At 42.3% G+C, this 123415-nt stretch overlaps 3 protein-coding genes across 5 annotated transcripts; all 3 read left to right on the top strand.

Moving 5' to 3' along the window:
• Nucleotides 1-8060: 8060 nt before the first annotated feature.
• C2CD2 (C2 calcium dependent domain containing 2) lies at nucleotides 8061-35311 on the top strand. 2 transcript variants are annotated; one of them, XM_033147068.1, is made up of 14 exons: nucleotides 8061-8438; nucleotides 12645-12743; nucleotides 16645-16776; nucleotides 17900-18004; nucleotides 19864-19986; nucleotides 20200-20315; nucleotides 21788-21901; nucleotides 22482-22543; nucleotides 22683-22810; nucleotides 23351-23522; nucleotides 25165-25281; nucleotides 26019-26146; nucleotides 26362-26677; nucleotides 33352-35311. In XM_033147068.1, exons 1-14 carry the CDS (start codon nucleotides 8169-8171, stop codon nucleotides 33576-33578), a joined length of 2109 nt encoding a protein of 702 aa, XP_033002959.1. In that variant the 5' UTR covers nucleotides 8061-8168; the 3' UTR covers nucleotides 33579-35311. The 2 variants fall into 2 exon arrangements, with proteins under 2 accessions (XP_033002959.1, XP_033002960.1); XM_033147069.1 differs by having other exon boundaries at nucleotides 20200-20320; nucleotides 21793-21901.
• Nucleotides 35312-38365: 3054 nt separating this feature from the next.
• Nucleotides 38366-74176, top strand: PRDM15 (PR/SET domain 15). 2 transcript variants are annotated; one of them, XM_033147066.1, is made up of 24 exons: nucleotides 38366-38478; nucleotides 43737-43782; nucleotides 46788-46881; nucleotides 48720-48873; nucleotides 49638-49890; nucleotides 50202-50321; nucleotides 51489-51713; nucleotides 52516-52651; nucleotides 53817-53995; nucleotides 55896-55990; nucleotides 56575-56662; nucleotides 57438-57605; nucleotides 58691-58785; nucleotides 60012-60143; nucleotides 60862-60996; nucleotides 62208-62371; nucleotides 63934-64013; nucleotides 64829-64948; nucleotides 66045-66176; nucleotides 67486-67572; nucleotides 69024-69199; nucleotides 69813-69893; nucleotides 70495-70704; nucleotides 73113-74176. In XM_033147066.1, exons 2-24 carry the CDS (start codon nucleotides 43746-43748, stop codon nucleotides 73605-73607), a joined length of 3456 nt encoding a protein of 1151 aa, XP_033002957.1. In that variant the 5' UTR covers nucleotides 38366-38478; nucleotides 43737-43745; the 3' UTR covers nucleotides 73608-74176. The 2 variants fall into 2 exon arrangements, with proteins under 2 accessions (XP_033002957.1, XP_033002958.1); XM_033147067.1 differs by having other exon boundaries at nucleotides 67489-67572; nucleotides 73113-73607.
• A 17504-nt stretch (nucleotides 74177-91680) lies between these two features.
• Nucleotides 91681-121386, top strand: RIPK4 (receptor interacting serine/threonine kinase 4). Its single transcript, XM_033147065.1, has 8 exons — nucleotides 91681-92030; nucleotides 106998-107289; nucleotides 113280-113428; nucleotides 114380-114429; nucleotides 115097-115255; nucleotides 116841-116941; nucleotides 117084-117339; nucleotides 118790-121386. Exons 1-8 carry the CDS (start codon nucleotides 91849-91851, stop codon nucleotides 119947-119949), a joined length of 2349 nt encoding a protein of 782 aa, XP_033002956.1. The 5' UTR covers nucleotides 91681-91848; the 3' UTR covers nucleotides 119950-121386.
• Nucleotides 121387-123415: the final 2029 nt, after the last annotated feature.

Below are 123415 nucleotides of genomic sequence, written 5' to 3'. Positions count from 1 at the left end.
GGGGGGGGGAGTTCAGATGTAAATATTTACATATGTATAAGTGAATACAATAAAAACACGGAACCTCTATTAAATATAACTAGTTCGGAAAGGAAAATGCAGTACCACAAATGTATTTCACAAATAATGAGCAGAATGTTTCTCTTACCCTGTATCAAACTTTGAGTATCTTTTCGTTTTGTACTTAAATAAAAAAAGATTGTTTAAAGCATATGAAGTACAATCCAATGCTCACTTAGGCATGCTTAAGGCCTATGGGTTGTATTCAACGCTGTTGTTCCACTTGTACAGCAGACTTCTAACTTGTGCAATATAATGTCCCCTATTCACCTGCAGACCCCTCAAAATCTACTCCAGAGGCTTGGGAGACCCTCCAGAGTAGATTTAGGGGAGTAACGGGGAAGGTAAAGTTTTGTTGTGCAAGCGGAATTCTGTCACCCAGCGTTTGATAGGACTCGTTATTTTTGTGGGTCTAATCGTGCAGTAGATGGTGACATGCAGTCATACTTACCGTGTTAAAAACATGTAAATTCAACTTCATCCAATGCAATTTACACACACACCTATTTTTAGGACAAGGGTAGCCATATACCTTTTCCAAAGATCCTTGTGTGCTTAGATAATATGCACAAATAATTCTTGTACACATTAGGGTTCTCATTCGTTGACTTCACCTGTTGAAGTAAAGGGAGAAACCATTGGGTAGGCAAGTTCTGTGTGCACTTTGGTACTCATGCAGTTGGAAAAGACTACTGGAACTGGGTCATTGAGTTGTAGCAATGTAGCAGGGCACTTGCTCCCAAATGGCAAGGTAGCATCATTAATACAGATATCTCCCAGGAAGCTCTTACGGTTTTGTTTCCTACTCAGGAATCAATTTTTTCTTTTTTTAAAGGAATCAACATTTAAAACTAATGAATTGCTAGTTGCATTTTAAACTTGATCTAATAGACTCACCCTCACAGTTCATTCTAAGGTATGAATGCTGTAGTTGAATTGTAGTGAATTGTTTTCTGAAGAATAGTGTATTGGAAGCTGCTTTTGAAACTCAGCTATATATTAAAAGCAGCTTCTGATGAAGCAGGGGGAACTGCTCTTCAGAAATGCAAATAAAATAGCTCATTACCTGTGTGGATCTTCCATGGTTCCATTTTAAGATCCAACAGGTTGTGAGGCATACAAAACTTTGATCTTTCTTTCCTAAACTTTAAGATTTTGCATAGCTTTCAAGTGGAATAAGAACATCAAGTGATAAAAGCATGAGACTTAATTTCAGAGTTGTGGGTTCAAGCCCCTCGTTGGGTAAAAGATTCCTGCACTGCTGGGGGTTGGACAAGATGACCCTTTGGGTCCCTTTCAGCTCTGCAATTCTGTGATTCTGTGCAGTGTAATAGAACAGCCAGTTCTAAAAGTGGAAGCGAAGCCTATTGATTAGTAGCAAGACCTTTTCTCTTTGTGCTATAAGCAAATATTTGTATCAAAACTTTGCTTATTCCATACTTAAAAGGTATTTAGGGCAGTTCGCTCAGGGCTTTTCTCACACATTCCAGCATTCCTTACCCATATCTGTGTGTAGCACATAAATACCTTCTGCAGAAATAGTAGTAGGACCTTTTCCAACTGCTGTGATGAGAAATCTATGCTAGTTGCATCTTTTCTCCTTTAGTTTACATGTTGCATGTCTGCATATGTGTATCTGCCTAAGGATAGTCATGACTACTCTTATGTAGACAGCAACAGAAAGTGCAACTCAACCTACCTACAGTTTGTCCATTGGTTTTATACACAAAACACTATGCGGTCAATTTCATTCATCAGAACGTCACTGATGTTAGTTGCAGAACTTGCATTAATTTCAATGGATTGGAGTCAATATCATCCTTTCTAGATACCAGTATTTTATTCTAGCAGGGCTCCTGTGCCTTTAAGCAGCTATGGGACAGACCTTTTCCCCAGCTTTGACTCCGTACTGGGAATAGCTTCACCTATTGAATTTCTGCTTACAAGCCCTGCCAAAACCAGGTCCCCCCCACCTCAGTCCTAGAAAAGGGAAATATGCCTTCATAGCAGTGCTTTGTTAACTGAATCCTCAAGCATCTATAAAAGGGAAGTACTATGCCGGTCTAATGGTGCTTCACTAACTTAATCCTCAAGCAGAAACTTCAACAGGAGTTCTGCTATATTACTATTTGGGTTATAGTAAGAAATGGGGCTTTTTCTTAAAAAAATAATACTAAGGATTTTTGTTAGTTTCTAATGTTAGGTCTGTTTTTGTTACCCTTTTCCACATCAGTTCTTGTTTATTAACTGTTTTAAAAAAAACAACCTGCCTCTCAGAATACTTTTTGGGTACATGTTTATAGACAGAGATTTTCCCTCTAGGTTTTTAATCCAATACTTTAAAGAGCTGTAAGAGTGTTTATTTTGCTGGACATGGAATAAATATGCTTCTGCTTAAAGATTAATATATGTTTTAAAAGTTATAAATTATGGAATATGTTGCTTATTATATACCTTAAATCTTCAAGGAATATATTTAGTTTGACCATAATAAAAATAAAGTGAAAACTATTGATTCGTTATTTATCATGTTTAATTCTGCAGTGCTGTAATGAAATACTAAAATAGTCTCATTCTACACAAGAAAAGGCTTTGGCCTTCTGTTTGAGTATATATTTTTATCAAATAAAGTTCACAATCTCTCAAACTGAGGGATTTTGGGTATTAACATGAGAAAAATATGCAGATTTTAAATACTTATTTTACAATACTTATTTAGGTCTGTTGCTAAAATGGACAAAATTCAGCCCTGTTCCAAATAGTCAATTAATGTCAACATGTTCAGAAGTAGCCCTTGAAATTAAAGTAATTTCAGACTTGTGTAATAAGAGTATTCCTCCAGAAAAGCTTAATCAACATCTGGAAATGGACATTTAATTCTGAAAGCACCAATACTTGAAAAAGTGTTTTTGGTTTTAAGCAAGTGCTTTGCTGAATTCTATCTACAAATAAATATATCCAAATGGTAATAACTGTGGAAAAACCTCATGGAAGCATTTCTCTAAAAAGGCTACATTTTTTTTAGCTAGCATGTAGATATTTAAACATACTAAGGAAATGTAGCATTACTTTTCTGTCTACCTTTCTTGGATTTTTCTGTATGGAAAGGAATGGTTATGAAAACATATTTTTTTTATATAAATGGATGCTTAAGTTATTCTCCACACACAGAGAGAGAGAGCACAACTATTAATGGCTCACTCACAATAGCCACACTTGGTTCAATGGGATAATTTCAGAGAATTGCATCTGGGTGTCACCCTTGTGATTATTTATTGGGATACCTTTATTTACTCTCCTATATTTGCAAGGGCAGTGCACATGATCTTGCCAGATCCCAAACCAAATTCAAGTTGAACTGGGATGCAGCTGGATTGGATTGAGGCAGCCCTGGGTCACATCAGGTCCACCTGGAGTGATCTGGGAGTTTCAAAGGGGGGGGCAGTCTAGCAGCAAGGGCAGCAACAGATGTGCAGGCAACCTGCATGTGTTATTCCCTCCCCCCCCCACTCGAAGACCTTGCTTAACCAGGGTTTTTAAACCTAATTAACAGCTGTGTACAGACCTGGATTGGTTGGGGCCCAGATCAGAGTTGGTTCAATCCCAGGTCAGATCAGGGCTGCTCCAAAGCAAATATTTCTCTCTCACACATTACACAGCTTTCCAAATTATAGTAATTCCTGCATTCAGAAGTGAGAAATCCAAATAAATTGCATTTAGCAACATGGTCAAAACTCTGAACCCAGCAACTTTGATTCCAAACCAGTTCCATGTATTGATTTGGACCACAACTTCAATGAAACTGTTTCAGACAGTTTTTCTGCATCTTTAGCACCATGTCTGAATTCTGAGCAGGCATAGGCAAACTCAGCCCTCCAGATGTTTTGGGACTACAACTCCCATCATCCCTGACCACTGGTCCTGTTAGCTAGGGATGATGGGAGTTGTCCCAAAACATCTGGATGGCCAAGTTTGCCTATGCCTGGGTTAGAGACACAAAGGATTGTTTTTTTAAGAGCTGAAAGTGGTTCTCCCACAGTTATTTGGTTCAGGAGATCTTTCAGGTTTCTAAAATGAAAAACCTTTCAAACCTGTTTATCAGGGCCATAGGAAGGTGTATCATAGGTAACAATGCCTTTACCATGTTTCTCTTGAAGAATGTTTTTATATCTTCGTCAACCCTAACCCATTGTCATTAGCAGCTGGTATGTGCCTATAGTCCTCTGTAACATTGTTTACATTTTCTTGCCTGAGTATTAGGGTAAAATAAACGTACATTTCTTTTTCCTACAATGGTAACTAGTTCATCAGTACTGAAACCTTGTATAGAGCTGAACCTTGCTGTAATAGTCTGGGCTGTAGTGTCATATACAGGTAACTCACAGCTTACGTGCATTTAACTTGTGCGCATTCAACTTTACACTCTTGGCAAATAAAAAACAAATAAAAAGGGGTCATCTGGTGGGTTTGGCAATTCCACTCGCCAATGCACTTAATGTGTTTTGACTATTTGTGATTTTGGCTTTATGTGTTATTCCTGGAACTTAACCCCTGTGTAAGTTAAGAGTTGCCTGTATTCTTATCTCAAAGATTTTGTATGGCTTAACTTGACCTGTGAAGGAACACTATCAAGATGAGCACTCCATGAGGTCCTTAACCATTTTACCACTTTATATCATGAAAAAACTATCTAAATTAAAGGCCTCCTATGGTGATATCATTTATTCTTAAAGGGGCCACTGTTGTCAACAGAACTCAATCTGCTTCTAATTGCAGCATTGGCACTTATATGGCAAACAATTAAATGCCTAGGTGTGAATATTGCTAATTCTTTTTATAGCTCTTGAACCTGATTGTGTGGACTGCACCAAGTTCTTGTTTTTGTGTCTGTTACATTTTAATTTAGTTTTGCATTTCATAGCACTTTGTTGGTTATACATACTGCCAAGTTACCTTTCAGCTGTCTGTGAACTGGTTGCTAATTTATTTTATCCCCTTCCTACAGCCAAAGGTCAAATCTAAATGGCTTGAGGGAAGTTTCAAAAGAAAATTAACAAAAAGGCCTAATTTTCTTGATAGTATTCCTATCTACTCTGGGGCTTCTTTAAAAGGGCAGCTGGAGTAGCCATCACCAACATGCAGAAAGGACTGTAACTTAACTTCTATTGACATTGCTTCTGATCTCAAACTAAAGATATATACAAATTTCATTTAAAAGGTCTGTTTTTATAATTATTTATATATTGTAGGCATTATACTGGTTTAATACATCTGTGCTGAATTTTAAGTAGCAATCCAATTAACTTTTTTAGGACTGAGAAATCCTGTTTTCAGAATCCCTTCTTTTAATGTAATGTTGCTGCTTTGTATTACTTTTCTACTGTATGTTTTCTTTACCTAGATCTTTATTAAGAAAATTTGGAGTAAAAATAAACATGTTCTTTCGAGTGATTCTGTCTCATGGGAGTCTAATATGAAATAGGCTGCCAGTGCTCCAGTTCTCATTAGGTGGCAGTAAGACCCTGCGATATCAGCGGAACTTATCACTAGTTTAATATGTTGCAGCATTGGGATACATAAATTTTGTATTTTCATGCCGTGAACTGCCCTGAGATTTTTGGATGAAGAGTGGTATACAAATTTTAAAAATTTCTGAAGTGCCACATGCAGCCCAGTTGTATGCAGAAATGCTTCCAGGGCCACCTGCCCTGTCCTTTCCACCCTTCCCCCCCTGCTACTGCAGTTCCTCCTTCCCTTTGCAGTACGGTAGTTTTCCCTGTTGCCCTGCCTGTGTACAGTAGTTACTTAAAGGCACACTCTGATTCTTGGGATCAATAGCTAGGCCAGCATAGTCTCCTTCCCCACTCTTGGCCCCCGTGTTTATAATGGAAGCTGGCAGCCCAGGCAACTGATGCTGAGATCTCATTAAAACCCAGCTGTGCAGTGGAATTAAACAGCATTTTTTCCTTAGCACTTAAAAATCCAAGCAATTGTCTTACTGTTAAGATAAGCAGCAGCTGAGATGGGCACCCTGGGCTCCAGTCAGAGAGCCAGGACACTTCATTCCCTCCCTCTGTTCTCCCATGGCTGCTTTCAGGAGGAGAAAATTAGCTTTTGAGATTCTTGGCAAATAATTGTGGCTCCAGAGCTCAAACTTCCCTGCTTTAGTTGGACAACCAGAAACCTGATGAGATGATCTGCTACATGCAAGTGAGGTCCTTCCAGGGATGCTTTGGGTTAAGTGTAAGCTTAACCCAGGTATATTTGGTTATTCTAAACCTACCTTCTAACCATGTGTCTTACCTGTCCCTTCACATTTATATATCTTAGCAGGTACCATTGTACTACAGACCCATAATGGGGTGGGTCTTTTCCTAATGTGTAAACATGCTGCATGGAGTTGACTGGAGAATGCACAGAGTACTTTCAAAAAGCATTTTCCCCACAGAGCATTCACAACGAGAAAAAAATTGTTTTATTTTACATAATCTCAATAACTCAAACAATAAGCATAAAACAAATACTTAGAAGTTGCAATCTATCACTTACCGGTATATAGGTAAGCATACTGTGTCCATACTTCTCTGCTGTTTTCTTGTTATCATAGGTTCCAAAATCACACCAGACCACACATTTATATAACAGTCTGACCTTTAGCCTCCTTCAGTTTGTAAGTCAACTTTTCTGTTATTGCCAAACTTTTCCAAGCCAAGGCAGCTCCCTTTAGCTCTTCCCAAAACCTGGCCACCTTTCGAGGAGCTGCCATCGAAAAATGCCCTATCAATTCTTTATTTTTTAGGTCTATATTTTGTCAAAGCTGTAACATTTCTGTTTTTGGTCTTGTGGTACATAGTTATGCAATGTCAAACCACTTGCTTCAACTGTCAGTCAAAGAGGTGACCCAAACATGGTCTATGTGCGACCATCTGAAAGCAGCCCTGTTTAGGGAAGTTTTCAATGTGTGACATTTTAATGTATTTTTAATCTTTGTTGGAAGCTGCCCAGAGTGGCTGGGGAGACCCAGCCAGATGGGCAGGGTACAAATAATAAATTGTTGTTGTTGTTCAGACACACAGCTGACCAATTTTAGGGAAATGCCTTTTGCTTAGCAGTTATACCACCTTTAAATAAGGCCAATCAATTTATCTGTGAACTTCAATAACGCTTTGTGGGTTTTGGGGGCATTATTAAAGTAATATTTTTAAGGGCCTTATCAAACAATGTGCCCTAAAACAAAACTATTTTGGCATGCCTGCCTCGAAACCTTGACAGCACTACGCGAAGGGCTAATGAGCCTCAGAGATGCACCGCAAGGCTGCGCGCGCAGGCTGAAATCGGACCTGACATCCGAGATGGTTTCCCATTATCCAGGCCGCTGGATAAGGTGGGCGCGACTGCAGCCCGCTGCTGCCCCTTTAAGGGCTGGGAAGGGCCGCCGAGGGATAAGGAGCCGCTGTTGCGTGAGAGGGGAGGGGATTTCCTCCTCCCCACAGGCGGCGGGGTAGCTTAGCTGAGAGCGGGACGACAATTCCCTCAACGCGTGGAGGCGGGACAGCTGCCGGGCCCCGAAGAGCCCCGCACATCGCGCAGGGATGCCCGGAGAGGAGAGGAGCAGAGCGAAGGCAGGATGCGGCTGCTGGCTCCTCCGCTTCCCGGGGCCGAGGAGCGCGCTTTGTTGGCAGCGCTTCTGAAGGCGCGCTTTGCTGCTCCTCCTCCTGCTCTTCCCGGCCGGCGGCTGCGGTAGCTGCGCGCGTGTGGCGCTGCTTGAAGGCTCGGCTGGGCAGGTCCTGCCCTGTGACGCGGGCTGCTGCTCCTCCTCCTCCTCGCGTCCCGCTCGCTGCTGGCTCCTCGCTCGGGCGACTTCTCTCGGGCGCCCTTCGCTGCTGAGGGAGACGAATGTCCTTCGCGAGCCCTTCCGTCGCCGGGGCGCCTCGGCCGGAGCCGCTGCTCGCTCTCGCCCCTCCTCAGGAGAGGGGATTCTTCGTCGTGGGCAGGCGGCGGCGGCGGCGCGGAGGAGCCCGATGCCTTGAGGCGCGCGGGGAGGCGGGGAGGGATCCTGCTGCCATGTGAGGAGGCTTCCCCCGCCGCTCGCCTAATTATGGTCAGTCATGTCTTGGCTGGCTTACTGGCTGGGCGAGCTGCAGCGCCTCTCGCTGCTCTCCTTGTTCGCGGCCGCCTTGACCGTGGTCGCCGTCTACCTGGTGCAGTGGGGCCTGGGCGCTCTGCGGCAAGGCGAGAGGAGGCAGCCGACGCCTGAACTTCTTCTGCCCGAGGACGAGGGTCCCCTCTTCGCCTGGCTGCTGTCTCTGAGCAGCTGGAGGAGCCAGTGGCAGAAAGCCTGGATAGCGGCGCTTAACCGGGAAGCCAAATCCAGGGAGGTAAGAGAGAGAAAGAATTGAGGGGATCTCTGCGCGGTTCCTTATCCGTAGGGAGTTGGGCTCGCCATCCGCTTCCCTGCAATTCCTTCTCACCTCGCTGGTCGCGATCTGCAACTCGGGTTCCTGCACCTGAGGAAGCGCACCGTGGTCCAGGGAAGCTTCCGCCATCGTCATACTTTAGTTAGTCTTGGAGGTGCCACAATAAGACTGCGTACTGTTTTTGCTGCAAACAGAAGGCGCTCTGCAGTCTGGAATTTAGCATCGACAAATAGTGTTTACTGGGGGGGATGGGGACCAGAGAACTTGCACTCAAGTCAAGGTGCCATGAGAATTGCACCGTAAACTCGATTCTTAAGTGTTGTGGGTTGCACTGGTTGCACTGATCCGAGAGCAGGCGATTTTCGTTGACCAGATGCTGGCAGGATCTTTCAGCTTTGCTTGGGGAGTGGACTTGGTTGATGTCAATAGAGCTGATTGATAAGCGCCCAAGCATAAATAAATTGGAGCTGTACAGTTCCTTAAAATCAGTGGGACTTTGTGTGGAATAATCAGTGTAATTTTGTTTAATCTAAAATCTAAAAAAGGGATCTTTTCCTTCTTGCTACCAGACAACTATTTGCAAGTAGGTTATGTATAGGCTTTCTGGGTTTTCTTAAATTTCTGGAAAATGGAGCAATTCCTTCACTATTGTTTGTGACTTTGTTCACTTACCTTATCCTTTAAAACTCCTATCCCAAGAGTTCATTCATTCAGCCATCCTTTTCTCCCACCTATGGACATAGTCTATAGACATGATTTATTTTTAGGAGGGGACAAGCTTTTTTGTAAGGGGAGATAGAACAGAGTTATCTGTGATGAAATTGGTCAGTTAACTTTTTTTAAATTTACTTCCTTGATTTAGGGGGGCAGTTGCCCCCCCAGGAGCTCTCTTTATTATTATTTCTATTGTGTTTCTGTTTCATGATTTTTTTTTTTATAAAGAGGTTGTGCCATGCATAGTCATCTAGCCCATTGGTCTGCAACTAGTAGGTCATGACCCGCTTGTGGATCATGGCCTGAGCCAAGGTGGGTTGCAAAAGGAGCACTACCACTAGAGGCATACCCAGGGTCCCTTATTGGTGCCTGCCCCTGAAAAATCACTTTACTGCACCCCTTTGTGTGAAGGATTGGAAGCTTATCCTGCATTTAAGTGCTTCGCCACAAACATATATACACTCCGTAGCCTGATAGATGATTTTTGCTCATGTGCCCCCCCAGGCCTGCAACCCCGATGAAGGCCAGTTTCATCAACCCTTAGGCATGCCTCTGACTAGCACCCTGCAATTATATGTATGGTAAAAGGTTAATAAATGTGTCCCCAAATGCATGTTTGGCTTAAAACTGGGTCCTGGGTCAGGAAAGGTTAATGATACCTGACCTAGCACGTTCCTTGTCTGTGTTCCATTAGATCTTAATAACTTTAAAACAAAAACAAAAAACCCCCTGCAAACTGAACTGTAAATTGTGAGGGGGTCAAAGGCTAGGAAGCAAGCACACTGTAGGAAAGCTGATAGGAAAGTAACAATGCCTTGCATGCGTACATCCTTTCCAAGAAAGCAACTGCATCCTTTTTCTTTTGATGAGTTCACTGCCTGGCAGTGCAATGTGTTTTTACTCTCTCACTGAGCCGTCCAACTCAAAACAATGCTGTCATCAGGAAGCCAGTGAAACTCTGATTTGCTTCTTCTGCTTCACCACACTCGAGAAGAATGTTAATGTAACAACTGAGCATACGCAACATATAATAAGCAGTTGGTAGTTAAATGTATCTTCATTGCTAGTGTTGCAAGTTCAAGAGATTACACACACAAACACACACACACACACAGGCTTGAAATCCTAAAATTTTAGCATTGCAGAGGACTATTAAATTCTTCATCTTTCCATGAAGGGGTGTGCTAGCTTTTATTTATTTAACTTATTTGTTACTTGACAAATGTGAACAGGTCATTAAAATCACATCATACATGACTGGAAGTACAAAAGAGAAAGGTAAATGTACCTAGTCTTAAGTGACCATGACTCCTTTTAAAAAAATGTTTTTATTAAAGATTTTTTTGGGGGTTTACAAAAGTGCATACAGTACCTCTGATTTCAGTTTGTAGAGTCCTTCCTACAAAGCAGTTAACTTTTTTGCACATTTTAAAGTCTTGTGAATTGTCATAATAAGCCAGTGGAGCAGCAGTAGCCTGAGTGCAGGACCAGGAACAGAAAGTCTCAGCTGTTCAGCAACCTTTCCATTGGCCACAGTTTGAGAACATCTGCAGTAGAGTTTTCAGCAGTGCTTAAAGTTTACTTGTGTTCAACAGGAGTTGTGTTCCTTTCCCCTGCCAATGATTGATCGATTATATTTCTATGCCACTTTTCATTCAAATGAATCCCAAAGCTGCATACAAGCAATAAATAACAATTACATAATAGAACATCACAAATACAGCATGAATCGCCAGCAAAACAGTTATAAACAATCAAACAATTGCGATCTATGAAACACTATTAACAAAACTACTAAAAAAAGCTAAACATCACAATTACAACAAAAATTATATTATAGGATACACAAAGTACTACAGCCTTCATAATCTATAAAACAATAACAACAGTAACAAAATAGCAACCAAAAATAAGCTAAGCACAGTTGAATTCATACACACATTCTCCTTACCCTGTGACTCAAGCTTTCATGTATATTATAATGAACTGAAAGTATGAGCATGTACAGTATATTCTGGCGTATAAGACTACTTTTTAATCCAGGAAAATCTTCTCAAAAGTCGGGGGTCGTCTTATACGCCGGGTGGAAAATCTGTGGTTGAGTATATCTCAAACTCTATATTTTAACTGGAAAAGTTGGGGGTCGTCTTATACGCCCAGTCGTCTTATACGCCGCAATATACGGTAGTTTACTACATACACACACACCCCAGCTACAGCTAATATGTCACTTTAATTTTACAAAAAACATACTTGTGCATTCAGGTACACATATTTGTGTATATGAGACTCTAACAAAAAAAAAAACACAACCATAGTGTTTTGCATAGTACTTGAACCTCAGAAAACACAAATAAGGAACTGGGGATATTCACCCCAATTTCATACTAAGGCCACTCCAAATCATGCAATTGGATTTCCAGGAGATTGTCTTGTATGAGACAACCCAAGCACTGTATCTGGTTCACTGCTGTTTTGTGTAAACTACTGGCAGTTATTGTTGCATGCCTAGCATTCTTGATAATATTTGTAGAAATGAATAAGGAATTGGAGGCTGTACCCCACAATAATCTTTGAGCAAACCCTAATCATACACAGACACAACCCAAAGAGATGCAACATCCTACAAGATTGCCTTGGGCAAACTAGAATCTGTTGGCCTCAGCCCCTAATTTGCAATATAGAAATAATACTAGCCTACCCTAAAGAGTCGTTAGGAAGACTGGGGAAGTTAATGTGAATCCTTTGAACACTCTTAAAGTGCTGTATAATGCTAAGTAACTTGTTGGTAAAATTGCTCCATTTAGTATTGTCAGTATGGGGTGGACATGGACTGCTCACAGGGGTTATTTCTTAAAACTAAACTTATGTCCACCACAGTATTAAGTAGCCATTACTTGGTTTCTGTTTATACTGAAGTAATAATTAGGTGACACAACTAGGTGACGATCTTGTATCCACATGATTTATGACACACATTACTAGGCAAGATAAATATAAGTTGCTTTTTGGCTCTTTTAATATAAGCAGTTGTGATTCTCAGGAACCTAATTCAGATGAAATCAAGGAGCTGTTATAGCCAGCATATTTGCATACTTAATTGTCAAATATTTCTTCCTAAATTTAGTCCTGTTCTAGGACTTGGAATTTAGCTGAACATCCAGTTGTTTGGGGTTCTTTGGAATTCGTGAACTTCAGTAATAACATATACTCTGAAACCAATGCCAAACAGGGAACTAAGAACGTCAGAGCCTGCTAGATCAGGCCAATGGGCCATCTAGTCTAGCATCCTGTTCTCACCATGTCCATCCAGATGACTGTGGGAAACTCTCAAGGAGGACTTGAGCTCAAGAGCATTCTTCCTTCCTGTGGTTTCCAGCAACTGGAAGTCAGAAGCGTTTCTGCCTTCGGCTATGGAAACTATTTCAAATAAATGTTACTTTTCTCCCCCAGGACTCCCGCTTGTTTACATTTGAAGAACATGCAGCTCCCCAGCCTCTAGAGCTTGTGGTACAACGTGTTGTAAGTGTGGTAAAGTCTGGTGATGAAAAGGTGAGCTTGCTTTACCTGATAGTTCTTTACTTTGTGGGTCTCTTGTCTCGTTTTCCCATCTCCACCAAAATGTATGTATTTGAATTTCTGAACTCTAGAATTTCTGGGTCACAGACAATTTTAAAATGATACGCATCTGTCAGTGTAACAGTTGTTTTCTTTATTGGACTGCCCACCCTATCTTTGTCTGTCTGTCTGCCTTTTTCTTTTATGATCATTAGTACACACATATAAAGTGGTCTGTACTAAAAATGCAGGATGCCCCTATGCAACTGGTTAATAACTTGCCCTCTTATAAACTTATAAAATATAAGCTATACAAATATAAAGACCAGGAATGGGTATATAATTGTAAGGGCTGCATTTTGTTTTTCTAAGAAGCATATGAATGGTGTTTTAGCATCTGGTGTTAGAATAGAAGCCCTGTGGATACACAGAAAGCCCTAGTTAGAATCTGAAATAATAAAAATGTTACATTTTAAGAACTCTGTCTTTGTTAGTAATATGCCAACCGACTTGGTTGTCAGGCTCCTGACGTGGTTTGGAATCTACATACCGTAGTGTTTAATTTAACTGGTACTACAAAATATTTTAGGACTGCTTTTTTTGCAATGCTGTTCTCACTGGAGTATCTGAAATCGCTCCAGTGAAGAAAATTATTCGCAAATCAGGCACAAGTATGCTAGGAATTAACATACCAGTGTCTCCATGAGAAGCAAACAAGAGCACAAGCGTGGTGTAGTAGTTAAGAGTACTCCTCCTCCTCCTCCTCCTCCTCCTCCTCCTCCTCCTCCTCCTCTTCTTCTTCTTCTTCTTCTTCTTCTTCTTCTTCTTCTTCTGGCTTCACAATCTTTGAGTAATTTGCAGAAGTACTCCTTTCTGCAGGAGTAAGGATCAAGGGTTCAATTTAATCCCTTGTAAACAAGCCTAGTCTGAGGTATGCCTCCATCTCGTAGGCTGGCCTTTCTGGATGGGGTTAGACTTTTATCTCTCTGTTCCTGCTGTTCTTAGCTTAAGGCACACCCTGAACAAAGTTCACATAATATTGTCTGTAATTCCCAACTGTTGTGAACTGTGGGAGTGGCACTCTGCAGACTTTCACTTCATTATTAAATACATGCTTTTCTCTAGCAGTGGGTGTGTCCTCTCAGTCATGTTCCTGTGAATATTGATAACAGAAAATCATACAGTAGCAATAATCCTCTTTATAATTTTCTTGCTATGGCTAGGATTATCTTATATTGACAAAAAGGGGGGTGCCCAATACAATGTGAAGAATATTATTATTATTTTATTATTTGTACCCGTCCATCTGGCTAGGTCCACCAAGCCACTCTGGGCGGCTTCCAACAAATATTAAAATACATTAAAATGTCACAGATTAAAAACTTCACGAAACAGTAACAGCCCAAAGTAGCATAACTATTCATGCATGCTGTGCCTTGTTAACCCATTTCTTTGTTGGAATACTTTACTGCTGATGAACGGCTACCTAGCACTAATGAAATTAAGGAGATGTGGGCCTGATCAGTACAAGGAAGAAATATCACTAGAGCTGTCTTCAGCCATTTTGCTAGCTAACTCATTCCTCAACAGGAGTTAACATTTGATCAGAACAGTGGCAGACCCCTGTCACTGTCTCACCACTGCATGTTAACATAAACACACTTGTCAAATGCTCAATGAGTACTTTAGAGACCTAGTTATGCTGTTTGATACATATATATTGAGCCCTCTCCCTGAGTTCCTTTCAGTAGATTCTACTCTAGACCCTAAAAGAGTACTGTATAGCAGTGTTTTTCAACCTTTTTTGGGCAAAGGCACACTTGTTTCATGAAAAAAATCACGAGGCACACCACCATTAGAAAATGTTAAAAAATGTTAAAAAATTTAACTCTGTGCCTATATTGACTATATATAAAGTAATTTTTCAATTTTCCCCACGGCACACCAGGCAACATCTCGCGGCACACTAGTGTGCCGCGGAACAGTGGTTGAAAAACACTGCTGTATAGAACACTTAATTTGCCCCCTGAAAACATCACAGCTGGGGGAAATTGTAAGTGTTGCAATTTTAGGAACCATGGTGACAATTTAAGGCATAAATCCTGTGTATGCTTACCTGGGAGTAAGACCTACTGAGCCTTAAAGACTTCTTTAAGCTGATAAATAACACCAGTGGAATCATAGTAAGGGGTTTGCTGTTATACAGTCTGCCCTGAGAGTATTGTATGAGTTGGCTGTTGAGTGGAAAGTTGGATATTTGTGGTCTTTTCTTTTTTGTAACAAAATACAACATTTATAAGGACTAGTAATGTAACAATATCACTATGCCCGGAAGTATGTGTTTATAGTTTTCGCTAACTATCAATACAGTCTTGCCCAATTTGCTACATGTGATGTTTCTCACAAAAAGTTTGGCTAAATCGTGCATCATGCTGGTAAATAAACAACCTTTTCCATGTTAGCTATGTAAAATTTGCACAGATCTCTTAATGACAGGATTAATGACTAGGATTATGCCACTCTGCTTTTGAAAGTTAGCAGACAAGAAATAGTTAATAGGAATTACAAGGCAAACCTGTTCTTGGGAAAGAGAATAGCTTGAGAAAGAGAAATATGTGCTTATAATAGCCTTTGCCATTATTATTTGCAAAGGTTGTGGGAAAGGAATCAGGGGCAGGGAGAAAATGCTGTACTCTTGCAGGTAAGCCTAGAGGCGAATAGTGGTGGTTCATTGGTCTGGTCTTCAGCAGAAGCCAGACTAATAATGGTAATAAGAAAACGTCTTCATAATTTTGTCTGGCCATCCTGATCTCTCTGTGGCTGAAAAGCAAGCAAGTAAAATAATATATATGTGTATTCTAATAGGATATTGAAAATCTGTCAGTCACATGAATTTTCATTAGAGCCACAAACAGGACATGATTTACAAATTTTAAAGATATTGATTTCAGTTAAATAACATGGCGGAGAAAAAAGTGAGGGGGTTCTGCTTCTGCCTTTGTAAAGGGTGTCCCCCCCTCCCAATGAAGCGGAGCAACTGATCTGTTAAATGCATGTTGCAGAAAATAACTGAGCTAGTTCCCTAACTCAATATATCTTCCTGCTAAATTTCATTTTCTGGTTATTTCAGCTGACACCACTAGTCTCCCCACCACCATACATGCGCACGCACATGCACACACACACACACACACACACACACACATTCAAAATTCCATAGAAAGTTGAGGGTGTCAGTTGTGGAGGAAAGGAAAATGAAGCAGGTGGGGAGAGAGTAGGAACTGACCTGCTGAAGCCCCAAACAGCTTCTATCCTGGTTGCGGGGGAAACTCCCAGAACAATCCAGGGCAGTTTCAGGAGGGAGAGAAGAAAAAACTCCCACCTCTTCCCTTTCCCTAGAAACTTCCTCATTCTCCAATACAGTGCTGGGCGGGGTGGAGTGCTTGGACTCAGGGCTAGCTCTACATAGCAACATAGGAGGGAAAGGTGTCAGGAATGTGGGAAAGGGGGAGAAAAAATCTCCACTCTCTCCCCTTCCCTACAAATCCCAAATACTTGCTGGAACCTTGAATGCTCTTATCAGAGGCTGGGCATATAATGCACCATTTTGAGTTGCAGCTCCTCACTTGTTTGTTCTATTTCTGTCTTTAGAAGAATATAATTTTGGTTCTAAAATTAGACTATTTGATACAATGGACAATATTATCCGCCAGTTGTATTCACCCAAGGAGGTTGGGGGAGCCTCCTCTTTTAATTTTAGACCACATGCGTTGCCACAATGAAGGCTTGAACTCTACTGTCAGTGAATAACAGTCAATTACATAAATGCACATAATAGTCTCCTATATAAATGTGTGTATGCAGTCTCTAAAGCTAAGTTTTACTTTTATTACAGGTGGTCTCTTGTAATGTAATTGGAAATGCCTTTCATTTTATTGTCAGTATGCCCAATCCTTCTTCTGTTTCTTCATCTGTTACTTCGGAATGTCAGTCTTACAGTGTAAAACTGTCTCCACTTCATTTGCAGGTAATTTTTGAATTCACTTTGCTAAATCTTACCTATAGTTTTATTTATTTCTATTATTACGTTAGCCCAGGTAGTCTAGTAGGTGGAACTCTTTCAAAAGTCGTCCTCAAGTTTAATATTGACTGCATTTGAAGAATTTTGCTAACCATCATGTAAGGTCCGCGTGACGGTGCTTCACGATTACAGAGCAAGAGCCCAAACAGTCTTTTGCAGTTTTATTGTGCAAGCTATTTACATTGCAGAGCTACAAAAAGCATGTCTGTCTCAGTCGCTGGCAGAATCTGGGAGTGGCCCCTTCCGGCTCCTTCCCCAGCATAAGAGCTTTGGCACCCCAAGTATCCTCCTACCCTCCTTGTGTTTCACCCCTCTGCGCAATTGGGGCGCCAGAAATGGCGTGTTTCCCTCCTGACCAGCCAAGCGAGGTGAGGTGCTCGGTCTCTTTGCAGCATCCCCAAGCCCTCTCCTCTCCCGGCTGGCCCCTTCCCCTTCCTCCCCACTGGAGGTGTGGCTGCTCTTCGCGCTGGAAGAGGTGCTGCTGCTCAATTGGCATTGGGGCTCTCTGTAAGCTAACGGACCCTCCATTCCCCTCAGCGGGCCAGGAGGCAGTTCCCTGACACATGGCTTAGAGGTGTAGGCTCAACTATTCCTCCTCCCCTTGCATGCAAAGTTAAAAGTCATTACTTCCTTATTGAAATCAAACCATAGTTTGCCAGTACATCTGAACTTAAAAACTGTAGTTTGACTGAACCCTCAGAACCAACTATAAACAGATATGGAGTCATTATGAAATGTTGTGTTCCTAATGTGCAGTTAGTGACTGCTATGGCTCAGCTTTTAGCAAGCGTGAATTATAAATGATGGCAGGTTAAATTGATCTGATTGTTTATGATTATCAATGAATTATCCGGGTTACTGTACTCCCTTTGTGGCTATGGAAGGCAAAAAAAAAAATAATAATCAAAAAATCTACAAGCACAAAATATTCAGAGTCTGACAATGGGAAATTCCCAGTATTTGCTTGATGAATTGCAACCATTGTGATCTGTTGGAAGAACTAGTAGAATTAGGGTACAAGATCTGTTAATGGACAAAACTAAAATTGGTAATGGTATTGTATTTACAGCTGAAACTTTCAATGAAATCCAAAGAGGAAGACATTCAGGTCAAGTGGTCTTTCATCTGCACCTCAGAAACAAACACTGAAATTAAGCCTACTAAAGTGCAGGAGGTAAGTCTGTTAGCATTTGCTTGTGTCTAGCATGATGTCCATCAAAACTACATGTTAAATTAACAATAATGTTTGCAGTAGCTTATACAAATTTGATTCTAACTAATACCTTGATCTGACACCTGGAAGGACTTGCTTCCAAGGCAGATTACGTAGTAGCAGGATGTATAGCTGCAATCCATGGCATACTAGTTTGGAAGCATGGCTCTTTGAAATGATTAAAATTAAATGTTTAGGTGTCAGTTTTGTATGAGTAATTATAAGCCACTGCTTCCAATGCTCACCTTTAATAATAGTCTACAGATATTTTAATATTTGCCACACTACAGAGAACAGTGATTAACTCCACACACCCAACTAGACTTCTTTTACATTCCCCACCCCCACCCCCTTTAAGGATTAGTTCCCTGCACCACACATCAAGCTTGGAAGACTTAAAAGCACTTTGTGGTGCAACAAAAAGGGCCGCTGTTTGCCCCAAATTGTGTATTGGGTGTGTGTGTTATAGATGGCTTTCTCATCCTACAAGGGGACTTTTAAAGCTCTCTCTTCTAAAAGTCAAGGTTAAGAGACCCCACCCGAGCGGCAGCATTTATGGGGGTCATGCTACTAAAATATCACATAGGAGGCAGGATTGGATTTAGCTTCTGTGCCACCTGCTGAATATTCAGAATGAGAAAAGGGGTGCTAAAGCAAATACTGGTATTTAGGTTGTTGCAGTGCAACTTTTAGGGGTAAGAATAAGGAGGTTAGCAGAGGGTTGTACATGACTGAAGTGTTGAAGAACAGTGTGTGTTCAAAGGGTGTTGGCAACATGCATACATGACCTGTATCTTACCCTGGTCTTAGCTAAAGATGATATTTTGTTGGTCCTGTGTCTTAGTCATTATCCACAGCTAAATGTTGCACATGGATCGGCATCTGCACAAAGGAATTGCTTTTTAAAAAAAAAATGCAGAGAATTGTCAAGGTTGTTCAGAGTAAATGCTGCCTTCTCTGTAAATAGTCATAATGCAGCATTATGACCGCAGACCCTTCTTGGTGAGCAGTGTGGATCAGCAATTTTAATAATGACTTGTGTGGCCTTGCCAGGAAGTAAGCCAATCAGTGTGATCTCTTGCTTGGATCTTGGCTGATAACCACCGCTATGTTTTAGACTTGGCTTTTGACAATGTTGCTCTAATTGAGTGCATCATGGCTTTACAAACTGCTCCGACTATTTCCCTTTGCTGTAAGTAAGAGCATAGGAAAGGAGCTTATGTCTACACCAGGGGTCAGCAAACTTTTCCAGAAGGGGGCCGGTCCACTGTCCCTCAGACCTTGTGGGGGGTCGGACTATATTTTGAAAAATAATAATAAACGAATTCCTATGCCCCACAAATAACCCAGAGATGCATTTTAAATAAAAGCACACATTCTACTCATGTAAAAACACCAGGCAGGCCCCACAAATAACCCAGAGATGCATTTTAAATAAAAGCACACATTCTACTCGTGTAAAAACACCAGGCAGGCCCCACAAATAACCCAGAGATGCATTTTTTTTTAAAAAGGACACGTTCCACTCATGAAAAAGCACACTGATTCCTGGACTGTCCGTGGGCTGGATTGAGAAGGTGATTGGGTCGGATCTGGCCCCCGGGCCTTAGTTTGCCTACCCATGGTCTACACATATTTCCATTTTCCTGATGCAACCTAAGCCCAGTGTTCCATGAGCAGAGAAGTGGAGCAAAAATCTGTTTTTGTTCAGTACAGTGCATGTAGAGCAATATAGCTGTGGTGTCTTTCAAAAGTGAACCAAGCTTCTGAATTTTACAAGCAGTGCAATGTATGAATGTACCGGTATTCTTCCTTTTTAGGACCAGACAGCTGGGGCATGTGCAGTATCAGAAACACTTAAAGGTGTGCTGCGGTATCTCATAAATTCAGCATCTCCCTCTGTGATTCTGAGTACAAAACCTACAGGTGTAAAGGCATTGCAGGTATTTATCTATTTTTATTTTAAAGTCTGTTTTTATTTGTCACTGCTGTGCCTCCATCTTCATTACTGCTGTGGTAAGTTATGACTCAGGGCTTTGGCTAAATCTATTTGTCCAATTCACACATATGTATGACTGTTTGAAGTTAATTGATGTGAACATAAATTGCTTGGCGTTTATCTAAAATAATCTTATTGTTTTGCTTCCTTTTAATAGAATGTACAAAAAACAGGTGTTGTGCCTCAGGGCACCAGTCCTCCTAAACCTCCAAGGGCTCATGAACTAAAATTGCTGATGAAAAACATCAAAGCTACACTGACCAATCAAAGCACTACGGGTAAATAACTTGGTTTTCCTTCCCTTTGTCCCCATATTATAATCTCTTAATTCTGCAAAAATTACAAGCAGTGGTCACAATTATATCGCATAATTGCAGAGAAAGGCTTGGGTTTTGCCTCAGGGATACATAGTTTACTTGACTGGTTGAGATTTGGTTTATTCTTTTTCCTCTCTGAAGCTTCAGGGTTTTGTATGTAGGGTGGAGAACTCTCACAGGGAGGCCCATCGTAACTATGGCATGCTAACACCTCAAACAAATTGCTTTCTTTTCTTTTGAGTTGCAGTTCCATGTGTGGACTCCAGGCCCTTAGGAGACATTTCTCAACACGCTTGCCAAAATAAAATTCCCAGAGTTGCTTCTGAGGTTAGGAAAGAACTTGCCTTGCACTCTGAACACTGGGTGGCCCATACCCCACTGGGAAGCACCCCAGAGAGATGTGATCTTTCTCTTTTATGTAGAGTGCACTTTTCATTGATCTCTGTAATATGGGCCTTCTATAATAATACTTCTTAAAAATATTATTTTTAACTTCAGTACAGAAAAATATTTCTCTCCAGCCATCCTTTTTCATACCTTACATTGCTCATATGTTGCTTCACTCATGACAGTATTTTAGTAACTGAAACGCTTTCTTCTGTTGTATTAACTAGAAGTGCCTTACACAACTCAAAACATCAGAACAGCCAAAAGGTATAGGTGGCATTACATTGTGTGTGCTGTGAACTGTGCAGCATGTTTACGAGAAGCTGACTTAAAAACTTGCCCATCAGGTTTTGTAAGGTTCTACAAGTCTATGCTTGCTTGTTTCCCTAACTTCAGGGCAGGCCAGAGTTAAGGGCAGAGCTCTTCACCTTGAGTTTGCATACTGTTTTAAACAGAGTGTTACCCCTACTTTTCAAATCTTGGCCTAATTTAGATGGTAATTGATCTTGGAGCAGTATAGTCTTCGAGAGCCTTGCTTTTGTTGTGATTTGAATCATGGTTTGGTTATATTTTTCCTAAGGAAGCCCTAGATGAATGGCTAATAGGATCTTTGAATCTCCTGAGCAGTTTTCAAACATTAAAACAGGGTTGTTGTTGTTGTTTTTAGCATACATCTATAATTGCATTTCTGGCTACTAAGGGCTTGAATCAAAAGGGTAATGGAGGCTTTTGTTTTGAAAATAATCTGTCTTTGCCATTGTGCACACAGAACTGCCCAAAGATGGAATGATTAAGCTTCTGCTCACAGGAACCTTCCCAAGTTCCTAACTTCATTCTTGTAACTTTGCTTCTGCTTTGTTGTCATGTAGATAACAAACCTTGCGCTGCAAGCCATATTGGTACAGGTTATATTTCTCACACAACTCCCAAAGGGTTTCTTGGATGAGGTCTTTTGCCAGTAGTTCATTCAAATGTGAAAAGCATAAAGAGGTACCTTAAGCAATTCTTACTTGAAACCAACTCCACATCTTTTGCCTTCATTGCAGGTGGCATTAGCCCAATATGTATAATCCAGCTCAATGACCCTTTGCAGAAGTTTTCAAGCTCTGCAGCCAATAGTCCTATGGACTTCTCTTGGAAAGATGAATTCATCTTGTAAGTACTGATTTTAATAACACTTTAATAAGCACAATGGGAAATGTCACACCTTTTGTTATCCTCCAGGTGTCACTATGGGGCAGGGGGAAATCCTATCTGCTAAGCATTCATAAGTTATGATATTTCCTAAATATTCTAGTGCCATTGCATGGAGAGGGGAGTCTTTGTTGCTTTTTGTTTTAAACAAACACGGGTGGAGCTTGGGTTGTCCATTGAAGAGCGATTAAATGAGAGATGTTGTATTTTCTTAACTGTTAGCAGCTTAATACATTTTCGGTATTGCTGAAGACAGTACAGTGGTCTTACCAAATAAGTTCTTTTTTTTTTACTTTTTGGTAAATTTGATATACTGCAATAAGTGAGGTGTGTGGAGAGGTAAGTTTTTTATTTTTCTTGCAAGGCTCTTGTACCTTTTAGCAGCTATTTTGGCAGACAGGAATCCACCTTGTGAAACTTTCCAGGATGTGGATAGGCTGTAGTCAGTAATCTATATTGCAAAATATGAAATTATATGACAGTCTGAACAATTTCTAAAATGCTTCCTCCCCCCCTCCCCCCCCCCCCCCCCCGTTCACAGTGAATTAAATGCCAAATCAAAAGAACTGCAAGTAAAGATTGTAGAAGAAGGGGGACTGGATAGTAAGTATTGCAGATAAATTCATTTTATGTGTCTAATCTTTTATTTCTGCAACAACAACAAAAACCTAATAGGATGCTGATCTACTAGTGGATTCGTGTACAGGTAGATCTCAATGCATTTCTTTTCTTTTCAATGCAGGTGGTTTCTCAGCTCTGGCTGCTGTGCCTTTGGACTTGTTCAGGAGACAGCCTTCTGGACACAAAGGTTTTGCACTGAACACTCAGCTCGGCAGTAGCAGCTCTACTGTAGGATCCGTTACTGCAGAGGTAGAATTTTAAGTTTATAAGCTGGCTTCTCGAACTAGTTTTTTCCTCCTGACCTGACCCCACCAGTTTTAATCAGCTCCCAACTTAACCTACACAAGCACCCTGTGTTCTTGTTTTCAGGAAGCTATTGAAAACGAATGGCTTTCCCTGAAATATGACTCGGGTGTATACTGAATTTTGCATAATTTTGGCGCTTTTAAGTTTTGTTTTAAAATTTGTTAAAATTATCTATTGCACACCACTTTGGAAACGTTTCATAGGATCATAGAATTATTGAGTTGGAAGGGCCCACAAGGGTCCTGTAGTCCAACACAGTTTATAAATTCTTTCAGTAAATGGTAGACATGTATACCAGTGCAAAGTAGCTAACGATAAAGCAAAAATTACTCTTTTTATGTACATGATTTCCAAAAATCGGTGGGGCTATGGTCATACATTGCAGGTTTTTCCCTTGTGGCCTATCCAAATTTTATCACCAATTTATCACTACTAAACTGTCCTTAATTGAATTTTAAAATCCTAACTATTTTTCTTCTTTAGTTCTTATACATAGAACCTTCAGAGTCTAGAACCTTGCAAGTTCCCCCCAAGATTCCTGTTGCAAAAGTAGAGAAAGATCGAACTGTGATGCCCTGTGGGACTGTGATCACTACTGTTACTGCTGTGAAAGCCAAGCCTTTAATAGAAGGGAGACCATCTATTCTGCATTCAGGTAAAAGAATAGAACACAACATTGGATTGCTCCCAAAACTTGACTTTTTTTAAAAAAACAATTCTTTGGTACATTTTTAAGTTGCATGAAAGGCAGGTAATAAATTATCTAATTATCTATGGCCCTGGTACATGATGATGTCACACAAGGTTGGTTCCTGTACCAGTATAGCCTGGTATGAACTTCTGCAAACAGCTTTAGTAGAATGGCTTTAGGGTGGGTTCAAAAATTCACACTCTTTACCATTTAGCCAAATACTTTAAGTACATATGTCAGCATGTCTAAATACTGAAATATTGTTGAAAACAAGGGATTAATTTGGAAAAAGAGTGCAGCTTTTTTCATACCCTTTCAGGAGGTGATGGGTACAAGGAGTAAAAATTTCAAAAATGTTGTAAGAAGCTGCTACCATAAGAATTTCCATAAGGTTTATTTTCTTAATTTTTGTGCATGGATAGCTTCGCCAAGTATTACCAAGTTGGCACAACTGGTGCTTTTGTACTGGGGGCCACAGTGCAGGGGGCACTAAATGAATGCTGTAAAATGGAGCTAGAGAAGCGGGGCGGGGGGGGGAGCACCAAATTTTAGAGTCACACGGGGAGCAGCTGAAATTTGAGAGCCCAAATTCGACCACAACACTTACCTTTATACTTAAGAGATGCATTTTGAACAGTCCTTGGAAATGAATGAGAAGTTAGAAATGTATTGGTAACCAGATGAAAGGCAGGCTGCCATCAGGGGACTTGGAAACTTAGACATCTGCAATACATTCTTTCTTTAGTCTCTCTCTCTCTCTCTCTCTCTCTCTCTCTCTCTCTCTCTCTCTGTATGTGTGTGTTAGCTATATTGTAGCACAGACAAGAAAACAGAAGGTCTGCAGTATGTGTTCAACTTTAGAACCATTTGTTTTCTTTAGTCCTGAGACTATATTCATGCACACACACACAATAATGATTGAATGTCCAAGTAATAAAGTAATAAAATCCTATTGCAGCAATAAAGAAGGTGGATTGTCACTTTTACTAATTTATGAGAAGTCTGTTTAAAATCTTCCATGTCAGTCCTTCAGCCTGCAAGTGGAGAGATCTACCAGGCACGAATTATAAATTTACTATACTGTAGTATAAAAGGCGCATGTGCAATGTAACTCTATCTAGGTTCACTTTCAGAATAATTGTGAATTTTTTACAGTGAGAAAGTGCTAACACTAGCTGACTGGCTTGAATCACAATAAAATTAATCTGGCTTTCAGTTTTCACAAATTGTCAAGAATATCCAGTTGAAGATTAATGAAGACTAATTATAAACACAGAATGGTTAAACCGCTGCTCTGTGAGCCATTCCAATATATGTACAGGTACCTGTTTCACCCAGCAAGACTGTTATCAGTTTTGGTGAAAGGATTTTAGAAGGGAGAGATGTCATGGGAGGGAAGAATAAAAAATGCTCTTCCTTGTGTTTAGACTCGATCTGGAAATCCCCAGAGCTGTTTTTAAGGGGTTGGGGGGGTTGGGTGTTTTTTTTAAAAAAAGTTGCCAGTAGATCAAATCATGGAACTTGCATGTCTTGCCTACTAGACCTTTATTAAGGAATATATTTTGAAATATGCAGATGTGAAAATAACTGATACTCTGTGCATTAGATTCACCCATGCGAAGTCCTGTTAGAACGAAGGTGATTGAAAAGGATTTGTCTGTTCAAGCAATCCATTGCCGGAATACTTCTTCAGTAAGCAAGGCTTTATCATCATCAGATACAGGTAAGTTACGGCTGAGAGAACTCAGCTATGGTTGTAAGGCAGTTCCTTACCTAATGCATCATCATGTAAACCTTATGTCTTGCTTTACTTGTGCTCACAGAGACCTTTAAAAATGTTAAATAAATAGCATTAAGTTTGAAAGTTGGTCTGTCTCTATAGACACAACTCAAGGGTCAGAGCTGAATTATCATTATTATTTATTAAATTTCTATATCACCCCTCATCCGAGTACCACAATATAAAAACACAAAAACACATAACAAAAACACAAACAAAAACAATACCCTCCCTCCCAGTTTAAAAGGCCATAGACTGGCTAATTAAACAAAGGCCTGGGAGAAGAGGAATGTTTCTTCCTGTCACTAGAAATATGTAACAAAGGTGCCAGGTGAGCCTGTCTGGGGAGAGCATTGCACAGGCAGGGAGCCACCACAGAAAAGGCCTGTTCTTGTGTTGCTGCCCTCCATATCTTTCGCAGAGGGTGATACACGAAGAAGGGCCTCTGATGATGATTGCAGGTTCTGGGCTGGTTCATATGAGGAGAGGTAGTGCTTGAGGAGTTACAGTCCTGAGCCGTTTAAGGCTTTATAGGTCGAAACCAGCATTTCAGTGGAGTGCACTGGCAAAAATATTGGTAAATCAAGGCTTAGTTTACATGAATAACTGGCTTTCTACTAGGTACTAAAAGATTCCTGCTTTGATTCTTTGTGTCATTCCCTTAATCACGTTCTTTTCAGAGCTGCTGCTGTTGAATGGCAGAGATCCTGTGGCTGAGGTAGCCATTCGGCAACTAAGTGAATCTGCAAAGCAAAAACTCAAGTCTCCCAGGAAGAAAAGCACGATCATAATATCAGGGGTGTCAAAGGTAAGATCAGTCAGCATCCCCTGAACCCCACCCTTTATATAATTCACCCCCCTCCTAGAATTTACTTTAAAAACTAAATAAATTTCTTGCTCAAAGGGGCAGAATAACCAAAAAAATCCCCCAAGGGTTTGGATATGCCTAGAACAGCTCCTTGGTTCCTATACATTTTTCTCAACCAGTTTTATCTCTGCATCTCTTTTGTTTTACTGTTCCAGACTAATTTATCTCAGGATACTGAAGCTGCACTCATGATGGACTATGCGGCAGCCATGGATGACTCCTATAAGCAAGATGAGTCTTCCAGTGTAGAAGGGTCTCTTGCACAGTCTCCTTCCAATGAAAAACTCTCACTGTATGTATCCCAAACAATACCTGCCCATGAAGATCCCCAGGAAAACAGCCATGATGCCTGGACTTTAGATGACAGTGGCGAGCAATGGCAGAGCAATGCACTACTAGACCAAGACTGTGATAAGATGTCTGGGAGCTCCATAAGCATCTCGGAACCTGGAACTGTGAAGAAATCCAAAGGTAATGTGATTTCTCTTGGAGCTTTTTTAAAAATAAAAATAAAATAAAATAAAATTATGAGCACACTTTTTAAGCAGTTTCATGACCTTTTCATAATTACTGCTACATATAAACTTGTTTAAGAACACCAACTTCTCCCCTATTTCAGTCAATATGTCTGAATTTATTTATCTCTCTGCCTCAGCAAGTGGGTGATGCACCTCATTCAAAAGTGGTACCCTTGAGAAAGTGCAGTTTTGGCTTTGGCAAAAAGTATCTACCTAAAAGGGCTTCTAAAGAACGATGTACTCGGTTCTATATTTATTACTTGTTTTGTATCATTTTATTTATGAAACATATATCCTGTCCTTCCTTCTGAAGCAGGCCAGGGCAGCAAAGTGTTTAGACCTGAACAAATCTTTTTATACGTTTTCTATAATTGCAAGAATTGCAATGAGCAATTCTTGTATAACGCCCACGTATTACTTTAGTTTCTGTTGTACTTCGATAATTCATTCATGTTATACCATCTTTATTTTTCTTACTTAAAAAAAAACCCAGCTTTAATATATCCTAAATAAAGGTGTTCAAGCACTTTAATAAGAGCTGTTGCACACTACACAGTTAGTAAGCACATCATGCATACTTGTGCAGTGTGTCCTGGCCGGAAACCCTGTAACATGGGAGATAGCTATATGTTCTCTCTTTAAAATTATGTGCAGTCTATGAATACTACTGTCAGCAAAACTAACTCCAATGCATACAAACAACCCAAGGCAAGTCCTGTGACACTTCAATTGAAAGTGGTGAGTTTGTACAACTTGGTATGTGAAGCAGCTCTAAGAGCGCCACATGCAAAAGGATGACTTCTTATACGCAGTGCATTTTTCTTTAAAATTGTTCAGGAGGGGTACACTCATTTTGACTCAAGAAAATCACCATTTTATAGTTCAAATTGGGAAAAATAAATACAGTAAATGGACAAAAGTACAAAGATTCACAAAATGTTTAGGGGTATGTGTACCCCTGCGTCCCTCCCCCCAGGAAAAAGCACTGGTTATATGAACTCTAAATTTGGTAGGAAAAAACTGAGTGTCGGTGGGTGCTCTTTAAAAATGCAGTAGTGTGACAGCATTACAGTGTGAGTGGTGGTTCTTTTTAATCTTAGTTTGAGAATTTCAAGAGCAGGGATTTTTAAAAATGGAAAACTTGGGTGTTTTTTATATATATAAGGAAGACAAATATGTAAAGCACAACTTCAGGTTCTCAGCCATTGTTACCAAACTCAATATAACTTGGAACTTGCATATTTTGAATCTTCATTATATTTACCTCCTTACCTATATTTCTGACTCCAACTTTCTTACCTATTCTCTTCGTAAACATAAGTGGACCACTATGCCAACCAGAATTAATTGCCTACACAGTAAGTTATCTGTCTTGATGTTTTTGAGAGTGTGTAGCTTTACTGTGAGACACTTAATATAACTTGAATAACCTTTTAATTAAAAAAGAAAACCAAACAAATAACATTTCATCTGTTTGTTTCATGGCTATACTGATTACCCCTCCAAAAGGTGTTTGTAGACATAGCCATTAATATAGGTTGTAGCTCTAGCTTAGTTGGTACACCTGTTAGTCTGTGTGAATGAATTTTCCTTAAGAAAACTGGAGAAACTGTCTTTCCTCTGCTTGCTGCTTTTGCCCTCTTCCCCCAAAATCCTTCCTTACTGCCAGCTAGGCTCAGGTATCAGAAGTAGGCCCAGCCAGAAGAAAAGCTTCTGTGAAAAATAGTTGCAGACAGAAGGCAGTGAGTGGGGAGAGAATTCAGCACCCTTTGCCTGCATGTTCCTTTGGTGCTTTGAATCTCACCCCCTCCCTGCAGAAGTGATTGGGGCAGAAGAGAGCTGCATCAGAAGACAACAGGACTGTCACAAATAATTTCAAGTCACTTGCAAAGCACTTTTCATTCTGAGCTGCAATGCACAGAATCTAGTCCACTTGGAGCTAGAATTTATTAACTGTGGAAATATAACGCATGGAGGTGCTGTGAAAGAGCACATTTTCTATCAAAGCCAAGCTCTTTGTAACGTGTTACAAACTTAGTTCTTGTACCAAGAGTACAAAAGAGGTGTGTGCATAGTAATGGCCACTTCCCCCCTTTTTAAACAAATACTAAAGCTAAAAAGGAATTGGCCTCTCGCGTGTGCTTTGAAAGGGAAATGGTTGTTTGCATAAAGTGAGAGGGGAAAGTATTTGATCCCCTCCTAAATTTGCCCGTTGCCCTCTGACGAAGAAATGACCAGTCCATAATTTTAATGGTGGGTTTATTGTAGCTGTGAGAGACAGAATAACAACAGGAAAACCCCCAGAAACCCAGAAGACAAAAGTCAGAGATTGATGTGCATTATAATATGTGCATTATAATGAGTGAAATAAGTATTTGATCCCCTATCAACCAGCCAGATGTCAGGCTACCTGGTATCTTCACTGTATGTAACAAGCTGAGATTAGAAGCAGCTGCTGTAAGGGAGAGGTCTTACCTGTAATCCCAGCTTGTTACAGTACCTGTACAAAAGACACCTGTCGACAGAAGCAATCAATCCAGCAGATTCCAAAGTAGCCACCATTACCAAGACCAAAGAGCTGTCTAAGGATGTCAGGGACAAGATTGTAGACCTCCACAAGGCTGGACTTGGCTACAAGACTATTGCTAAGCAGCTTGGTGAGAAGGTAACAACAGTTGGTGCAATAATTTGCAAATGGAAGAAACACAAAATAACTGTCAACCTCCCTTGGTCTGGGGCTCCATGTAAGATCTCATCTCGTGGAGTTGCAATGATCAGGAGAACGGTGATGAAGCAGCCCAGAACTACATGGGGGGAACTTGTCAATGATCTCAGGGCAGCTGGGACCATAGTCACCATGTAAACAGTTGGTAACACACTACACTGTGAAGGACTGAGATCTTGCAGAGCCCACAAGGTCCCCTTGCTCAAGACAGCACATGTACAGGCCCGTCTGCAGTTTGCCAATGCACATATGAATGACCCAGAGGAGAACTGGGTGAAAGTGTGGTCAGATGAGACCAAAATCGAGCTCTTTGGCATCAACTCAACTCACCGTGTTTGGAGGAGGAGGAGGAATGCTGCCTATGACCCCAAGAACACACACACCCAACAAACATGGAGGGGGACATATTATGCTTTGGGGACAGGACACCTTCACCACACATCGAAGGGACGATGGACGGGACCATGTATCGTCAAATCTTGTGTGAGCACCACCTTCCCTCAGCCTGGGCATTGTAAATGGGTTGAAGATGGGCATTCCAGAATGACAATGACGCAAAACACAGGGCCAAGGCAACAAAGGAGTGGCTCAAGAAGAAGCACATTAAGGTCCTGGAGTGGCCTAGCTGAAGGTTCGAGTAGCTCCATATCAGCCTCAAAATCTTACTGACTTGGAGAGGATCTGCAAAGAGGAGTGGGACAAAATACCTTCTGAGCTGTGTGCAAACCTGGTGGCCACCTACAAGAAACGTCTGACCTCTGTAATTGCCAACAAGGGTTTTGCCACCAAGTACTAAGTGATCTTTTGCAAAGGGATCAAATACTTATTTCACTCATTATAATGCACATCAATCTCTGACTTTTATCTTCAAATACTTCCCCCCCCTCACTGTGTGTGTGTGTATGCCTTCACGTCTACTGCAGTAAGAGAATATTTTGTACTCTGCACATTTTAGTATCCAAAGAAGCCCAAAAGTCATTCTGCACTAGAGATGTGAAGGCTCTTCCTGCTGGATAGGACCATTTTCTCATTGTGCTCACAGAACCTTTCTTTGCATGACTTGGCTTCCTGGAATATACCCTTTACGCATTTGTAGTCAGTACTTAATTTATGAGCGGAGAGGTGCTTATTCCTGAGCTTGCTGGATGCTATGCCATTTTCCATGAAAGCTCTTCTTTCCAGTCCCAGATGTGTTTGGCTTGGTCGTGATTGGTTCGTACTGAGGAGAAAGTACCCTGCTCTGCACGATCCATGCTCTGTAACCCTGACAAGTGGGATATATACATTTTTTAAATAGTGGATGGTAGGAGTGCATGGCAGCTCCTCCTCCCACAAATCCACCTTACAAGAGATTATACTTTCTTGTTGCCTGGAATGAGCTGGCTGGATATTTTAACTGCAGATGGATTGATGGGACATCATACAACTTTAGCAAATGAAGTAGCTGCTTTCTACACCACAAATGGGTGCCACAGACAACAGCAGGCATTGTGTGTGTGTGTGTGTGTGTGTGTGTGCATGCATAGCTGGGCTCCTGTGTTGCATGCTGGCACCAAGCATTACAGCATTTGTTTGAATAGTCAGTTACCTGGTACCAGGTAGAGTGGGCAGCTAGTGTTGAGGTGTCGTGTACCATGTGAGAGGTGTGTGCCATGTGGTTTGCCCTTTGCTCCTTAAATTAGCCATCTACACTCAAGTGCAGTGGAGGGGAAGGTGGGTGCAGCAACCTGTCCTTTGCCTGAGACAGCAAAAGGTATTTGGCCAGTCATGCCTAAAACTAAATCCCAGCAGTGCAGAGTGAACCCTGTTGTTGCCTAGGAATCTATAAAGTGAGATTGTTAGATACGATCCAGCAAAGAGGCTTTTAACATCATGTGACTTATTTGTCTGCAGGTTCCTCCAAATTAAAGGTGGAAGCATAATAATTTGCTTTGTTTTAAGACCTCTAAAGCTAATGGCCCCTGGTGTTAGGTTCTTGGTGCTATTGATCAGTACCATGGATGGGAGACTGCACCAATACTTGCATTGTAGTTGGAGGGAAAGGGGGGGGGAGGAGGAGTATAAACTGAAGCCTGACCAATCAGGGTGCTTATAAAAACTAGTGTTGTCATCTGCCTAGTCTGAAACTGGATTGACCATTTATTTACTTAGAGAAGTAATTATTTGTCATTTTTAGCATACATTTTGGTAAAAATTATTGCACATAGTTAACATGAATAAACATGTGCAAAACAAGCAATTGCTTTGAAGGGAGCTGTCCTCTGAGGTGGCAGTTGTAAACTATGCTAGACTGGGGACCTAAATCTCCCTGGCAAAATATGTCTTAACAGTGTGGAATAACCTGTTTGCAAAATTTAGCATTAACACACTAAGCTAAAGGAATCCTTCATTTAGAACCGTAGCTTCATTTTGTGCTGGTTACATACCTGCTTAGCCTCTTTGCATAATCCCATACAATAAAAATAATGCTACTTTCAACATACCATTGCACTGATTCCTTTTCCACACTCATCTTATACTTTAGTTTCTATACCTGAAGGATTAAATACATTATAGAAATAAAATAGACCTGAAAATGTTGTTTCTTGAAAGTAGCTATCGACACTTATGCCAGATACCCTGACCTTTTAAAAAAAGCAACTGGTAAAATTGCTATCAAATATGTTCTGCTGACTTCATGAATAGAGTAAATAAAGCACCAGTTCCATTTCTCTATAATAGCCATCCAGCCCTAAGCAGCTGTACACTGAAGTAAGAGTGGGTCTTGCTTTGTGGTTTAATATGTTTATCATTGTAGCTTGTCACTAAGGGAATGATCCCCCTAAAGCTAAGCACTCTGAACTCTTAATTTCATAAGGAGAGAATGAAGAACTTGAATTCTCCTATCTGAGACTTGACGTTTAATATCAGGAAGATTAGGCCTATGGGTGATAGCCAACTAAGTTGTACTTGGAAAAGACACACTGAAAATCAATGGAATTTATTTTCAGTCCATTTATTTAGTGGGTCTGATTTTGAGTATGACTTAGTTGGATATCACTGTCTGTTTCTAAACAACTTAACTGAGGGTCCTCACTATATAGAATGCTGTTCTTTGACTACCCTGTCTTTTCTACTTACCTATAGTTGTATAAAAGTTACATTGGCATGAAGTGATTTAAATGTGTATACTTCTCCCTAAGCCTTTCTAATAAGTGTACACCTTCTAATATATACTTTTATGGAAAATAAAAGGCCTGTTGCCCTTATTCCCAGGGATGATCCTAAAGCAGGCATGGCCAAACTCGGCCCTCCAGATGTTTTGGGACTACAATTCCCATCATCCCTGACCACTGGTCCTGTTAGCTAGCGATGATGGGAGTTGTAGTCCCAAAACATCTGGAGGGCCAAGTTTGGCCATGCCTGTCCTAAAGTGATACAGCTGGATTTTTACACTTTCACATAATTGTCAGACAAACTGCTCTTGAAATATTTGGGGTAGTTCCCAGTAATGATGTAGTGTTAGCAGTGTGAGCTATGAGCAAGCTCTCCAGATTTCATATAGACCCTGAGCTATGACTAAATGGCAATAGGAGAACCACCATATTAGCCTTAGCTTCCTCCCCTGAGAGAATAGTAACTCATCTCATAGGGTTGTTGTGGATGATTGAAATAAATTACCATAAATACTCAAAGCTATATAAATGCTAAGTACTACTGTTGGTATTCTAGCACATCTACTAAAATAGATAATGCTTTCTGCTTCTGTTTTTTAAAAAACAATGTCAATGACTAAAAAGGAAGAGAAATTGGATTGAAAGTGGGGCAGGTGCTTTGTTTAGGGAGTGTTACTATTTCAGATAAAGGCTACTTAATAAAGAAACCGTAACCTACTAAAATGTTTTGCATCTTCCCTATTGCAGGTGGGCTATTAAAAAAGAGTGCAAAGCTATTTTTCCTCCGACGGCACCATCAAAAAGACCCAGGAATGAGCCAGTCACATAATGACCTCATCTACCTAGAGCAACCCACATCGGATGGTACTCGAAAAAAGGGGGGGACTTTAACACGCATTTTGAACAAGAAAATTCTCTTCAAGAGCAAGAGCAAGAGCAAACTGAACGGCACATCAGTTGAACCGTATGCATAGAGCCTAGTACATGCCAAATGTATATGACCTGCACATGAGCAACTGTTTACAGAAATATAAACTATTATATGCTTACTGAGATTCACTAATGCTGTGGTCCATGGAAAAGGCTGGGCAGCAAAGCAAGGACATGGTATTGGTAGAAGACTTGTGGCTATTTAACATTGCAAAGTCCTAACCATACTTACTTGGAAGTAAGCGCATTGAAATCAGCAGGCCTTAGTCCCAAAACACTTCTTTTTAGATATCAGGCTTAAAATACAGTACCAGGGAGCTATAGTGGACAATTGTCTGCATGAATGTATGTTAATAGTGGCATATCATGGTTGTGTTTTAAAGAAAATGCAATGAAGAGCAGCAATACAATTTTTAAACAGGGTATTGAGCTGTAGAAGTGGAAAGAGCAAAGAAATCCTGATCCAGATGTTCTGAAGTGGAATACATGCATTTGCAATGCAATCCTGTATATAATTATTCGGAAGCAATTCCTGCAGTATGCAGAGGAGCTTAATCCCAGGTGCAGAGAATTGCAGCCTCAGAATGTTACTGGAAGGAAAAATGAAATGCTGAATGAGGCAGCCTGATAGAATAATAATTGCTAAAGCTGTGTAAATTAGACTTGCTTTTGATAGATAGTAGCCATACAAACTTGTAATTTATGCAATTATTATGACTCTTAATTTTAATATTATGTGCATATACTATGAAAAAACTCCTTTATTTTTAAGATGGTATGCTGATAAATTACTTTAAAATTATCTGTTATCCTTTGAGAGATCTGCATTGCCAGTGCAGCACTGTAGTTCGAGGAGCCCACCATTTGTTAGACCCCATCATAACAAAAGTAATGAATGACAATACAGTATTTTAGTCTTTTTTCTTTCTCATTCCCATTTTTGGAACTAAATACACACACTGAGGGATGTATGTATTTCAGTATTGAAATAGTTTGCTGTTTAAAATATCAACAGGGCTGGTGGAATCTTTACTGACTGGAAGACAAGGGGGAAAATAATACATGTGTATAGCTTTAAACTGATGTTCAATTATATATATTTCTTACTGAAATGGTAAACGTTAGCCTTTTTTAATCATTCTGACTTCATTGGGACTTACTTTGGAACAGGTGGCTTGATTGAAGTAAACAATCAACGCTTGTTAACTTTTATTCAGGCAAAACCTATACCAATACCACTGCTGCTTATAACCACTGAATCAAGAGAGATCATTGGGATAAGGGATACTGCTTCTGATATATGCATTAGTGATTTGCATAAGTTATAATGATGGTTTGGATGCAGCATTCTAAAGACCAATATGCAAAAGAAGGCTGTTGAGGTGAAGCAACAGTTTCTAGTATGTTGGGCAAATGCTAGCTTCTAATATGAAAGCTTATTATAGATTGACTGTTAAGAGTATTAACTTATAAAAATGAAATATTTGTGTATAAGCACCATGTGATCCTAGTTAACGCTTTCTTGGAGGTAAGGCCCGTTTCATAATGGATGGGGCTTGCTTCCATGTAAATGAATTTAGGATGGATTGCAAATGTGTTCAGTTATGATTTTGCTTTATTGTATAGCTTGACGATGGCACACAAGTGGAATGAAATGCGAAACTGTTTTTAGAAAGAGAAGCACTTGTTGCTCTAACTTACAAATACTTGAAGACATTTAAAAACTATTTGAAAACCTTAAAGCTCTGTTGCTGGATTTAAAAAAAATGCTAAAGGTGTATTGTGTGGCTTCTTCATTACTGCATGCTTCCTTTTACGTATCCCCAACCCCACTTCCATTTTGTTTTTAGCAGCCCAAAGGCAAAGATGCAGCCTGCCATTTTCCACTGGTTAATAGGGAGGGGGTTGTTGTTTTGCAGTACATGTAACTTGCAACTTACAAACTTTTAACATGTGCAGTTTCAACTTTTTGCAGTTGAAGGCCAGCTGGTTGGAATCGCACAAATGAAAAGCGCAGAAGGCAGAGATTTTAAGTTCCCATATTTGTTTACTTGGCTCTCTTGAGAACTCTCTCTAGCTTGGTGGGCTTCTCTCTCTCTCTGTCTGTGTGTGTGTGTGTCCGTTCGCCAAGACCTGTTCATTGCTCCAGAGGGAAAGACTGTTCACTTAGGGGCAGTTCTAAGAGGGTGCTTTGAGTACGTCGGGGTGGGTTGTGCCTATATACCATCCCCTCACCCAAGCTGCTAGTTACTTGTATTTTTTAAACAGCTCTTTTGTGCAGAACTGCCCTTGCAGCTCCAGGAACACGAAAGCAAAAGTGGAGAAGGGAAGCAACGTACTTCCACGCGAGTGACTCCAAATCCTTACCTTGCTTGGAGTAGCATACATTTATTTGACTGCTCATTTATGCAAACAGTGGGTTAAATTGTTACTATCATAATCCACCTGGGACCTTGGGGTGAAGAGTGGGCAATCATGCTAATAATACACTGGAAAACTTGATTTTAAAAAGACTTAAAAGGGGTGTGTGCACACAAGTGCCTGTCTGCATGTCCACAAGGGACATCAGGCTTCCAGAATTAAAGGTAGGCGAAGTACTAAATGAGAATTGAGGGGAGGGAACAACACAGTGTGAATACAACCTTGTTGTTGGCATCTGTTTCGAGAGACAATGGAGTGTGTCTCATGGGGTGAAGTCAAATCAGTGTGTTAGCGGCATCAAAGTGACCTCCCCGGAGTGCAAGACTGGGCAGTGTGGATACAACCATCTCACTTGTTGGATTATGCTGCCTCAATACTGGTTTTGGTTTGTGCTCATGAATAGACAAAGGTCCATGAATGCTCACATGGGAACTGACCCATGAATGTATTAACACACTAAGTGTGCACTCAACTTAGCTGAAAGAAGCAAGTTATCAACCTTTTCCTGCTCAGCTTGCATTGCAAGTAAAAGAAAAAAGAAAAATGCAACACCTATCTCCCATTGCAAAGGGGTCTAGAAGACTGGAAAAATTCCTGAAGATTTTGTCAAAATATCATTTTTATAACACACAGGGCACCTCAAACAAAAATGAATGAAACTTGTATATTCTAAACTGCTGTGTCCACCCCACCCCCCAGTACATATAGTTTTCCCAGTCCCCTTAAAGATGGACAGAGAAATCCTAACAGGGGGGTGGGTAGGTGGGCACAATTTGAGTGGTAGAGCCACTGGCAGTGAATGCTCTGCTGATTCCAGCTGCTCTAGGTGGAATTTAAAAGCCTGTTTTAAGAGAGAAATTTAACTGTTCTGGTAAAACGCAAGCAGTGAAGGAGCCAGACGAAACTTTCAGGGGAGGGCATGGTATCCCATCCTCCCCAAGAGTATATTATCTATGGCTAATACCTGAAAAAGGGACGTGGGTGGCGCTGTGGGTTAAACCACTCTGCCGCTTAGGCCTGCTGATTGAAAGGTCAGTGGTTTGAATCCCCGTGACAGGGTGAGCTCCCATTTTTCGGTCCCAGCTTCTGCCAACCTAGCAGTTTGAAAGCACACAGTGCAAGTAGATAAATAGGTACCGCTCTGGCGGGAAGGTAAACGGCGTTTCCATGTGCTGCTCTGGTTCTGCCAGAAGCAGCTTAGTTATGCTGGCCACATGACCCGGAAAAACTGAGGAAGCGGACAAATGCCGGTTCCCTCGGCCTTTAAAGCGAGATGAGCACCGCAACCCTAGAGTCGTTTGCGACTGGACCTAATGGTCAGGGGTCTCTTTACCCTTAATACTTGAAATGACGGAGAAAAGGGATGATGGAGGTGTGGGAGGTCTCAGTTCTTGGGCAGGATGACATGGATGAAGGCAGTCGGTCCCTCAACTAACCTAAACCCAAACCTTTGGCTTTAATAAAGGTCAACACTAGCACTGTTGATTGCTCTCAGAATAAGCTGGTACCCTAATAAGTGGAACCCAATGTCTCATCTGCCCCTAAACATCTGTCTCTGACTTGTTGAACCGTTCGGACGCACAACCTTCCATGTGCACTAATTCCGGCACGGTTATGGAGCCCTGCAAAAGGTTGCGCTACAACGTCCCCTTCCTGAATACAGGTAGGTAGCCGTGTTGGTTTGCCATAGTAAATTTTTTTTTTAAAAAAAAATCCTTCCAGTAGCACCTTAGAGACCAACTAAGTTTGTTACCTAGGTATGCGCTTTCGTGTGCATGCACACTTCTTCAGATACACTGAAACAGAAGTCACCAGACCCTTATATTTAGTGAGAGAGTGGGGAGGGGTATTACTAAGAAGGGTGGTGGGAATGGGTGATTGGCTGATAGGTGTGGAAAACCTGTCGACGACTGTTAACGACTGCAATTGGTCTTACAGGAAAAGGCAAGGGGTTCCTTCCTGAATGTCATCCAGCACTTCGTTGCCTTTAAAAAAAACGAAAACTGCACGGAATGTTTTTTCAAAAGCGAGTCCCTCGTCAGTTCCAGGGGATGCCACTCTGTCCACCCGCTGCAAATCTAGAGAGTGTGAAGCGGGCGGCAACGAGCACTGCTTCATCGAAACTGTAATCCTGGGCAGGTGCCAAGATTTCACCCGTTCTCAGCTATGCCAGGCGGTGGCACGCATGTGCGCGTGTCACCCAGCGCTGCTCATCCCCTCTCTACATCCCTCCCTTGGCTGCTGCTCTTGCAACAGAACTTCTGCCCTTTCCTCTTCTTAGCACAAAGCGGCTCAGCAGAAGCTCGGCTGCCACTCTCTCCATCCACCTCGTCCGCCCGCCCAGGTTTCACTGGCCGCCGCGCCAGCAACATTTCTCCACACACACACCCCCGACTCCCTGAACTACGATTCCCATGGTGCCTCGCGAACAACAAAGCTCCAGCTTCCGGTGGCGCGTGGTTTCCGGCTCGGATCGGAACCTGGAGCCCGGATTCGATCCGGGTGTGAACATTCCAAAAGCAGGTAACGCAGCCCCCCCTCCCCCACCCTCCCGCCTCGCCGCGCGCCGCCCCCTCGTCGCCGGGAGCCGCCCTCGACCCTCGCGCGGGGACTCTGGGCCGGCGGGCCCCCCTCTCGCGCGTGCGGGGGGCTTATCGGGGAGGCGCGGCGGGGCCCGGCAGCGGCCGCGGCGCCGCCTGCTGCTCCCTCCCCTCCGTCCCGCTCTCCTCCTCCACGCCGCCTGTTCTTTGTTACAGGCAGGAGCCGCCTGCGGCCGCGCGGCGTGGAGGGGGCGAGGCGGGTCCGAGGCAAAACCCGGCGGAGCCGCTCCCGGATCCCCAGCCCAACCCAAGCAGCCGCCCGCCAGCCCGACCCGTGCGGGCAAGACTCGCCGGGCGCCGCCGCCGTCCTGGGCTGCGGTTCTCTCCCGCCCCGCGCCCTTTCCTCCTTTCCCCTCCAACCCTCACCGGACCTGGGTGGGGCAGCCCCTGTGCTCTGGGAGGGAGAGCGGGCGGTGCACCCGAAGAGGCGAGGCTCGGGTTCGCCCTGGGGCTGGGAATCGAAGGGCTTCGGCTTTCCCCGGGTGCAGGACAAAGCGCCCTCCGTCCCCCAGCCGTGCCTGCGGTTGGAGAAGGGCAAGGCAGGCGCCGCTCTTGCGAAGGGGGCGTGTGGAGGTGGCCTGCTCCATAGACTGCAGCGATTCGGAGAGGTGCAGGACTCTCTCATTAAAATCCGCAGGCAGCGCTTTCTCCTGCGGATTGTGCCCCCTCTCTGACGCCCGCTTGGTCCTTTTGTGCCACTTACACAAGGTCACACACACTACACGCGGACCTTGGGGAAATTCGGCATATGTGGCCCGTCCTGTTCTTGCCGTCGCGTTTTCTCTATGCATTGAAACAATGTGGGTTTCTTTAAAATAAACATTTAAAATGTTCTTTTTTAAAATTGTCCACTCGCCTCGGTTGAGAAGTAGATCTGGTAGAATAGCTTGCTGATTATGCCGATGATATTATATTCTGATAAATTTATTCTCATGATATTTTAAATATGAAATGTATGCTTGAGTCGGGTATTTCCCCCATTCTCCAATCATCCATTTGGCTATAAGGAGTTACTATTGGAGCCGTATTTCATCCTCTGAAGTGGATGGACTGGCAAAGGTTTGTTAGCCAGGCAGATTCATCCAGTGGCATAAATTGCTCTCTTTTTATTACATTTTTCAAAATACTAGTTTAATCATGTGGGTCATGTCCATGTTTGAATATAAATGTGAAAACTGCAAGTTTAACTGGTTTTAATAAAAAGACATTGAATGCAGATGCCGCGTTTCTTGACCTGTTTACCTGTATTGAGGGCCACATACTACCCTCTTGTCAAAAATATTAACATGTCAGAAAGGAATGTGTGAAGTAACCCTTCGTGTGGCTTGTAAAATCCCCAAAATGGAATTTAGAGTAGGATTATTGTTCATGTACTAATCTGATATGGGGGGGGGGGTTGGCTTTCATTTCCAATTTTTGGATTCTCCCATCATTAATACTTCTTTGCACTCTGGTTTGTGTTGACACACTCAGCATAATGTCATGGAGTGTTTTCAAAGAAAACTGCCGATTTCCATAGTGCATAGATTTTTTCCCCCTTCACACATGGTCACGTTCCTGCTGAGGAAGTTAATTAAAGCTACATGTTCCAACCACTGTTGATAGTAGATATAAAGGGGGAGGTATGTTTGTTCAATAAATTTTATGGTTTAATGGTGCCCACAACGTACTTGATGATTGATACATTCAACTGCAAGGTGCATGGGTGCCATTGTATGGTCCTAAAACACCCTTGGAACCCATGAAGTTAGCTATTAGAGGCCCATTTAAGGTGGCAAAGATGCTTCAAAATAATCTCATAAAATTAAAAACAATACTATAATATTCAATAAGTGAGCAAAATAAAATTTTGGAAAGCATTTTTCTTATTTCCTTGCACAAATTCAGATATTAGTTAATCCATTAATCCACTTGCAGTCTCTTTCCTGCTCCTGTTATTGATGTAAACACATTTTCTCGAATACCTTTAATCATGCAAATACTTGCACGTTTATTTATCTTAAAATCTCATCTAGTTGTAGGATTGGCATTGGACTGTTTACTAAGTATCAGGTGTCTTATGTTTTCTCAGCTATACTCAGCTATGATCTCACTCTTTTGATGCTGCTTTTTTAATTAGTTCTGCTTCCTTACCTATCTTACCCAAAGAAAAATGTACCAATTAGCAGTTTACTGCAAGTTATTATCTGTGTTTATTTCACTGATGCTATTTCTGTAGTCATGTAGCCTTGATATCAGTATGATTATTCATTTATATTTTTGCAAACTGAAAGCATTGCAATAAAATTAATTAGTATGGTGCATCTGAATTTTGCCTTGCGTGTCAATGGGAAACTAAGGTATTAAAAATACCGAAAAGAAAAACCATAGTGCTAACAGCAGTTATAAGCAGTGAAAATTGCCACAAATATATAGGTACTGCAACAAAGTATAAAATGTATTGACTGCTTTTGTCAACATGTTGATTTGCAACTTAAAGACTTGTATAGTGCAGTGTTTCACACCCCCTTCCCATCTGTCATCTATATGGCTCAGCTGGTTAGTGTGTGGTGCTGATAATGCCAAGGTTGCAGGTTCGATCCACATGTGGGACAGCTGCACATTCCTGCATTGTAGGGGGTTGGACTAGATGATCCTTGGAACTCTTCCAACTATGATTCTAATTTTGGACTATCCAGGGTTCATTCTTGTCATACCACTTGTAAGCCAAAGTCAATGTTTGGGACAGTAGCACTAGAACAGGGTTTCCCAAACTTGGGTCCCTAGCTGTTTTGGGACTACAATTCCCACCATCTCTGACTACTGGACCTGCTAGCTAGGGGTGATGGGAGTTGTAGTCCAAAAACAGCTAGAGACCCAAGTTTGGGAAACTGCGCTAGAGGAAGGTGGAGGTCAAAACACAGTTAAAGACAGTCTGCTCCTTTTCCTGGACATGTATTGTTTATCTTCCTGGATCCTGGTGCTTCTGGGATGTTTACAAGCAGGGTGTAAAGGGAGCCTTCTGTCCCCAGCATGTGATATTCAGAAGAATACTCCTGGGTATGGAGGTGCCATTTAGCTATCATATATTAGCTATAGAGAGAGTATCCTTTGAATTTAATCACTTTTTGAGCCATCCAAGCTGACAGACTCATGGGGTACTTGTTACATAAAATACAGACTTGAAATGATTTGCCCACAAATCAAAACAACACGGAAGTCAAAATAGTGTTTCCAGAGAGCTAGGATTAGTTGTACTGGGCATCCATGTTGTGGAAAGCACGTTCGCTGCTACATAAAATTGTGAAGCATCCCTTATTCACTTAGTCCAGACATTGGTAAACTTGGCCCGCCAGCTGTTTTGGGACTACAACTCCCATCATCCCTAGCTAACAGGACCAGTGGTCATGGATGATGGGAATTGTAGTCCCAAAACAGCTGGAGGGCCAAGTTTGGCCATGCCTGACTTAGTCCCTATATCTATTAGGGGAAACATCCTGTGCCGCACAAGTTCAGAGGTAGTTGGTGAATATTATGCTTAACCACATGTGCATTCTAGGTAATTAAGCCAAAGTGAACTGCCAGGGTCCTTTATGCCTTCAGGTAAATGTACACAAATAAAAAATGATTAATGGAAATAACTGAAATCTAGCTCTGTTTTGTAGATTTCCTCTACATATGCAAAAGCTAAAGAGCCCTCTTAAGAAGTGCCATGACTATGCCCTTGCTTGCCTTTTCTGCATTCGGGAGTTTTATTTCTAGAAGACTCCCAAACAAATACCAGTTTTTGGACTACAGCTCCCATCATCCCTAACTTGCAAGACCAGTGGTCAGGGTTGATGGGAATTGTAGTCCAAAAGCAGGTGGAGACCCAAGTTTGGGAAACACTGGTTTAGCAGGACCACACAGCCTCCAGAGAGGAGTTCACGGCTGCTTTGCCCTTCCCTGGTCCTTTTCGCTGCCATACTGCACTGAGCTGAACCAAAGCTGGACTGCAACAGTAAGTACTGGGCTCTGAGAATCATATAATTTCTGGAGAATATTGGGTCATAAGTGAGGTGTAATTTCCTCCCCACAGAGGTGCATCTGACACCTTCATTGCATAGCTTTTGTTGTATTCTGATGATGCATCTTTACCCTGATCTTTTTAGACTTGAGATACATATAATTTAGGACCCACTCTAGTTGTGATTGAAAATAGTTTTAGCCTGTTTTCAATGATGCATTTTATATTGATATAACCTGCCCTGGAATGTTCTGGTGAAGGGCATGTAAATCTAAATAATAATAATAATAATAATAATAATAATAATAATGGCATTGCACTTAAAGTAAAATGAGCCAACAATCCTGCCATTTGCTGTTTCAGGAAACAGTACTGATAATAAAAACTCTTTACCAGCTGTTTGATCCTTCCAAATGTGCACATTACATGCAGTTTCATAGGAACATATTGTGGAAATCAGTACATTTCGAATTATTACATTTTGATGCTTTTAATTGGTCTTAACAGGTTTTCATATTTCCACATATGTTGGTCTCATGTTTTTCTTTGCAGCCTCAAAGCCAGATACCTCATTTTATTTTTATTTTTCAAGTGAAGGTCGTTTGCAAATGGGATTGGCTAGGGCTTTCCATCATATGTATAAGATCACATGGAATGGACATGCGCCATACATAGCTCCGTAAATGCTTTTTCCTGTATGGAAGTTACGTTTGTTTATGAAACTTGTCATGTTATTATGTACTGCAACTCAGACACAAGGTTGAGTGTTAAATTTTCAAGTTATTGTGCACAGCATTCCTAAAACAATAACATTAGTGGGTGATGGGAAGGCTGTAGCTCAGCGATAGAGCACCTACCATCTCTAGGTAGGGCTAGGAGTATCTCATTTGAAACCCTGGAGAACTGCTGCCGGTCAGTGTAGACAATATCTGACTGATAGTCCGACTCTATAGAATGCAGTTCTTTTAATTTTGTGAGTTATGTTCTGTGTTTAACTGAAGGGAGTAATATAACCCTTTAGAAATCAATAGCAAAACTCCAGCCGAATGTAACCTGGGGCCTGTTTTCATCCAGCCTCTACTAGGCATGAAAGCACTTTCGTTAATATCTTGGAATCCACAAATCTTGGGCAGGTGAGCACTTTGCTATGAAGTGCCTAACAGTCTCATTGGAATCTGTCCCTTCTGTTTTCAAAGGTCTCCAAAATGGCAGAGGATGGCAGCAAGGAGGCCGTGCTTATCTGTAAGTATCCAATAAAAATTCTGCATTAAGTATGCCTCTGAATATTAATTCCCAAACTATAATGATAAAGTGTCTTCTCCAGCATTATGTTCGAATGGTGATTCTAGGTCACAACTAGGATTGTCCTCAGTATCATTTGATGTTCTTGCTGTCATTTTGAAAAGATATCAATCCATATTCTGCAAATAATAAAAAATTATTTTGATACTATACTTATAGTGAAATGTTTAAATATTTCTTTGATTGTCCTTGAATCTTCTCGCTACACTTGCCATCCTTTCCTGCCACACCAGTTTGGGGCACCACAACCTTTCAGAACCGCTGCCATAAATGCATGGGCCCAGATTGCACTGTGAATTTACAGGTTTTTCTGAGATATTAGCTGTTCAATCTGGGCATACACACTGAATTTTACATGTGAACACCCTTTCAAACAGTACACCTGGGCACTGGTGTCTGGTGATATCAAAGGTGGGATAAGTGCACTTGTTTGGCATGGGGTAAAAGGTGTGTTTTGCTCCTTACTACATGGAGGAGAAAAATCTCAAAGTTTTCTCCTCCATGTAAAGTTATTAGAAGGGATTGAAGAGGCTCCAGAGAGGAGTATGGAGAAGTTTGAGATGCATGTGCTTGGAAAATGCACCTTTTTTGCAGTTCTGTGAGAAGCTCCTGAGTAATCCTTAGTAGGATTTCTTGTTCGCTGTGGGATTCTTCCTCTCATGGCTAGAATTTAAGTGGTGAGGGGGGTGGTACTTAATTTACAGCAACTGACATCACAGACATTCATAGCTTCAAGCAGTCTCGTTTTACAAACCAAACAATTTGTTTTGTTTCATTATTTTGCTGTTCTCTGTTTTTTTCTTCATGCACCATCACAATAAATAAATGCTGAGGGGTTAGAACAGCACTAATAGCTTTGCAGATGCCCCCAAGGCATAAAAGAGCATGCAAGAGTGCTGTTTAGTTGTGATGACTCTGCAGTGCTGACAGCTGTGGTGCTCCCCCCCCCTTTTTTTTTTTTACCGGCAAGCTAAGCCGATGTGTCTGAGATACTACTAAAAAAATACAGGGTGATGTGTAGCAGGACTGCAGGAGACCTCATTAGAGAGCAAGATAGTGAATTGCAGTAGTGTTGGTTTGAAAGCAGGAGACCAGGGATTGGAAACCATGCTCTGTTTGTGAGACTACCTTTGAGGTTGGTCAGGAGGCTCCAGCTGGTGCGGAATGTAGCCGCTTGGGAGCATACTACTGCCAGCATATAACACCTTGCCTGTGGGGTTTGCACTGACTGCCAAGTTCAAGGTGTTGGCACATATACCATGCAGGGCAAGGCTATACACCCAGTAGGACATTGTGGTTGGTGGGAGAGCTCTCTTACAAGTCCCAAAGATCTCAGAAGCCTGCACTACTGTAACTTGGAGCAGGGCTTTCAGTGGGCTTTTCCAGTTGGATGAATGGATCTCTGCCATGGGTGCCTGTTTTGCTTTCCCCACCCCACCCCACCAAAAAATATATATCTGATCTTTTAAAAACTGTATCTTGTGCATTGCCTCAAGACCTGTGCACGGAGGATAATTAATAAATAAGCTCTCTGTTGGCTGTGTCGGTGCAGGTCTAATATTTGAATAAGTGAAAGGTAAGGTTGGAAGCAACCTTCCTTGGCGCAAAAGACAATTAGAGGCGATGTTGGACTTGCTTTCCGACTAAGAGCCAAAGAAAAGACACGGAAGCTGAGCCACGGCTTTAAAAGAGGATTGGGCAGGTGTGTGGAGGGCAAGGCCATCAGAGGCTACTCTCCACAATGCCTTTGTTCTACATCCGCTGTGGGGAACAGTTGTTGGAACCCAGAAGTTTGGAGAACTCCTGCTTGCAGACTTTCCGCGGGCATCTGGTTGGCCACTGTGAGAAAAAGGATGCTGAACTAGAGGGGCTTGATCCAACAGGGCTCCTTTATAACATTATATTTGGCTTAGCGTGTTATTCAAGCTCTCTCGTAGGACAATGAGGAATTGGAAACAGCCTTGTACCGAGCAAGACCATTGTTCCACAGACATGGTGACTTCAGCAGTTTCCTAGGATCTCAGTCCTAACTGGAGATGCCAGGGGTTGAACTTTTGCATATAAAGCACGTGCACTCCTTCCTCGCTACAGCTCCTCCCCAACCAGGAGGGGAGGAATAAAGCAGCTGTGAGGAGGGAAGCCTGCACACTCATGTGGTTTTTGAAGGCCTGGGGCTCTTCAAAACAAGGATCTGGGTTCATCTGAAGCTCAGTAGATGGAGCTTTTTTATTCTGAAGTTCTTTCCTCGTGTACAACCACAGCCAGGCTAGCATTCTTTATCTCCGAATTCCCCCTGCCAGTCTGTGCAAGTCCTGGGCCTGTGCTTAGAACAGGGCATTCTGAAAAGTATGGCCTGGATGATGGAATGGATCTACTATTACAAAAAAAAGGAGAAGCAGCTATGGCTGTAAACAAAGCTCACTCCTAGGGATGTTTGCTCCTTCTGTGGAGCCTGGGGAAATGGTGATGCCTCTTGGTTGCTGGAATAGCCTTTGCTCTGAACACTGAAGAGACGTAACTTGAGGTAAATTAAGCTGGAATGGTTACAAAACAAGTCTGGTGAAAGGTGTTTGTATAACATCCAGAAGAAAGTGGCTTTGCACACATTGATTCAGAGAATATGAATATTATTTTCCAGCCAGAATCAGTTATACCAAGTGTTGCTTCCCCTTTCCTCTAGGCATCCTTCCTCGACTGACAAAACTATAATTGTTAGACATTTATTCAAAGCCTATTTTCTTTGGGAATTTTTGCAGGTGCTGTTATAGTTTGATAACACGAGTGCTGTTTTATTCCTTATTTATCCCTGGGATGAGTTGAACTATACTATTGATTCAAACAAGTATGTGGCCACCGGATAATTAAATATCGCAGTTGTTGGAGTGCACTGTGAAGGTGCTTGGCTTTCTCCATGGCTACCTGCTTTGTCTTTTGTCTGCTTTCAGGGTGTGAAGATTGCAATCAGCATCATGATTCGGAATGTCCAGAACTGGGCCCAGTGGTGATGGTCAAAGACTCCTTTGTGCTAAGTCGGGCAAGGTAAGCCAACTCTTGCCTTGTTGGCTTGCTTAATTTTAAAGTAAATGAAGCCAGATTGGCAATGCAAAAGGGAGTCTTCTGTTCTCAATTATTTTGCCTCTAGTGTCACATTTTGAACTAGGAATGCTCCCAGTCTGGGAGAAATCACATGCATGTAACTTTAAATGTCTCTCAAACAATTCTAAGCTGCAAGTTCTTATTCTGGAGTGTTTTCAGCTGCATGAGAAGATGGCGGGGGGGCAATTAGTCCTGCCAGCCAGGGCAGAATATTATGGCTCAATCATCCTTTTTAACCTTTGCCTTTTCTTATATGTAGATGACAGCTTCCTGGCATTTATCGCAGCGAGCGAGAAAAGCAAGGCTAATCACATTTGTGTCGGTGGAGCATGTGGATTGTACAATGTGAACGACACAAAAACAGAATTTACAGATGACTCCAAGTCATTGTGCAAGCAGATACCCTAAAAATCTGCTCTGGGGATTCCTTCAACTCCAGAGCAGATTTGGGGGTGCTCTGGTGGGGGGGGGGTGTCGGGGAAAGAGAGAGGGAGGGGAAATTCCATTGAAGTCATCGCCTGAGTGCAGAGAGTTCAGTTGGATACAACCCTTTCTTCTAAGTGGACTAGTCTTCTTTGGAAGCATGAGAAGCAGAGAAAATGCCTTTCGTAGGCAAAGGACACAATACTTGGATGCCAGATCAGTTTTCTCCTCAGTCATTGGTGATGTAAATAAATTGTCAATAAAAACAGCAACTTGAGGTGAAGATCTACTTCTTAGGTAGCCTAAGCATCTTCAGTTGCACTTCTCTTAATTATTAGTATTACTAATGCTATTTATAGCATGCCTCAGTATAGCATGGTATGCATTTTATACCTAAAACCCGAAACTCAGGGTCACTTCAGAGTTTAGATTTCCTACATGGAAATAATTTCAGTGTAGGAGAAAGTGGGTGTAGATCTGCACAGGGTTTTCGTATCTTTTCCCATATGGAAGTGTTTGCTGAGAAGGGACTCTGTGATCAAGCACATGCATTTCGTGCAGAAGGTCCCAGGTTCAGTTCCTGGCATTTCCCATTAAAGGGATCAAGTAGCAGGTTATAGGGTAGGCCTCTGCCTGAATAGCCTGCCGATCAGAGAAGGCAACATTTGTTGAAATGGACAAATGTTCCAACCTGGTATAAGGTCGCTATATTTTTATAGAAAAAATAATTTTTGAAGTGGTCCTGAGGAATTGCTGATTACCACTTATTAGAGAGCTGTTGAACCCATTCATAGGCAATTACTGACCCTCATACTATATAACAGTGTGGAAGGTTGTGTTGTATTTCTTTATGTCAATTATTCTGTCAATGTAGAAGGTTTATATAGAAAATTTGTCCCTTGCAATTGATAATTTTGTCACTGAGGAGAGAGGACTCAGGGCCCTTCCAGAGTTTCTTTTACACCACGATTTCCAGGCACAGATCCGTGCTTTAAAGCTCCATGTCTGAGTGGGGTTTCCCCCTCCCTCCTGGTGCTTTCTGTGGGGAAACTGCATTTTACTGCTGAATTGGTGCAAATGGCAATCTATGTAAATTGCCATTTGCTCCGATTTAATGGTAAAATGTGGGTTTTCCCACAGAAAGTGCCAGAACAACAACAACAAGAAGAACAGAAAAAATCACTTGAACACAGAGGGTTAAAGCCCGGACCTGTGCCTAAAAAAATGGCACAGGTGGAAATCTGGATGAGCCCTCAGATCTTCCCTGTGGATGTCGGGGCTGAATTTTTTCTTCTGTGCAATCTGACAGATCTTTTGTAGAGTCAACTCATTTATGCATCAAAATACTCATTTCTTAGATCATCCCTTCCCTCCAACCTGGAGATCAGGCAAGTTGAAGATGGGATTGAAGGCGTTTTTGCAGTAACACAGCTGGTGAAGCGTACCCAGTTTGGCCCCTTTGAATCAAAGAGAGTTACCAAACTGGAAAAGGAGTCAGCATTTCCATTAAAGGTACAATGACACTGTTTGGGTTGGTGATAATGTGAAGGAACTAAGAAATGGAGCAACCAGGCTCTACTATTGTCTGAACGTGTATTTGCTTCATTTGGTTCTTTTTTAGTTAGCCTATTCATTCATTAAACATTCTCTGCCTGTCTGCCCCCCCCTCTCACACACACACAGAGTAGCCTTTTCAGTACCAATAGCTAATGCTATAGTGTTTTTGTTTGTATGGCATGCAGCAATCTTCTGGTTTTAGTTCCATCTGTTAACTTTCAACACGTGCAGTCAGGTAAACAAGATGTGCTGGTGTTGGCAGTCCTCATATGGGGGAAGATGGAGCAAAAAATATGGAGTGGACCTGATCCTAGCTGGGCTTGCTTTTTGTACCAGATTTGAAAGGTTCACAATACTTACTAGTCCGGGTGGCACAGGAACAGTTGGGAGTGCACTGTAAGACTCCTGATTGTTCCTTTGCAACCGCGACTTTTATGTGCCCCACATTGATGAGGAAGATTTGTGTTCACCTTGCGTGTATCTATGAAGTCAGGGGTATGAAATAAAAGTCAGACTAGTTCATATTATTACATTACCACTTAGCACAGTAGCATGGAAGCCAGATTCTTCCTCTCATGCCATTACAGTAATGTCTAGATGCAGGGACCACATGGGCAGGTCAATACTATGGTAACAAAAATGCATCCTTGTCTATGGCTATTTATTAGTTGATCATTACTGTAAAGATTGCATTCCCTCTTTGCACGGGTGTCTATTAGGTTTTTCAGAAGGATGGACCTCTAGTGTATTTTGATACATCTAATGAAGATGATTGCAACTGGATGATGATGGTGAGGCCAGCCAACCAATACGAACACCAGAACCTGTCTGCCTTCCAGCATGATAATGACATTTACTTCACTACATCCCGGGACATCCCACCAGGCACGGAGTTACGAGTTTGGTACGCAGCTTTCTACGCCAAAAAAATGGAAAAGCCCGTTCTAAAGCAAGTTTCTAGCATTGCCAATGGTACGTCGGGTTGCTTCGTGGATGGGTGGCGGGTAGTTTTTTTTAACTATCTCAAAAAAATGTTCCCACTTTCTCTGTGGGGCTTATTTCATGCAAACATCTCCCTCACCTGAAAACAAATTGATAGAATCTATGTCCTGGTTCGTATTATACGTTACACACAATGGAGTGCTTCCTTTGATTGATATTTTCTACTTTTAAATATAAAACAGCTTCCAAGGATCTAAGTTTCAGCAGAGGCACACCAGGCATTGTAACTGCAATGTGGTTAGTAGGAGAATAAACTAATGCAAACATTATTTCTCTGGTAGACGTCTGTTTAGTAGTGATGGAATGTGACCAAGAAGAAAACAAAATTACTTCGAAGCCTCCCTGTTCCAGTGGCACTTATTCTCTCAAAAAATTAAAATTCTCACGTTCTAAACTTTCAGGTATGGAAACTCTTCGGTTCTTGTTGTGCGAACACTATATAACCAAATAACCTGTTAGAGCAGAGCTTCCCAAACTTTTCATGTTGCTGACACGCTTTTTAGACATGCATCATTTTGTGACACAGTAATTCAGTTTTACTAGCAAACCAAATGTTAAACTAACCCCTTTCCAGCCCTGGGAGGAGTGTGGGGACACTAATATGTCATGACACACAGTTTGGAAAGCTCTGTATTAGAGAAAAATCTGATGGTGTATGATAGGGTTTGAGGTGGAAGTGATCTCTGATGGGTGTTGAAGGAAAGGTTTAAACCTGATATTTTGAATGTCTAGGGTTGGGTGGGTGAAATGGGGGCTGTGGCCTTCCAAATGTTACTGCATCACATTTCCCATCACCCCTGACGACTGGCCATGCTGCCTGGGACTCATGGAAGATGGGGTTACTAACAACATCCAGAGGACCACAGGCTTCTCATCCCTAGTGTAGAGCTTGCCGCTCAGTTTGTTTAAGATACTAAGCCCCTAATTTTTGTTTGTTGTGATGTAGTGAGCTCTCTAGAGCCGCTGAAGCAGAGTCCAGCCAGTTGCCATTTTAGAGTAGGGGTGGGAAACCCGTGGTCCTCTATATGTTGTCTGGTTCCATTTCCCCATCCATGTGTCAGTGTTCTTGAAAGCTTTCCAAGAATCCCAGCTGTTGATGAGCAAAAGCAAGGCACCGTTAAGATCCACAATTCCACAGGCGTATTTTTTAAAGGTTGAATGTGTTTACAGCTACAGTGGTTTGGCTTGTGTTTTTATAAGAGAGCATTTGAAAAGTTCATTTCTTTGCCTCTTATCTTTAGACAGGGGTGGGGGACCTCGGGCCCAGGGAGCACATGTGGCCTTCCAGAGCTCTCTATCTGGCCCCTGGGGCTCTCCTCAGGTCACACCTTTAGCAGACCTGCTCCAGCCCCTAGTCAATCGACTGGCAGGAATTTGTCCTTGATTGGTGATAATCCCCCCAGTTGAAAGCACTATCAAAATGAAGGTTTGTACTATGGCACGAGGGTCTGCTCTCCTCAAAAAGAGTCAGAAGTTTACTTTAGGTGGCATTAAATTTAAATGAAGGGAGGCCCTTTACTACTTCTTTTGTGTGTGTGTGTGTGTGTCTCATCGCTCTTCCTTTGCAGAGCATCGCCAGAGTCACTTGGAGCAAGCCAAAGGAGCTCCACAGAGCAACCAAAAAGATGCAGTTCCTGAAAAGGTTACGGAGGCCCCCCCTGCAGACCAGCCCATAGCCCGTGAAAGTGCCAACACCTCAGTGGAAGGGAAAAGAAAACCACGAAGGGGCAGGAAGCCCAAAGTGGCAAGACCTGAAACTCCCATTGTGATTGTGGACAATAAAGACTCTTCTGGTGAGCTCAGAAGTTACTAAAAGTAGTTATCAGTGATACTTGATTTCATACCCTAAATCAGGGGTGGGGAAAACTTCTCACCCAGTTGGCTAGACGGTCATGTTTCCCCCCCTCCCTCAGGCCAAGCTTGACAGATAGGCCTAGCTCCCCACCTGTCATGCGAATCTAGTCACAGTAGCATTTGGTGAGCTTTTTGCATGGAGGGCTCCCTTGAAAGCGCTATTCTATCCCCACCCCCAGCAATTCATATGAGGCTTTATAGGCTGATTGGTGGCATCTGCAAATACCCTTCCAGCTAAGGCAAGATTTTACCTGTCCTACACCTGACATCATCTATGATATAGGTGGGCATGATGTGGCCAAAATAGCCTCACAGGTGGGTCTAATTAGGCCAGTGGTCCAGAGGTTCTGGCCACTGATACCCTAAGCGAATTACTTTGCATTACCAACTGCTTTGTTTTACGGGCAGAGGGCATGAAGAAGCTGAACTTTCCATTTTATGACATATTTGCATCGGGGAACTAAATTTATTAAGAAGTGGTGCGTCACAGCAGGTGAGCATATTGAAGTGCCTTGTACTGAGCCATCTTGTCTGGTATTACCTTCTCTGTCTAACTCTGGCTCACTGAGGCAGGCATGGGAAACTTTTGGCTTTCCAGATGTGGCCGAACTGCTGCCCTAGGCTTAACTTTGGCTTAACTAGGGTGTGCAGGAACCATTAAGCTCAGTATCTTGTATGGCTGTATATTATAGAGTCCACAGCTGAGTGGCCTGTCTTGATAACAGTGAATTCATTTGACAGAGGAACATGTTGCTGAAATTATAACGGAGATTCCACCTGATGACATAGCTCTTCCTCCTCCAGAAGAAGCAAGGTTTATGGAGGTGGTGTTAGCGAAGATACCCAGTACTGCAAACAGTAGGAATTCTATAGCGAAGTAAGTCCCTCCAGAAAAGGCAAATGCTAAAATGTTCTGTTTCCTCATTATAAAGGACCACTGCATATTCAGTATTTTAATATGAAAGACGTATGAAAGATTCAGAGGTTGGGGGGCGGGGACACAATGCAGTGTTGAATCTAGTTTTACTTTTCCATTTGAATCTAATCTTGCTCTTCTATGAATGGAGAGGCTCCTTCTGTTTGTAGACGTGACCCAAATTCAGCAGGAATTCCAGCTAGAGGAGGGTTTGGTGATTTTCTCTATCTTCTCTGTAGCCATCCCTTCTCTCCCATACGGTTCTAAGGGTTCCACAACCTTTTGGAGTAGATTTTCAGAAGGTATATGGGGTTAAAGAACAAAATAGGAATCCTAACTATATGTGACCTTCCACTCTCAGCAATTCTGATCCCACCGGAAAACCTTTATCATCTCGGACATAATGAAACGTGAAGCGTTTCAGATTTTTAAAAGTGATCATTTGCAATAACATAAGCAGGCCGAAACTCTGCTTATTTGAGGGAAAATGTAAACATCCAATTCAGTCTGTGATAATAGACTCATGGTGAAACCTTGTACCCTAACGATGGTACCATACTTTTCCATGTATAAGACTAGTGTTTCGTTTTGTTTTTTACTAAAAAATAATGTTAAAAAGGGGGCGGTCGACTTATACACGGGGCAATCTTCCCCCCATTTTCTTAATTTTGAGTCCCCCAAAATATACGGAAAAATACGGCAATTGGTTTTATTTTAGATAATTCCCTTGAGCAAATGTACATAGTGGTAGTTCATATGGGGAGAGGTAGTCCTTGAGGTATTTCAGTCCTGAGACAATATTGCTTCTAGGGTGCATATGGCAGATCATCTCTTTGAAAGAACCCCCATGTAAAGTTAACACAACAGAGAGGAGCTCCCGTGTAGGGAGCTCCTGCTATAGGATGCTTCCAACCAACATAATTGAAGTGCTGGCCATTGAGAGGACTATGCCAGCACCCTGTCCTGTTCCAAAGGGTTGCTAATAAATGAATCCTACAGTATGATGGCTGTACAAGAAGAATACAGATAAGAGATACGATAAATAGTAACAGGGCGCTGAGATGGTGTTTGTGCAGCACAGTGAACTGCTTCGTTGATACCTGCCTCTTTCTTTCCAATCCGGCAGGTTTTCTCACCATCAGAGCTCCATGTCCCTCAAGAGGAGCTTGCTCCTCTCCAGCCGACATGGGATGCGGCGCAAGATGATCAAGCAACTTGGGGAACACAAGCGCGTCTATCAGTGTAACATCTGCAGCAAGATGTTCCAGAACAGCAGCAATCTCAGCAGGCACATCCGCTCTCACGGTGGGGTCACCTGGTTTTGTTTTCAGAGCTCCCACAACTCATTGCTGCAGTGGAAGAGAGCTCTCTAATCTAGCAGAAGAACAAAATTAAAAGAAGTTTTATACGATGGGACGTTGAAGCAGTACCTAAGAAGACGGGCTGCAGATTGTCACACATTAGGGTAGCAGTTGAGATAGTTTCCCAAAGCCTAGGGGAATCTCCCGTCCCTTGAAACATGCAAACTAGAAGGGGTGGATCAGAAGAGATGACTAAGGGCAGTTAATATTACACAAAAATTTGATGTGTCTTTCTTCAAGGAAACCCTTCTTTTTCAGAGATCCAGTGTTTGAACTTCAGTTTAGCATTGGTGGAGTGATTTGAGGTACTGCAACATAAGATAGGTGCAAGTCATGTTCAATAGTGCACAGAACATAACTGATGACTCAGCTGCTTCACCCATGTTGCAATTTTGGTGGTGGTTCATCCTCCAGATGTGCCATTATAATGCTGTACCATTCACCCATGGCTAGTTTTAAGCCACCAGGGCTGCTCCCCATCCATGGGCTACTCTGTCAATTTAGAAACATGAGTGGAAATTGACAAACAACATCCGTTAGTATGAAGTGATGCTTGACCAAGCAGCTGTGATAACAACTGATGCAATGCATTCCACATCCTTGATATATACAAATAAGGGACATGTAAAAATGAGCCAGTGTCATGTGGTTAGAGTGCTGGATTCTAGGATGTGGGAGAGCGGTATTCAAATTCCCACTCAGCTGTGAAGCTCACTGGGTGATATTGGGCCAGTCATTAACTTTCAGCTTAGCTTATCTTACAGGGTTGTGAGGATAAAATAGGGAGGAAAACCATGTACAACTTCTTGAGCTCCTTGGAGAAAAAATGGGACATAAATGTAATAATGAATACATAAATAGAAGTGCCTTATATTACATTTTTAACATCCAGCCTACAATCCTGTACATGTCTGCTCAGAAGTAAGCTCCATTGAACACACTGTGTTTTAATGATTGCAGCCTCTGTATTCATGAAATTTCTGTCTTTTTCTCTTTGGGGCAATACGTTTTTCTTTGAAATGCATAATTCTGAAGTAGTCTATAATTTTTCCAGTTCCTTTGAAAAAAAGTTGCCTGACCCAAAATGTCATGGTTGTATTTAAAGTATCATTTATTAAATTAAATGTACATATGAACAGGTGGTATTCGACGAAGGTTTACTCAGAGCAGACACATCAAAATTTAGTTGTGTTCACTAATTTCCATGGGTCTTGTCTGAGTAGAACTTAGTTGACTGCCACCCAAAAGTTTTGGAACGTATGGTATCACTTCCTCTCTCTGCTGTTGTAACAAGTTCTTTGCTAAGCCCCTTTACTGCCAAATCTTTCCATAATGTCTGAAGTTGCTTCGTGAGTTACATTTGTATGAGGGAACCGATTCATGGGCAAAATGCACATGAGTAGTGCCCAGAGAAAGAACAGGCCCATATGTAGGTTTTCAGGAATACATTAGGCTTTTAAAAACCATATACAGTGTGATGTGCATGCATTTTGTATTCAGTCATTGGTTCCTATAGCATATTAATTGTCCCTGGAGCCCTAACTGCATAGGATATTGCGCTAAATGTTCCATTTGTCTTTTCCAGTATATTTTTTTACACTTCAGTAATATAAGTAATCTAGCACTTTTCTTCTCTATTAATCATGAAATACTACTAAACATTATCATTTTTTTCCTACTAGGATCAGCCCAGATGCAAATTTGGGACTGCGTGATAGCTATTTGTTTCCCAAGTTAACTGAATATTTGATACATTTTATTTTTAGTGCTGCTAGTTATTCCTGATTTTTTTTAGTTGGATAAGCAGGTGACTTAACTCTGTCTTGTTGTGATTAACCCCTTAGGTGACAAATTGTTTAAGTGTGAAGAATGTGCCAAGCTTTTCAGTCGAAAAGAGAGTTTGAAGCAGCATGTTTCATACAAGCACAGTAGGAATGAGGTTTGTATGGTTCTCCATCAGCAAGCCATTGTGGAAGGAAAGTGGGTTACACACCATGGTAGGTAGGCAAGGTCTGCAGATCTCAGAATGGGCCTTCTCCTACCTGTACAGTCATACCTCTGGTTGCGTCTGCTGCGGGTTGCAATTTTGCAGGTTGCGAATGCGGCAAACCCGGAAGTGTTTACTTCCAGGTTTCGCCACACGCGCAGAAGCGTTTTGTGCAGTTCGCGCATGCGCAGAAGCGCAATATCGCTCTTTCGTGCATGCATGCGGACTTTTCGGGATGCGAACAGCACCCCGGAACAGATCATGTCCACAACCCAAGGTACCACTGTAGTTACTTTGTTTGTAGAAAAATCTGGTGCCTTTACTTGTACAAAAGCTTAAGAACCTCAGAAATTACCATAGAAACCTCTCCTACAATTTATCAGTGTTTAAATTTTCGGGGGGGGGGGGTTGTGGGAGGGGTGACAGCTCTGTTGAGGAAGCAAATCAAAGAGAATGTTTTTTGAAAAGTATGAACTTCATATGTTTGGAGATATTTATTGTGGTTCCTTTTCTGTTTTCTACTTTTTAATCCTCAGGTTGACAATGAATACAGGTACAAGTGTGCTACATGTGAAAAAGCTTTTCGGATAGAGAGTGCGTTAGAATTCCACAACTGCAGAACAGGTATGATGATGATCAAACCACATTAGCTAAGTCACAAGAAATGGTCTAGAATTGTATTTATCTCGTAAGGAGGGAGTAATAGAAGTCATCTGGACATTCCGTTTTTATTGTTTATGCAGACAAAACTACAAACTGCTTTTTAAATACCTGGTATACATAAAATAACATTTTAAAACTATCAATCATGCGCAGATAAAATCAGCAAAACTGTAAAAGGAAGTATTCATAACAAGAGACATTGAGGATGGGATTCTTCTGCATATAAGACAGTTGTTCTATCACTGAACTGCAGCGCTTCCCATAATCACCATCAAATGTGTGTGCAGGGTGGAGTGCTGTATCAGTACAGTACAGTATCCAAATTATTGTAGGGAATCACTATGCTGATCCACCACATTGGCCCACCAAGGTGGCTCAGCACAGAACCATCTACATTGATAAGCATCAGTTATCTGGTAATATCCAAGTGGTGTCGCAACTGGCATGCCAGATACCATCTCCCACACTCGCTTCAGTCAGAAAGCTATAGCTGGTGGCATCGACACAAGCCACGGCAGACACTCTCACAGCAATGCCCTACTTTTGGAGACAAGGGCTTGCGATTAAAATGGGCAGTGTAGGATTAGACGAGAGGAAGCTGCTTGTTGGTTTTCAGAGATGGCCCCTGCTTGAGTTGTGCATCTGGATTCCACGGCTTATTCTTAGAAACAACTAAATCGTTAAAAAAACCACCCCGCTTTTATGAAATCTGCCCTTCTTCTCCTTTTTCATGCAGACGACAAGACCTTTCAGTGTGAGATGTGCTTCAGGTTTTTTTCCACAAACAGCAACCTCTCAAAACACAAAAAGAAACACGGGGACAAGAAATTTGCTTGCGAGATCTGCAACAAGTTGTTCTACCGGAAGGATGTCATGTTGGATCACCAAAGGAGGCACCTGGAAGGTAAGTACATTTGTGATGGATCTTCGTCCTGGACCTTTAATAATTTTTTTCCTTTCGCCTATGCAAGGGTGGCCAACTCCCAAGAGACTGCGATCTACTCACAGAGTTAAAAACTGGCAGTGATCTACCCCCTTTTTGGGGGTTCAGGTCAAAGTTGTTGAGTTTTTTCAGGGAAGAGGTAAAATGTTGAGCTTTTTGTACGGGAGCCACAGTTGTTCAGCTTCTTTGGGGGGGAGCCAATGATCTACCAGTGATCTACCGCAGACGTCCAGTGATCTACCAGTAGATCACGATCTACCTGTTGGACGTGCCTGGCCTATGGTAATCATTTAAAAATTTGACGGATGGCACACTAAGGCTGGTTCTTTTCTTCATTTGTGGTAATGAATCACTGGAATTGAGGATGAGAAGGCTTTGAACCATCCAAGTGTAGCTATTTGTCTGACAGGTATGATCTAAATTGTTCATTATTCAGGATGCGATTTAAGGGCTATTCACATGAAAAACTCTGGTATGTCCTTAAGTTGCATCTAGATATCTGAACCACAATAGCTGAACCATTGTGCTTGCTGTGGAAATACGGGGTTATAGTGTTGGACTATGACTAGGAAACCTGGGTTCAGATTCCCAGTCAACCAGAATAGCCTAACCTGCCTAGCATGATTGTTGTGAGAATAAAATGGCAGACGTCTTATTTGCTTATTTATTTATACTCCGCCTCTTTCCCTGACGGGACTCAAGGCAGCTCGCAGATTTAAAAAACCCAAGAACTGCTAAAAACATAGAAGAAGGTAGGATTGTTTTCGCCTCTTTGATCTCCTTGAATTGAAAAAAAATGAGATACAGATGCAATAAAAAAAAAATAGATGGCATGCATGGGACACAAATCATTTCACAACCAAGGTGCTACCTCTCAGCCCAATATCCATGTTTATGTGCAAACCTAAAATTAAGCAGCACTTCTTACGGACAGGATGTCATTTCAATGCGTCGCTGTATTGATTATGGTGTGGATTATTCATAGAAGTAGGAAGCATGGTTTATTCTTTGTTTGTTCTTTTTTTGGTGGGAACTGTTATCTGAAGGAGTGAGGCGTGTGAAAAGAGAGGACTTTGAGCACAGCACAGAGAACATGGTTCGCTACAAGAAAGAACCTTCTGGGTGCCCTGTTTGTGGAAAGGTAGGATTTTCCATTGGCTTACATTTGTGGAACTTTTTTTCTCAAACCACAGGCATACTCACATACATTTATTTATTTATTGTTGTGCTTTTAACACACAACAATTCAAAACGTGTTCTGACTGAGTTCCCAAAATCCATACAACTTTTTCAGTCTGTGTAACTGGCATGAGGTTAGCAGAGACGGCAAAGTCCACACAGAATAATGTGGCACAAGCAACTTGGTGACCTCCTTTCCTTTTTCTTGGATGCTTTTTGATGGGTGGTAGTTGAGAGAGAAGCAAAGCAGGGGAAGCTTCCACATGAGCATGGTCCTAGTGGTCTTCCCACAGTCAAAGTATCGTGAGAGATTATCTCGTTAAGTCCCATAGGTTGAGCTCCACCCCCCCCCAACCCAGCATGTGGAATGGTGTGCTGCTATTTAAGAAGCTCCAGCCCAAAGTCTCCTTGGACTTGCAGAACTAGATATGCAGTGCTTTGGGTTCTAACCTGTGGCTTGTTCAGCCATCTATTCATTGGTATTATGACCTTATTTGGTCAACTGCTGGCTATTAAGAACTTTGTTGTTAAGTTGGATGTCATTACTATGGAACGGAAGTGACCCTCCCTATTATTCCAGTGAAAAAAGTGTTGGACCCAGAGTTAAGATATGTGCAATGCAATCCTGTACATGTTTATTTGGGTATAAGTCCTAATTACCGGTAGTTCAATGTGGCTTATTCTCACATAAATATTCATAGGATTACTCGCTAGAACCAAATCCCTGCTAAGAGACGTCCTCAAGAAATGGTCTTTGTGCAAGGCTGCCGTGTCCTCGCCCCAGCCCTTTTCGGCATTAGTTCATAATATTCAAAGTGAAACTAATGGTCATCGTTAGGTTGTTATGAAAACAATCATAATAAAATGTTGTACAGTGCAATGCACATTAAAAGTGTTGTGAAAATGACAAAAAATAGGAAAACAGATTTAATAAAATCTTAAACTTTGAGTATAAGGATTTGAAAATGAAGTTATAGAGATCAACTGGAAAGCTTTGTGAGTAGTTCTGTATTAGAATTCAAAGTTTAATTGTTGGGCAGTTCTCGAGCTGGTTTAGTGAGGGAATAAGTTCTGTTCTTGAGTAATGTCACCTAACTTTAGTTCAAAGCAGGAACCACGGGTATTTTAGATCTCTCACGTGTGACAGGAAAACAGAATTCACCTGCTAACATCTTTCTTCCCCTTCAGGTATTTTCATGTAGGAGCAATATGAACAAACATCTCCTGACCCATGGAGATAAGAAATACACCTGTGAGATTTGTGGCCGCAAATTCTTCCGAGTAGATGTGCTCAGAGACCATATTCATGTTCATTTTAAGGTACAATGTTTAACAACCTTGACAGTGCTCAGTGTGGTGTGATTCAGAACTGGAGCTGAGTAGGGTTACGTAGAAGCTACCAAGGAGAACTGGGAAACCACTGTAAATAAGAGGAGCAGTGGTTTAGCAAGCGATAAAGGCTGAAGGCCAATTTGGAAATCCCAAGACCAACCATGTGGCGTTGGTTGCTTCAGCTTCCCTTAAGACTGAATGATGAGCCATATAATATATTAAGCAATAATATTCCCATTTAAAGATGTTGCTACAAGTATGCGATAATGTTTAGAATCGGAAAGGAGCTCAGTAGCGGACCGGGGGAAAGGGCCATTTCCCCCCTATCCTCTGTCAATTCAATACGACTAAGGCATAAAGAATAGTTAGCATCTGTTGAAAGAGGGGAAAGCATGCAGAAGATTCAGATTTAGTTTTTGAAAGGTTTGGTTTTTGACACTTAACAGGCAGCAAGGTGTAAGCAAGAAGGTGATATATTTCATTATTTAGTGATTTTGCACAAAGCTCAGGCATCTGAAAACAGGCAACAGAACAGCAAGCCATAATTTGTTTGTTTGTTATTTGTTATTAATTTAAATTCATCTGAGAAGCAAGTGAGGCTATTGTTTTTCCTTGTTTTGGAGGACTTAATAGAGACACGGTGGCTGTGTCTGCTTAGTGTTTTTGGTTAGATAGCATTTTGAGTTTGCACTTCCACTCTGTATAGGACATAGCAATCATGGATGACCACCAGAGAGAAGAGTTCATTGGCAAAATCGGAATATCTTCAGAGGAGAACGATGAAAACTCAGACGGAAGTGTGGATTCTGAGCCTCACAAGTATAGCTGCAAAAGGTGCCAGGTAGTTTTACTCCTTTCAAACATTTTGCGGTGGAAATGGGGTGGGAGAGCTGGGTTGCTAAAAGAAATGTCGAAAATAGTGAAAAGATGTTCAGCTGACCCAGAAATCGTGTGTCTTTTCTCGTGTGTTTGTGTATAAGGAGCTCTTGCACATGCAGTAGTAACATTCATTTCAGTGGCAGCAGGAGAGCTGAACATACACTTGAACATGTGCTGCCTCTGTTGAAATAATCAAGGTAGATGTTGCAAACTGGAAAGCTCCATGTGGGTATTAACAGCCTTTCTGTAAGAAATCACAGGGGCAGCTGTGTGTGGAGGCCGATGGAGACTCAGCTAATCAAGGGCCTTAAACCACAAGTATTGGCAGAAGAGAGAAATTCTTCTCTTATTCACACAGTATATGTTATTCAAATACATTTAACTTCAGGCAATGTTAGTTAAGCATTTTTAAAAGAAAAAAAGAAAAAAAATGAAAGTAGGTTTCCTTCCCTGTAAGGATATCATGATTTCATTTTTTTTAAAAAAATACCGCTCCATCTTTCTACATTGCTATGTTAAGTCCTGTCTGTTTGCATGTGAAATGTGAGATAGGCCACTGCCACTTCATTCCTGTCTTGTATAAACAGGAGCTGTCTGGTTGATTGTGGAAGAAAGGTGGCTGAAATTGTTAATAATATTAGTCTGGTTTCCAGCTCACCTCTTCCTCAGAGGTTTGTGTGAAATTTTGCTGAAACAAGCATCCAATTTCCTTTACATACCCTTTGTTGATAATTCTAGAAGTCCATAGCTAACAAATTGGCCGGCTAAATAAAACCTTATTCCATTGCCTATTCTGGACCTTTCCTTCAGTGTCTTTGGATCTGCAATCTTTGCCCCTTTATAGCTTCCATACCTCCCAGGTACAGTCTTTAGCTATCTTCTGCATGACCTATTATTCCCAGCCAAACTAGCAATAGTGCCTTCCCTTACAGAAATTGGACTGAAAATGGCTTTTACTCCCTTAGAAACCAAAGATCCTGAGCCATCATATAAACCGCACCAAACAGTGGTATAAGTCTTCAGTGCCACATGCAGAAATCAACACAGATATTGTGTCTGATTATTAGCTAGCCTTGTCGTTTATTTCAATGCTGCATTAGCTTGTGGTTACTATTTCCAAAGGTTGTCCACCTCTCCCCAGTGTGGTGCATTCACTGTTGTTTCATTCTTCAGTTGACGTTTGGCCGAGGAAAAGAATACCTGAAACATATTATGGAAGTTCACAAGGAGAAAGGCTATGGCTGTAGCATCTGCAACAGACGCTTTGCCTTGAAGGCAACTTACCATGCGCACATGGTCATTCATCGGGAGAACCTGCCAGACCCCAACGTGCAGAAGTAAGGAGATAAGTCTGACAAAACTAAATCAAGGATGCAGTCTTGCCAGAAGGGCATGGGAAAAATACATTGACTTCAGTGGAACCTACACATGAATTAGAGGCAGGACTGCAAGCAGAGAATGATTTCTTAGCAATGGTTGTGGAGCCTTAGCAAAGAAGATCAGTCAGAGACAGGCCTGAGGGAAATGGTGGACTGTGACAGTGGCCTACTTAAAGTGTGTTTACCTTGCAAAAGTAACTGAATAGTTTTGCACATGTGCTCCACAAGCAGCAGGTACTGTTTCCCCTTCTCTACCCTGTGGAGAGGGTGCAGTTTTGAAGTGTGATGCACTCCCAGGTTAATAATGACCATGGCAGCAAAAGAAGATGGGAAATGCTTGAATGTAGTTAGTGAAAGAATATTATGAGTGTGGAAGCACAATGTTCTGCTTCAGACAAGGTTTGTGTGTGTGGCAAGGGGGGGGAGATGAGAGATAGCGTTTCTAGGGCACATATGTCAACTTGACCATACTTTGGATTTGCCTCGGTTTATACAGCGAGAAGCTCAAGAAAGTGCTAAGACAGTGGGCATTGCATGGACTTAGCACTAAAGCAAAGTTTAGCATTAAGATAATGAGACACAAAAGGGAATAATGTAAAAGCTTTAAATTCTGTTTTAGACTGGATGACATAGCAAACTGTGGCCAAACTCAGATAAGCTGTTGCTAATCTTAACTATGGTTTGCTGTAACAAGCCAACTTCAAGTCACAATTTAAGAAGCTGACTTCTTAATACAGTTTAGCATTGGGATATAATGCTATAGTATGGTTAATCTTAAATAAAAGCTTCTGGTCTCCTTCTTGCTGGTGCACAATAGTGGGAGAGCATGCAAGCCCAAGGCTGACTGCTTTGTAACCCTAAACCATAGCATTATGTACCAATCAAGCCACTGTGTTTTTTTTAAAAAAGAAAGAGGGTGTGATGCTATTTAAATATTTCTAGATGGATAAGTCAATACAGTATTTTTTTATATACTTACAAGAAAAGTTTTTTTAAAAAAACTGTAAAGCCATGCACAACATTAAAAATCCTAAGCACCTGTAACACATTACAAGTGTTCACTTGTAATGCACAGAAATTTTAAAATTGCTATTCCTGAACCCATGAGCTAATGTAGGGACTATTGTCTAGCTAGAGCAGTGTTTTTCAACCTTTTTTGGGCAAAGGCACACTTGTTTCATGAAAAAAATCACGAGGCACACCACCATTAGAAAATGTTAAAAAATTTAACTCTGTGCCTATATTGACTATATATAAAGTAATTTTTCAATTTTTCCCACGGCACACCAGGCAACATCTCGCGGCACACTAGTGTGCCGCGGAACAGTGGTTGAAAAACACTGAGCTAGAGAGACAAATATAACTTGGTTTTCTACATCCCTCAAAGGTGTAGTGTTACTCTATTAATGAACTGTTTAAAATAATTTTCTTCTTCAAATAAAAGTACACCTTTGAGATCATAGATTTTCAATTAATTAGAAAAAAGGATGTCTCTAGCTGATTTTTATTTCCTATTTTAGATATATCCATCCATGTGAAATCTGTGGAAGGATTTTTAACAGCATAGGGAATTTAGAACGGCATAAACTTATTCATACAGGTAGACTCATTTTATTACTGTACTGTTATTTTAATAACAAATATTTCCTTGGGCTGTTTTTTTTAATTTCATAATTGAATCCTATTTATCGGGAACATAGATTGTGATGGGTTAATTCTGTGCTGAGAAAAAACTGCACTAAAAATTGCCCCAAAATAGCTTTTTTCTTGTGAGGGTGGGGGGATGTGGGGATGATTCATCAGCATACAGAAAGTGTCCATCATTACATTAGCTGCAGCTCATGAAGTCTATAGTACAAATGCAATTTGCTGAGCATTGTACAGTCCATTGTGCTTTGGGCGCATCTTCTCATATTCCCCTGGCCTCTCTTTATTGACTCTGTGCACTTGCTGTCCACCTGGCAAGGGGGAGTGATGAGCCTGCTAGTGCTTATCATGGAAACACACAGCTCTGTCTTGCGGGTAGACAAGTCAAATGGGATGTTATTTCTCTTTAGGAGAGGATGCATTTCTCATTCAGTTCTGTAGCCTCAAGACTCAGTGCAATTCACTGCATCTCTAATTTTGTAATTTGCCTCAGTCATTCTGATCATAGCTTTTACCCCCATCTGCCTCTTTGATTTGCATCTTCTTTCCGCAACTCTTTTTAGAGGCTCCTTTACAGCTTTCCATGTATCTTTTCTCTGTTTCTATCTCGTTCCACATCAGTTTGTAAAACCCTTTTATTTTGAGAGTGGGAGGGATGACTGCCGAAAGGGTTGACTTCGTTTTTACCTGAATGCAAAACCTAACGTTCCCCACCCCACCCCAGTCCCCTTCAAATAACAGTTTATTTTATTTTATTTTATTTTTAAGGTGTGAAAAATCATGCCTGTGAACAGTGCGGTAAGTCATTTGCAAGGAAGGACATGCTGAAAGAGCACATGAGAGTCCATGATAATATTCGAGAATATCTGTGTGCAGAATGTGGCAAAGGTATGAAATGTCCATTTATATACCTAAGTAAATGGTACATGGTAAAAAATGGTTATTTCAGAATATGAATCTACCTCGATAATCAGAGTGATTCCTTACAAATGACTGGAATCATTCTTTTTAGGTTTATACTGTACTCCTTTATACTTTATACTGTGGTTAAACCACAGAGCCTAGGGCTTGCTGATCAGAAGGTCGGCGGTTCAAATCCCCGCGATGGGGTGAGCTCCCGTTGATCGGTCCCAGCTCCTGCCAAACTAGCAGTTCGAAAGCATGAAGTGCAAGTAGATAAATAGGTACTGCCCCGGCGGGAAGGTAAACGGTGTTTCCGTGCTCTGCTCTGGTTCGCCAGAAGAGGCTTAGCCATGCTGGCCACATGACCCAGAAGCTGTACACTAGCTCCCTCAGCCAATAAAGCGAGATGAGCTCCACAACCCCAGAGTCGTCCGCGACTGGACCTAATGGTCAGGGGTCCCTTTACCTTTACCTTACTGTACTGATCAGGAATCTGGGGTGCTTAATGTTTGTTTAATTTTTCATGAGAAGTTGCTCTGTCGCAAAGCACATCTCATTACTGAGTTTTCCATATGTGTGCCCGGCTAATGTGGCACTGCAGGGTTGTGGGTACTGTAGTGGCTTTTTCTTCATTGGTTGTGAACATGCTTCATTAAGGACGTGAACGCTATACTGAGCCAGACCACTGCTCTGTCTAGCCCAGTACTTTCTACAATCACTGCCTTGCAGCAATTCTCCAGTGTTTCTGGTAGAGGACATTGCCAGCTGTATGTGGAAATGCCAGAGAACAGAACCTGGGATCTTTTCCGCACAAAGCTGACCCTCATAAATCAGGGCTGTTATAACTGCGCCTAAGATATAGCAGGAAATTTACCAGGAAATTTATTCCTTATAGGAGTACTGCAGCTTTTGGGTGAATTGTTTTCTGAAATAGACCCAGGCGTTCTCTTCAAGTTTCCTTAGAGGTGGCCATTGGCTTGGAACATTCTCATGCAGAGTCTTTTCCTTTGCATGCCTCTCGAGCAGAGGGTGTTGAAAGGGCTTCCCCACCATGTTTAAGCCTCGGCTTTATCCCTTACAGGCATGAAAACAAAACACGCCTTGCGGCACCACATGAAGCTTCACAAAGGGATAAAGGAGTACGAATGCATGGAGTGTCATCGGAAGTTTGCACAGAAAGTCAACATGCTGAAGCACTACAAAAGGCACACAGGTGAGCACCACGGAGAGGAGGAACTCCACAGCCCTTGCACAGGGCAAGATAAATTGCCTCAGAGTCAATGGGGCCTACTGACCTGCTGCTCTGTAATACAGTACAGTGACGTTAGTTACTTCTTACAGCACCAGTCTTATGCATGTGTCCCCAGGAGTAAGTAGCTGCAGCTACTTTGAAGGGTGCTGCTTGTTGCTGAAGAAGAGTGTGTCAGGTTGCAGTTTTACTTGCCCTAGACCCTTTATCAAATTTCCAGGTTCCTGTGGATGGTGTGCAAATGTGTATTACAGGCACACATATAGATGTTGATTGAGGTTAATACCATTAGCTCCCTTTTTAAAAAAAACAAAAAAACCACAAAATGTACCCAGGTAATTTTGTCCATAATATAGATAGGAAGCTACAGGAAGATGCCTGCATTTTTTTAAACATGTGAAGAGAGGGAAAACTCTTAGCACTTTCAAAAGGAAGAGCTGAAATCTTTGCTCTGAGGAGAACTGTGACTATGTAGTCTTTTGTCAATAAATTCCATTTTGCTTATTTCTACTTTTAAGGGCTCCTTGATTTCATGAATACAGTCATACCTTGGTTCTCAAATGGAATCCGTTCTGGAAGTCTATTCGACTTCCAAAATGTTTGATAACCAAGGCGTGGCTTCCAATTGGCTGCAGGAGCTTCCTGCACACAATCAGAAGCTACGTCGGACGTTTGGCTTCCAAAAAACATTCACAAACTGTAACACTTACTTCCGGGTTTGCAGCGTTCAGGAGCCAAAACGTTCGAGTCACAAGGCGTTCGAGAACCAAGGTACAACTGTATTAATAGCGCAGTTTTGAGGTTTTCTAGGTGTAGGTGGGACTCACAGACTTAAGTGATTGCGAGAGTCTCCAATTACAGCTTGTGTTGGTTTCTGGAGTGCAGCTTCTTCTTTCAGCCTGACTTGTGCCAAAGTCTATTTGTTCCATTTCATAAATTTTATACCCTGCTGGATTGTGGGAGTTCTAGCCTAGCAACATCTGGAGGGCGTCAGGTTCCTCACCTCTGTGCAAATGTTAAGACGTTTGAGGAACCAGATGGAGCCCTGCATAAATGCCAAAGAGTTAATAAGTCGTCGTCGTCCCCCAGCACTGCCTGGAATCTGCTCTCCATTTAGCATTTACTACACTGCTTAGCTTAGCAAACACCAGCATGACTTTGGGCCTAAAGGAACAATTAATTGGCCATTCCTTTTGTAGCACACAATTTCACATTTGCCATTAAGGAACTGTGGGTGATTATCATTTTGGTACTTAACCTAGTTTCTAATTAGCAGGAATCAAAGATTTCATGTGTGAGCTCTGTGGGAAGACGTTTAGCGAGAGGAATACAATGGAGACTCATAAGCTCATTCACACAGGTAATGTTTGGCTGGAACTCTAGGCCACTGGTTCTTAAAATTTCCTTTACAAAGATAAATGCTAAGACTCTAGCTCAGGGTTTCCTAAACTTGGGTCCCCATCTGTTTTGGGACTACAGTTTCCATCATCCCTGACCACTGGTCCTGCTAGCTAGGGATGATGGGAGTTGTAGTCCAGAAACAGCGGAAGACCCAAGTTTGGGAAACCCTGTTCTAGATTTTGCACTTACAGTGTACCCCCAGTGGCATGCAGAGTGCATAGCCCTGAATCTAACCTCTCTTTTATAGAAGGCTGAAAAATAGAAATGTTTTTAAGGTAGTTTGGTTAGTATACTGTAAGAAACGTACCTACAGTTATATATTTCCCTTGACGCACTAACAGCTGCCTGACATCCATATCAGTGTCATATCCATATTAGTCTGTTGCAGCAAAAACACTTGAGTCGCTTAGCACCTTTCACAAATCTATTATCTAATTATTGTCCACTAGAGTTGGCTTCATCAGGTGCATTGAGCACTATCCTAACTTGGCAGTTATGAATGCACATGTGCGGCAGATGTTTGGTGCTGAAGTCAGAGGGAAGTGCAGTGAAAAAGAACACATTAAGCTGTCTCATTAAACGTGTGTGCAAAATCATTCCAATGACCATTCACAAAGCAGTGTGGATGATGTAATGCAAAACATTCAGGCATTGGTAATCTGACCAATTTTTAAAAACCTGTTATCTTGATTCAGGCCACACCTTATAAGAACTGAACTTTCTGATACCTCGTAATTCACACTGGAGCTTCTCTGTGAAGCTTCCTTTGAATATAATTGTAACAGTCCGTATTGGTGCATTTCAGTTCCCTCTGATCTCATTGCTTACTATTCCACCCTGCCCTGCCCCAACAAAACCATGTGTACATATATCTGCCGACTTGGGATAAGCCTTAATACATCTGATGGGGTGGTCTCTAGTCCATGAAAATTTATGCCATAATAAACCTGTTAGTCTTGAAGGTGCCACAAGACTTCTTTTGTTTCATTCATATGACAGCAAGTCTAAAAAAACCTCTCATGTCAATTATTTGACATAATTCAGACTTTGAGTTGAACCACGTTCCCTCATCTGCAGCAAACCACATTGGTTCAGTGCTGTCAGGTTTGCTTAGGTTAGTAGTATCAGATCCTGTCAGCCCCTGATCTCAGAAGGCAAATGCAGCATGATTGTTGTCTCCAGATGCCCAAATGTCACATTTCCATGGAATTCATCACTCTGCTTTAACTTCCAGTCCATCCTAGTTAGTATGTAAGTGTCTCCCAATTATACAAATATAAAATACTTCCTCCAGGTTCCATACCATATAACTCCTTAAAAAATGGAAAACCTGTAGATGAAATGTTGAAATATTAAGATGGCGTACTTGAAAATTAATGCTCAACTTCTTGTTTTACTTGCTACTACTAGTGGGAAAGCAATGGACATGCTCAGTGTGTGATAAAAAGTACGTCACAGAGTACATGCTTCAGAAGCACATTCAGCTAACTCATGATAAGGTAGAAGCACAGAGTTGTCAGCTCTGTGGGACAAAGGTTTCCACCAGAGCTTCAATGAGTCGTCACATGAGGCGAAAACATCCAGAGGTGAGTTTGATGACAGATTAAGAGTTTGTTATTTTTGCTGACTTCCTGGGGAGATGCATCCTTGCTCTGAATTTTAAATTTTTGTGCAGCTTTGTTTTGACGGCTGCCAACACTTGCTTTTCACATCTTAGGAATGTGAATTCTTAATACAGCACACGCCACTTATTGATTGTTTGGGGCAGAAAACAGAACTTGTAGCCCTAACACTGGTGTGTTCCTTTAAAATGCTAAAAACTGCGCACAGATAAGACAGTCCAGTCCCAATCCAGAGGTTGACATTTAGAAGGCATAACATAAGTAGAAAAGGGGATGGGGAAGGATGAGGAACACAAGTTCAGGGTTCCTTATGTAGTTCATACAATGACCAGATTGAATGGAAAACATTCAGAAGGACCCAAAAGGTAGCTAGCCTTAGTTGAGCTGATAGAGTGACTAGCCAGATTTGAATGGCTGTATAAAATGTAATATAAAATATGCATACATATATGATACAAAACATAATCTAAAACAAACCAATCTGCCTGTTACATATAAGCATAACTGTTCCTTATACACAATTGCAGGGTAATACTACTATAAATATATATTCCTTAATATAAATATTGTTTTCCAGGTGCTTTCAGTTAGAATTGATGACTTGGAGCAGCTCTCAGAAACCACAACTGTTGATGCTTCATCTATAGGAATTGTACAGGTAAAGTGCAAGTGTAGCCTAATATTAACTCTTTTGTTACCTTCAGCCCTTTGGGGGGCATTCAAAGTACCCATGTGCCAGCTCCACCACCACCCCAAGTATCCCCACATGTGCCAGCTTCATTGCATTTAGTGGGAAAGGTGTGAAGGGAGATTCCAAGAACATTCAGCTGAATGCGCTCAGAAGCCTTCAGGAAAAGGTTTCCCACCCTTGGACTTAAGCCCACTTTATCAGGTGCATGAAATGTTGTTCTCAGTTGCCAGATACACATCAGTACAGAGGGGGAAATGAACAAGGGTACTGGAAGGCTTTGAAATGCAAGAGGTACAGCCTGACATTTCTGTGTAAAGCTCAAATCTATACAAAATAAGTACACTGACCAGTCACAACATCAGGAATAGCACAAATCTTCCTGCCTTTGCTGCACTAATAAACACGTGTAGCATGAAAGGAAACCATAGTCTCTGTTGAGTCCTCAACAAATCAAATCAAACTTACTAATTTTTTTTGTTTAACTCAGCAGTTTTGAACAGGAATTTCTCCTGTTGTTGAAGTGTTGAATTCAGTGACATTGTGCTTTCGTTGAAAACTCCCCTTACAGTCAGACTTAGCCCTGGAACCAGGAGAGTTACCGGAAGGCAAGCATATGAAGGCTCATAAACGTGGTCATAAACGAAAGCATAAGCCCGATGAAGAGGAAGAAACCCAAGTGCCTGAGGATTCTGCCTTCAGTGAATACACAGAGAAAGAAGTGGAATTCACAGGGAATGTGGGGGATGAGACCAATTCAGCTGTGCAAAGCATTCAGCAGGTGAGTGCCCTTTACCAAGGAATCAGGAGAAGGTGATAATTACAAAAAAGTGGCTTTATATCCTAGGAATATTAAAAGGTATTTTAATGTATGTATGGAATTTTTTAGTAGGAGAATTTGTGGAAAGCTCACCAGCATAATATGCAGGGGAGAGGAAAGAAGAGGTCCCTGGTGGCTGAAATCCCCTGAAAATTCATTATGCCTCTGTATGCAGAGTCTGTCGGTTGCTAAATTCATTTCTATGTGAGCAAATATTAGATTGTGTTCTGGGGGTGTCTGCTAAGGCACCATTTAGATCAAACATCTCGCATGGTGCAAACACTGATTACCTCATTGTTGACATTGGGGAGGAATAGTAGGAATTGTAACAGCCTGTGTTGGTCAGTAGGAATGAACACAACCAGTAGCCTGGGAAATCCAGGCCCCTCTTCTTGGGTTTGTAAGGTTGCCATACGTCCAGATTTTCCCAGTCACGTCCGGGAATCAGACAGCATTTAGGTGTCCGGGGGGATTTTTTTGCGAAATTGGCAAAATGTCCGAGAAAACCTGGGCGTATGGCAAGGGGGGGGGGTCATTCTGTTTTTTTTTTTTTTTAATCATTTAAAAATCACCCAAAGCCCCAAAACCTATGGCAGCCATATTGTTTTGCCCTGCTGTCAGCATAGCGTTGCTCATCTCTTGGCCAGGTAACTATGACCAACTTAGCTTGATGGTGAGATACAAGCGAAGTATTTTGTTCTGAAAAGTACAGTGGTACCTCTGGTTACGTACTTAATTTGTTCTGGAGGTCCGTTCTTGACCTGAAATCATTCTTAACCTGAAGCACCACTTTAGCTAATGGGGCCTCCCTCTGCCGCTGCCTGATTTCTGTTCTTATCCTGAAGCAAAGTTCTTAACCTGAGGTACTATTTCTGGGTTAGCGGAGTCTGTAACCCGAAGCGTCTGTAACCCGAAGTACCACTGTAATTTCAATTTCAAAACATACTAGAGATTTACTATTGCAATGGGAGGGGATCAGAAATACCATCACCACATGACTGGAAATACCAGAGTTAAAGAAATCCAGATTTTTCTAATCTGAGAGAATTTTGCCCTCAATTTGGGGAACTCAACTGAAAGTATTGGCTGAATCACCAGTAGTGGTGATCACCTTTGATGGAAATTAATTTAATGATGATGATGATGATGATGATGATGATGATGATGATAATTTATTGTTATTATTACTAATTATTATTAATTATTTATACCCCACCCATCTGGCTGGGTTTCCCCAGCCACTCTGGGCGGCTTCCAACAGGATATTAAAAATTGAATAAAACATCAAACATTAAAAACTTCTCTAAATAGGGCTGCCTTCAGATGTCTTCTAAAAGTCAGATAGTTTTTTATTTCCTTGACATCTGATGGGAGGGCGTTCCACAGGGCAGGCACCACTATGTATGATCTAAATCCACGAAGTGCACTAATTTATCACTGTTTGCTTTCAACCCTGTAATGTGACAACAGATATCGTATGAGGGGTGGAAGGAAGACCTTCTGCTACAGCCTTCCCCAACTTTGTGCCCTTCATATGTTTTGGACCACAGCACCCATCAGATGTGGCCATTGGCCATGCAGGCTGGGCTGATGAGAGCTGCAGTCCAAAGTATCCGGTGGCCACCAGCTTAGGGGGAAAGCTATTCTGTTTATAGTGGGGTAGGAGAACTGAAAATAATGACAATATATTTCACATCTTGCAAATAATGGTATCAGATACCACATGGGTGGAGTCCAAAAAACCCAGGACACAATTTTCCACAGCCGTCTAGCTGCTATGGTGGCTCATTTATCAGAATTAATGTATTTAGCATCAACTCTGGAAGGGTATACTCGATTCTGACCAAACTAAGCCTCCTGGAGCTAGAAAAGGCCTGTTCTCGTGTTGCCAACTGCCAGGCCTCCCATGGAGGAGACACACGAAGAAGTCCTGAGGCGATGATCACAGAGTCTGGGTTGGTTTATATGATACACTCATTCCCACCATGCCATTGACAGGCAAAAAAGAAAGGTAGTGAAGTTGACTGTCCCTCACAGCATGCATTTCCAGTGCCAGTGTGGTATAGTGGTTAAGAGCGGTGGACTCGTAATCTGGTGAACCGGGTTCGCGTCTCCGCTCCTCCACATGCAGCTGCTGGGTGGGCTAGTCACACTTCTTTGAATTCTCTCAGCCCCACTCACCTCACAGAGTGTTTGTTGTGGGGGAGGAGGGGGAAGGAGAACGTTAGCCGCTTTGAGACTCCTTAGGGTAGTGATAAAGCGGGATATCAAATCCAAACTCTTCTTCTTCTACTACTTCTTCTAACAGTTGCTTTAAAAACGATTGCTACAGATAAATCTGAATTTTTCAATTCTCTCTCTTTTTTCAGGTGGTGGTGACTCTGGGAGACGCAAATGTCACAGCCCCTTCTAGCTCTGTTGGCCTGACCAATATTAGTGTTACCCCTATCACTACACCAGCTGGAACCCAGTTTACAAACCTGCAACCTGTGGCTGTGGGCCACCTGGCCACTCCCGAGCGCCAGTTGCAGCTAGACAATTCCATCCTCACCGTGACGTTCGATACAGTCACCGGTTCCGCCATGTTGCATGGCAACCGCCAAAATGATATCCAAATACAGTCGCAGCCTGAGCCGGCAAACCCTCAGTCGGTCGCCCATTTTATAAACCTGACTACTCTGGTGAACTCCATCGCTCCATTAGGGAGCCAGATATCGGAACAGCATCCCTTAACGTGGAGGGCGGTGCCTCAAACGGATGCCCTTCAAACGCAGGCCCAGCCCACACAGCAGCAGCAGGCAGGGCAGCAACAGGTTCAAACAGAACAGCAGCAGCAGCAGCAGCAGCAGATGTACAGCTACTAACTTATACTTGAAAGGAGACACCAAACTGTGAAGGGGCTTGTAGGAGCCCATGGGACACATACACCGAAGAATCGATTGCTGGAAACCAAACAGAGGTGGGGGGAAGAGCACATGCAATGAGGGCATGCTGATGTCGGCCCAACAGCTTGAAAGGCAGAGGCCTTGAGAGTCGCTACCAACGCCAGCCCTGCTCAAAATACGGGGTGAAATCAGCTGCTGGGAATAGTGAGAAGTCTGAAGCCTTGGGGGTTGTGGTACATTTGGCAAGGAGACAGGGAAATAAGAAATAGTAAACACAACAGCAGTATCCTCTAAAACCGTACAGCAAGAGCGTTTAAGTGTAACGGTCGCACTGAGTTAAGTTGCGGCTAACTTGGCAGCGGGATGTAAGGATGTAATTGAGCAAATATTTTTGTTTTCCTTAGACCATTCCTGTATCTAATGGACAAAAATAAGTCGGTGGGGATAGTCCGTGATGTGAAATGTGCCTCATTTCATGAATCATTTCCATGTTGGTGATGGAGAATCCACTTTACCAATAAGACAGCTTGGGTTGTCACCTGGGGGGGGGGGGGGGATAGCCAGTCTGATGTTAGAGCAACATTTATGGTCTTCTGTTTAGTAAAATTAAAACTTGAATCAAGCTTGTTGTGGACTAAACACGTAATGTGATAATAGAATCATTTACAGAACTGCTTGTTGATTAAATATTACATTTAGCTAATAGATCTGAAGGAGCAGTTCTTCCCATTGAAACTGACGTTGCCAATTAGTCTTCTATCATGTCATAAATATTCGGGAGTCGTTCGATATTACCCTTTGCACTTCACACTGTATTCTTGGTGGATATTTACAAATTAAGGGGCACTTTTTAAAGTGATCTCATGTATCTTTTCATTATTTTCTTCATAATAACTGATACATGATTTTGCTCGGGGGAAATCTGAAATGCACAGCAACAAATATAATACCAATTGTAGGTTATGTTGACCACAAGGAGGCAGCCTAGACTAAAGCTAATGAAAATCACTTGCTTTGATTAAGTTAGGTAGTTATAGAGCTGTTGTGTCATCTGTTCAGGCAGAAGAGGATGTGTTTTGTTTTGCATCTGTATACAATGTATCTGCCATATCATGTGTTTAAATACAAATTCAATCTTCATTTTATTACGGAATGACTTAAAGAGCGTACCATCAGAAAATAAAGGAGGAGCCCAGCAGTAGACAAAGAAGAGAATGAAAAAGCATTTCTTTTGCCTTTGCCTTTGTGAACAACTGTTCTAGCTAAGCGATAAAGGAAAAATAAGATTTGACAATTGACTGATGATTTCCTCACAGTTCCATTTGCTCTAAACTGTATGCCATTATTTACAGGAAGCTTTTCTAACCTTCCAGTACACATCATAGGAACAAGTTGCATGTTAAGGTTGTGTACATATGGGACCTGCGAAAAAGATATTGCAGTTTGGAGTGCCCTTGGGTGCCAGCCACTGATGTTCTTTCCCAGGAGACTTCACTGCATACCCTTAAGTTTTCCATCCCGCTGCCTGCCAACAGCATTCTGTGCCTTCTGAGCATGCTCAGTCCTCACCGAGCTGTTTTTCAGACCCGCTTTTAATTTTGTACTTTTGGAAATCTTGGGGTTCCCCAAAGCCTGCTGATGCATGGATGGTGCCACTTTGGTCCTGGGTTCAGTCTCCAGCAGATGGGCCTGGGAATTTCCCCTGTCTGAGACCCTGGAGAGATCCCATCCAGTTTAGACATTATTGGGCTAGGCCGCTAGGAGGATCAATGGTGTGACTCAGTTAAAGGCAGCCGCCTCTCTTCCTGTGCTTTAGTATGTAGCAGTACTGGGGAACCTGTGACCTTCCAGATGTTGTACTACAACACCCATCTGCCCTGACAACTGCCCAGGCTAGCTGGGGGCTGATGGGAGTTAAACTGCAGCAGCATCTGGAGGGGCACTGCTGGTATACAGGATTTCTAGTCAAAATTGCAGTTCAAATGGTTGGCCAACCCCCTACCTTCCATCTTCATTTCCTCCATTCATGGCTAGTGTGCAAAGTTGAAAGCTTCACAGACACAGCATGATACACAACAGTCTCGTTTTGCTTGGGCATCTGCCAGTCTGCCTTCAGAAACTGGGGGCGGGGCGGGGGGGGGTGTTGCTCATCACAGGCCTCCAAATTTGTTTCATCTATTGGGATCCTGGCTGATCCTACATCACCACTGTCTCTCAGGAGTATAGGCACAGCATGCCTTCCAGGTGATTGTGCCTTTTCTGTCTTCCCTTGCCCGTTGGCCTGCTGACCCTCTCATATTCTTGCTACCTGATTAGGTCATATCATGCTGTATGGTGTACATTAAATCAGGAGGCTATTGCTTCAAATAGCAACCTACAAATTAACAACCACATGACACAACTGCAACACTTCGTATTTATTTAGCACATAGTACAATTAATAAAGAAGATCTCAGTAATGGTTACAACTATCCTATATGCTAAGCTGGCATTATCATTTATCGTATACAGATGTGCCTAAGGCCATTTTGGAAATTCATGCCTGATTAGGGATTTGAATTCGGTAACGGAGATTCTTAACTATCATCTGTACTTGGAACCAAAGCATCATCCAAGCTGTGGTGTAGTGGTTAGAATGTTGGGCTAGGGCCTGGGAGACTAGGGTTCAAGTCCCTGCTCAGCCATGAAGCTCACTGGATGACCTTGGGCCAGGCACTTGCCTCTCAGCCTTACCTACTTCACAGGGTTCTCATGAGGATATAATGGGGGGGGGGGGGAGAAGAATGACGTATGCCATCATGAGCTCCTTGGAAGAAATTTGGGATATGAATGTAATAAAGAAATAATAAACAAATGCTTAGGAATGGGAAACTAAGGAAAGCAGTGTCTTCTCTCTATTAGTACAGACAACATTGCTTATAGCCACTTGATAATGATTTACTCCTAATCACCTGGTGGTATTAACCAGATAATGTGCTTATTCAAATAGTTTCATGCACACCGTGGAAAGTTACAAACTGGTATATATGATCAAGTATTTTAAGAGCTCCAAAGCCACAGGTAATACCTTGATTAGGACAAAGTAAAATGCCAAGCAAATTTACGATGATTTAGTTAGCCCTAGTAAAGGTATTACCTTACTATGACTGAGATTCCCCCCACCCATGGACCAGCACAGTTGTCTCCAGTAAGTACTCCCAGTTAGCTAAATACTGCAAACTCCCTGTTTTTTTTCCAAAAGCCAAGGCATGCACCCCCTACTTTCAAAATTTTCATATCTCTGGTAGTTTTGTTTGTTATATGAATAGTGCCCCTGCCCACCTGGGTGGGTTACGCGGACTCCATGGGGTCTTTGGACCACCAGTTGGGAACCACTGCTTTAAAGAGTCATCAGAGAGAAATTCCTGGGCGGGTATCCAATGAAATAGTTCCATTAACACAATGGCTGCACAACAGGACTCCCCCTCCCTCAACCCCCAACCCATGATCTCCCCAAATCTGCTTTGGAGGGTTGAAGTAGCCCACAGAACAGATTTAAGTGGTGCACAAGGAGAAGGAAAGGAGGTTCTGTTGCACAGCCAGATGTCCCTATGGCAACAGAACTACCTCATTGGATACTGCCCCTTAGGTGCAAGAAAATACTCGAAGATGTTTCCCCTGACAGATGCCTTTCCCAGCTTTCATGTAAAATCCTGACATAGAGGTTTGTTTTGTTTTGTTTTGTTTTGTTTTAGGAAATGGTTATCAGCAGATAGAAGTCTATGAACAAAGAACAATGAGTTTGTTGTTGTTCAGTCGTTCAGTCGTGTCCGACTCTTCGTGACCCCATGGACCAGAGCACGCCAGGAACGCCTATCCTTCACTGCCTCCCGCAGTTTGGCCAAACTCATGTTAGTAGCTTCGAGAATACTGTCCAACCATCTCATCCTTTGTCGTCCCCTTCTCCTTGTGCCCTCCATCTTTCCCAACATCAGGGTCTTTTCCAGGGAGTCTTCTCTTCTCATGAGGTGGCCAAAGTACTGGAGCCTCAACTTCAGGATCTGTCCTTCTAGTGAGCACTCAGGGCTGATTTCTTTAAGAATGGATAGGTTTGATCTTCTTGCAGTCCATGGGACTCTCAAGAGTCTCCTCCAGCACCATCTGTTCCAGCTTCTGCAAAAAAAAAACATATAGAAGATAATACCAAGAGGGGCTGAAGTTTCGCTGCCAAACAATGATATCTAAGTACAGGCATTGTGTTCTGTAGTTAGTCGTCTTGATAAGCACAGGTTTGAGATGGGTCATCAGAGAGGTGCAGGTCCTTCCTCATGATTACATCAGGAGGTAATGCAGTCACAAATCACTTCACTTTCCACTGTACTACTTAAGCTTTCTCGTTCCTCCTCAAGCCCTTTTTCTGAGGCACCCTAATGCATACTGTGAACTGAACTAACATTTTTCCTCTCTTTTGATCAGCTTGCTCCTAGGGAGCCCACAAGTCAACATGTCCTTAATGTTACTTCACAAAAGGAACCTTGTAAACTTTTAATTATGGAGGCTCATTATTCCAAACTTCGAGTATCATTGGGATAGTGGCCCTCACAATTTGATATTGATACAGCTAAATGTCAGCTTTAATTTGCATTTTAAATTTATTTTTTATTTTAAAATATGCAGTGCTACGGCTTATTATCTGCCAAGTCTGTGTATACACTACACTTTCATTTCAAGCTCTTCCTCTTTGAATTAGATATATATGGGGTCACCAAAAAGTTATAAGTACTTAGGGCCTCTAAAGGTCCTAATTTGGCCCTGATTCCTGCTGTTGCACTTCCAACAATTTCAACTTAGAAGATAAACCTATGTCTGGGCTGTACAGTGTGTAGAGTCAGCAGCTCCTGCAACTTTTAATATTGATAAAGAAGATGGTTCCTCTTCTGTGTAGCTATTAAAATATATAGGAGTTCTGTCCTCTTTTTCATCTAGCTACCCTAGCTGAGCTCCCTCCCAGCGTCAAGCTTTTAGAATTTCCACTGGTATTGCCCACACACATCCAAGCATATCTGAACTAAATGTGATGCCATCGTTTTCTTCCATTTCAACAAAATGTCCATACCGCTCGGTTTTAAGAAAACCTCTAAGTGGCTTACAAATCACCAAAACAAAATATTAAAATTTTACTTCCCATTTGCACAGCAAGTATCACCCCACATGTAGGTATCAAGGCTAACTATGAAAAAAAAGCCTGCTTGTGATCTCAGAGCCAGCTGCTTATGTGGAACTAATGAAGAAAATAGCTATATGCAGGAGAGCATGAGTCATGCAAGAAACACTCCGCTTCGTTGTTTTATGGCGTATGAAGTCAAGATCTGCTAATTTTAGCCCTAACCCTGCAAGTTTTAAAGACGATCCTGTCTGCACGAAGGAGGTGGAATCTAGCCCAATGAGCAATGATAAACTTGTGTCCATGTGTACTAATGCAAGTTAAAACTACTTACAGAACCAGAAGAAAGAATGGGAAACTTGCTCCTGGGGGCAAATATATCTTATCTTCACTCCCTCTCCTCCCTCTTCTGCTATTTTCCCATGCTATGAACACAGATCTCAACATGCTCACATTTTTCCTGCGGGCATAAGCTTACTTTCGTGGTTATTTGAATGAGAAAAATGGACTTAAAGAGACTGAAAATTTCCAGAAGCAAAAAAAAAAAAAAGATGTGTAATGAGTGGGTTCCTGGTATGAGAATCTCTGTGTGGTGGAATCTCTTACTCTCTGGCATGTAATAAAGAAATATTTCTGGCAGCAGATAGGCAGCCAAGTAACCAGCAAATGACTTCCTGAGACATTTCAGCATACTCAGAAAAGTGTGATCATATGATTGCTGAGTGTGTCCATGGGGCCATAGGATAGGGTGGATATCCCTGCTCTGTCTGCAAATAGCCAGTGTGCCAGAAAGAGATGGAGGGGGGCTTTGGGTCCAGCAGATCCAAATACCTCCTTTTCACCTGACATGTCCCTAGAATTGGTGGCGGGGAGGGCAATATTTTTATTCTTTCTGCCATTGTAACTAATGGGAGGTGAATGTCTGTAAGCCAAAGGAAAGTCACAAATACTCTCAGTCCTGCTTCTGCCCATGCCAGGAAAAGGTGTCAGAGGAGCAGCCATGTTAGCTCAAAACAACAACAAATACTCTTGTGGCAGCTTAAAAACTTAACAGGCTCTTTGTATTACTTTTCACTAATAAGTACAGTATTCTTACTTTATTTGGTTATTTATTTATGACCAAATAATATCACAAGAAGCAAAGAAATAACAATGTTGGTGTCTTCTTTTTCTGTCATTCTCATTGGTCGTAGAAACATTTAGGGCTGTCTGATTCACGCAATACAATTCTGTGGTCATATACCAGGGTTGGCATCAGTGTGTGGCATTCTTGGGGAGCTGGCAGGGCCCACTGTTGATGCCTAGCACTCCAAGCAGCACCAGACAACTTGGTCCAACCAATTTTTACATTTCCCACAATGTCCCCAACCTGGTGTCATTCTGAAGCATTGTGGGAATTCAGCAGGGTTACTGGACCCAGCTGCTCAGTGCCACTTGGAACAGTGCCAGGTAAGCCCACCAGGGCCAACTGATGGAGGAGAGGACACTTTGCCTAGACTCCCGCATATCTAGACCTGGCCTTGTTGTAAATGTTGCCTGCACGTGCCCATATGTGTACCAAGAAATTGGCATGCTGGACTGTCACAGCAACTGTTTTTTCAGACACTGACATTACAGCAATTGCTGCTATCCATATGGTGATCACCTGGTTCACACATTATATATCTCCATACAAGTGCGTACATACCCAGGGAACACTTAAGTAGCTTAGGAGATAAAAAAATATATTGTGTAAATACATTGTCAGAGTAGCTGGGTTCTGCTTCAATTGCTAGTGATAAACGTTCCTAGATAAGACAAGTTAATAAATGGAATAATACACCTTTGTCTACTAAGCTTCTCGGTGTGTGGAAAAAAACCATTATTTCTTGCTATTGGCTATTTGAGCACTTGTTTGGAAATGTACTACAGCCATCTTTCCCATTGCTACTTCTTCTGGTGATTGGTTATGAAAACACCCCTAACAGGTAGCTAACAGATTTCTGGTTGGGATTTGAGGACACGTCGTCTGCTTCCCCTTTGATAATAATGCTATGCTAATATTTCAGGGTCCATACCAGTCCTGTTGCCTGGCTTACATACTAGAAGTACCTGCCTCTTTCTTCTTGTGCACATTGGGGGGGGGGGGTAATGTGCATGAAATTAGAATAATGCCATTTTAATATTTATGCATGTATTATGTATGTATATACTCATCAGTTTATAAAAGGGAGAGTGTTGTTGTATTCAAGTTCTGCTTGTGGGCTCCCTACAGGCATCTGGTTTGCCACAGTGAGAACAGGACACTAGACTAAATGGGCCATTGGTCTGATCCTGAAGAGCTCTTCTTATGTTCTTATGAGTAGCAGTAAATAGATCCATGCCTTAAAGGATTTACAATTCAGAAGCTATTTCTGGGATGATGATGATGATGATTTATTTGTACCCCACCCATCTGGCTGAGCTTCCCCAGCCACTCTGGGCGGCTCCCAAACAAATGTTTAAACAATACAGCATTAAATATTAAAAACGTCCCTAAACAGGGCTGCCTTCAGGTGTCTCTTAAAAATAAAATAGCTGCTTATTTCCTTGACATCTGATGGAAGGGTGTTCCATAGGGTGGGCGCCACTACCGAAAAGGCCCTCTGTCTGGTTCCTTGTAACCTCACCTCTCGCAATGAGGGAACCGCCAAAAGGCCCTTGGTGCTGGATCTCAGTGTCCGGGATGAACGATGGGGGTGGAGACGCTCCTTCAGGTATACAGGACCGAGGCCGTTTACGGCTATAAAGGCCAACACCAACACTTTGAATTGTGCTCGGAAACATGCTGGGAGCCAGTGTTATGTGGTCCCGGCAGCCACTCCCAGTCACCAGTCTAGCTGCCACATTCTGGATTACCGGTAGTTGTAGTTTCCAGGTCGCCTTCAAAGGTAGCCCCACGTAGAGCGCATTGGATAAGCTTCAATAAACTTCACTCTCCTGTACTAGTGGAAACAAGAGGCCCACTTCACACAGCCGTAGTTGGCCATTTTTTCTCTTCACATGATCATCCATGAAAACATGACAACATGAATGCAGCCTGCAGCCATAGCGTATCTCAGTGGTCTCAGAAATCATTGCCCACGTACGGCTAATTCTCACAGGGCTGTATCCAATGTCAGTCACACTCTGTGTAGATCCACTGAAATCAATGGGCATGATTAACTTAGGTACATTAATTTCAGTGGAGTAGAACTTAGGTTTTTAAAATAATAATAATAATAATAATAATAATAATAATAATAATTTTCTCGGTTTACAGAAGTACATGCCTTGTCTCTTTTCTCAAGTACAGTTTTTTCTACAGATCAGTCACATTTGTTATGAGACATTAGTGTTGCGTACAGTATAAGGTCAGGAAGAAGAGGGGGTGGAGAGGAGGGTTGGCAGTGAAATTTATATTTTTTACAGTGTACGTGTCGGGTTTTGTGTCAGCATCAACTAGATAGGTTCTCGTTCTATTTACTTGTTATATTCCCTTGGTAGTGAGAGAGGTTGGGGGCCCATGTTGTGGTTGGTTGTCTGTGGTTGGCTGCAATGGGGTTTGTTTGCATTTGTGAGGGGGTGGAGGGCTTGTTGGGTCAAGTAAGCCAGATTGATTCATATGATGTTGGTGGGTTCTTGTTGTTGTCTTTTTGGGCTGTATCTGTGATAAAGGGAAGTCATACCGGGGGAATAGAACTTAGTTCAGCATAACCCACATTTCTCTATATCCTTATATCCCTGGGATATTTTGCAAGGAGAAAGATGTTCCCCAAGTTACCATGTCAACCGAACCCCAAAATTAAGGCTCCAACTCTACGCACTTACTTAAGATCAAGTCCCATTGATCTCAGTTGGGTTTACTTCTGAGTAGACATGTATATAGACTTGCACTGCAGACCTAAAGATGCTTACCTAATATTACTTTGCAATGGATGTGCATAGGTTGTGCTGTACAGGGAAACCTGGAGATGATTATCTCTAGGAAAGTTTGTGACCCAAATATGTAGATAGAAATCAGGCATTTCAACATGTGAAAGATAAACTGGAACACAGTTGTTTCCTGAAGCACTTTAAGCAAGCCCAGTTGGTGATTCTTTCTCTCCCACACCCCATCCCACAGGCCTGCCACAAAACCAGTCAATGGGTATCTAAATCTCCATTACTCTGGTGGACAGGCCACACTGCACTGGAAGGAACGACCTATGCTAAGAAGAAGGTGACAGGATCTTTCTCATGTCATTATTATGCAGGATATAGCACAGTTTTCCAAATCTGTGTTGCAATGCAGTCCTAAGCATCTTTACCTAGAAACGATTCCATTAAGTTCAACAAGGCTTATTCCCAAGTAAATGTCCACAGGGAGTTGCAGCCTTAGGATTTTTCCACACAAGTCATTTGAAAATTGCATTCTTGTTTGCTTGCAGATCTTTGCCCATTGCTCCTGCTGACTGCATTATATTTGGACAGGAGTAAGGCTGTTCCTGCTTAGGTGCATTCTTCTTTCATCCTAGCCGAATCAGCTAGTGATGAAGAGTCCTCATTCCTCAATTGCCTAGGCTGAAGCTCTAATGTGGGCCACACGTCTTTAGCATAACAATGATGGATGGAGTGTGATCTGTTGATGCAGGAAGCATCTGTCCCCAGGAAACACAAGAAGTACATGAAGGATGTCAGTCTGTTTAAAAGTCAGGTCCCCGAGCATTCGAAACTGCAGTAGAGTTACAGTCTTTTGCACATGTGTACAATAAGGCACAAAAGGGACTAAGACGGGACAGGGTGAAACCGGGATCAAAGACTCATTTTGGGACCAGCTCTGGACTTTGGAGGGTTCTTGGGCATCATATCCTCACTGAGGATGGGAGCCCTCTCTGAATAGGGCTCCCTTCTCCTAACACAATGAGCCCAATCCAAATAGTCTCCCCAAGGGAGGAGTGCAAGAAGGCAGATGAACTGGATGTTCATGTTCCTTCTTTTCCTTGCTTACATGCTTGGAGAAGGCAGGTGAACAGTCAGTGACAGCATGGGGGACAGCAGGGCCAGAATGCTCCAGGGGTGAGCCAGGGGCCCTCTACTTTTGTAGGCGCCCCACAATGCTGACCAGGGCAGGGTGTGGTAGGGGACATTCTTCTGTTGTCACGCTGAGCTAAGATTCAACTTCCAAGTAAGACTCCACAAAATGGCTTTCCTAATGCACTGGAACAGCTTGGAGTGGCCCTGATGCTAACCTCTGATGCTACTAGCACTGGCCTAAAAGACTCTCTTAATTGTCACTTGTTAAAGGGCCCCTGGATCCTGTTTTGCACCAAGTGTGTAGTAAAACAACCTACTATAACTCCTTTATATAAAAAAAATATGTGGGTGGACGGGTTCAATAACTCAGTTATAAATTCATCTATGTACACATATATATACACATGGGCAATCTTTGAATGAAAGCAGGTACTAGTAGCACAAAGAACTGTGATATTATTATTATTATTATTATTATTATTATTATTATTATTATTATTATTTCTACCCCGCCCACCTGGCTGGGTTTCCCCAGCCACTCTGGGCGGCTTCCAACAGAAGGTTAAATCATATACATTTAAATACATTAAAACATCAGTCATTAAAAACTTCCCTAAACTTCCCTGTGAGAGAAGAGATTCTACTGGATTCTGCCTGCCTTGTCTGCCTGGAAGCCCCGCAAGCAAACACTATCAAAATTAAAGAGCATGATCAGTTTGGAAATGTGAGTTTCTCACTTCAGCAAGGAGGACAGAACCACTTGCCTCAATGAAGAATCCTGCAATCAGGGCTAATATTCGTGCTGTATTTCAGTTGCATTTGTTGGGTTTTTTTTTTCAATTTTATGTTATTGGGGGAGGGAAAGATAATGAAGCTCAGATTACCTGGACTTCTGCTCCTTTTGACAACAAAGAAATCAGGTCCATGTTCCTAATGTTCCAAGAGTTCTGTGAAGCTCAACTGTTTGCTGTCTTAACCTACCAATGTAGATAAAGAGGATTATTTGAATCTTTCATCTCCGAAAAACCCAAAGCCCCTTATAAGCAAATACAGCAAATATTTAACACTTAGGAGTAATTTTAGGCATGCAAAGGGTTCCTTTGATCTCCAAAGACCTTTTTAGCTGTTTAAAGTCATTCAGATGTGAGGGCATTTTTAGGATCTTTGAGCATATTCATAAAACATCACAGGAATGTAGCCAAAGGGGAGAGCTGCCAAAAAGAGGGAAACTGAGAGGCACTTCACAGTATTTTCTCTACACAGGTGTACATTGTTGCATGAACCAACTGGTGCACACTAACGTGTATGAAGATTGTGCAATGTTCAATGTGCAAGTTGTATGCTCATTTGAAAGTTGCGACTGGCAGAGGATGTTCACCCAGCAAAACAGACCCTTGCATGACTGTCACATATGATCATCTACATATTTTGTTTCATTCTACTGTTTTGCTTTGTTTTTACAGGGGTGTTTGTGTATATTGGAGGGAAAGTCGCATGTAAAGTAGACTTCTGCCCACAAATCTTGGCTTAACGATGCAAAGACACTTCATGGGGCTTATGCATGAAACCACAGCTAAACTACAGAAAACAAGAAGTGGCATTTCCATGGCCAATACAGAAGAAATGGGATGTCACCTTTTAAAGTTTCGTGCGTGCATGTGCAGCTGCTGACGTAGGTTGCAGCATGGTATGTACTCAATTTATGTGCCTAGTGAAGATGAAAGGCATGAATCCAGCCTGGTTCTGTGTGAGGAGGAGGTTAGTTCAAACCTAACATTTAGAAACTATTATCGTTGTAATTGTTAATTGAGCTGCATGGTGAAGTAAGAAAATAATCCTCCAGCCAAATTTTAAATAGTGCTCCTGTTCTGTTTCGAGTGAGGCTGGAGGAACTATCCAAAAAACGTCTATTCTATTCAATTAGGAGGTATGCACACTTTGCTGTTGGGAACAGGACAATGTTGACTTGACAATTAACACAACCAGAGCTTAGTTTTTCAAAGCAGCCTTTGCCAACTTTGCCCAGATGTTTTGGACTACAGCTGCCATCCGCCAGGATTCCCTGTTGTTAATCAGTGGTGAGTACAAGGAACTTTACAGCTTTTCACTCTTTTTTTTACAGAGTGGCTGCATGTTCACCATAGATTTAAAGACCATGGCTTCCCCCAAGGGATCCTGGGAACTGTAGTTTGTCAAGTGGTTAGTGATTTGGTCTAGATGACCCTTAGGGTCCCTTCCAACTCTACAGTTCTGTGATCTTATTATTCTATAATGGTAGCAGCTTGCAAAATGATTTGCTCATTTTAATGTATTTCTAGATATAATTGGGCATTTGATGCAGTATCCTCCAAAGAACGGGAACTTGGACTCTTATTTAATCAAAGAGAAAGGTGTAATTGCAACATTAATCTGTGAAACTACGACATACTCCTAAGGATTTTAGAGAAATTGTCTTTGGAATCAAGTTCAAGCCATCTGAACTGGTATTACCACGTGAAAGGGAAAAGTTTGTAGGGGGGTGCATGGAGGAGCTTTACTGATGAAAACACTTCAGAGAGAATATCTGCCCCCACCCTGTATACTGTCCTCTTGTGATATTTTGATCAATAGGGCAAGGTTATGATTTTAATTTTCCCACCACTTCCAACTAAGATTATTATTTCCACCAACCTTTCTTTCAAGTAAGGTGCCTGTGGTTTTAACAGCTTCATAACAGGCAGAAATGTGCTACAGTGCTAAGGAGAGCTGCATCAGTTTCTGCCTGTCACACGGACTGTTAGAAGGCACAGGAGCCCTGAAGTGGCAACCCTCCGGCTACCAGACCCTGTGACACTTGGATCTCAGAGAAGCCTGGTTCAAATGTGGCAGCTGAAGGACTTAATCTTGTCCAAGGCCACTCACTATCTTTCTGTCTTTGTTCCTTATCTGTTAAATGGAATTAGAATCTTGTAATAGAAAGGATTGACAAGATAAGGAAAGGAGCACACTTTGCACATGAAAGTCGCCATCAGTTAAGGAGCAGCCTTGTACTCAGCCTTACTCAGCTTACCCCAGACTCTCAGGTTGGCAATGGGGTTACGCTGTCTGCTCCCCACAAGATTTTGGTAAGTGGGAGGCATGATTCCTCCTCTGGGGAGTTGCTCTCTGGATTAGGACTGGGCATGACACCACCCCCAATCCCTTACACAGCTACTTGGGGGAGAGAACAGGAAATAGTTGAATAACTCACAAAATATGTTTTAATATCCTGCATGTGCAGAAGATCTTTGCCACTACAGCCAACAATGACTTCTTCAACATATTTGTATTGGGCTCTGTAGAGACAGCACCTGTGACCCTCCCAATTTATTACTTTCAACATGCACAACTCCAGCTTTCCTAACAAAGATGATAAAAGAAGTTCTGCAAACATAACTTATTATATAAAGAGGAAGGGCCACAGTTCAGTGATAGAGCATTTACATCACATGTAAAATGGTCCCATATTCAATCCTCAGTAGGGCTGGGAATGTCCTCTGTCTGAAACCCTGGAAAACTGCTGCCAACCAGTGTAGACAATACTGAGCTAGCTGGACCAGTAGTTTGACTTGGTATAATCCATCTTCCTGTGGTTTTGCATCTTTCTATTTATTATAGACCATTTTGCGCGCATTCCATTGGCACGCGACTGCTGACAGAAGGGGAAGGGGGCTGAGCAGGGCGGTGCATGTGTGCTCTGCAGATGCGCATGATGACCCAGAATGCAACCCTCATGTAAACAAGGAGTTACCTGTGTTTGGAAAATCAGTGGCACTCAAGGTAGCTTTGAAAGTAAATAAAATTAAAACAGATGAATAAAAATAGAGAGCATTCGAATAAAGCCAGGGGAAAATGCAGATGTAAGGATGAACTTAAGGCACTTTCAGATGCCACACTGAGCAAGACCAAATGATACAAAGTGGTGATAATTTGGGGGGCCTCAGCCATCTGCAGCAAAATGCTCTTTTGAGAGACACTGGTTATTATCTCCACTGACCCTGACCAGCCACCATAGATAAACACAGGGCTTCCAAGGATCAGAAAACAGATTACTGAACAGCTGTAAAGTGGTGGGTAGTTTACAGACACCCTAACCTTTGAATAGATGACCCAACTGGATCAAAGTGTATGTTCCACTATGTTACTTGAAAGTATGTTTCTGTGTGGTGCGCTTTTCCAAATCTCATTAATCAAATCCAGAATTAAAGAAGAACAGCTATTTTCTAGTGTTTGTCATATTCCTTAAATGTCATTCCAGTTATTGCACCATTTCCAGATGAGAAGACCTTGGGCAACACTTTCACATATATTCTGTTTAAGGGCTTGTCTACATGAAAAGGCAGAGAGATACCCTTTTCTCTCCTTATAGACAAGCCTTGCAACAGAATACATGTGTCGCAAGGACTTCTTAATTTTAACCATTAATATCATAATGAGAGAGCTTAACATTTTTAAATAGAGGCTCAGGAGTCGTCTTGGCTGTGCATATACAAGTTGCCCTTTTGTAGAGAATGTGAAAATGACACCTATGGGAGTTGTTTTGTTAGGGTAGCAATTTCATTTTTTGTGTGTTAACTTATAATTAACTTTTATGGACAATCAGGTTTTGGGGACGGTTTGGATTTGCTTCACTTCTTAAACTAGCATATAACTTTGATTTCTCCCTCCCTCCCCCCCCCTTTACTATCTGTAGCACTTTGCTCAATCTTCCTATGCATGTTTTTTTTTCAAGTTCCAGCTTCTGTTCTGATTTTTATTAGGTAAACAGTATATTCTCAACTTGGTCAACAGGCTAGACTAGTTCAGAAAAAAGTATTAAATGGAGGGGCAAGGGAGGGGGGGGAGGCGGGGAAAGTGATACCTCTCTTACACATTTGTTGTCAATGTATTTTGACCATGGAAAGCGTTCCTTAGAAACTCTCTGTGGTGTCCTCCCTCTGCAATTTCAGTAGATTCACCTGTGCGTTAACATGGCTGTTCAGTTTTGCTGTGAAACAGTCCTCTTCTTTTAAATTTACATTTTCTGTTACTGCAGAAAATCTTACAATATGCAGCCCAATATGCAGCATATGAGAGAACACAGCAAACACAGGAATTATTTTCTTAGTGCATAACTATGATGACATAAATTTGTTCTGTTTCTACTGGGTGAAAATAATAGTGCGCTTACACAAACTTATGGAAAGTCAGCATCACTTTAAACTAGAATGAAGTTATGTCAGCTATGATACCGTATAACAGTGCCAGAGTCTGATTCCTCTGCCTGAGGGCCAAACTAAACATGACATTTCCCTTAACCCTCCCCCCCCAGTTTGACCAGTGCTTTGAATAAACTAGTTTGGTTTAATGACGTTCACCGAATTAGTTCAAAAAGCACTGAAGGAACTCAAGACTACACATCCTTAACTCTGTGGTTCCTAGAAGTGGGGAGAGAAGTGGAATTTTCCTTTCTGTTGCCACAGTGTGACTGAAGTTGTCTGTCTGCAGCTGCTTGCAAGGAAAGGGACAGTTAAACTCTAATCTCACATCCACTGAGCAAAGTGCTCACTGTCCAGGTTCTCACTGGTGGAAACTGTACTGGACCCTTGACTCTGTTTCTGCCAAAGGCTTGGATGCATAGATAACTTCAGTACATAAGTCAGGTTACAAGGTTCATCAATCAGCAGGTGCAGCAGAGGTTAAGGTACATGGCAATAATAAAGTTTCCTTAAAAATTAAAAAAGATTGGAAAAACGATAATATCAGAGACACCAAAATGGGCATATTCTGCCATCTTACTCTCCAAACATTTTCTGTCTCTGTCTACTAAGAGTCTTGTAATTATCAAACCATCAGAAAAACTGACTAGCCCTGAGGCAGGGAGTCGGTACTTCTTAGTTTGTTGTTTCTGTTTTAACTACAAAGGCCATGCCATTTGTCTCATCTTTCCATGTTCTTTGGTTTGAAGAGCACTTGTTATCTGCGTAAACATGTTGAAACGTACAACAGTTCAGCTCTGTGAGGTGGATTACTGTGTTTCTACTTCCAGGACCTTGCAATTCCCTAAGGCAAGCACAACAAGAGGACGCTCTAGGTGGGCATCAATAAAACACACAGTGAGTTTGGCTTTACTAGTTTACAAGGACCTGTAAACAAAATGCTTTGAAATCTGTGCACGTAACCTCACACATAAAAAGATTACAGAAATGCAAACAAAGAGCACAAAAGGGCTTGCTCCCATTTGAAGAAACCCCATGCCAACTCTGTGGCCATATGCCACTTACTTGATCCCATAGCATTTTAGGGGTTTAAAGGTCACCATGAGCACATTATATTGGATCTGAAAACAAATTGGCAACTGATCTCCCTGCAACCTCTGCAAACCCTTAAAATCTGCTCCAGTAAGCCCCCACCCACCCACCCATCTGGAGCAACTGGGGCAGGAGGAATGGCAAGAATTACACCAAATGTTGGTGCTGTATGGCTTCTGTTTACTAACTTGCACTAAATAGAAACTGCAATTTACTGAAATGAACAAAGGCTGCCAAGAATAGTGGTGTGATACACTGCATCCATTATTTCCTTTTCTTCCTATATACATAAAAATGCAAGGCTGCCATTATGCATCCCGCATTAGAAGATTTGTACTGCCTCACCACAATCCTGGGTTTGCAGAGAGGAGCAAAAGAGAAGGCAGGTTGCATAATAGCCATGACCATGGCATGGGAGTGAGAAGGGGGAAGTACACAAGGGGGGTGGTAGTTGGTTTTAAACAACAGCAGTTTGTGTAAAGCAGGGATTGGGCGGGGGACACAGAGTAAAAACATTTTTTAAATACTGGTAGCAGCAGTTTTACCACCCTCGCAGACACATTTGGTAAGGACACAAAAGAGGGCCTTCTAGGTAGCTGCTCCGACTGTGGAGCTCCCTTCTGCAGAAGGCTAGACTCCCTCTCTGCTCTCTGCAGGAAAAGAGGGGTTTTTGTTTTGCAGCAGGGTCTTTTAATAGTGGGTGTTGTATATTTTCTTCTCCTGTGCTTTTAAGTGGTTTTAAATTGCATGGATTCAATGCTGTTTTTAATATAGCAATTTACTTGTTTCTTTAAAAATACAACTGATTGGTGTGTTTTTAACCTGCACTCATTTTTATTGCATGTTGTGACCTGGGGTACTGTGCTGGGAGAAAGCTAGGACATTAAATAAACAAACAAATAAAACCACTTCCTTTGCAATAGGTGCGTGGCTGATAGCTGACTGGTAACCTTTGGTACTCCGAATGCTCTGGGTGGTGGCAGCTGCGGCTCCACTTTTGTTTTGCTAAAGCGCACCAGCAACACACCAACATTAGGAGCGCATTGCAGAACCACTAATAAATCGTAATGATGTGTGGATGGTCCATTACAGATTCGCCGGTCTTGAGGGACTATCGGGTGGGGCCACAGCAGCCAACTCCTAGGGGCTGAGCGGGCAGCCCCCTAAAATATTCGTGGGGGCTGCCCCCCCCCCAAAAAAGTTGATGAGCATTGCCATTCAAATGATGTGCGCGTGCTGTGTCTTGTGATCGATTATGCGGACGGGGCTTTCCTGCCCCCCCCCGCCCCAATATTTTTTATTCAAGTTGCCACTCCTGGGTGGGACCATTCTTAGCCTTTTCTGGAGACGAAGGAGACTGAACCAGGGAGCTACACCCTTTCGCACACTCTCGTTTTCAATCTAAAGAGAGGGAGCCGTGCAAATTTCTCCAGAGGCGGTGCCCAGCGGTCTCTCCTTCCTGCGGGGAAGCTGCCTTCCACCCCCAGCTCGCAAATCTTGCAACCGCCCACGCTGCCCTGCTTGTCCCGCCGTTTTCGCCTCGCCGTTCCCATAGGGGCCGCTCGGCTTTCCCGAACGCCGGAAGTGACGTCAGGGCCTTGCGAATGAGCACACCTTGAGTCACCTGGGGAAAGGAGACGGCGCAGCCAGATGGGAGGGCGCTCAGTCCGCGAAGGGAGGCCGTGCAGTTCTGGTGTGTCTCGCGCGGGGAGCGAGTCGTCCGGCTGTCACACTGGGGGAAGAATCCGGGGGCCGCATGGAGAAGGAGGGCCACTCCGCGTGGCCCATGGGGTTGCTGAAAACCTTCGACGCCAGCGAGTTCGGCAGCTGGGAGAAGATCGGCTCGGGAGGCTTCGGGCACGTTTACAAAGTCCGCCACATCCACTGGAAAACCTGGCTCGCCATCAAGTGCTCGCCCAGCCTGCATGTGGATGAGAAGTAAGGGCCCGTCGGACTGCCCGCGTTGCCGGGCTGGGCGTCGGGGAGGTGGAGGGAGGCGCGCCGCCTGGCTTTCCCGTCGCAACGCCGGGTGCCTGGTTGGACTTCCCCGACCGAGGCGGGGAAGGATCGCGAGCTGGGCGAGCTTGGCAGCGGAGCAGTCGGGACCCCTGAGTTGGGTTGAGGCTGCTCGTGGGTGGGGGTGTCTTGTCAACTAGAAGTGGCGCAATTTTATTTTATTTATTTGGCGTTGTTTTGCAAGTGCAGTCCAGAATACGCGCGAAGGGCGCCGCGGCGAACCCTTTGAAGGGCTGCCCGGGCTGCGTTGTGACCTTTGGAGCGGTTCCCTTGGTTTCCAGTGGGGGCTGCCGGCGGGGCGGGGGGACGGTCCCGTTGCCCTCGAGACTGCAGCGCGGACTCGGAGTCGTGCAGGTGTCGAACCACCAGGGACCGAGGGAGCCAGATCTGCTGGGCTTACTCCTGCTTGCACACGCACCCCACCCCTTGGTAACTTCCCACGCTGAGTCCAGCTGCAGTTCTGGGCTGCTGCTAGCTAGGAAGGAATTCTCCGTTTGGTCAAAAGCCCGTTTTAGGCAGGTCTGCTGCTGGATTTGAGAACTTAAAATACAGTTTTGTTTTGTTTTGTTTTGAAAATCCGCTTTGGTTGAGATGTTCGCATTTTCGTTTCCTGTTGCGTAGTTTGGGGTCCGGGGCAACGCGATGTGCCCGCGTAAGAGTATGCTCGTAATTTGCAGTTTCAAAGACGGCGCTGCTTTCCTTATGCAAGGAATTTGTCCTGATTGTGTCATCGACTTCTTAAGGAAGTCTGGTAGTTAAAAGCATATATTTCTTGTGCTGCTCGGATGGCATAAAGAGGAAACTAAGACGAAAAAAACCCACCGGTTTTATTTCACTCGTTCGGCTGGTTTGCTTTGCACAGCCTAGGAAAGGTGCAGAGTTAATTTCAGTTTGCTGAGCTGCCTGGAGGAAGGAAAGGGATAGGAAAGAAAAAGACTTGTTTGCATTAAAGGCCCCATGTGTGCTTTCCAACTAAGTCCTACTCCGAGTAGACCCATTGAAGTAAATGGTTCTACTTGGAGGGCGATTTGGCAGGCTGCCACGCCATCGTTCCACTTGAAGGGTCTTTTGGCGAAACAGTTCGGCTCCATGAAAGCGAAGCAGAAACACTTTGACGGGGCACTGTCCGCTTCCCACGGTCCTGTCCCGTCCCAGCACCTGCAGCTCCGGTTCGCTCGCTGCCTCCGGTTGTTTGCTCCTCGCTTGTGAAACGATTATTTCCACAAGCCGCGCATGCAATACGTTTGCTTACAAAGGGCGCTTTTGCACCGCGAGGCCAATTTGCCTGCAGATTTGCGGTAATGGCCCCTTTGTAATGCACTCGCTTAATGAAAGGGAGGCTGCATTTATAAGCAAAACGCGTTGGCAACAGTACGGGACGCTGGGAGCGATCGGCTTGTCGCTGCCTGCAAAGGTGTGCTTCGGAGTTCTGCAAGGGGATAGGTGGCGTGCAACGGAAACGGTGGAAGAGAAGGAAGAGGCACCCCCCCCCTTTTCTAGGTCGAAGCTGGTTTGCTTCGGTGGGCTTGGAAAAGGCTGATCTTGAATGAATAGTTAGCAACAACGGGTTGGTACCAGACTAAAAAGTTTTGTTGCACTTGGACCCCACAGAAATGAGTGTGAAAAGTTACTCATGGTGTGACTAGTAACCTCCCATTAATTTCAGTGGAACTAACTTAGGGTGTTGCATGGTCAGTGCTCCTCATGCCTGCAAGTTTTTTGCGTGGACCACATGACATTGTTGGTAGAAAAAAAATGCCTTTTTAAAAAATATATAGAGAAGTTTACCATTTCTGGGGGGGAATTTGATAATTATTTATTAAATGTATTTCTCGCCCTTCTTCTCATAGGATTAAACAAAAATCTTGTTGCCAGTTGACTGTTTGCAAGATCTAAACAATCCATTTGCAAATTAAGTCTTAATCCAGCCTAAACGTCTTGTTGTAGGGGTCACTTGCTGCTTCATACATGAGACTAGGTTGCAAAATGCAGCCTGTGTTGGTCCTAAATGTCTTTGAAAGCAAATCCTGTTGGGGTTTGTTTTGCTTCCATGTAATGTCCAGCTGCCAGATAACCTTGTGTTGCATCGTTTTATCCCAGAAATTGCCAGCAAAAGTCCTGAGCTGCCATTTAGGAATTGTCAATTCTGGAAATCAAAAGCATAGCCTTATTCGTCGTCCCCCCCCCCAGAAGCAAGTTGTCACTGTGCTTGGTGGACTTCCTCAGTGGTAACCATAGTTCTGTGGCTACAGGTAGGTAGCCATGTTGGTCTGCCATAGTCAAAACAAAAAACAAAAAAACTTGCTTTGCATGGAAAAGGTCCCAGGTTGGTTCAGTCCCTGGCACCTCAGGATCAAGTAGCAAGGTGGGAAGATGTGGGAAGAACCCTAGAGACTTGATGATAGTTAGAGCCAGGTGGACAAATAATCTGACCTGGTATAAGACTTCATTGTAATACCTTGAGCCGTTTTAGCAACAGATCACAAGTATTTGGCTTCTGATCTGAGAACCTTTTTAATTTTGGGATTCTACCCCCGAGCATAGCTCATTCTCTTGGGGCAACTTTGTAGGCATCAAAAATATGAAACCGATCACTATCTTCACATTTATTTGCTATACTAAAGTCTGCTGAACAAAGCTTTAACAAACCTGTAAAAGTCACCCCTCATTTGATGTATATTTGACGGATGTATATATTACTTTCGCTCTACATGAACTCTAAATCACACTGCAGATTCCCTGCAGTTTGCAATGTCTCACAGCAGGTGGATGAATGATCAGAGTGATATGTATAGAGAGCCCTAAATGTGTTAGTCATATTTTTATATGTATCCTAATTTTCAGAGCTTGGGTAGTTTATGGAAAAACAAACAACAGAGGGAAATACTAAACACTCTTGAGTGCATAGAGCATTGAAATTGTATTGCAGGACCAACTTGTCTGCAAACGCTGGTTTCAAAAATCTCTCGCCGCTTTTGAAAACTTGGGCTTATATATGTGAATATGTCAATTTAGCTACATCACTTTAAACTGCTACAATGGAATTTGATTGCTAAGTTGTCAGTGCTTATTGCAAAATGTTCCACACACTTGGTACTCACTATTCAGTCATGATTTTTGAACAATACCTAGACTAAAATATTTGACCCACTACTACTGGAGGTCAGGGAAAAGCACTTTTGGTATAAGACCTAGCCACTGTACATTTAAATGCTTTTCATAGGTTAAAAATATTGATTCTGACACAACACTGCTAACAGCAAAGTATTGAAAAAGGAACCATTGGGGTGATCTAGCCCAGTTTTCTGTCTGCCCATCTACTCACCTGTCCCCACAGGTCAAGCTGCAGAACCCATACCATAGCGTGCAACAAGGTGAAAGAATATAGCTTCAAATGCCAAGCCCTTTATTTTAGAGAAGGGCACATTCTCCCATCCTGATTTGGAGAGGGGAAAAAACTATTTTATCTCAAGTGCAATGATCTCTGTTGGCAGAAACCATATCCTGGCCTAAGACAGGTAGCTCCACAGAATCATGGGGTTCCTTGAGGGTATCCATAAGACAAATTGCCCAAAATCCAGTTGCCCACTATTATTGATAATTCATTGCAGTGTGTTGCCAGGCTGTACATAACAGATCTTGCTGTTGCCTGGCTTATCCTTGGAGTGTTCCTGATTCTCTGCCGTTTTGCAAGAGGCCCACAGCAGGTAGATGAATGTGGAAAGTTTGAACACTGCTGTGTAAGTCACCCACAATGGGTATACGAGTTCACAGGAAAAGGAAGGCCAGGACAAAAAATAATTTGAGTGCTGTGTGTGTGTAAACAGACAGGGGAACTTTCCTGATTCTTCTGTGCCCCAACTGGGGATCTGAATACAAAGCCGTTTGTCAACTCATTCATCTCTACTTGTTCCATGAGACTACTGCAAAAAGTCATGCTTTTAAAAGGAGGAATGTCTGTAAGCAAAAACCATCTCATGGAATCTGACCCATACGTGTGAGCACTTTCTAGCCATGGAAGAGCTGTGCTATTCACTGGCGTATGTAATAAGTGTCTGTTAATAATGGGGGCTGTACGAGTAGAAGAGTCTCCCTCAGTAGATGGTGGACTCTCCTTCTTTGGAGGTTTTTAAGCAGAGGTTGGGTGGCCATCTGTCATGGATGCTTTAGTTAAGATTCCTGCATTGCGGGGGGGTTGGACTAGATGACCCTTGTGGACCCTTCCAACTCTGTGATTGACTTCTAGTAGGAGGTAACACCAGGAGTGTTCTACCAGTGTTAGTTTTGTTGAAGACTTAGCTTGGCTGCTTCTATTTCGATGGAGGCAAGAATGTTTAAAAATACCATTCCTGAAATATCTCTGGGGAAAGTGCAAGCCCTAAGTGGGCATAGAGATATAAAATGGGCACCTTTTTGTGACACAAGAAATGTGCATGCTCTCAAATAACATGTAGCTCTCCACCATCATTTTTAATTTTCCCCTCTTCCTGAATCTCTTCTTAATATTTCTGTACATATTTCTGGACTTGCAGTGTTCTTCTCTGAGGAGGAAATCATCTGGCCTTTTACTTCCTGTGTGTGTGTGTGTGTGTGTGTGTGTGTTTCCAGTTGTGGAGATTGCTAGCTGAAGGATTTGAGAGTCCTGTTCCTAGTTGTTTGGAGATGGTCCATATTGGGAACCTCTGGCCTAGGGAACAAATGTCAAGCCCTAGGCCACACCCTCTTGTCAGGACCCAGCCACCATTCATTGACCTTGCTCTGCACCCTTCTTGTGTGTTTCTGTCTGTTCAAGGAATGTGTTCTTGAACTGTGATAATGTTTCTTGCTTGCCTGGACGAAGAAATTGTGATGGTGTATGTGTATATATACTGTTTGCAGGCTGGGATGTAGCCTACTATACAAAGGTGGGGGTTGCATCCTTTAGCTCGGCCACTTCTGCTTCTAGCCACACCAAGTACTGGCATGTGGCCCCTGGAAAATTCATCAGAAAGGACCGTGGCCCTCAAGCTAAGAAGGTTTCCCCTTCCAGCCTATAGTGAAAAATCGCATTATGTTATCTCATTATGTAAAAAAAAAGCATTAGATAGTAACGTGAAGGAAAGTTCTGGCTAACTTGTCGGAAAGTTCTGGCTAACTTGTCCTTTTGAATCATGACTCCTGTTGCAGTAGTGCCTGTACCCGTTTGCTCGTACAGCTTAGAGGGACAATGAATATTTTTGTTTCTAAAAAATGCCTCACTGTAGGAAGTAAGCTGATCTCAGATTTGGAAAGAACAATGTGTGATTCAGTAATGAATAAACCATGATGCTAAAAACTTTATCTAGGTAAATGAAGGATTAGAGGATTCTTCCCCATCCCCCTGCCTAGCTGGGCAGGACTGCAATACTTTGCAAAAAGAATTAGAAGCTGGTTCCCTTAATGCCTTCAAGAGCTGCTTGTTAAAGGCTACTTTGAAGTGGGGTCTTGGATGGCTCTGGCCACGATCACCTTGCTCCTTCATAACTGTATGCAATAATGGTGACTAAATATAGTTGCTAAACCTGTTGTGTATAACTACGGTAATGACCTTTGCCGTACTTCAAGCAGAAAGAAGCGAAGGACACTTCCAACAGCGTGTCTGCGGTGCTTCTTGCCTACAGTGTACTGGGTGGGCCTGCTGTGGTGTTGATGATGGTTAATGATGGGGTTTAACCACTTTGGGCAGGCTACTGGTAAGAACTTCATGCTCACCGAGTTAAACGTCATGCACTCTTGGCTGGGAGCAGTTCCCAGCACATTATAGGCCCTACCTCAATCAGGGCATGTGTTGGCTTGTGCTGCTAAGCCTTGCCCGTTGCAGCTCCAGAGGTCAGAGTAGGCAGCACCAAAGCAGGAAGTGCTTTGGGTGCTTTCTTTTGAAGTGCAAACAAATGAAATGGCATGCAAGCAGGATCTTCTCTTTAGGCCCATTGTGATATTGGAAAAACACAAAGGCTTATGCCTGGGGAGGGGAGTGGAGAAAGGCTGGGTTATAATGGAGGGATAGTTTCCTGATGGCCTATCTGTGTCATGGTATCAAACCCTTTGAGGTATAACTATGTTGCAACTAGATTAATTTGTATGGTTGATAATTCTTTTCTAAGTGAGTTCTTGGGTACTTTTCCTTTCTTTGTGCAACTTGTCATAGATTTACAACTGGGGGTTCCACTTAATGTGATTTGATTTCCATGGATGGTGTTTGTGTGCCAGTGTCTACAGGTTCTCACCCTTTCTTTGTGTGGGTCTTCTTTTTATCTCTCCAGAAGGTCACTGCCTAAGAATGGAGGAGAGAGACATAATTGTTGACTCTTGTTTGTGTTTGTTTGTTACGAACTAGAGATAGCTTCTGTATAGTAGAGAGTTTTTCATAGAGTAAACGCTACACAGCATGACTAATGATGAATGGCATCTCAGACAGATGAGTGTTGAGGCGGACAGGGTGTAGAGCGGAGCTGTATCTGAAATGCTCTTTGAGCCCAGAAGGCAGCTTGCTAGTTCAGAACAAAACAAGATCAGACCAAAGCCTCATCTAGTCCACCATCTTGTTCTCATGGTGACCAACCAAGTGAGCTTCCTTGGAAGGAGGAGATGTAGCCCAGTAGTGGGTAAGATCACAGTATGTTCATGTTGTGGCTACCTTTCTAACTTCATAAGTCTTCAGAAGTATCTCTGTATTTGTGTTTGGCCTATGCTGAAATTTACCATGACTTTCTCACCAAGGTCACTATTGGAATATTGTTGCCATCCCCAAACTATTTTGGCTGTCAGAGTTGTAGGCTGGAACTGCGAGCAAGACTACTTTTGGGGCAGTCTGTTTGGGGGGGGGGTGTTTCAGAAAGAAAGCTAAAGCTATTATGCTTGAAATAAGGGCTTCAATTTTAATTCTCCCTGGGTGCAATTATTTTTAAAGAAGGAATCACCCCTCTTAAAAATAGATTCCTCAGAATTCTTAACATTAGAGGATGACTCCCATCCACAGAGTCCAAGACAGTAAGATCACAGCATATAAACACCTGTGTTTCTGTGGGGTTTTTTTTATATCACATGAGCCAGGTTGCCATGGGCAACTAAGGCACGCCTTTATTGCTTTTTAAGGCTAGATAATATCTAGGCAATTACAGTTCTGCATGGGACCTTTGAGAATTGGATACTGCACAGCAAAGTTGCTGCCTACTCCTTTCCACCAGCTGCTGTGCGTTATTATGTCACACCAGCTAGGTCCACTCCGAGCACTGCACTGGGGAGGGTGGTAAAATAGCAGCAGCAGCAGCACTGGGAAAGGGAGTGCTAAGATCCCTTACATTTATCAAGGATTTCCCCATCCTTTACATCATGTTGTAAAAATTAACTTGGTTAGCATCAGGAGTGTGGCTTGCTGCAAATGTGGGCAGGAGCTGGGGATCTCTGGAAACAGCTCTTCTTTGAGAACAGACTGATGATGGTGGTCAGTCAGCTGCAAAGCTCTTAGCCCTGCAAGCCTTCACAGCGTGACAGGAAGCCGCTTGGCTCCTTGTAAAAAGCAAAAAGAAAAGCAAAATTAAGCCCTAAAAGCTTTTGCGGTGGGTTTTCTTTTTTAGTGGCAGTAAATAGATTGACACCGTTTCATTATGTGGCAAAATGCCTCGGTTAAATGCAAGCTGGCAGAGATGTTATTTTTCAAAACTTCTCATTATTTCCATTTCTCCCAGTGTATTTATTGTGGCCTAGTTGCTGCTTCTTTGCTTGTGCCTCTTTGTTCAATATGTCAATCCTTATTCTCTGTCTTTGGTAAGATTGCTTCCCTGGAGCCCTTTCACCAATCCCCTTAAAGTATTCTGTCAGGTATAGGAAGCCTGTGGCCCTGCAGATATTGTGGACTCCCAACTCCCATCAGCCCCGCCCAGCATGGCCAGGGGTCAGGGATGATGGGAGCTGCTGTCCCACAACATCTGAGGCCTGCCCAGCTCCTCATCCCATATATGTATATATGGTAGTATTTTTCCCACTTTCCCCTTTGATCCAATTGCCTTTTGAGTCATAGTCACGGCAGAGTACAATCCACAAACTCAAATCTGTTTTTGCTTTTATGCTTAATCATGACTTAGATGTCACCATGATAGTCATGCAATATGTACCGGTAAATAAAGTCTTTCACTTTCCATTTGCTGTGATGAGTGAGTCTCAAATATTGAATGGGGTACTTCGTTTTTCTTTTTTTGAACCAGGTTGTATCACTATTTATTGCAAGTCATCTTCTATAACTTAAAGAAACAGATCCAAATAGATTTTCATATAAATATCCAGATCTTATAAGATGTTCTGTTCTGTCACCTATGGCCTTGCTTCTGGAACTGATACTGAACCAGTAAACAAGTATTTTTTATTGAAATGCTATCCTTAAGTAGAGGAATATCCATAACCACGGTTGTACACCTTGGTAGGATAAGACTGAAGGCTCAGCTTGGAGCCCACAAGTTGAAGAAGAGGCGGAGAGTTATCTTCATGCTACAGTTTTCTTCTCCATAGAGACACACTGATGTTAGAAGGATAATGCAAACAGAAAAAAGTATTATAAGCAGGAAACTGAAATGTGTTTCATGTGCCTAAAAGTGAATGAGGCGCGAAGAGGAACAAACACCAAAGTATTTTACTTTAGAGGCAAATAAGGAAGGGAATACAGCTGAATAACAGACACTTTTCATTCAGTTATACCTAATAGAGAAAAGCATATTGTCTCCTCCTGTTCAGAATGTGTTTTCAAAACAATGAAATTAGGGAAGCCTTTGGGCAGTTTTTAGTACTTTAGAAAAATAAATTCTCTTTCTGATTCGCTAAACCTTGTTTTCTAGTTTGGGGGCCCTGCTCTCCTTCCTTGTTTTTTGCTCTTGCGTGTTCTTAAATTTGGTTGTCTTACAATGAGGAGCCACATCAATCCTTGGGCTCCTGCACTCAACCTCCCCTCTTCTCCTTCAAGGTTTCTGCAAGGGAAATTCAGAAGTCTTCATTTTTTATTAACTGCAGCTTGTTGTGGCATCCAAACCTAGACGTGCTTAACCGTAACTGTGGTTTATTGAAACCAGCCAGCTGCATAGATCATGGTTTTCAGTTTGTTTCTTTGAGATTGATCACAGTTTGTCTGTCCACAACAAGCCACAGTTTACTTAAAAAGAGAACGAAAGCTTAATAACTTCTCCTGGCCTCTGTAGATTGGGAGAGGAAATTTGAGAGCCTGAGGTTTGGTGCAGCTCATTTTTGTAACAGTAAACCATGGTTTGGTGTTATGTGTGAATGTTTACATGGCACTCTTTCTACAAAAAGAAATTCCAATAAGTAGACACTCTTTTTTGCCGGAACACTCTCACAGGATTTAGAACTTGTGCCTCTCAGTACTTCAGGATATGCACAGGAGTCGTGCAAAAACCCCTCAAAACTAGCAACAATTGCTAGGAGACAAGCAGAGTTGCTTGTCCCAAACGCAGATAACATTCTTGCAGGTTCGGCTTGGTTCCTGTATTGGAATGTGCACAGGTATATAGATAAAGTTGATCTTTTTTTGCTGGAAAATTAAATAAGTGCAATAATTTTTATTGATAGAGATCTCCAGCTTGAGTATTTTAATGTCCTGATCATTTGCATATATATGCAGTATATATTTTACTGACTACTGTGGGATCATTATCTCCTTTGTTTGGAGTAATAATGAAGCATTTAACTGGCTTCTCTCAGGAAGTACATGCTAGAAACGTGTACTTTTAAAGCAGTGTTGCTTGCCTAGCAAGTTTTTATAATTGCAATTTTTAGAGTACATTCCTTTGGGTGTTATAATAAAGGAGATACATATTCGAACAATGCAAAGGGAACAATAAAACTTTCTAAGAGGGAATGGGAGGGATGCAGAAGAAGTAAGGTGGTGTGCCTTAAGGGGTTCCTTTAAAAGCTTTTCTGATTGATTATTACACATATTTCATGGATCACCTGATTTGCTGCCATGGATTTTGTCCAACAGGTAGGCTGTGCACGTACTGAACCTTTAAAGCACATTCAAAATACACCCTTTCCTACAAATAATTCTGGGCTAGTTTACCCCTCACAGAGTTAGTTCCCAACAAGCCTTAACAATCTACAGTGCCCATAATTCTTTGAGGGGAAGAATGTGTTTTGAACATGCTTTAAAGCTAAAGTGTGTGCACAGCTATAGTCTTGCTGCTGAATGGAGAAAATCAAGTGCAAAAATATAATCTACCCCCCATACAAAGTATGCGCAGCCTGATTTGGAGTGTGACTGTTTACAGCTACTTATGCATTAGAAAATTAGATCCATGTGGAATACTTCTTTCTTTTTTAATGGTAAGAGTTTTACATTTGGAAAACAAATAACATTCCGTGAATATTGGCCCTCGTGGAATTTGCTAGTCATTCAGCATTCTGGATAGGGAGTAAAGTGTTACTGGTAATTCAGGAGAAATAGTTTTGGCCGCATGGGCTGTTCCATTAACTTCTTAATGTTAGTCTGAAAGACAAAGGGGAAATTAGAATTATGGAATTGGAAAGAGGCCATTTCACATTTTCAAAACCACCTTCACTCAATGTGCAGAGAGTGGGATTGTGCATGCTGACCTCCTAAGATTCAGTGGGACATCTGAAAAGGGTTTCAGCACATTGACAGCTATATGCACATGGATCTTCCATGTGCTCAGTATCTTGCAGATATAGCTGGATGAGTGCAGAGGTCCCTTCCAGATGTTCTGCTGAATGTGCAGAGGTGGCGGGGGGACATTATGAGGGCATCTGAAGAGAGCTAGATGTCTGTGATACTTTAAACATTATCACCTTGGGTGATAGGTTAGGATTAGATATATTTCGGAATTTAAGCCCATTGATTTTTAGTGTGTCTACTCTTACCACTTCGTTAGATACCTGCATTGTGTTAAGACTGAGATGAAAAGGTGCAAAAGTGAAGTGAACATGTTTGTCCTTTATTATAATTAATCAAGGAGAATAGATACATATCACTGGGAATAATGGAACAGGACCTTGCCATTAAAAGCTTTTGACAAGCTGTGCCCTGTGCTTAGAACTTGAGCAATGTCATCCAAGTGAGTGCAGGTATCTTTCATCGTTGTTCAGTTATGCACATGTGGTGTCCTCTGACAGTTTAGTAGTCCTCAGTGTGATGAAAAAAATGAGAATATTTGATAGCTAATATTCTGAAGCCCTCTTCATGCACTCGGTGTGAACATGTGTGGTATAAAATTTGGAATGGAGGAAAAGCGTGTACACAGGTCCTGCCACCAACATCCCTGTGCATGCTGGTTCCTCTTTCAGACTTACCTGCATTGAGATGGAACATCTAAAGTGGAGCAGAAGTGTGTTCTCGTGAATCCACTTACTCCTCTTTGTGACCAGGACCCCTATTAGGCAGGATTCCTGATCACAAGGATGATTCTAAGCAAGTTCAGCTTAATGTGCTTAGGACCTCCCTTCAGACCTTTCCCTCTCAATGCAGTAAAATCCAAAATGAGGATATTTCAGGAGGGGGCTTAGGTGCATTGGCTCCCCCTTTTTTGCCCACACACATTCACGTGAATAGGGCTACTGTACCTATCCAATTTAGGATGCTAGTTCGTTCCCCTTTCTGTTTACTTGGCAAACGAGGCATAAAGCAGGGAAGAACTTTCTGAAACAAACCTCTGTTCATACAGATGTTGGAGGCCACTGGCTTTCTCTTGCCCACAGCAATAACCCCTCTTTTCAAGTTCCTTTCCCATACAGAGCTTCCAAGATTTATAGCAATACAGTCCTCAAGGCAAATGTCATTTTATATGGAAATTATTGGTAAACTTGACCTTTCTTAGTTTCTATCAAGTTCCTTCCCACTTCTTTCCCCACCACTGCACCCAGAACTTCAGTTCCTGGGCTTTCCCCAGCCAAAAAAAGTGTCATTGGTATGTAGTATTCACCACATGTCCTTTCCATGCTCACAGTTGAATTCCCGGGTCAGTCCATGGGATCTTCTGCCCCTGCTGCTGTTCCCCTTTGCTGTTTACTCCCTCATTTGGAGATGGCAAGTAAAGAAGCAGCTTGAGAACCAAGGATCAGCAATGTCCATATGCCTTCTGTCTCTCAGAGGTGGTCCAGATTGGGCCCAGAGGGGGAGTGTCAAGTAGGTGGACAACAGTAAGAGCAGGAAGAAGAAGAAGAGGAGGAGTTTGGATTTGATATCCCACTTTTCACTACCCGAAGGAGTCTCAAAGCAGCTAACATTCTCCTTTCCCTTCCTTCCCCCACAACAAACACTCTGTGAGGTGAGTGAGGCTGAGAGACTTCAGAGAAGTGTGACTAGCCCAAGGTCACCCAGCAGCTGCATGTGGAGGAGTAGAGACACGAACCCGGTTCCCCAGATTATGAGTCTACCACTCTTAACCACTACACCACACTGGCTCTCCAGTAAGGAGCAGGAGAATCCGGGTGGGGGCTTGAGAGCCTCTTTCCCAAGGGCTCCCTAAAACCAGGAACCAGCTTTCATTTAACATTGTGTGTAAATTTGCCTTTGACTTGGTGGCGGCTTTTATTTTGCCTGTTCAGTCTACAACCGCCCACCCACTTTCACAAATTCCACCTCAGTATTCGGACATCTTCTACAGTTTGTATCCCACGCTAGCTGGAGCTCGGTGAGTTATGTACGCTTAGGGGCAAGAGTTGGCTGCACTGCTCATTCACTGACACTCCCTTCCTCCTTGTCATGTCAAAGCACCCTGGTGTTTCTCTTCAAAAGTAATTATCTTAAAAGATAGGGGCCTCAGGGCAGTAATAGCAGCCACACCGGATACTAGAAAGAGACCCCACCATCTGTTCCCACACCCAGTCTGTAGTATTGAGGTGGGGAGGAGAACTAAAGAAGGGCCTCCAAGTCTCCTCTCCAAGGAGACTCCAACACAACTCTCTAGTTTGAACCTTATTGATGTGACTCATTAGTCCTGAAAGGCAACATTACTGCACCAGATTCTTACTTTTAGATACGGACTTGCTAGTTAATGACTGTATACTGTATTTAATTTAATTTAATGACTGGCTACCTAGCACTGATTTCACTTATTTTTCACCGTTCTCAAATGAAACTCTTTTCTAGGGCAACAGTAGAAGTATCCCCTTCTGTCCCTATTTTAGGTAGGAATGGCCCTTTTCCTTTGTTACTATGCATTGATGCCTTCAGCAACTGGGTGCCTTCCAGCTGATGGGAGTTGTAGTCAAAAGGGCACCCAGTTGTTGAAGTTTGATGTACTGAATTCTTGAACAATACTGGATTGTTTCTGCCACATACAGTCGTTTTGGCTGACACAATGGCATCTGATGAGTTAGAAAGAAGGGCTTGGCCTCATGACATCTTTGGGGGCATTTAGCAAATAATATAGAAAACTTGAAAATACTAGGAGTCTTATGGATGCTTTTGCTTTTGTATTTAGGTCACACATGAGTCTATTTTGATGTTGCTTTTAAGTAAGGTAAATGCAGTGACTTGAACAGACTTCTCATCTTGCTATGTGTAGCCATGTTCAAATTACATCAGCTTCATTGTGTTTCACATCAACAAAGATCATGACTGGATTCTGTTTATCATAGTGTTCTTAATCCTATCTTCTCTTACACACTGGGCTGGATTCAATTTAGCTGTTGTTTGGGTGGGAAGCAACATCTCATACAATGGTTGCAGTCCTTTACAAACTGTAAATTATAGCTTTGCTTGAGTTTTACTCCCTGTTGCTTCTTCCTCTGCAGTCATGAGGTCTCTAAATAATTTCAAAACTATGGAATATTGCTAGTCTAAAGCTTTGGGGCTGTTAGCTAGGCATCTGAATCTGGGAGTTCGTTCAGCGTAACTCTGTTTAAACATGAACACTGCTAGATGACTTTGGGACAAGTTGTGCATACTATCTTCTGCTAACCCTACCCCGTAGTTTACAGTGAGAATGAAATAGAATAACTTCCGTGTATGCCACCCTGTGCTTCTTGGAAAAAGTTGGAAAGAAAATGTGGATAATAAGTCTTAGATACTTGAGAACCCAATAAGAATCTTTCTAGAGCAGACCAAAGAGGCATCCTGTTCTCACAGTGCTTAATCACATGCCTATCTAAAATCTAGGGAGTAGAAGCCTAGGAGAGTTCACTTCAGATCTGTGTTCTAACTTTTTCATCATAGTGCAGATAAAATTCAATACCATGATGAATATTTTAAGTGCTTCACAAAGGTTGTAATAAGAGAAGTTTTATGATACTCTTATCTATTTAACCTTTTTGTGCTGCCTGGACAAAAGGATGATTATTTATGAGCCAAAATTACGTGCATATTCTAGTTCTCCGTAACTACCTAAATGAGATTAGTAACTGTAAGGCCATCCTGCAGCTTTCATATGAAACCCATTTACAAATGATTTTGACTTGATAAAATGTACACAACTTAGAAATTCCAGAGAAGTTAAATTTCAGCTCTGTAAAACACAACGGCTGAGTTGCATATCATGGTAAGCCATGCATAATGATGTGCTGTGAACAGGAGAATCACTCCTCCTTTGCTCTTCCCCACTAGTCAGTGGGAGGAACAAACCACAATCCTTGGCTTAGCATTATAACCAAGCCCATAGATCACAACTGGTAAGCAAGAACAAACCTTGGCTTCAGATCATGATTTGTTTGGACAACAACAAACCATGATCTCCAGTTCAGACATAATGCTGTGCCAAAGATTGTGAGTACATTAATGGATACATTACAATGTATGCACTAAATATCAGTAAAATGGAAGAATTTCCCATACAAAATTTGAAGCTAATAAATGGTTGAAATGCTATTGATAAAGATAAACTAAAGTCCTGTACTTTACCCTTTTTTACATAGGGAGCGTATGGAACTATTGGAAGAAGCCAAGAAGATGGAAATGGCAAAATTTCGCTACATCCTTCCAGTCTATGGCATCTGTAAAGAGCCTGTGGGCTTGGTCATGGAGTACATGGAGACAGGATCACTGGAGAAGCTCCTGGCTGCAGAACCGCTGCCCTGGGACCTGCGCTTCCGAATCATCCATGAAACAGCTGTGGGCATGAACTTCCTTCATTGCATGTCCCCACCTCTGCTTCACCTGGATCTTAAACCAGCAAACATACTGCTTGATGGCCATTATCATGTCAAGGTATGTCCTAGGCCATTGCTATTTGACCCACAATTTTTTTGCCATCATCACCATGATGAGACTGAAGGAGAGGTTTGTCTCCGGGCCTTTCAATGCAAATTCTGTTTTGACGTGCATGATGTGAGACATATTATCCTTGCTTTATAGCAGGAGTGGGGAACCTGTGGGTTTCTAGATGTTGTTGGACCACAGCTCCCATCCGTACAAGCCAGCATGGCCGGAAGTGATGCAAGTTGTAGTTCACCAACATCTGAAGGGCCAAAGGTTGGCCACCCCTGCTTTAAAATTTTGTCACTCTTTGCTGAACACAGTTACAGCTTTTCCGTTATTTTAAAAGTTTTTTGTTTTTTTTTAAGTGCTGGGGAAGGGAAAAACCAAGACATTGCAACGGTGTTGTTGTTTTTAAAAAAGACAACTTTCAGAAAATGCTATTGCGGTAGTGAGTAAATAATGATCGTACAGACCGATCCCAACTCAAGCCTGTAAGCAATCTTATGTTTAGAATTGAAAGCTTTTTGTTGTATGATAATGAGTTATACGTTGGGGAAATAAACAGGAAAACATGTTGGGTTGATAGCCGTATGTTTTTCTCTGCCTAGATGGCTAGTTGCAGTGTGGTATCACAAACCAACATCTTTCCTATATATAAAATACATTTATGGAATATTTTAATGCAGGTGTGCACAAATAATCTTGAATTGTGGCATATAAAAAACATCCTGTGGCTTATAACAAATTTAGGTTAATTTGCCAAACAAGCTTATTTCAGGCCATGGGTTATGAAGCTGCCCTGTTTAACAAACCATCACTGTAAACAAGGAGCCTTGGTTCACATGTAAAACTAAGCCAGTGCTCTTTGAAATAGAAAGGAAATTCTGCAGAAGCCCTTCTCCCTGCCATAAGAGCCTGATTACTTGCTCAGACTTGCTGAGGCTCATCTGCAGTCCACTAAAACAAGGATTACTATTAGAGCTGAAAATGGATTCCACTGTTTCTTTTTCAACTAAGTAATTGCCAAAATTCTGTTCCTGTGTAATGTGGTTAGTATCTTGTTACTTGTGGTGTGAATGAGAACAGACAGATCTTTGTAAAAATAGTCTTTGATTTTGGAATATATTCATCTGGTTCGGGAGGGAGTTGGTGTGTTCAGTGCTTGAAACAGCTCATTCATGTAGTGGGGAGCCATGGTTTCCCATTAATATCCGAACTGCACCCTAGATTTTTAGATACCGTATTTTTCGCTCCATAGGACGCTCCGGACCATAGGACGCACCTCATTTTTAGAGGAGGAAACAAGGAAAAAAATATTTTTCTGGTTTTCCTCCTCTAAAAGCCCTGTTTTGTTTTGTTTTTTGTTTTGTTTTTGAGGATCAGCTAAAAGTTTTGCAGCTTTTTTTGCAAAGGGAAAAGCCCTGGGGTTTTGGGGTTTTTTTTTTTTTTTGGAGGATCAGCTAAAGGTTTTGCTGCTGTTTTTGCAAAGGCAAAAGGCCTTTTTTGAGAATCAGCTAAAATTTTTGCAGCTTTTTTGCAAAGGGAAAAGCCCTAGGGGTTTTTTTGTTTTTGTTTTTGTTTTGAGGATCAGCTAAAGGTTTTGCAGCTTTTTTTGCAAAGGGGGAAAAGCAAAGCTCCTTTTGCAAAGGGGGAAAAGCAAAGAGGAAAAGCCCCATTTTTATGGGGTTTAACTCACATTTCTGAAAAATCTTAAGGAAAGGGAGCCATTTCTACTGTTTCCAGACAGATAATCTAATCAGCCAGTCACATGTCCTGGGGAAACAAACAACCTCCCTCTGCAGCACATTCAACAAAGGAGGGCGGGGCTGAAAGGGAGCCGGGGACTCTTATCTCTCTCCCGATCTCCTGCTGATCAGCTGCTGAGCGGGGTCCTTTCAACACTCCCTTTTCTCTTTGTAAAATAAAAAGCACAATCTGCTTTTGGCCCCTGGGCAATTCAGCTCCAGGGACCACCATTCGCTCCATAAGACGCACAGGTATTTCCCCTTACTTTTCAGGAGGAAAAAAGTGCGTCTTATGGAGCAAAAAATACGGTATTTGCACAGCATTAAAGTTACAGTGATGCCTGAATTCCTTGGGAGCTGGAGAGTTTAGAGCTTGTTTCTGTTCCCAGTTCAAAGCTCCTTAATTTTATGAAAATTCATCTTCTCAACCTTTGATGCTCCCCCCCCCCAAAATAATAATAATGGTATGCTACACTGCCAGAATACAGGAAATTGCTTTGGTTACAGATATTATATATAAACATTATATTCAGTTATATTTATATATAAATATTCAATTATAACTGCATACTTATAATTGCCGGTTCCATGCAATAGGTGTTTTAAGTCCTATGCATTTTTATGAAAGTAACAGAATACAGTGGTACCTCGGGTTACAGACACCTCAGGTTACAGACGCTTCAGGTTACAGATTCCGCTAACCCAAAAATAGTACCTCGGGTTCAGAACTTTGCTTCAGGATGAGAACAGAAATCGCGCAGCGGCAGCAGGAGGCCCCATTAGCTAAAGTGGTACCTCAGGTTAAGAACAGTTTCAGGTTAAAAATGGATCTCGAGAATGAATTAAGTTCTTAACCCGAGGTACCACTGTACCTTTCCTTACTTAGATGTAAAAACAACAGAGCATCTTTTGGCACCTTAAGGACTAATAAATTAAGGTGCCACAAGGCTCTGTTGCACAAAACAATACAGAAACCCACCAGACTGGAAATGGATTTAAATGCGTTTCTGATTTTGTGTGATATTTGTGTTTAGAAGTTCTCATCCCAAAAACTGATTCCAGAGGGTTGGAGGAAACTCCATAGCGTTTGGGGGAATTTTTTTTTTTAGAAGGGAACAGAAGTAATGCCCTTCTCCAGAAGAAAGTGCTCACAAGCAGAAGTGCCTTTTGAATCCAAGTTCAAAGCTCTCCAGTCGCATGCTTATATCTGACAACTAAACACACAGAAGTCATAGCAGCAGGGCTTACTTTTTAATCCAGCTTTATTACTCGATAGGCTATCCTGGGCTTAGAGTGCGGTGCAATAAAACTCCTTACCAATGATTTTTTTTCTGCTCGTTCCCCACTAGAAACCCACTTGGCATCTTCCATGGTTGTGCTCTATAACCTTTGAAGCTGCTCTAGTTCCAGCCTTATGGTTAGATTTGTTTGTTCAGCTTATTTTTATAGTGCCTTTTATGTGCATGGCACTATATAAAGAACAGGTGCCATCGGTCCCTACTCCAAAAAGGGCCTTTCAGTCTAATGTAGAATCAGGCAAGCAGCTGAGGAAGGGGGGAAATGGAGGCATGGGAAGAATAGTTTTATTATTCCAATGGTGCATCCTTTAATTTTGTTACATTGGGGATGAGGGGAGTGGCAAGTACAGAAGCAGGAGGCAGTGAGTAGGACTGAGATTGGGAGACACAGAGGGGGCAGGTGCCATAATAATGTTCAAGGGTGTCTCCAGGGGTCTAAATACTCAGGTCACACACAGGGCTCTTCAGAGCTTCTGGTAGTTGCTGGAGTTATTGGGGGGTAGAAGGAGCCATAGAGCAACCACCCGGGCCCACCCTAGCAATCCTGATTCGCTTTTCTGAAAGCAGTTATTGTAAGGGTTTGTAACATTCCAAAATAGGGCTCCAGCCAAGACTATTTAGCAGGCAAGAGCAGCTGAACGAGGAGTTCAGTTTAGCTGAAAATAGGTGTCCAAGCTGTGTTTTGCATGGAAATATGAGTGAGGAGACATAGCTTGCTGTAACCAAAGTTGCTTTTGTCTCTCTTCCATGGGGTTCAAAGAATGTGTGTTGCAAGTGTTAGTCACTCCCTATAGTTGTTCACACATATCTCTGCAATAATTTTAATAGCCTGAGATCACATTATTTGTAAAGGGGATTTGATACTACTTGGTTTCATTTCTCCTTTTGCCAAATGTTATTACCTGGTTGTGTGGGAGGCTATTGCAGAACTCCCATAGAACTTTGATGTTTGCACCTGAAGTTGTACAAAGGGTGAAAGCAAGGCCCTCAGAATCCGGCTAATATGTGCATGCCTATCCAAACTGGTATCCAGATTACCGGATGGAATACAAAATAGAGGTGTTGGCTTCCTGCAGTGGAATTCTTCTTTGGCTCCTTATCCATTTATTTGGATGGTGTACAGCAGAAATCAAAACCTCACAAAGAAATAACCCGGACATGGCAAAAAGGTTAAAAGATCTGGGATAATTCTTGGGAGTTCTAAGTACTACATTGCTGCGTTTGGCTGTGCTGTCTGCCACCCATAGGCATGTCAGAAGGTGTCTTGAATCTAATTAAAAGCCCTTCTTTTATGACTGTATTTTTGTGTGTGCTACATGGTTCCCACTGATGTTAATAGGAGCTAAACGTCATGCTCAGTGCTAGAAACTTACTTCAAAGCATCTAATTTTAAACCCACAAGACTCCTTCCAGAACGCAGCTCTCTTGCCAAGGCTTTGAGAGTCCTTGAAGGCACAACTCAGTTTGATTTAGTTGTCAGAGCATTCTGATGTGCTCAAAGCTACAGCTCTACTTCTGGTTGTGTTCTGATTATAATGATAGTGATTCATAATGCCAAAATTAGTCACTTTTGCACCTGGGTCCTCCAAAAATTTGTGTGCCATTCCATCAGGTCAGTAGATTTTTCCTCCTTAGCTGAAATCAAGTTATACAAAGGTTTAGACAATAAGCTCTTTTGTCCCTCAGTGCAGGAGACATTTTTTTTTGGGGGGGGGGGTATCTAAAAAATGAGCCTTTGGTCATTTACCTTGCCCCGTTCCCCTTGGCTTGGCTAAAGATTGAGCTGGGACTTCAGGAATCACTATGAAAGCTCTTGCTTCAAAAATATGTGAACTCAGGGTGTGTCTGGATATTTACATTCAGGAACAAATACGTTGAATCTTTCCCCACTTCCTTCTTCACCCTGTGCATCTAACTGCTTCTGAAACGTCTTTGCTGTTGTTTTCCATTAGATTATCCCCCCCCCCCATGCATACTATCATTTCTCCTATCAGGCCAACTAACTTAACAACAGCAACAACAATGTAAGTGGTTTGTACTTATTAAACATCACTTTCCCTGAGCTTCAGGGTTGGCAAATTACAAATGAATATAAAGTAATCTTTAACCAGAAGCAGTCAGTAACCTTCCATTCCTTTCCTTCCTTCCTTCCTTCCTTCCTTCCTTCCTTCCTTCCTTCCTTTATTCTCCTGTTCTTCCCTCTGTTGCACATCATTTTGTTCCAAGTACATAACTACAAAGATAGATCTCTCTTAAAGTGATCCTCATTGGTGCAACAGTCACCCAACTTATTAAGTCACCCCTTCTAAGTATTTTCCTAGGTTTGCAATGTCTTGCACTACATTCCTAAATAGCTAGAAAAAAACAAGTGTCTCAGGAGGTATAATAATAAGGCTTCTGCTTAGCCTTGTGCAGAAAGGCTTCAAATGTGTGGAACATTAACAGTTCTGTTTATGAGGCCGTTGGGTTTTGTGTCTTCTGCCAGCTCCCTCCCTTTGAATCTCCTAAGCAAAATCCTGGAAGAAAATCTATGGATTTATTTTGTTTTGACACTTAAACATAATTGGGTGTGTGTAAACTCTTAAGAAGTGCTTGCTGTTACTTGCTTATTCTTTCCATATCCATCTGCCTGATGCTCACCGGTTGTTGCTTTCATTTCTTTTTTGGAATGAAGAATCCTTTTTTGTCACTCCCTGGGTATGCAGAGTTGCTGCAATTTCTACAAGCAAACTGTATCTCTTTCATAAAATTATTTCCTCGCATAACATTTAGCAGACATCAGCAAGTTTTCTTGTTTGGGAGGGACAAACAGTGCTGATTTGTGAGGCTCAGAGTAAGCACTTAAGCCCAACTGTCTCCAGTGCTCTAAACCACTGTGTTTGTGCAACCACACATGCAGCAATGATTTTGCAGACTACTCGTAACTGGAACTCTTTTTTTTTTTTAACTTTATCAGATTTCAGACTTTGGATTAGCCAAGTGCAATGGCCTTTCACATTCTCATGATCTCAGCATGGATGGGCTTTGTGGCACTATAGCATACCTGCCCCCAGAACGCATTAAAGAGAAGACCCGATACTTTGATACTAAACATGATGTCTACAGGTTTGTACTTTTCTTCCTCAGTGGATCTATTTCTCACCAGCATTTGTTAGTTAACTCTGGTAGAGTTAAACTCTCGGGAAATCCTTAGAATTGATATTTTGTTTAACCATTTTGTTACAATTGAATATCAACAAAACAGGACACAAGGCTAACTTTTCAAAGCTTGGGAGATACCTAAGGGAGTCATTGTAGCCTTAATGCAATGCACTTGTCTCATGCCAGCCAAAATTTTTGATAAATCAACCTCTGTGTTTGAATTCCTTCTTGAACTGGCAAAACCAAGGTCACATCTGCAGATATTTCTTGATTCTTTAGGAAGCAGTGTTGGAACCCAGTTGATCATTTTCCAGACCTCCTAATTTTCTTTCGTGCCATCTGGGTCAAGCTGATCTGGGTTACACCTCAACATGCCAAGCTACTTGAGAGGCATTAAAAGCAAGGTTCATGCACTTTGTATCAAGTGCTGTTTCAGTGATCACGTTTCATTAATGTCCAGCCCAAAGGTGACATTGTCAACAGGCTGTGAAGACGTAGTGTGTAAGCACAATGGGTGTGTAACATCTCTTTCTGTGCTCCAAAAGTGAAGTTGATCAGCTGTAGATTCCGGACAAGGAATAGAAAGTAATTTTGTACACAAGGCATAATTAGAACAGGGTTGTCTAGAAGTTGTTGGACTACAACTCCTATCATCCATGAATATTAACCAAGCAGGCTAGGACTGATAGGACTTGGAGTCCAATAAATATCTGGATGGCACCAGGATAGATCTTGTTCTGGTCTACAAAGACATTTCTTACGTTCTTTTGAGACCCATTCTCAATTCTAGCATACCTAACTTGTATTTGATGGCCTGGGATGATTAGCATTAGAAAGCCTAACAGTAATCAAGAAAGACAGAATGCATCCTATGATTTTTATAAAGTTAACATTAACTGATGTTTCTATTTGCAGCTTTTCCATTGTTATCTGGGGAGTTCTCACACAGAAGAAGCCCTTTTCAGGTAAGCAAATAAATACTCATTTTAATGGATCATATTTTAGATATGATTAAAATATCATATTTAGATATGACTTTTGCACATTAAACAAAAGTCCTCCTCAAATGTTTTTATGCCCACCCTGATAAGACTAGCCTTCAGAATGCCCAAGCTTCATCACTGCCGATTATACATCTGTTCTAGCTGCTTAACAACCACACCTTTCATGCATAGCTTTGAGGAAGCCTCAGCTATTATTTCTGCACTGAAAGCCAGACTGGAGACCATAGAGTGTCAGGCTTGATAAGGAACAAAAGGGTCATTGCATCCACCCTCATATGAATAGATGGGGCCATGTTGCATCCACCAGTGTCCTCTTAACAAAACAAAACAATTTTTTTTAAAAAATCCTTTCCAGTAGCACCTTAGAGACCAACTAAGTTTGTTCTTGGTATGAGCATCATGTAAGTAAAGAGCAGGCAGTCTTTACTTGAACCTGAAACAATGTATGTAGGGAGCCAGGCAACATACCTTCTGCCATTACCAGCTGATCCAGAGACCCTTGAGTCAGTTGAAATGCATACCTCCCTCTTCTGGAAAGAGAACCCTAACAGGAAAGAGGATCTGTGATACTGGTCAGAGGCTGCTTCATTTCTCAGAGTAATCTTAATTTGTGCCTTTTCCTTTGCAGAAGAGAATAATATTCTACATATTATGGTGAAAGTAGTGAATGGCCACCGCCCAGAGTTGCCAGCTGTCTCCAGATCCAGACCTCATGCGTGTAACAGCTTGATCAAACTGATGCAAAAGTGCTGGCAGGATGATCCTAGCAAAAGGCCAACATTTCAAGGTAAACTTTTTACCGACTAGTTGGCAAACCCAGTGAGTCATTTCAGTGTTCGGGACTATACTAATCCCTGGTAGAGCTCCACCAAAATCTTGTAAAAATGATGAATGCAAAGTATACCCAACCCACTCTTTTGCGCAGGCAGCAGTATGGGGCACTTCCTCACTACAGGGCAGGGATTATAAAAGAACTTGTCCGATCATGAAAGTGTTGATTTAGATGTCGAATGATCTGGCTAGCTCCCCAAGTTGCTGCCTAGGTTTAATGTTTTGATCCTTAAAATCCCAGGCGAAATGTTAGATGTCTCTTGTTTCTTACTGTGTATTCCATAGCATGAAGGAGGTGTCATGAAGAGTAAGTTAAGGTCATGTTTGATTAGCCTTAAAAAGCAGGTTGAAGAATCAGCATAGTCTGAAATGTTACAGCAGATGATTGAATGTGGTTTTACTGCCATATTGCAGTTTGTGCAGCTTCCTTATGTTGCAGTTAACTTTGCAGATAAGAGCCTTGTGCAATTTCTGCTATAGGAAGAGCCCTGCTGGATCTGTTCCTGCATTCTGTTTTCTCTGTGAGACATAGACTCTGTGAGATGCCTATGGGAAGCCCATAAGCATGACATGAGCACAACAATGCTCTCCTATTCATAATCCCAAGTAACTGGTATTCAGAAGCCTCTCACTAGGGGGATGGAACAGAACCATCAGGACTAGTAGCCATTGGTAGCTTATTTCCCATGAATTTGTCTAATCTCCCTTTAAAGTCATCCAAGTTTGTGGCCATCACCACATTTTGTGGTAGTGAGCTCTATAGTTTTAACTATTCATGATATGAAGAAGTACTTTATTTTGTCTGTCCTGGACCTTCCACCATTCAGCTTCTTTGGCTGGCCCTGGTTCTAGGACAATGGGAAAGGGAGATAAATTTCTCTCTACCCATTTTCTCTGTAATCTACAGATGATATAGCCCACATTATACCTGCCCTTTTTCTCAACTAAGGTCCCAAACTTTTCTTCAGCCCCTTGATCATTTTAGTAAAATGGGGGGGGGGGGAGAGCTGGCAGCTTGAAGCTATGTGTGTGTGTTTGCACAGAAGCATGCTGGGGTGGGGGGTGGCACAACTAATCTTCTCTCCTGGTGACAGATCTGAACATGGCTCCATAACCTGCTATGTTGTGCAACTGGCATACTCTGTTCCATCTCAGTAGGTTTTGTTGTGACATAATACAGTCTTTACAGGGCAGACATTCTCTGCAGAGTTAATTGCTTACACAGAGGAAGTAAAGCACATTGGGGAAATACGTTGCTGTAGCAGTGGGAGTTTGGATCAACAACACCTTGATTCAAAAATTATGATAAGGAGTGGTTGACCAAACTTCCAAGTAGGAAGCAGTATCCTCTAGCAGCTGGAAAGTTTAAAGTTTAGTTCCTCTTATCTAAACTGGCCAGTTGTTAAGAAAATATACACAGTTATATATGTATACAGTTATATATGGGAAATATACACAGTTGCTATAAATGATGCACATATTATTTGACCCATCTTCTGCTAGTATAAATCTAATCTTTGGCTTTTGTTTTTGTTTTTAAGAAATTACTTCTGAAACAGAAGACCTTTGTGAAAAGCCAGAGACTGAAAACAAGGAATTGATAGTTCAGGAGGACACCAAGGATACTCGGACATACCCCAAGGTATGTATTTGAGCAGTACTGTATGTGAAAAATAGAGATAACTTGATATTGGTGCCTTCTTCCCCTCCTGGGTAACATTTCACAAGCAGTTTTAATTTATAATTTCCTCCCTCTCCCCCCCCCCCCCCACTCTTCGTTCCAGGAGCTGCCCGGACTATCCCAGCTAAAACAAGGGTCTGAACCTTCCTCATCTAAGGATTACAGCCTTTCGGAATTGTTGTCCCAACTTGACTCGGGAATTTCACAGACAGAAGAGCCTGAAGAACTCAGTCGTAGCGCTTCTGAATCTAGGCTTGCTTCCAGCGACAAGCGGCTTTCAGGAGTGTCCTCAGTAGACTCTGCCTTTTCTTCACGCGGTTCCCTATCACTGTCGTTTGAGAGAGAGAATTCCGAAAGTGGTAAGGGTTTTTATAGTTTTAGCAAACAATAAGTTGGAAAAACGAATTTTGGGTGTGTGTTGGGACTGGGTGGCTGTGGGAATTAGTGGTTTCTCGTGTCCTATATTGAAGGCAACTTTGCCATGAGATGATCATTTGTGGGAGGATGCGGCACAGCCAGCACAAAGTCCCCTCCCTCATTTTTCCATGGCAAGCGGCTGGCTATATGTTTTAAGATGTTCCATATCAATCACTGCTCCCCCTCATTTTCATAGGCTTCCAAAGAAGTTGTGAGCAATGGTCATGACGTCCCTTGGGGTGATACCCAACTAGGTCATATTCAGAGTAAGCCCATTGAAATCAATAGACTTAGACTTTCTGTTGTGAAGTTAGCCTCCACCTCAAAAGGGTTGCCTGATCTTTATCTTGTTTGTTTGATAGCAAACCAATTGCTCACCACAATTCTGCCAAGACCTTAAAACTGGGCCGGGGAACCTTTAGCCCTTCAGGTGTTGTTGGACTCCATCAGTACCAGCCAACATGGCCATTGCTTAGGGATGATGGGAGTTATAGTCCAGCAACATCTGGAGGTTCAGAGTTTCACCAGTTCTGCCTTAAAACCTAGGCATTTGAGGGTCAAAGGCTTCTTTCCATGAAATGTGTCCTGAGTGTTCCTAGGGAGGTGCTAGTATGAAGAATGCATTGTGCAGCCTGAACTAATGAATCTGCATAGGGAACACAGGCAGCTGTCAGGCTAATGGTTCATCTAGCCCAGTATTATCTACTCTGGCACTGGCTCTCCAAGGTCTTTAGCAGGGCCATTCCTATTACCTGGTCCTCCTCTAATTGGAGATGCCAGCAGTTGAGCATATGATCTTCTACCACTGAACTTTGGTGATAATTTTCATAATCGTGGCAGGAATATTTTCAGCTACAGGAATAATAGATAGCTGAGTTTATATTTGTGGCACATCAAATCATATTGCAGTCAGATAGTTGAGGCACAACACAGAGGACGAATGCTTGACCATGAGCTGGCCTTAAATGTTTTGTTGTTCTGAGGATTAGGAGCCTTTTCTGCCATACGAGGATTAAAGAGTGTTTTGTAGAGTCTATTTCATGATGTTGGACACCCATCTCTGTGTGTGATTCTTTTTCCCTGAAAAAGCAATAGAACTTCACTAAATTGCCAGAAGCATAATAGTCCTAGCTGTGTGTGCATGTGCAGCAGACACCAAGTACACGGGATCCTAGCAAGCTGCATGAGTAGTACAATTCAGGTGGAAGATGGACATGTTGGCACCTGCCCAGTGTGCAAAAAGATGGGAGCGGGGGAAGAGGAGGTGCTTCCTGCACTTCGGCTTCATGCTGAACATTCCGATTGGTAGCATGAAGAGTGGAGCATTTATTTCTCTTGTGCCTTTCATGTATGGTTGTCATGGAATTCTAATGTTGCTCTTTGCTTCTCCAGATCTTGGTTCAACGGACATCCAGAAAAGAAAGCTGGCCGAGGCGATCACATCTGGAGACACCGGCAAACTGATGAAGATCCTCCAGCCGCAGGACGTTGACCTGGTTTTGGATGGGAACTATAGCCTTCTGCATTTGGCTGTTGAGTCGGGCCAAGAAGAGTGTGTCAAGTGGCTCCTCCTTTACAATGCCAACCCCAACCAGACCAACAAGAGAGGCTCCACACCCCTCCACATGGCCATAGAGAAGAAGAACAAAAGCATTGTGGAGCTGCTCCTGGCGAGGAAAATCAACGTGAACGCTAAGGATGAGGACCAGTGGACAGCACTTCACTTTGCTGCGCTGAACGGGGATGAGCTGAGCACCAGGCTTCTTCTGGAGAAAAACGCCTCGCTGAACGAAGTAGACTTTGAAGGAAGAGCTCCCATCCATGTGGCCTGCCAGTATGGCCAAGAGAACATTGTGCGCATCTTCCTGAGAAGAGGGGTTAATGCGGATATCAAAGGGAAGGAAGGCTGGGTGCCTTTGCATTATGCAGCCTGGCAAGGTCACCTGTCCATCGTGAAGCTTCTTGCCAAGCAGTCCGGGGTGAATGTGAATGCACAGACGGTGGATGGGAGAACCCCTTTGCACCTGGCAGCCCAGAGAGGGCATTACAGAGTAGCTCGTACACTTGTGGACCTGAAGTCGGATGTCAACATCAGAAATGCCTCACTCCACACCGCGCTCCATGTTGCTGCTGAAACCGGCCACACGGGCACTTCGAGGATGCTCCTCAACCGGGGCGCAGACGTAGAAGCAACAACGGCCGAAGGCTGCACTGCGCTCCACCTGGCAGCCTGCAGGGGCCACTTATCAACCACCAAGTTGCTGGTTGAAGAAGGTGCCAATATCCTGGCCAAGGGGCCTTCCAAGAGGACGGCGCTGCACTTTGCTGCTGGAAATGGACACTGGGAAGTAGTAGAGGAGCTTGTCAGCCCAGAGAATGTAAACGACCCTGATGAGGAAGGCTTCACGGCTCTACATCTAGCAGCGAAAGGCGGACATCCACACACCCTTGAGGTTCTGTTAAAGCATGGTGCCCTCACATTTCAGACCCCTCTGCAGACGGCTAAAGAAAATGGATACAGTGCTGTTACTATGCTACTCGGTGAGAGCTAAGTAAACAGACTGCTTGTTTGTCTTTTGACTTTCCATGGAGACTCTGGGAGCCTGACGATCAGGGTTTTTCCTCTGACTGCTCCTGTGTCATGTGTATGAGTCTGCTTAAATTTGCAGGCGAGTCTGAGTTCTATCCTGGCAGAAGCAGCATTGTTGATGTAGCAATGCGTTCTAATGAACAGAGGGAGCGTGGGAGCAGGAGCCATGAAATCCTGAGCATGGAGCCTGACACTTTCCTGTGATGTGCTGTTGAGCAAGCCATATGTAAAGACACTGTGTTCTTTCCCCGGGGCTTCAGCAGTGAGGGGGGGCAGGGGGAGTTGATCTGCCCTGAAGATGGTATGAGGAGCAATTTGCATTGCATTGCTTTAAGCGGACACTTGTTGCTTTCCGGAGAGAGTCAGTATCTTAATATTTCAATCCTCCTTTTTTTTTTTTTAACATTCAGACAACTGATGGGGAAGGTGTCTTCAGACATCATGCTAGGATGTTTTTGAAATTGATTTCCTCACCCCCCCCACCCCGTTGCGTACAAAAAGTACTCTAGCAATCAAAATCTGTTTCACGATGCGCAGGACTTTGTTGGAAAAGAATGTAAGAAGTGCCTATTTCAAAGCCACACATTTCTGTGTTCTCAAATTGTTGAGCTTTCCTTTCACCCTAGTCAGCAAGTCTTTGCAATTAGAACTGTTAGCTTCCAAAAGTTAACTGAAGGCAGTATTGCATAGAAATTAATTGGTGGTGTAGAATACACTGGTACGTACACACACAGTGGGCGCACAGCTTAGCGATTGCAAACTTAACACGGGCTGGAAGGGAGGGCAAATAAATAAAGAGTGGGGGAAGTGCATTATTCCCCCCCTCTCCAGTTATTTATTTCCACCCGCACCTGTGCACCCAGTGGGTTTTCCTGCCATGGAAATTGCTTTCTAAGGCTTTCTTCCTAGGCTCTGAGAAGGTTGCTCCCAGGGCCCTCCTGAGACCTTCCGAGAACCCAGTTAGCAGCCCTGTGTCCCAAGGGGTGGGAGGGGCATTCCTGGGGTTCCTGACTTTACACAGTGCTGCCTTTGCACGTGGACCCCCGGAAGCAAACCCTTGCGTAGGTGGCGGGCCCACTGTATAGGCACACCCGAGGTGTGTTTAAATTTCTTTAAAAGATTTTAAATGGTTGTAGTTTTTACATGGTGTAGATTATGAACCACGTGTACAGTACTGCCTTGCCTTCTGAATTTTGCTGTGTTCGGTAGCCTAATTTAAAGATATACTGTGTATATATATAGTATTTCAGTTCATTGTGCCTCTTTTTCTACTGCAGAAAGTTGTGCCTCTTCAGACATGGGTATGTTTTAATACGCCTTTTGTAATGTTCATAATTTTTTCAAGTGTTCAAATAAAGTCTGGTTCATCAATTTAAAAAAAGCTGTGGTTTGCCTGTAAAATGGTGTTTGAGATAAACTGAATTGTGGATGTACTGTGTTCAAAGGGCAAATGCATTTCACAATCTTGATCTTGTTTCTCCTCTCTGTGTGTGAGGCGCGCACACACACACACACACACACACACACCCCACTACCACTACCTATATTGCAACCAATCTGCATTTTAGCAGGAAGCACAGCTGTGGGCCAGGGCTTTTCAATGAACCTATATAAACCTTGGTCCTCAATGGACCACAGTGTCTCTCAGCTTTGTTTTTAAAAACAGTCCATTGCTTGCTTTAGATGTTCTTTAATAGTGGCTTAGAAATACTATAAATGCCACTTCTGCTAAAACATATTTTATTTGCATTTCTTACTGACTAATCAAGATCCCGGGCTGAAGACGGCAGCTGACTACGCTGAGCCTGCTCATTGTGAATTTTGACTTTCAAACACTCACTCAAATGAAAAGGGGAGTTGGTAATTCCAAAAATAAAATTACAAGTTGCCTTTATCTTTTCCCTGCTGTAGCTTTCTGTTTGTTTAAAATGTAAATTAGAGTTTAAGCAGCGGTGCCACACTGGTAATAGCAAAGGATTTAATTTCCTATTAATACATATATATATTTCTAGGCAGTCTTTCACAACATCAGGCACATGCTCCACATAGCTAAGCATTTCCATACAATAATCACATAACATCAGCAAGCATTTTCTAATTTCCCAGCTCTCCCTTGAGCGCTGCTGCCGACTGCCTTAGGGAATATACCAGAACAATGTGAAAAGCTCTGCAGAAGAGCTACTGGCACCCAGACCTAGTTTGTGTCTCTTCTTTAATTCCTAAGAGAGGTGAAATTCCTCAGTGCTCTGCCTTGTCCATCTGGTTGGTGCGATGTCACCAGCTGCCTAAACAGGTTTTATGAGGGTGTTGCTAGTTAAATGCGTGTCTTCGTGTGAAATAAACTGGCAAACATTGATATTAAAAGTCCAATGACTAACTGGGAGAGAAAGATCCAGTGTGTAACCATCTTGTGGAGCATACCTCCTTATCAGTTGGATGGTGCGAATGGCATGTGCTCAGACTGAAAGATGGTATCAAATGCAGATATAATACAAAAGAATAAGAGCAGGTGCAGGCAGAAGGTTGATCAGGGTCTACAGTTAGATCTTTGGGTCATTTGGAGTAGAAGTGACCAGATTTTTGAACTCCCAGTCCTTTAACAAAAACAATGAAAAGCTCCTCTCCACACTTATAAGGCTACTGATACAAAGAAGGCCTAGGATAAAACCAGGAATTGGTTTTCACATGAAAATTCCGGTTCTAAAAACAAGTTCCTGGGCAATGCATGCACCTAGAGATGCCTTGTTCTTTTATTTCTTGGTGTATCTTCTGCCCCCATGCCCCTATTTTGCTCCTGGCTGTAGGTGATAGACCTTGAGCATTCTAGTAAAAAAAAATAAAATACAATTGTACAAGCTTTGATGCCTGCCCACTTCTGGTTTAGACCAATTATATAATAGTACACGCCAAAGATAAATAGAAAAGTGCTGCCCATAGCAAAAGTACTTGTGATTGTTGCAAGCATGTTGTGTGCCAAGGAAGGAATAATTAGGGGAGGATGAATGGATATATGTTTCATAAAGTACCTTGGAAGAAAACGCTGAATTTTGTTAGGGAGTTGGGTGTTCACGGAAGTGATGGGCCAGTTTAAAGAGAACAGCTTTCCATCTGGCCTTCCCTGGATGGGAGAAGACAGTCTTGGAAACACCCAGGTTGTCTCTTTGCTCTCTCCTGTTGTGGGGAAAACCTGGCCCTTACACCGTCTTGACTTCACAGACCACACAATAAGGGTATCCTGGTTTTTAAAACAAGCTTGCATGTATCTTGTTTTTCCGGTAAACCTGTCCTGCGAAGAAGTCAAGATTGTGTAACTGAGGAGTTATGAATGAAAGGGCTGAGACTTGCCTGCAGGGTTGTTAGCAATAAAACAGCATTCTTTCCTGTTGCCACAGAGAATCCTGAGCATGTTCAAATGGCAGGTCTGTTCA

Source organism: Lacerta agilis, chromosome 4 (assembly GCF_009819535.1).
Source record: "Lacerta agilis isolate rLacAgi1 chromosome 4, rLacAgi1.pri, whole genome shotgun sequence".
Classification (NCBI taxonomy): domain Eukaryota; kingdom Metazoa; phylum Chordata; class Lepidosauria; order Squamata; family Lacertidae; genus Lacerta; species Lacerta agilis.
This window is presented reverse-complemented; position numbering and strand designations above follow the sequence as displayed.

Coding starts and splice junctions, on each gene's coding strand:
- RIPK4 (XM_033147065.1), top strand. CDS start 91,849: ATGGAGAAGGAGGGCCACTCCGCGTGGCCCATGGGGTTGCTGAAAACC. Junction 107,290..113,279: donor ATGGCCATTATCATGTCAAG/GTATGTCCTAGG, acceptor TAACTTTATCAG/ATTTCAGACTTTGGATTAGC. Junction 117,340..118,789: donor GAGAGAGAATTCCGAAAGTG/GTAAGGGTTTTT, acceptor TTGCTTCTCCAG/ATCTTGGTTCAACGGACATC.
- C2CD2 (XM_033147068.1), top strand. CDS start 8,169: ATGTCTTGGCTGGCTTACTGGCTGGGCGAGCTGCAGCGCCTCTCGCTG. Junction 19,987..20,199: donor CAGGTGTAAAGGCATTGCAG/GTATTTATCTAT, acceptor TCCTTTTAATAG/AATGTACAAAAAACAGGTGT. Junction 25,282..26,018: donor TTTATCATCATCAGATACAG/GTAAGTTACGGC, acceptor CGTTCTTTTCAG/AGCTGCTGCTGTTGAATGGC.
- PRDM15 (XM_033147066.1), top strand. CDS start 43,746: ATGGCAGAGGATGGCAGCAAGGAGGCCGTGCTTATCT. Junction 51,714..52,515: donor GGACAATAAAGACTCTTCTG/GTGAGCTCAGAA, acceptor TTCATTTGACAG/AGGAACATGTTGCTGAAATT. Junction 56,663..57,437: donor ATTCCACAACTGCAGAACAG/GTATGATGATGA, acceptor TTTTTCATGCAG/ACGACAAGACCTTTCAGTGT.